General features: G+C 45.8%; 1 protein-coding gene across 2 annotated transcripts; it reads left to right on the forward strand.

Annotated features, from left to right (window-relative positions):
- The first annotated feature begins 26,138 nt into the window (after positions 1-26,138).
- ndst1b (N-deacetylase/N-sulfotransferase (heparan glucosaminyl) 1b) lies at positions 26,139-117,210 on the forward strand. 2 transcript variants are annotated; one of them, XM_048543798.2, is made up of 15 exons: positions 26,140-26,254; positions 46,419-46,455; positions 46,930-48,214; positions 52,260-52,347; positions 59,788-59,942; positions 64,732-64,917; positions 68,152-68,280; positions 79,532-79,714; positions 81,734-81,830; positions 90,759-90,882; positions 93,684-93,858; positions 97,385-97,555; positions 105,400-105,509; positions 109,009-109,111; positions 112,265-117,210. In XM_048543798.2, exons 3-15 carry the CDS (start codon positions 47,219-47,221, stop codon positions 112,382-112,384), a joined length of 2,637 nt encoding a protein of 878 aa, XP_048399755.2. In that variant the 5' UTR covers positions 26,140-26,254; positions 46,419-46,455; positions 46,930-47,218; the 3' UTR covers positions 112,385-117,210. The 2 variants fall into 2 exon arrangements, with proteins under 2 accessions (XP_048399763.2, XP_048399755.2); XM_048543806.2 differs by lacking the exon at positions 46,419-46,455 and having other exon boundaries at positions 26,139-26,254.
- The last annotated feature ends 8,609 nt before the right edge of the window (positions 117,211-125,819 follow it).

A 125,819-nucleotide genomic window follows, 5' to 3' on the forward strand; every position in this document is an offset into this window, starting at 1 on the left:
ATATGTGCGAGTGCATATTTGTGCGTGCGAGCACACGTGTGTGTGTTTATGTGTGTGCGCGCATGCACGTGTGGGTCAATGAGGGTGGGGGAGAGAGAGACAGAGAGATGTGCTGTATTTGGACCATTGGAGATCTTCAGCACATATTGAGGGACACATTTACACTAAATGTCTGAAAGGTGAAGTCATGATTTTAAACTCCTCTGATCGCCTTGAAAACTATTTATTACCTGATCACTTTCATGTGTGCTTAGTCTGTGTGCTCTGTCATTTCTGACCCAGGGACTTTGGCCTTTCATTGATTAGAAATCCAGAAGTAGTTCAAGCTTTATCCCCCTGGCTCAGCATCAAACGGAAGCTGAAGTACATTATCCCTAAGATGTACTGGGTGGTGGGGAGTGAGGTTCCCCAGCAAGGAGTCTGTGTTTTCTTGGAATTTTCCTGAGGCCAGCAGGAGGCTGATTACAAACTCTCCGAATTGGTTTTCCCAGTTCCCACCCGGCTGAGAGGTTTTATTGCTGACCCTTTTTGAAGGTGGAGTGGGTGAAGGTAGTGTGGAGAAGTGGGAAAGAATCCTAGGAGGAGCTCACGATGAGGTGGGAATGACAGTGGGTGGGGGGGGGGGGGGGGGGGGGGGGTGGATGATTGAGGAAATTGCCCCTTGAAAATTCTCAGGCTCCACGTAAGCATTGGTACCCATTAGAGCCCAGTACGTAACACATAGAACAGTTATGAGGAAGAGCTACCTCAGAGAGGTGTTGGTGAACTTGCTCAGCTAGACAGCTCAGTCATCCCATCTGTGTGCCAGGGAGCAGCAGTGGCCGTGACAGAGTCAAAATCCAGCAATCCAATTTGGGACAGGGGGTGGTGGTGCATAAAATCCTGTCCCAAAAGTTGGTGTGATCAGATTGGGCTGGGTTCATGTTCAAACACAATTTACAAATCAATGTCCCTTCCGATCTGGTCCAATTACTGCCCCCCCCCCCCCCCCCCCCCCCCGCCCCCCAACACAGGTAGTTTTCCATTAGAATAGTGGAGTTGACCGTGACAGCTACCAACCTCTGTCTTTAAGATGTTTAAAATTATGAGGCACACAGAAAGGTGGACGGGATGATACCTTCTCTCACTTCCACAGAGGGATCAATGACCAGTGGCAAAGATTAACCCCACCCACCCACAGAAAGTTTAGTGAGATTATGAGGAAAAACATGTTCCCCCATAGGGTTAAGAGATAACAAGGTGTGAACACAGCAGGCCAAGCAGCATCATAGGAGCAGGAAAGCTGACGTTTCAGGCCTAGACCCTTCACCCAGAGGGTGGTGGGAATCTGGAGCTCACTGCCTATAAGGGTGGTAGAGGCAGAGACTCTCATAACATTTAAGCAGTATTTGGGTGTGCATTTGCTCTGGGCCAAGTGCTGGTAAATGGGATTGGTTAGAATAACTATTTGAACAGTTAACAGTGTTTCTGACTAGTGCAGATTTGATGTACCAAAAGACCTTTTCCTGTGTTGTCATGGTTTGGTTAGCTCAGTTGGCTGGACGCCTGGTTTGTGGTGTGAACAGTATGGGTTTAATTCCCATACCAACAGAGGTCACCACAAAGGATTCTCCTTCTCAACCTCTTCCCTCATCTGAGGCAGAGTGAGCCTCACATTACACGACCATCAGTTGCCTCTCTCTCTAAGAGGTTAGCAGTCCTTTAGCAACTTTACATCTTACTGTTAGACCTCCATGGCTCAACATCAAGAAACGCAGCCTTCTAATGGTTGGTAGAAAAGGACTGAGCTTCAAATTACTCTACAGGATTTGTAATGCTGAGCACTGTCCTTTCTCTGCTGCTTCAGCAGGAGTGCACCCCATTTATTTGCAAAACGCATTAGCAGCAGACAATGGGAACTCTATGATGGTAAACCATGCGCTTATCATTTCCAGTTAGTGTACACCAGCAATCAATAAAACAAACCGAATGCTCAGCTATGCTGTCAAATTAGTACAATATGATTACCTTCTGCAAAGCCACTTGCACCTTATAATTTGCCTGTGGAACAATAAATGTCCCACAGAGCTTCATACGGAATCAAACAGCTTGGTCCTGAATGCTTGGGGAGAGTTTGTGAAGAATTGCCTTCAGAATGCTTTGGAAATGCTTTCAAAGGCAGTAAGGGAAGTTAACAAATAAAACAGTTACACAGAATGAGCGATTTACACTGGAGATTGCTCCCTCCCATCCATCAGTGTTAAAAACCGGGCCACTCCACATCTGCATGACCCTCACCCTGTGGCCGGTTCTGGATTGTCCAGCTTTTAATCAGAGTGAGGCCAGATTTACACATTCCCTGAATTGGGAGTTGGGGCAGGGGGTCACGTCTCCCACTGAGAATTACCAGCCAAGCATATTGTCCAGCAGGTATCTTAGTCCTGTGGTCCCAACAACACCACTGTTTTATTTCCCCTATTCATGAATTGGATGAGGGTGCCGTTGGCAGGACAGCATTTATTGCCCATCTCTAATTACCCAGAGGGCAGTTTAGAGTCAACCATATTGTTGTGGGTCTGGAGTCACAAGTAGGCCAGACCAGGTAAGGATGGCAGTTTCCTTCCCTAAAGGACATTAGCGAACCCGATGGGTTTTCCCGGTTTCATGGTCATCAATAGATTCTTAATTCCAGATATTTTTATTGAATTCAAATTCTACTGTCTGCTGTGGCAGGATTTGAACCCGAGTCCCCAGAACATTATCTAGTTCTCTGAATTAACAATCCAGCGATAATATCACTAGGACATTGCTTTGGAAGTGGTGGTCATTGCTGAGACTGCAGGGTGTTCCCTGAGGAGCCAGGATCTGGTGAAGAGGAGGTGAGAGTGGGAGTGATGAGTGGATATGGGGGTGCAGGTAGACTGGGTTGGGGAATGGCGTAGAGAGGCGGTGGAGCAGAAATCTTTAGGACACGTGGGAGCCGGCGGGCAGAGCTGCTTTGAGGGCCTACTTTTGGGAAGAAGGGTTTAGAACTGGGGACAACTTGCCCATCCCCTCCCACTGCACCCCGTGCCTGAGTGCCAGGGTTCACTAATTGCATGCTGCAGCAGTAAGAGGAGGCCTCAGTATATAGCTGTGATAGCTATTTATTGGTTACTAAAGACCCTCAACCTTGCATGGGTGCCTCCCCATCCATCCCCCTCCAACCCTCCCTTCCCAATATGGACAAAATTGCAGCTAGGGGCTGACTGGTGGTGTTAGGGCGGTAGTCAGGAGATACAGCCTGGGAGTGGCATCTTTTTGGCATACAGTGCCTGATATGTGTCCTCCCAAACCCCATGATCTTCATCTGTAAGATTTCAACCATATAAGTACATTGAGTACACAGCCATTTAATACAAATGACCCCGATGGTTTTTATTGAGTCTCCTCTCATCCTTCTTAATCTAACTCAGTTAGCCAAGGAAATGCTTATATCCTTGCATTCTCTGTGTCTCTTTCACACATTCTCTTCCAGTGATCTTCCCAGGCTGTTCTAACTCCACCCGTACTGTGGTATTCATACCCAGTGCAGTGTTGTTTCATCAATAACAGGAAATTTGTTCCAGATACAAAAGCACCTTGCAGTTTGCGTCACCAGATGATAGGCAGGCTGTGATTGTACTGGAGGGGGTTCAGAGGAGATTCACCAGGATGTTACCTGGGATGGAATATTTCAGTGATGGGGAGAGTCTGGACGAGCTCGGGTTGTTTCTACTCTCGAGTAGAAGAGGTTGGGGGTTTGGGGGGACCTGATAGAGGTGTATCAGATTATGGGCGAATGGACAAAGTGGGTAGAAGTTGCTGTTAGCTTTAGTCAGTAGCAATGGAGCATAATTTTATTGTGAAGGGCAGGATTTTAGAACGAATTTAAGGAGAAACTTTTCACCAAGAGGGTGGTGAGGATCTGGAATGTGTGGCCTAGGAGGTTAGACACATTCGCCCTGTGTCTGCGTGGGTTTCCTCCCACAGTCCAAAGATGTGCGGGATAGCTGGATTGGCCATGCTACTTTGCCCATAGTGTTCAGGGATGTGTAGCTGAGGTAGGTTACAGGGGCATGAGGCTGGGTGGGATGTTCTGAGGATTGGTGTGGACTTGTTGGGCCGAAGGACCTGTTTCCACATTGTAGGTATTCTATGAAGATCCTACCGACACTTGACACAGCCAATGCTGAAAGGATGTTCCTCCCTTGTGGCAGAGTATAGCACTAGGCGTCCCTGTTTAAACCTAACAACTCTCCCACTTCAAATGGGGATGAGGTGCCATTTCTATCTCTCAGGGATCATGAGTGTTTGGAACAGTCCCAGAGAGCAGTGGAGGTGGGTGACAGAATATTATTAAGGCAGAGATAGAAAGATCTTCAATGAATGAAGGAGTCAAAGGTTATTGGGGGTAAGTGGGAATGTTGAGTTAACCTTTTTGAATGGCACTGAACATGGCTATTTCGGACCTGAAGGGTAAACCTTCAGAAAGCAGCTGAGGGGAACAAGCAGTACAGAGTCTCGACCTACTGCTCTCATTTGCAACAGCATCAGGGAAGCATTTTCTCTTCTTTGTAGGCGTCTGTGGAACATTTGGCAGCTTTGTTGGAATCTGAACCAGACCCTCACCTGGAGTGGTCAAGGATCTGCTCATTACCCATCCAAAATGGACAGCCTCAGCTGAGATACCTGCTCAAGGCAACCTGTCAGGACAATATACTGACTTCAGGAAGCAACATACAACCTAACATGACAGCTGTGGCATGTTTGTGACTCTAGAATATGATTCTTACAAAGAAACAGGGCAAAATTGTTGGGAATTTTTCTTCAAATCCAGAATTTCCATTTAATAATTGAATGAGTAAAAACTAATCTGAATTAGCATTATTAAGATTTTGTAAAAACAAATTTGTTTCCCGTCCAATGTTGCTGCTTCTGTGAAAAAGCTGATCTGCGGTTCTATTACTGGTCAGCATTGCTCTCGCGTCAGTCTGGATAGTGCATGGAAAAAAGCTTTTTGATTGTGGTTTTTATAACAATCAAATCACTCTCTAACCTCATCTAGTATTCACGTTAGCTCTAGTCTTTATAACCATTTGGTTCCTGCCACAAACTGGTATTTAAATGTCATCTCCCAAAGCCTGGACAGGTTGGGCATTACTGCAAAATTTATCCTTCCGTTTACCAGGATGTTGTCTGGTATGGGGGCTTTTAGCCATGAAGAATGGTTGGATAGGCTACATTTGTTTTTATGGAATGCAGGAGGTTGAGATAGAAGTTTCTAAGTTTGTGAATGGCTTGGATAGAGTGGAAAGTAAGGGGCTTTTTCCCAGAGTAGAGGGGTCAATTACTAGGCGACACAGATTCAAGGTGTGAGGGGGCAAGTTTAAAAGAGATGTGCGAGGTAAGTTTTTCACACAAAGATTGGTGAGTGCCTGGAACGTGTTGCCAGCAGAGGTGATAGAAGTGGGCACAGCAGCAGCATTCAATAAGCACCTGGACAAATACATGAATGGGAAAGGAATAGAGGGATATGGATCCTGTAAGTGGAGACAGCTTTAGTATGGAAGGGCAAAATATGTTGGTGTAAGAATTGCAGGGCCGAATGGCCTGATCGTGTGTTGTATTGTTCTTTGTTCCCCCTCACTCTCAGTTAAAAATCAGAGATGCCAGCAATCAAACTTGACATCTGCCTGTTCCATCCTGCCCAATGTCAGAACATTTCCTCATTGCTGTTGGGAGTTCTTTGATGTCCATGGTCCAATTCGATTGTTTTTCAATTCATAAGAATTAATTCAGAATTGCAATATGAATTTGTCTTAGTACTTCCCAGGATGTGGGTGTCACAGATTAGGCCAACATTTGTTTCCCACCTCTAACTGTCCCTGAAAAGATGGTAATGCCTCCCATCTTAGAAAGGGATTTCAAGACAGGGGGCATATTTTTAAGATTAGAGGAGAGAGATTTAAAAAAACATGGGGGTCAATGTTTTTATGTTGAAGGTAGTTCATGTGTGGTATGAACATCCAGAGAAGTGGTGATGTGGGGATAATCACTTCATCTAAAAGACATTTGGATAAGTGGAAAAATGGGAGAAGCATGGAGGGACATGGGCCAGGAGCAGGCAGTTAGGACTAGTTTAGTGTGGGATTATATTGGGCCTGGCTGAAGTGCAGGATCTGTTTCCACGCTGTATGACTCTAAGTGCAGTCCATAATAGGGTGCAGGTCCATCCACAGTGCTATTAGGGAGAGCTTTCAGGATCTGACCCAGTGATAGTGAAGTGACAGGAGTGTAACTTCAAGTCAGCAAGGTATGAGAGAGTGTGCGTGTGAGCGTGGGAAGGAGCATTTTCTCATGTATTTGCTGTTTTGTGTCTGTGCAGGGCGCATATATTTGTAATTTTAAATCCTGGCATTTCCATATGACAGTTTCCACATTTGTTCTGTGATTTTTTTTAAACCCATGATTATATATTAAAGGCAAAAACTGTGGATCCTGAATTACCGAGAAGACGGAAGAAACTCGGCAGCATCAGTGGAGAGAGAGAAAGAGTTAACGTTTAGAGCCTAATAGGATTCTTCTCAGACCCCAATATTCTGAAGTTATCAGGCTCCAAACGTTAACTCTGTTCGTCTCTCTGCAGAGTTAACGTTTAGAGTCTGATAATATTTCTTCAGAATATTAAGATCTGACGTGGAATTCTATTAGACTCGAAACGTTAACTCTCTTTCTCACTCTCCATAGATATATATCCCCTGCTCCCTGATATTGCAGTAACGATTCCCAATCGGGATGTTACAGCGACATTAAGTTGCCTCCCTATTCAATAAATGCCTTGCCTAGTCAAATCTCCTCCCTCACCTTAAACAGCAGGAGTCGTGAGCCGACAAGTGAGAAGTTGCGTTTGAAATGAAGCAGGTCACTGGCAGAGGCGGTGAGGTATTGGCCTGCGTCCATTTTGTAATGTTTACTGGTGTGGGGGGGGGGGGGTTGTGTGTTTTTTTCGGGGGGAGAGCTGGAGACGACCAGGAATCACCTCTATTCCCTCTGTCACTGTGTGTGTGTGTGTGTGTGTGTGTGCGCGCCTCTGTTTCTGCAGCTTCAGTGAGTATCCATTCCCCCCCCCCCCCATTAATAATCCATTCACATCTCAACCCGCAGCAACTCTGAACCGCGGGGATCCACTTCTCGTGAGAGCTTTGTCACAGCCAGCTGGACGTAGTAAACCCTCACAATTCCGAGGGCAAGTGGGGGAGGAAGGAATGTTATTTTTTAATTTTGGATGGGGGGAAGGGAATGAGGGTCTATGGGGGTGGAGTACGCAGCTGTCTTTCAGTCAGTCCCTCCACCCCCAGCGAATTCTCCAGGAGCTCTGGTGAGTACAGTCTTCTGCATTTACCGTTCACTCTTGTCACTACCCGGACTGAGAGCCGTGCAATGTCACAGCAATTGCTCTCCAGCAATCAAAGGCTGCTTTTGCAATATAACTGTTTGTCAACTAGTTCTGTTTGCCTTTTGCAATGGTGGTAGTGTCTGTGTGTGAGTGAATGAGTGTGTGTGTGTGTGTGTGTGAGAGAGAGAGAGAGAGATTTTGGGGAAATGTGTTTTTTGCCTGTAATTTTTAAAACTCCACTTGTGTGCCTGTCTCTGTACAGCGTGTGTGTGTGGTGTCAAGGCATTGTGCTTTTGTGCACAAGATTAATTCCATCCAGTTAAGAAACCGTACTGGACTGTGGATGTAATCTTCCTCGCATATTTGTTTGCATATCCAGCTGTTCCAGAGGTGGATTTAAAAAAACCTGTTTGCACATTTAAAGTGTTCAATAAGATTAAATACTAAATTGAGAATTGTCATGTATTTACTTGCCACGTACTCGGTATGGTGTAGCACTCAGTGCTGCAATCCAGATTAATAAGTACTCACAAACCTGTATTGTAGCTATTCTGTGGCAGTTGTGGTACAAAGCGGGTAACAAGGTGTGGAGCTGGATGAACACAGCAGGTCAGGCAGCATCAGAGCAGGAAGGTTGATATTTCGGGTCTGAAGACTACGCTGCCTGGCCTGCTGTGTTCATCCAGCTCTACGCCTTGTTATCTCAGACTCCAGCATCGGCAGTTCCTGTTATCGCTGAGTGGTACAAAAGGCAATGTTTGCAGCCCTGCTCATCTCCCTTGCCTCTAGTTTGGAAGAGCTTACAGTATTAGTCCCAAGTCATCAGATCCTCTATATGTGGAGTCTCAAAGAGAGAGAGGGAATCAGAAAGTTGTTTACCATTTCAGGAGCTGAGCCTGACCTTATTCACAGATTCTAGTCAGGATCAGAATTCTGACTGGCTTCCTGCCTTGGCTGAAGGGGTTTATAGCAACCCACCATCCCCTGAAACATGAACTTTCTTCCTGTGACCAGTGAGGGTAGAGGCACTATGGACCCATGGAGACTGTGGAATTCCATTGGGGATACACTGTTTAAAAGGCAGCTAAACCTTGGTTTACTTCAACACAACGTTGATGCATTTAGGATGGAGCACGTGTAGGTTTGAAGATAGCTTAGTGAAAGAATAATTTTCCAATTGCACATCAGTTGTTCTGCTGCCCTTCCTTCTCCTGGCAAGGTAGATCATTCCAGTCAAATTTATTTACAATCCAAACCTTCAACTAAGAGAAAGTTCAGGCTGTTAAAGGAACTTAACTCAGCTTTACCAACTATAGACTGGGTGCCACAATGAAAACGTTCCCTCCTCCAATCCCCAGGGGATTGCAGAATCACTGAATTCTCTCAGGTTGAAGGATACACAGGTTTCTTATTATAGCAGAAACACCTTGACAATGTTAACCAATATAAGCATATAGAATTCTAATGTAAAATTTCTAGGCTAATGCTATCTGGTTCAGGTCTAGTGACAGATGAAGACTAAGATTAACCCTCTTTAATGTTTGCTTGTGAATATTTATTTTCCAAATCAGTTCAGGATTATAGTAATGAGCTCCACAGCATGGAATATGTGGTCAGTAAATACAGGTCTACTTTAACTGTGAATGCAATCTTTAAATCCACCTCAGGAACAGTTAGATATTCAAACAAGTGTATGTGAAGAAGATTGTAGTCATTACCTAATATCATTTCTTTAATAGGATGTAGTTTCGTTGTCCCAGGAGATTCACTACAGTGTGAAAGCAAGCCATTCGGCCCATCGAGCCCACACCAGCCGGCTAAAAAACATCTCATCCCCTACCCTATCCCTGCATTTCCCACCCCTAGACAGTATGGACAATTTAGCATGGCCAATCCACCTAGTGTGCACATCTTTGGACTGCGGGAGAAAACCCACGCAGACACGGGGAGAATGTGTGAACTCCACACAGACAGTCACCCCAGCGTGGAATCGAACCCGGGTCCCTGGCACTGTGAGGCAGCAGTGCCAACCACTGAGCCGCCCAGCAATCATCAAAATCCTGCTGCTGCTGTCTGTGCGAGCATTATCGTTATCATTCTAACTTTTCAAATCTTGTATCCGTCATCCGCCAAACAGCGCATTTAAAATCTTGTTGCTAGAAAGGAGAAATGGGACCATCATGGCAATATCACTGATGGGGTTTGGCTAGCTTGGTCAGCTGGATGGCTGGTTTGTGACTCAAAGTGATGCCGAGAATGTCAGTTCTGTTCCTGCATCGGCTGAGGTTACCACAAAAGACCCTGCTTCTCGACCTGTCCCCTTGCCTGAGGACTGGTGACCGTCTGGTTAAGCCACCACCAGCCCTTTCTCTTTCTCTATCTAATGAGGGAGTGGTCCACTGTGGCAATTTCACCTTCACCTTAGCAATTCAGAAGCCCAGGCCAATATTCAGAGGACTTTGACCAGTTCAGTTCAGGAACTGGCCCTTCACCCTACCGTGTCTACACTGGCCATGCTGCCTTTCTAAATTGATCCCACCTATCTGTGCATGATCCATGTCCCTTTATACTTCGCTTGAGCCTCGTCCCCATTTTTACACATCAAAATCTGCTACTTTCCTCATCTATCCCTTGTTTCTTCATGTATAGCTCCTGCTTAATGCATCAATACTGTTCATTTTAACCACTCCCCTGATTTAGCATGCCCCACATATTTTCCATAGAGTTGCACAGCATGGACACAGACCATTTGTTTCAACTGGTCAACACTGAACGTGCTCCCAAACGGAACTCTTCCCATCTGCCTGCATTAGGCACATACCCCTCCAAACCTTTCCTATTCATGTACTTATCCAAATGTCTTTTAAACAGTGTAACTGTGCCTGCATCCACCACTTCCTCAGGAAGTTCATTTCACATATCTGCCGCACTCTGTGTAAAACAAGTTTCCCCTCATGTGCTTCTGAAATCTTTCTCCTCCCACCTTAAAAATATACCCTCTTGTTTGGAACTCCCCGTATCCTAAGGAAAAGACCCTTGACATTCCCTTTATCGATGCCATCATCAGACGTTCCTTTATTCTTCAGTCACAACGTTATAGATTCATAGAGATGTACAGCGTGGAGACAGTCCCTTCCGTCCAACTTGTCCATGCCAATCAGATATCCTAAATAAATCTAGTCCCATTTGACTATGTAACTGTCAATTGTTATAAAAACCCTTTTGATTCACTAATGTCCTTTTGGCCAGCCTTACCTGGTCTGGCCTACATGTGACTCCAGACCCACAGCAATGCAGTTGGCTACTAACTGCCCTCAGGTCAACAAATGTTGGCCTGCCAACATCTTAATCAAGAATAAAAAGAGAATCTTGTGCCACCCTCATTCAAAGGTCTAATTTGGAGTAAACTACCTCACAGATGCAAGATTTGCAAATGCATGGAAAGCAATTTCACACCTGAGAAACTATCAGGTTTTTTTTAATCTGAGAATTTGTTCCTTGCAAAATGACAAATTCTGATAGATTCTGCTTTCCTTATACCACCTTATAATTGCTGCATTAATTTGGTGGCTTGCTATTGCACATAGACCCGGGGCACGGTGGGGTCGTGTGGGTATCTTGGCTCATGGAATTTATTTCAGAAATAACTTTCAGATGGGGTGCACAATTTTTTTTCTCACTGTCGACTTAAATAGTGTAGCCTCCTGTGTGGCGCACACGTGAAATCTGTCTGTCTACCCAGAGGATAATGTTGGCACCCATCACTCAAGGTAACACAGTCCGAAAATAACCTTGTACATGATTGTCTAAAGTTTAATTAATGAAAGAAAAAAAATTTGTTGTTTCAATTCAGTGATTAAGGATTTCTTGATACATGACCTACAGTTATATCTCATTGTGTTCCAGAGGAAACGGTGGAAGCCAATACAATTACAAGATTTAAAATGCATCTGGATGGGTATATGAATGGGAAGGGTTTGTAGGGATATGGGCCGAATGCTGGCAAGTGGGACTAGATTTATTTAGGATATCTGATTGGCATGGACAAGTTGGACGGATGGTTCTGTTTCCATGCTGTACATCTCTATGAATCTATGACTCTGTGTCTGAAGAAGAAAGGAATGTCTGATGATGGTCTGTTGGACATAGTCTGTTCTGTCTGATACAACCCAAATTGCCTTGTCACATTCTAGAGGTCTCTGGACAATAGGTAACTGCTGAACTCAAACACCAAAACCAGAAGCAGCATTCCTTCACTTATCAGCACAGTGGATCTCTATAGCTGACTTTACATTGTTTGGAAAAATGAATATTTAAGCAAGATAGGAAATTGAACTCTGCAATCACTACAGTGCAGAAGCAGGCCATTCACCTCATTGAGTTCACACCAAAACTCCAACGTACATCCCACCCAGACCCACCCCATCTCTGTAACCCTGCATTTCCCATGGCCAGTCCACCTAGTCTGCACATCTTTGGACTGTGGAAGGAAACTGGACCAAATCCACGCAGGCAGGGGGAGAATGTGCTAATTCCCACACAGACAGTCACCAAAGGGTGGAATAAACCTAAGCCCCTGGCGCTGTGAGGAAGCCATGCTAACCACTAAGCCACCATGCCACCCCTTCAATCCAGCTCCACCATTCAACCATTGCTGATGTGGTATGGCCTTAACTCCACTGCGTGCGTGCCTATCGCATAACTGTTGATTCCCTTTCAATCAAACAGTTGCCTCACTCAACCAGGAATATGTTGGATGGTCCAACTTCCACTGCTGACTCTGAACGGGAATTCCAAAAGCTGATGACCGTCTGGAAGAAGAACTTCCTCCGCATCTCCAACTTCATTGGGTAACCCTTTCTTTTAAAACTGTGCTTCTGTGCCACAAGGGGGAGTGTCCTCTGAGCAGCCTCCCCTGTCAAGCCCCCTGTCAACGCTGAGGTCACCTGTCATTCTCCTAAAACTGTAACAAATATAGGTCCCAACTTGCATGTCTTTTCTTCAAATGCAAGTTGAGGCCTGGCAGCTGGTAGGGTCAAATCTTCTGGATGAAGAAAGATGCCACCTATATTTCATCACACCACAAGCAGAGTGGCTGATATGCACTTAGAAGGAAAGAAAGCAAAAACAATTTGCATCAAGATAGAGACAGCAGGAACTGCCGATGCTGGAGAATCCGAGATAACAAGGTGTAGAGCTGGATGATCGCAGCAGGCCGAGCAGGAAAGCTGACGTTGTGGGCCCAGACCCTCCTTCAGAAATGGGGGAGGGGAACTGGGTTCAGAAATAAATGGGGATAGAGGGGGAGGTGGATAGAAGATGGATTCTGAATCCAGACCCGAAACATCAGCTTTCCTGCTCCTCTGATGCTGCCGGGCCTGCTGTGTTCATCCAGCTCTGCACCTTGTTATCTTGCATTAAGTTAGCACTTTTCAGGCCGCTGGGTGTCTCAAAGTTTCTTTCTTAGACAGCCAAATAAATGATTTTGCAGAATAGCCACTGTTGTAATGTAAGCAAAACCTATTTGGCCGTTGGTTAGCTCAGTTGGCTGGACAGCTGTTTTGTGATGCAGAGTGATACCACCAGATGTTTCAGTTTCAATTTCTGCATCAGCTGAGGTCACTGTTAAGATCCTGCCTTCTCAAACCTCACCCCTTGCCTATAGGAAACCCTGGGATTAAACTCACCACCAGTCACCTCTCTGTCTCATGACTGAGCCGCCCCATGGTTCCCTGGGACTATGGTGACCTTACTGATAAAAAAGTATGATTAAAAATATAACAAAGTCCAGGCCTAAACAGCACTGTGATAATATCTAGATAATCTGTTTCTTGTGATATCGATTTGGGTATAAATATTGGCTCAGTCCCAGGGGAGTATCTCCCTCCTGTTATTTTCAGTCGTGCCTTTTGTGTGTGTGAGCAGGTGTGTGTGTACATACATACATACTAGACCTACAGCTGCAGCAGCAATTACTGTAAGAACAAGGAATCGTCCACGTTACTTCAGCACAATGGCTCAGCGGTTAGCAGCACCAGGGACCCAAGTTCGATTTTACCCTCGGGTAGACTGTGCAGACTCCACTCAGATATGGTCTGCTTGGGTTTGTTTTGGGTGCTCAAAGCTCCTCCCACAGTCCTAAAGTGTACAGGTTAGGGTGCTAAATTACCCATAGTGTCCATGGATGTGTGGGCTAGTTTGGTTGGCCAGGCCATGCAGAGTTACAGGGATAAAGTGGATCTGGGTGGGATGGCCTTTGGAGGGTCGCTGTGGACTCGATGGGCCGAATGGCCTGCTCCCATACTGTAGTCTATGATTCTAAGTCAAAGCAGCCCACTTCATTAGGGTTCTCTCCTTCAACTTCCATTTCCTCTTCTACCAGGCTACCAGTACAATATAGTAATGGGTCCAAGATACTCAGCAAGGCTCCTTAGACCGGATCTTTCAAACCCCTGACCTCTGTTATCCAGAAGGACGAGGGCAGCAGATATTTGATTTGCCTTATTATTGTCACATGTACCTAGATACAGTGAAAAGTTTTGTTTTGTGTGCAGTACAGGCAGATCATACCATACAAAATGCCTTAGGGTAATAGAACAGAGCGAAGGATACAATATTACACAGAAGGTGCGCAAAGTGTAAGATAAACATTAAATTTTAAAATTTGAGAGGTCCGTTCAGATGGTGTAAAGCATCTTGAGGGTGAACCCATAATGCCATTAGGGAGAGAATTCCAGGATTTTGACCCAGTGAGAGTGAACAAATGGCGATATATTTCCAAGTCAGGATGGTGTGCAAGAGCTTGCTTTGCATTTCTACATCACAACAGTGGCTGCCCTGCTAAAGTAATTAATTATCTGTGAAACACTGGTGTCCTGAAGCTGTGAAAAGTGCTATGTAAATGCAAGTTTATCGTTGGACTGAATTGTCTGGTCAGTTCATGAATTCTGAAGCTTTGTAAGAGAGCAAGGAAAACGCTGTTCCTTCTACAAATTTTAAAATAAATTCAGCAGCAGATGGAACAGGTGTGCGGGGATTTATTTGAACCAAGAAATTGAAGTGTTTGGAGATTTAGCTGAACTAGCTGGTCAAGTTTATCTTGCACATTTCATACCATCAGCCCACTGTATAACTGAAAAGGGAGCGTGAAGTTGGGAAAGGTCAAATCCTTAGTTCCTTTGTGTCAACCACTTGTTTCTGCTGTTCCATACCACCTTTAACTGGCAGGTTAATCCGATTTTTATGGATGTGATTGAGATTGGGTGGTTGATATTTGCTTTCTGCCAGCTGTCAGAGCAATAAGTAAATTCTGGCCGAGACTTTAACTGAACAGAGACTGCTGATGCTTCAAGAATTATCTGTGTTGTTCATCCGTGATTAACCTGATTTTGTAGAAGTTCCTCCAGGAGCTCAGGATTTTCTGTATATTCTTGTGCAAAGCAGCCTTTCCCTTCTGAGTTTTTTTTTGGCTAGAATCATTTGTGGGCAGCCTTCTATCCAGCAGGGACTATAGTCACAGCCCTGAGTTACACTGATAGCAACAGTCAGTACGTTTTCACTTCCATTATTCATTCACGGGATGAGGGCATCACTGGCTGGGCAGCATTTATTGCCCATCCCTAATTGCCCCTTTAAGGGCATTTAAATGGTTATTGGATAAACATATGAATGATAATGGAATAGTGTAGGTTAGATGGGCTTCAGATTGGTTTCACAGGTCAGTGCAACATCAAGGGCCGAAGGGCCTGTACTGCGCTGTAATGTTCTATGTTGTATGTCTCATTTGAACTTGGTTGGAAATTTTAACAGTCAGAAAATAACAGGTCCACTGGAAAACGTGGGGCATGTATTATGGGAAATATCATAATATCCCCCGCCTTTTTACCTTAAGAATATCTCAACATCCACCAACATCTTGTATGCAAAATACCACAACGTCTGTCAATGTGTGAGGGTCGGTTTAGCTCAGTTGGCTTGGTGGCTGGTTTGCAAGGCAGTGTGATGCCAACAGCGTGGGTTCAGTTTCTACAACTGGCTGAGGTCACAGCAAAGGACAGTTCTTCCCAACCTCTCCCTTCACCTGAGGCATGGTGGGAGTTGTCTCTCCCAAATGAGAGAGCTGTTCCATTGTCTGATAAAACAATGGCAATTTGGCATATAGAGTATCACAGCATCTGCCAGCAGGTAATATACAGAGCACCACAAAATCCACTAACATGGTGTATACAAACTAAATATCTCAACATCCGCCATCATGTTATATATGCAATATCACAATTTCTAGTCACCATGTTACAGGTAAAGATAAAGTTGCCACAGCCCAGAAGACTATAGGTTTGCTCTCTCATTAGAGCAGGATGCCTAGCCAGTGACGCCCTCATCCCATGAATGAATAACAGAAGTGAAACGTATTGACTGTTGCTGTCGGTGTAACTCGGGGCTGTGACTTTCTATATTTCCTGCTAAATGGAAAGTTGCCCGCAAATGACTCTAGCCAAAAAAAAATCAGAAGAGAAAGCCTGCTTTGGATGGTTTAACTTGAGAGTCACTACACTTCATGTTATAAGGACTATGACAATGTCTATCCACTTTTTTACTCAGAATGCAACAAGGTTCTGACTATTAGAGCTTCTTGGTTAAGGATATCACCTAATGTGCTTTGAAACTTGGTTCTAAGTCTCTGCTACATTTGCTGACCTCAATCAGGCAGAAGGAAGAGACCTCTCTGATGAAGGGTCTAGGCCCAAAACGTCAGCTTTTGTGCTCCTGAGATGCTGCTTGGCCTGCTGTGTTCATCCAGCCTCACATTTTATTATCTTATAATAAAGTGTGAAGCTGGATGAACACAGCAGGCCAGGCAGCATCTCAGGAGCACAAAAGGGCCTAGACCCTTCATCAGAGAGGGGGATGGGGTGAGGGTTCTGGAATAAATAGGGAGAGAGGGGGAGGCGGACCGAAGATGGAGAGAAAAGAAGATAGGTGGAGAGGAGAGTATAGTTGGGGAGGTAGGGAGGGGATAGGTCAGTCCAGGGAAGACGGACAGGTCAAGGAGGTGGGATGAGGTTAGTAGATAGGAAATGGAGGTGCGGCATGGGGTGGGAGGAAGGGATGGGTGAGAGGAAGAACAGGTTAGGGAGGCAGAGACAGGCTGGGCTGGTTGTGTGGTGCAGTGGGTGGAGGGGAAGAGCTGGGCTGGTTGTGTGATGCAGTGGGGGGAGGGGACGAACTGGGCTGGTTTTGGGATGCGGTGGGGAAGGGGAGATTTTGAAGCTGGTGAAGACCACATTGATACCATTGGGCTGCAGGGTTCCCAAGCGGAATATGAGTTGCTGTTCCTGCAACCTTCAGGTGGCATCATTGTGGCACTGTAGGAGGCCCATGATGGACATGTCATCTAAAGAATGGGAGGGGGAGTGGAAATGGTTTGCGACTGGGAGGTGCAGTTGTTTATTGCGAACTGAGTGGAGGTGTTCTGCAAAGCGGTCCCCAAGCCTCCGCTTGGTTTCCCCAATGTAGAGGAAGCCACACCAGGTACAATGGATACAGTATACCACAGTGGCAGATGTGCAGGTGAACCTCTGCTTAATATTTAAAGTCATCTTGGGGCCTGGGATAGGGTTGAGGGAGGAGGTGTGGGGGCAAGTGTAGCATTTCCTGCAGTTGCAGGGGAAGGTGCCAGGTGTGGTGAGGTTGGAGGGCAGTGTGGAGCTAACAAGGGAGTCACAGAGAGAGTGGTCTCTCCAGAAAGCAGACAAGGGTGGGGATGGAAAAATGTCTTGGGTGGTGGGGTCGGATTGTAGATGGCGGAAGTGTCGGAGGATGATGCCTTGTATCCGGAGGTTGGTGGGGTGGTGTGTGAGAACGAGGGGGATCCTCTTTGGGCGGTTGTGGCGGGGACGGGGTGTGAGGGATGTGTTGCGGGAAATGTGGGAGACGCGGTCAAGGGCGTTCTCGACCACTGTGGGGGGAAAGTTGCGGTCCTTGAAGAACTTGGACATCTGAGATGTGCGGGAGTGGAATGCCTCATCATGGGAGCAGGTGCGGCGGAGGCGGAGGAATTGGGAATAGGGGATGGAATTTTTGCAGGAGGGTGGTGGGAGGAGGTGTATTCTAGGTAGATGTGGGAGTCGGTGGGCTTGAAATGGACATCAGTTACAAGCTGGTTGCCTGAGATAGAGACTGAGAGGTCCAGGAAGGTGAGGGATGTGCTGGAGATGGCCCAGGTGAACTGAAGGTTGGGGTGGAAGGTGTTGGTGAAGTGGATGAACTGTTCGAGCTCCTCTGGGGAGCAAGAGGCGGCGCCGATACAGTCATCAATGTACCGGAGGAAGAGGTGGGGTTTGGGGCCTGTGTAGGTGCGGAAGAGGGACTGTTCCACGTAACCTACAAAGAGGCAGGCATAGCTGGGGCCCATGCGCGTGCCCATGGCCACCCCCTTTGTCTGTAGGAAGTGGGAGGAATCGAAAGAGAAGTTGTTGAGCGTGAGGACGAGTTCGGCTAGGCGGATGAAGGTGTCGGTGGAGGGGGACTGGTCGGGCCTGCGGGACAGGAAGAAGCGGAGGGCCTTGAGGCCATCTGCATGCGGAATACAGGCCATGGGCACCCGCACGGGCCCCAGCTATGCCTGCCTCTTTGTAGGTTACGTGGAACAGTCCCTCTTCCGCACCTACACAGGCCCCAAACCTCACCTCTTCCTCCATTACATTGATGACTGTATCGGCACCGCCTCTTGCTTCCCAGAGGAGCTCGAACAGTTCATCCACTTCACCAACACCTTCCACCCCAACCTTCAGTTCACCTGGGCCATCTCCAGCACATCCCTCACCTTTCTGGACTTCTTAGTCTCCATCTCAGGCAACCAGCTTGTAACTGATGTCCATTTCAAGCCCACCGACTCCCACAGCTACCTAGAATACACCTCCTCCCACCCACCATCCTGCAAAAATTCCATCCCCTATTCCCAATTCCTCCGCCTCCGCCGCATCTGCTCCCACGATGAGGCATTCCACTCCTGCACATCCCAGATGTCCAAGTTCTTCAGGGACCGCAACTTTCCCCCCACAGTGGTCGAGAACGCCCTTGACTGCGTCTCCCGCATTTCCCGCAACAAATCCCTCACTCCCTGCCCCTGCCACAACCGCCCAAAGAGGATCCCCCTCGTTCTCACATACCACCCCACCAACCTCCGGATACAAGGCATCATCCTCCGACACTTCCGCCATCTACAATCCGACCCCACCACCCAAGACATTTTTCCAACCCCACCCTTGTCTGCCTTCTGGAGAGACCACTCTCTCTGTGACTTCCTTGTTCGCTCCACACTGCCCTCCAACCCCACCGCACCCGGCACCTTCCCCTGCAACCGCAGGAAATGCTACACTTGCCCCCACACCTCCATCCCAGGCCCCAAGATGACTTTCCATATTAAGCAGAGGTTCACCTGCACATCTGCCAATGTGGTATACTGTATCCATTGTATCCGGTGTGGGTTCCTCTACATTGGGGAAACCAAGCAGAGGCTTGGGGACCGCTTTGCAGAACACCTCCACTCGGTTCGCAATAAACAACTTGCACCTCCCAGTCGCGAACCATTTCAACTCCCCCTCCCATTCTTTAGATGACATGTCCATCATGGCCCTCCTTCAGTGCCACAATGATGCCACCCGAATATTGCAGGAACAGCAACTCATATTCCGCTTGGGAACACTGCAGCCCAATGGTATCAATGTGGTCTTCACCAGCTTCAAAATCTCCCCTTCCCCCACCGCATCCCAAAACCAGCCCAGTTCGTCCCCTCCCCCCACTGCATCACACAACCAGCCCAGCTCTTCCCCTCCCCCCAATGCATCCCAAAACCAGCCCAGCCTGTCTCTGCCTCCCTAACCTGTTCTTCCTCTCACCCATCCCTTCCTCCCACCCCAAGCCGCACCTCAATTTCCTAGCTACTAACCTCATCCCACCTCCTTGACCTGTCCGTCTTCCCTGGACTGACCTATCCCCTCCCTACCTCCCCACCTATACTCTCTTCTCCACCTATCTTCTTTTCTCTCCATCTTCGGTCCACCTCTCCCTATTTATTCCAGAACCCTCACCCCATTCCCCTCTCTGATGAAGGGTCTAGGCCCGAAATGTCAGCTTTTGTGCTCCTGAGATGCTGCTTGGCCTGCTGTGTTCATCCAGCTTCACAATTTATAATTTGGATTCTCCAGCATCTGCAGTTCCCATTATCTCTGATACAAGATCCCAGCAATCCATTTTTGTGATTAGCCAGATCACCAATTTATCTTTCCAATGCTTTCAAATCATGCCATGGGAACGTCTTCAGCCATCAGAGCAGGGAAAAGGGGGTTTCACTTGAACATTTCATCCGAAGACAGCAGATGGTACAGCTCTCCCAACAGTGCTCTACTGGAATGCAAACCTTATTTTTGTGCTCAAGGACTGAAGTGAGACTTGAACTCAGCCTTCTGGCTTGAGGGAAAAGACAGCAATCAGTTGAGACAAAGCTAACACAATTGAAGAGTAAGTCAAAGTTTTGTGTGTGGTTTGTATCACATGAACTCTTGCAATACTTGTTTCTAAGGCTTTTTTTGATCATTTTCACCATATGACGAGCTATGCGACTGGTGGCCACCACAAGCAGTCCCTGAGAAGGTAGTGATGTGCATTCCTGGCCGCTGAGTGGCTTTTCTGACCAGGTAATAGTTAAGTCTGTGTCTGGAGTCATGTGATTTTATTTCGTCTGCATAGAACATCAGTGAAGTCGATCGGATTTGACAACAATCTGATAGTTACGTTGTTCCAGTGGGGTGGAGGGAGTTGGAGACAGGTTGACTTGAAAACTTAAGCTTTAGGGTAGTGTGCCAGTTCACAGAATCACAGAAGTAGAACAATAAAGAGGCCATTCGGCCCATTGAGCCAGCACCAGCTCTCCAAATCTGTATCTCACCTTGTGCCAGCCTTCGCTTGAAAACTCTGCACATTCTGCACTTGCAAATAACTGTTTAATTTCTCTGTGATTGAACCTGTCTCTCCACACTTTCAGGCATTGTGTCCCAGTTCCAAACCAATGGGGCAGCACCATGGTTCAGTGGTTCGCACTGCTGCCTCACAGCACCAGGGACCTGTGTTCAATTCCACCCTCAAGTGACCGTCTGTGTGGAGTTTGCATGTTCTCCCCATGTCTGCGTGGGTTTCCTCCCACAATCCAAAGATGTGCAGGCTAGGGTGGATTGGCCATGCTAAATTGCCCATAGTGTCCAGAAATGTATAGATTAGGTGGGTTACAGGAGTCTGGGTCTGGGTGGGAAGCTCTGAGGGTCAGTTGGGTCCTGTTGGGCTGAAGGGCCTGTTTCCACACTGTAGGGGGATTCCATGTGTGAGAAAGCTTTCCCTTATATTACTTTTTCCTTTGTTTCTTTTACTAATTACTTGTTAAATCAGTGCCCTCTCATTTTCGAGCAGGACTATTTTCTCCCGATTTATTCTGTCCAGAGCTATTGTGATTTTGAAAGCTCCAACTCAGCCATCTGCAGATCTAAAATTCCTTATCCTCGGAACCATTCCTGTTGCACTCTTTCCAATGTTTTCACATCCTTCCTGTATAGAGTTTGACGCAGCACTCCCACTTCTTTATAATGTCTGTCACAAAATGTGGGTGTTGCTGGCTAGGGCAGTATTTATTGTCTATCCCTAACTGCTCAGGAGGCAGTTCAGAGTCAACCACATTGTTGTGGGTCTGGAGTCACATGTTTCCTTTCCTCATGTGCATTAGTGAAACAGATGGGTTTTTCCCCAACAATTGACAGTTGATTCATGGTCATCATTAGATTCTTAATTCCACATATTTTTATTGAATTCAAATTCCACCTTCTGCCATGGTGGGATTCGATCTTGAGTCCCCAGGACGTTATCTGCGTCTCTGGATTAATAGTCCAGCAATAAAACCACTCGGCCATCACTTCTTCCAGGTTTGGGGTCATAGGTAGGCCAGACCAGGAAAGGACAGCAGATTTCTTTCCCTAAGGAACATTAGTGAACCAGATAAGTTTTCCCCAGTAATTGGCAATTACTTCATGATCAGTGTTAGACTTTTTTAATTCCTGTTCGTTTTAATCAAATTCAATAATTCTACCAAGGCAGAATTCAAGTTAGATTAGATTAGATTCCCGACAATGTGGAAACAGGCCCTTCGGCCTAACAAGTCCACACCACCCCTTGAAGCATCCCACCCAGACCCATCCCCCTATAACCCACACACCCCTGAACACTAGGGGCATTTTAGCATGGCCAATCCACCTAACCTGCACATCTTCAGACTGTGGGAGGAAACCGGAGCACCTGGAGGAAACCCACGCAGACATAGGGAGAATGTGCAAACTCCACACAGACAGTCACCTGAGGCTGGAATTGAACCTGGGTCCCTGGCGCTGTGAGGCTGCAGTGTTAACCACTGAGCCACTGTGTTGCCCTAATCTGAGACCCCAGAACATTGCTGGACCTCTGGATTAATAATTTAATGATCACCTTCCAGTAAAGCCAAACTAGTGATGTTATACATGTTCAACGTAACTTCTTTGCTGTTGTACTCTGAACCCGTTTTAATTATTATTTTAATGCAATGTTCTCTAGTAACTGCTCTTTCAACATGTTCTGACACCTTCAACCAGAGTTAGTTTAAATCTAGCCAATAGCAACAGTGAGGAACACAGCGCCCCCAGTTCAGATACAGACTGTATGATCTTTACTGTCCTCAGGGCTGATTCCAGCCTCCCAAGAATCGAAAGCGCTTTCTCCTGCACCAGCTTCCCAGCCACACATTCACCTGTCCTATCCTCCTGCTTCTATGCTCCCTCACTGTCAAAATGCACCAAGGACAATCTGTTCCTTTACTCCCTTCAGAATTAGACTGTATTCTTTTATCTGTGAAGAGAATTCAGAGTTCATGTGTTGGGTCTGGTGACCCTCCCTCAGAATTGATGGAAGCGAGGAAAATGTCAGTTTATATGCAGAAGTTAGAGTGGGGGGAGGGGATAAGGTGTAAATGACAGGTGGGATAGAGCCCAAAGAGAGAGGAGAGAAGTTGAACAGACAAAGAAGTGGATGACCATCTGGCTCGGCTAGCCAATAGCTATTAATGGAGATTGTAGTGATTAGCAGTCGGTTGTGTGTAATAGCAGACTATGTGATAATAAGGCCTGGTGTGTGGGGTCGGGGGCTAGGACATAAAAGAGTTAAGGCCCTAAAACTATTGAACTCAATATTGAGTCCGGAGGGCTGCAGGGCCCTCGAGTGGAAAATGAGTAGTTTTTCTAGCTTGTGCTGAGCCTCGTTGGAACACTGCAGCAAGCCACAGACAGAGATGTTGGCCGGGGAACAGGGTGGTGGGTTAAAGTGGCAGGCAACTGGAAGCTCAGGGTCCTTTTCTGTGCGGAGAATGTGGATATTCTGCCAAGCAGTCACCCAGACTATGCTTCATTTCCCCAATGTAGAGGACACCACATTGCGAGGTGTGAGTGCAGATTGTGTGAAATGCAGGTAAAGTGCTGATTCACCTGGAAGGTATGTGTGGGCCTTTGGATACAGAGGAGGGAGAAGGTAAATGGGCAGGTGTTACTGAGATGCTGCTTGGCCTGCTGTGTTCATCCAGCCTCACATTTTATTATCTTGGAATTCTCCAGCATCTGCAGTTCCCATTATCTCTGGTGTTACACCTTCACCAGTTACAGGGGAATGTGCCGTGGGGCTATGGGAGTGGGAGGGGGTGGCTGGGGGTGTGTTGTTGGGAGTGAAGGAAGAGTGGACCAAGGTGTTCTAGAGGGAATGGTCCCTGCAGAAGGTGGACAAGGGAATCTGTCTTTCTTTCTCTCAGTCAAAAAGAGTGACAGAATTGACAATGAGAGCGTTTTATTGTTCAACTGGTTCAGTCTCTGGGGACACCTGTCTTATTTTCAGAGATGTTGCGAAAAAACAGCCATCTTACCAAAGCTTGTTGCTGAATTTTATTGCCTTGCACTCCAATGTCAACAATGTCTGCCTTTTTAACCATCTTCTAGCCCTGTACTACCCGCTAATTTAGAGACTTCCACAATGGAAGGGAAAATCATAACTGGCGATCACCAACCCTTCAATTTCTAGAATATTTTAGTCCCATCAGGTTCATTACCTACCCCAGGCCTATTTCATTCTGGACTGGGATCATGTGAGTGTTGCTGCCCATCCCTAATGCCCTATCTATCCCTGATTGTGTGGTTTGCATAGTCAAATGTAGGGCCAGACCAGGTAAGGATGGCAGATTTTTTTTTTCTCTCCGAAAGGCATTAGGAAAACAGATGGGTAGCTGTCATTGACTGTGACTAGTTTCTTTAAGTTCCAGATTTATAAATCAAAATTAAATACCAGCAGCTGACTTGAACTGCCAGCAGTACATTGGTCTTGGCCTCTGGATTACTAGTCCAGTCATATTACCACTATGCTACCATTTCCAGCTGTTTGATTGCAGTGAGGATCCTCTGATGGATCCTCCCAAATGCAGTACAAGGATAACAAAAGCACAGGAACATCACCACATTTAAAGCCCATCCCTGTGTTGGCCCCTTCAAGTTAATGGACTTCCACAATGGTGTCGTGTAGATCACAGAAAGAGGCCATTCAGCCCTTTTAACTTAAACCTATGCCCCCGGGCCATTGATCTCACCATCAAGGGGGAATGTTTCTTCGTCTTTATGCCCCTCGTTATTTTATACATCTCAGTCATATCCCCCCTCCATCTCCTCTGCTCGAAGGAGAACAACCCCAATCTGTCCAATCTCTCCTCATAACTGAAACTCTCCAATCCAGTCAACATTCTGATAATTGTCCTCTCCAGTGCAATCGCATCCCTCCTATAATGTGGACTCCAGGACTGCAATCAGCACTCGAGTTGTGGCCTGACCAGCATTTTATACAGTTATAGCATAACGTCCCTGCTCTTAAACTCTACGCCACGGCTAACAAAGGCAAGTATTTGATACGCCTTCTGAACCACTTTATCTACCTCTCCCACCTCCTTAAAGAACCAGTAGGCAGGCACACTAGGGTCCCTCTCATTCTCAGTGCTTCCCAGAGCCCCACAGTCCCTAATGTGTTCCCTCTCCTTGTTTGTCCTGCCCAAGCGCATCATGCCAATTATTGAGCAGGGACACTTGTCTTGACACTAAGATACAGTGTTTTGCATGGTGGTGCCTGGTACCAAAATATTGACGAGTTTGATATAATCTTTAAGACTAACAGGAGCCAGAGATGTATCAGGATCGAGAACTAGATTCCTTGATTCCCCCACCCAAGACTGTCTGGCATCAACAGATTGGGTGGAGCCTCATGCAATCTCCAACATTAACCCTTTACAAAACTATCACCTGATAAAGCAACAGTGTTTAACACTATTTCCGTTTCCATGTTGGTGATGGAGATTACAAAGGAGGTAGTATGTGGATGTAAACTTGATGAACTGCAGCGTATAGGACATTTATCACTGCCACAGTATGCTGCTGTTGGGAGATGCTGGATGCAGAGAGTATGTACTCTTTCCAAGATGCATGAGTGGAAAAATAATTGCAGTGCATTGAGCAAACATGCTATGCACAAGCAACACTCCCTCTAAATAAGATTCATGGCCTCATGTTGGACTCCTGTGTTCCTCAAAGAGACAATGTAGTGCAAGCCAGCCAAGCAAACAGAAAGAGAGCGGACCTTGGTTGGAGGAGCACTGATCAAGTGAAACCTGAAATGGTTCAGAAAATACTTACAAGGATGTTGCCAGGGTTGGACGGTTTGAGCTACAGGGAGAGGCAGAATAGGATGGGGCTTTTTCACTGGAATCTGAGGGGTGACCTTACAGAGGTTTATAAAATCATGAGGGGCATTGATAGGGTGTATTGCCTAGGTCTTTTCTCCAGGGTAGGAGACTCCAAAACTAGAGGGCATAGGTTGAAGGTGAGAGGGTAAAGATTTAAAAGGCACCTAGGAGCCAACATTTTCACACAGAGGGTGGTGTGTGTATGGAATGAGCTGCCTGAGCAAGTGGGGGAGGCTGGTACAATTACAAGATATAAAAGGCATCTGTAGGGGTATATAAATAGAAAGGGTTTAGAGGGATATGGGCCGAATGCAGGCAAATGGGGCTAGACTAATTTAGGATATCTGGTTGGCATGGATGGGTTGGATTGAAGGGTCTGTTTCCATGCTGTATGACTCAGTGACTATGACTGCTGTGTCCTGAATGAGCTTTCTTTGTGGCAGAAGTAATTCTTGACATTCCAGTGCTTCCCCCTACATTCCTGCATCAAACTGTATCATGTCAGCAACCCCTGAGAGTATAATGGACTATACAGCCCTCGAGTTGGCCGAGAGGTAATGAGTTCAAATCCCACCCTGACGAACCGTGAATTGAATAAATCTGGTCACTAGTGGCCCAATTCCAGGAAAAATGAGCTGATCTTGTAAGCAATAGCCTGCTGACACAGACTGTTTAGAGTCACAACAGCTTCAGACTGGTCTGCAGAGAGAGATTTGGGCTGTCTGGGGAGGCTATGTTGCATGGGGAGCAGAAAATATAATATGATTCTAATTCCTGCACAAATAGAAAGTTGGGGTTAATGGTCTTAGTTTGGACCTGAATCTTAGTGATGTCTGAGGGAGAATTTTTTTCTCAGTGGAAGAACTAATTTCCCCTTCACTGCATTTCAGCTGATCGCTTGCTCTGAAGCGCTACGTTGTGTGGTCCTGCCTGTGATGGAATGACGTTGCCACTGTACTGGCATGGTCATGAAGAAAATAAGTCCTTCTTGCCAATTTCTTGGCAAGGCTTGCAAAGATTTGGTGAGTAGTCATGTAATGCATTGCCAGCACTGCAAGACACATAAAGACATGTTAATTTTCTCCCCCCGCCATCTCACATGCGTGGCGTGGTGAATCCTGCTGAGCAGACAAAGCTTTGATCCAGATGTTGCATCATTTGCTATTTTCTAGTTTGCCCAAGTGCAGGGTCAGCGTTTCAGCAGCTGTTTGAGCATAAGCGATGGTCTTCATTTCTGCACAAGGACTGTCGCAGTGACTGGAAAGGCAAGAACGGAGCCTACAATGCAAACAAAAACAGAACTTGCTGGAAAAGCTTAGCAGGTCCGGCAGCATCTGTGAAGAAGAAAAAAAATCAGAGTTAACGTTTCGGGTCCTCAAAACGGGCAAACCCCTCGACCGAGTGTCTCTGAGTTAAACAGGAGGGGAACTGCTTAGAAAGTTCTGTTTCCCTTAACTTGGCTCTCACAAAAAAGCAAAATATTGCAGATGCTGGAAATCTGAAACAAAAACAGTTAGTGCCGGAGAAATCCAGCAACATCTGTGGAGAGAAACCAAGTTAATGCTTTGAAATGAATAGGACTCAGATCCAGGACTTGTTGCTGCAGGGGGGAGTCTGTGATGTGGTGACTGTCTCATTGGTATTGTAACCCAGAGGCTCAGGATAACATTTTGTGGAAACTGGTTCAATTGCCGTGAACTTCATTTCAATTCACTTATGAATTTGGAACCCAAAGCTTGTCACTGTAATAGTGATCGTCAAGCTATCATCCGGTTCACTAATGCCCTTTAAGGAAGGAATTTTTCTGACCTTACCCAGTCTAGGCAATGTGTGATTCCAGACCCACTGCAATGTAGTTGAATCACAGAATCCCTACAATGTAGAGGCAGGCCGTTCAGCCCATCGAGTCCTCACCAACTCTCCAAAGAGCATCCCACTCAGACCCATCCCCTGCCCTTTCCCTGTAACTCGTTATTGCCCGTGGCTAACCCATGGACAGTTTTACATTGGCCAATCCACTGAACCTGCACATCTATGGACTGTGGGAGGAAACCGGAGCACCCAGAGGAAACCCACGCAGACACTGGGACAACATGCAAACTCCACACAGACAGTTGCCGAGGGTGGAATCGAACCGGGGTCCCTGGTGCTGTGAGGCAACAGTGTTAACCACGGAGCTACCCTCTGGGATGGCCAGGTGAACCACTGAGTTCAAGGACAATTAGTGATGTTCAATAAACATTAGCCTTGCTCTGAAAAGAATACATGAAAAAAGCCCACATGCCTGATGATAACTAAGTCAGACTGCTCGGTGATGGCCCTGATAACTGAGCAGATCGCTGAAGATGGCTGGATGTGGTGGAATTTTACACTGAGAGGCAGGTGGGTTTCAGCCTGGAGAGAGATGTGGTTGGTCCAGTTGTTCTGCTGCCGTTCAGAGCTTTCCAAGCCTGAAGGCACTAACTTATTCCAGCATTTCACTGAACATGGACACCAGCTTGCCCTAGGGATTGTACTCCATCTGTAGCAGTTGAATGAGGGAAGCGAAGCGTCCACATGAGAGTGAGGAAAGGCTGGGATGTAGAAGCAAAGTTGATGGTATTTTCCAATTCAGGGAAATGTTAACTCTGATTCTTTCTTCACAGATGCTGCCAGACCTGCTGAGCTTTCCCAGCAATTCCTGTGTTTGTTCCTGTTAAAATATCCAACTTGACTTTTCCTATTGCCGTCATCAGTTATGTCACTGACTGAATGACTTGTAACCCTTCGGTACAGTTGAGGGCTGGAATACAAATCCTGAAGTGTACGCAAGACTAGTTATGTTGAAGTATTCCAAGGTGAATTAGATTGTAACGGAAATATATTTAGGGTAACGGGAAGAATTTCAGACAATGGCACTTAGGTGAGTCAGGCTGAATGGCCACTTTATCCACAGTCATAATTCTGCGTGATTCATCCCAGGAAAGAACTTGGTGAATCTTCTCTGAATCCATCAGAGAGTGAAGATACCTAGGAGGGAGTCTTGGTTGACACAGTGAGTTCAGTTTAGTCCAAAGTTGTATTGCATTAAATAAAACAGAATGCAAGATCACTCCTGTCATTGAGGTTGGCATCAAAATCTTTTAGGAATGGTGGCTTTGGAACAGCAATGTTGTTGATTTTACCTAAAAAATTCAACTATTGTTTTCTAATTTACACTGCTCAAATGCGTTTCTGTTCTGAACAGTGCATCTTGATTCCTTTTCTGGCGCTGTAAAGATCAAGTCACCGAAGTCCCAGGGAACCACTCTCTCATCAGACAGAGAGAGAAGTCTGGTGGTCAGTTTAACCTGAGGGTCACCGCACCTCAAGCAAGGGGCTGGGCTGAGAAGGCAGAACCCTCATGTTAACCCTAGCTGGCACAAGAATTGAACCCACCTTACTCAACATTGCTCTGGATTCCAACCCAGCTAACTGGACCCCATCTCTGGGCCACAAGGCTCTGAATTCCAGTCCTAATTTAGGGCGTTCGGCGGAAAAATCAAAGCTGACACTCCACCACCAAGGCAGTGCTGCGCTGTTGGAAGTGCTGCCTTTCAGATGAGGCATTAAAACAAGGCACTGCCGCCAGCTTTGGTAAATATAGGTTATCCCCAGGTGCTATTTTGAAAATAGGAGAATGAGAGGAGGTCTGGTAATCTCATAGAAACCTATAAAAACATGACTAGACATGGTCAAAGGATTTTCCTGATGACCTGGGAGTCTAGAATATGGGGAAGGCCATTTAGGACTGAAATCAGGAGAAATGTCTTCACCCAGAGAGTGGTGAGCCTTTGAATCCTCTGCCACAGAAAGTGGCCAAGGCCAACACATTGAGTATTTTCAAGAACCAGTTAGATATGAATCTTAGGGCTAAAGGGATCAAAAGGAGAAAATGGGGACAGGGGACTGAGTTGGATGATGATCCATGATCATATCGAACGGTGAAACAGGCTCAAGGGGCCAAGTGGGCAACTCCTGCTCCTATTCTCTATGTTTCTGTGAATTCTCCCCAGTGTTCTGGGATCAATATTTGTCCCTCATTCAAAATCAGTAAACGCATTCTGTCACAGAAACAGAAATTGCTGGATCAGCTCAGCAGGTCTGGCAGCATCTGTGGAGAGAAATCAGAGTTAACATTTCGTGTTGCGTGACACTTCAATAGCTCTGATTTCTCTCCACAGATGCTGCCAGACCTGCAGTTCTTTTGGATTTTAACGCATTTGGTCAGTATTCCATTGCTGCTTGAAGAAGTTTGCTATACAATTGGTCACAACGTTTCCGACATTGCACAGTGGCGACATTTCACTGGCTGTGAAGCACTTTGTTTCGTCTATTCATTTGTAGGATGTGGGTATTATTGGCAGGGCCAGCATTTATTACTCATTCCTAGTTGCCCTTGAGAAGGTGGTGGTGAGCTGCCTTCTTGAACCACTGCAGTCCACTTTGAGACATCTTGTGATTATGAAAACTACTTAAATATGTGTTTTTTTTAAAAAGTTTCTCAGCAAAAAGAAAAGAAACATTCTTTATAAAGTGACTTGCAAAAACAGTGACATCGCTTTCACTCACTCAATTACGATTAAACTGGTCCATGATAATGCATGATCTGTCTTCAGCAACTGACAGCTGTAATTGTTTTTCTCTCGATTACGTCCACTGTTCCTTGTCGTGTCACCTTGATACATGGATCAACAGGTTTCCACAAGTGAGCTCATTCCAAACCTGGGCATCAAATTTTGCCCAACGTGAAAGGACCACAGTCTAATCCGAATCTAATCCCAACATAACCTCCTCTGCTCCCCCAGCAATAGGGACCTGCAACAAAGGAAAGTCTTATAGAGTCAGAGTTGTAAGAGGTCTACACTAGAAAAGGGCCCTTCAGCCCATCACGTCTGCACTGGTGAAAAACAACCATCTATCCTCATCCCATTTCCCAGCACTTGGTACATTGCCTTGGATGTCTTGCTGTTACAAGTGCACATCGAAATACTTTTAAACTCCTATGAGCGTTCCTACTCTCCTACCCCTGCAGACAGTGACTTCAAGATTCCCAGTCCTGCTCTTGCCTGTCTTTTACTCTTTTATATATCTAAAAAATATCTCTTGCAATTGTCTTTTATGCTACCAGCCAACTGACTCTCATAGTTCACTTTTCTCTCTTCATTGTCTTTTTAATTGTCCTCTGCTGATTTATAAAGGCTTCTTAATCCTCTAGCTTTCCACTAATCATCACCACATTGTATGCTTTTTCTTTTGCTTTTATGCTGCCCCTGACTTCCCTTGTCAGTCATGGTTGTCTTGTCCTCCCTTAAATGTGTTTCTTCTTTCTTGGGATTAATTTCTCTGTGCCTCCCGAATTATCCCCAGAAACTCCTGCCATTGCTGCTTCGCTATCTTCCATGCTCGGTTTCCCTTCCAGTTAAATCCGTCCAGCTCCTTCCTCGAGTCATTATAGTTACCTTTTGTCAATTGTGATACCATTACGTCTGATTCCAGCTTCTCCCTCTCCATCTGCAAGGTGAATTCTATCATATTGCGGTCAGCGCCCCGTCAGGGTTCCTTCACCTCATGCTTACTAATCAAGTCTGCCTCATCACACATCACTAAATCCACCAAAGATAGTAAAAACTGCAGATGTTGGAGTCAGGGATAACACAGTGTGGAGCTGGAGGAACACAGCAGGCCAGGCAGCATCAGAGGAGCAGAGAAGTTGACATTTCGGGTCAGGACCCTTCTTCAGAAATTGGAGAGGGGGAAGAGAGCTCTGAAATAAATAGAGAGAGGAGGGGTGGGCTTGGGGAGGTAGATGGGATGGTGATACGTAAGTGCAGGTAGCATGACCAATCCCCACCACTGCCTACCTGGACATTGGCAAGTCCTCTTCTGGAATACAATGTACTGTACAGCCCCAACATGACTTCCCAACTGATATACTCAAAGGACCAAGCAATGAAGACAAGTGTGCCAAACACCTTTTTAACCTTCCTGTCTGTGTGTGATGCAAACTTCAAAGAATTATGTACCTGCACCCCCAGGTCCCTCTGTTCTACAACACCACCCAAAGCCCCACCATTAATTTTATAAGCCCCACCTTTGTCTGATGCACCAAAATGCGAAACCTCGCATTTATCCTGATTGAACTCCATCTGCCACTTTTCAGTCCGTTGACCCATTTGATCGCGATCCCTGTGTAATCTTAGAAAACCTTCTTCATTGCCTACCATAGAACATAGAACATTACAGCACAGTACAGGCCCTTCGGCCCTCGATGTTGTGCTGACCTGTTATACCGATCACAAGCCCATCTAACCTACACTATTCCATGTATGTCCATATGCTCATCCAATGACGACTTAAATGTACCTAAAGTTGGCGAATCTACTACCGTTGCAGGCAAAGCGTTCCATTCCCTTACTACTCTGAGTAAAGAAACTACCTCTGACATCTCTCTTATATCTTTCACCCCTCAATTTAAAGCTATGCCCCCTCGTGCTCGCCGTCACCATCCTAGGAAAAAGGCTCTCCCTATCCACCCCATCTAACCCTCTGATTATTTTATATGTTTCAATTAAGTCACCTCTCAACCTTCTTCTCTCTAATGAATGCCAAGTTTGGTGGCATCCAAAAAACCATGGCTTCTATATTTTCATCCAGGTCATTGATATAAATATATAAATGAATAAATATATATAAATAAAAGAGGACCCAGAACCAATTCCTGTGGAATACCATTGGTCACAGGCCCCTAGTCCGAAAAAGAACCCTCCACCATCACTGTCTGTCTCCTGCCATTAAAATCCTCAGACACTGAATCAGTCCATGTTCAAGTACAGCAAGATCTGGACAATATCCAGGCCTGGGCTGACAAGTGGCAAGTAACATTCGCTCCACACACTTGCCAGGTAATAGCCATCTCCAGTAAGAGACAACCTTCTCTGACAATCAATGGCATTACCATCACTGAATCACGCACTATCAACATCCTGGGGGTGACCATTGACCAGAAACTCAACTGGACTCAACACACGAATATAGTGGCTACATGAGTGGGGTAGAGGCTAGAAACACTGTAGCAAGTAGTTCACCTCCTGACTCCCCAAAGCCTGTCCATCGTCTACAAGGTACAAATCAGGGGTGTGATGGAATACTCCCCAGTTGCCTGGATAGGTGCAGCTTCAAAACACTCACAGCTTCACACCATCCAGGAGAAAGTAGCCTGTTTGATTGGCACCGCATTCATAAACATCCACTCCCTCCACCACCGACACTCAGTAGCAGCAGTGTGTACTATCTACAAGATGCACTGCAGAAATTCGCCAAAGATCCTCAGACAGCACCTTCCAAACCCATGACCACTTCTGTCCAGAAGTACCAACCTTTTCAGGATCCCCTCCAAGCCACTTACCATCCTGACTTGGAAGTTTATCACTGTCCCTTCACTGTCGCCAAGTCAAAATGCTGGAATTCCCTCCCTAATGGCGTATTGGGTCTACCTACAGCACATAGACTGCATCAGCTCAGGAAGACAGTTTGCCACCAACTTCTTAAGGACAGCCAAGGATAGGCAATGACTGCCAATGCCAGCCAATGACACCATCATCCCACAAATAAATGTTTAAAGATTGCTGTTGTGGGATCTTGCTGGATGAATTTTGGCTGCTGAGTTTCCATGTCCAAACAAGGATTAGATTCAGCAAATAATAAAATGTGAGGCTGGATGAACACAGCAGGCCCAGCAGCATCTCAGGAGCACATTTCTGATGAAGGGTCTAGGCCCAAAACGTCAGCTTTTGTGCTCCTGAGATGCTGCTGGGCCTGCTGTGTTCATCCAGCCTCACATTTTATTATCTTGGATTCTCCAGCATCTGCAGTTCCCATTATCACTTAGATTCAGCAAATACTCCATTGGTTATAAAACATACTGTGGTGTCCGATGGTAGTGAAAAGCACTGGGTTAATGCAGGTCTCTTTATTGTTGAGGGAACCCAGAGAAGCATGTAGTTTTCACTGCTTCCTCAGGGGATCTACACATACTGAGCGGTGCAGCTTTGAAGTAGGATCTGTGCAAATGAGCGTGCATCACTAATACCGTGCTGAATGAAGCCAGCACTGAGTCTCTTCCCCTTTTGTGAAAATTCCTTGATTATTTTCCAGACAGCAGCTGGGATGTCACATCAAACCAGTCGATCTGTGTTGGCTGGCAGATTTCTCCACTGAAAGAATTTCCTGAAACACCGCTCTCAGTAATAAATGAAGTTTACCGGACTGATCTTGGAGTATTTATAACCGCAGAATTTTTTATGATGCTTTGGGGACTGTACCCTCTCTGTCACGAGCCAAGATAAATGCAGCTGGGTTGATGATGCCTTTTGCAGTGGCATTTTCTAAGATAAATTGGTGCTGCTTCTAATTGCCATTCTGAGACTCGTGTGGCTGGGGGAGTATTCATTAAAGCTGCATGGCATGGCAAAAAAAAATCCCCTCTCATTGCAAACTCACTGATGTGTTCAGTGATGCTGTGTTTTTTTTCCATTTATCAAAGGATTTTCATTTTATTGGTGTGGGATCAACCTTATTGCAGTGAGAAACTCTTCTCCACTCTCTTTCCATCTGACTTTCTGGGTGATGGCGCATTCGGGAGATTTCAATATGAAAGCTTAAATTGGACAAGAGCCAGCTTCCTCCACACGTCCCAGAGGTTTCCAGAAGCAGCTTCATGTGAGAATAATGTGTGACTCTTCATGCATGGATACAGACAGAGTATATTCATGCCATAGAATCGCTACAGCGTGGAAGCAGGCCATTCAGCCCAAAAGGTTCACACCGACCCTCCGAAGAGCATCCCACCCAGACCCACCTCCCAGCTATACCTCTACGTCCCTGCAATTCCCATGACTGACCTGTCTAGCCTGTACAACCCTGGACACTATGTGCTTGGCCAATCCATCCTAACCTGCACATCTTTGGACTGTGGGAGGAAAGCAGAGCACCCGGAGGAAACCCACACAGACGCGGCAAGAGCCTGCAAACTTCACACAGACAATCGTGCGAGGCTGGAATTGAACCTGGGTGTTTGGTGATGTGAGGCAACAGTACTAAACACTGAGCCACTCCACTTTGCTCAGCAAAGATCCCACAAAAAACAGGGAGGCCAAAACGCTGTTGGTTGCTGGAGAAATTCTTGTCAGGCCTCTGGGAAGGCCCGATCCTCTTCAAACTGGACTTGGGGTGCTTGTGGCTCTGTGGTAGTGTTCCTAGCTCTGAGCCAGGAGGCCTAGGTTCAAGACCCATTTGCTCCAGAACAACATGGGAGACAGCTGCCTAGTGGTATTATTGCTGGATGATTAACCCAAAGACCCAGGTAATGTTCCAGGGACACAAGTTCAAATCTTGCCAGAGCAACTGGTGGAATGTGAATTCAATAAAATGAAATCTGGAATTAAAAGTCTGATGATGACCATGAATCCATTGCTGATTATCAGCAAAACCCATCTGGTTCACTCATGCCCTTTAGGGAAGGAAAGTGCCATCCTTACCTGGTCTGGTCGGAAGAAAGTGCCATCCTTACATGGTCTGGTCTACATGTGACTCCAGTTCCACAGCAATGTGGTCGACTCTTAACTGCCCTCTGTGCAATTAGGGATGGCTATGAAACCTTCATCCCATGAATGAATAAAAAGAAGTCAATGTGTAGATAGAGATAATGGGAACTGCAGATGCTGGAGAATCCAAGATAATAAAGTGTGAAGCTGGATGAACACAGCAGGCCAAGCAGCATCTCAGGAGCACAAAAGCTGACGTTTCAGGCCTAGACCCTTCATCAGAGAGGGGAATGGGGTGAGGGTTCTGGAATAAATAGGGAGAGAGGGGGAGGCGGACTGAAGGTGGAGAGAAAATAAGATAGGTAGAGAGGAGAGTATAGGTGGGGAGATAGGGAGGGGATAGGTCAGTCCGGGGAAGACGGACAGGTCAAGGTGGTGGGATGAGGTTAGTAGGTAGGAAATGGAGGTGCGGCTTGAGGTGGGAGGAAGGGATGGGTGAGAGGAAGAACAGGTCAGGGAGGCAGAGACAGGCTGGGCTGGTTCTGCCATCTACAATCCGACCCCACCACCCAAGACATTTTTCCATCCCCACCCTTGTCTGCTTTCGGGAGAGACCACTCTCTCTGTGACTCCCTTGTTCGCTCCACGCTGCCCTCCAACCCCACCACACCTGGCACCTTCCCCTGCAACCGCAGGAAGTGCTACACTTGCCCCCACACCTCCTCCCTAACCCCCATCCCGGGCCCCAAGATGACTTTCCATATTAAGCAGAGGTTCACCTGCACATATCCCAATGTGGTATACTGTATCCATTGTACCCGGTGTGGCATCCTCTACATTGGGGAAACCAAGCGGAGGCTTGGGGACCGCTTTGCAAAACACCTCCGCTCGGTTCGCAATAAACAACTTGCACCTCCCAGTCGCAAACCGTTTCCACTCCCCCTCCCATTCTTTAGATGACATGTCCATCATGGGCCTCCTGCAGTGCCACAATGATGCCACCCGAAGGTTGCAGGAACAGCAACTCATATTCCGCTTGGGAACCCTGCAGCCCAATGGTATCAATGTGGACTTCACCAGCTTCAAAATCTCCCCTTCCCCCACCGCATCCCAAAACCAGCCCAGTTCGTCCCCTCCCCCCACTGCACCACACAACCAGCCCAGCTCTTCCCCTCCCCCCACTGCATCCCAAAACCAGTCCAACCTGTCTCTGCCTCCCTAACCGGTTCTTCCTCTCACCCATCCCTTCCTCCCACCCCAAGCCGCACCTCCATTTCCTAGCTACTAACCTCATCCCACCTCCTTGACCTGTCCGTCTTCCCTGGACTGACCTATCCCCTCCCTAACTCCCCACCTATACTCTCCTCTCCACCTATCTTCTTTTCTCTCCATCTTCGGTCCGCCTCCCCCTCTCTCCCTATTTATTCCAGAACCCTCACCCCATCGCCCTCTCTGATGAAGGGTCTAGGCCCAAAACGTCAGTTTTTGTGCTCCTGAGATGCTGCTGGGCCTGCTGCGTTCATCCAGCTTCACACTTTATATCAATGTGTAGATAACAAGGTGCAGAGCTGGATGAACAGACTAAGCAGACTAAGCAGCATCAGAGAAGCAGGAAAGCTTGACGTTTCTGGTCAGGACCCTTCTTCAGAAATTTGTAAAGTATTGAAATTGTTTAGAATTTAGCGGTAGGGTCCCTGCTTCTGTCCCAGAAGGACCAAGTTCAAATCCCACTTGCTCCAGGAGTGTGTAAAAACGCCTTGAAACACATTAATTAGAAATTGTCCTCAAATTGCGCCTTTTGGGATATTTAACAACACAATGGACACATAGAGACTTGAGGGAGCAGACAGGCAGGTTTTGCTGGCACAGTGCCAGGTTTTCATTTCACTGACCCCCTCTCCCGACCATTCCCTTAAATAATCAATTGGTGATACAAAATTTGAGAACTGCTGAAGAAGTCTTATATATGGTTGAAGTATTTTGCCTCAGGCTCATCAGGATGTCATCAAGGGGAGGTGGTGTGGTGCAGTTGTGACGTCATTGGCCTGGTTACCCAGAAATCCAAACCAATTTTCTGGGGGCATGGGTTTAAATCCCACCGTGTCGGATAGAGAGATTTGAAGCCAATAAAAACCTGTCCTAAGGCAACTATGAAACTGTTTTTGATTGTGGTTAAAAACCCATCTGGTTCACTAATGTCCTCGGGATGGAAATCTGCCTTACCAGGTCTGGCCTGCATGTGACTCCAGGCCCACAGCAATGTGGCTGACTCTTAATTGCCCCTTGATGCATTAGGTAAGGGTAATAAATTCTGGCCTGTTCAGTGACACTCACATCCTATGAAAAATAAATAAAAGGACCTTACAGCATGAGATAAAGGATACTGATTGGTTAGCAAGTTGACCCTGATTGGCCAAAACATAATTATTTCTAACAGGAGTTATTATTTCTGCAGTGCTTTAATTGAAAACAGACTCAAAGTCTCGACATCCTCCTTAAATCTGCATCGCAGCCTTAACCAATGCTCCCTCCAAGGTTCCAAACATGTTAATCCTGGCCCTGACTTCCAGAACTGCCAGGCCTGGGTGGCACGGTGGCTCAGTGGTTAGCATTGCTGCCTCATAGAGCCAGGGATCTGGGTTCGATTCCACCCTCTGGCAACTGTCTGTGTGGAGTTTGCACATTCTCCCTGTGTCTGCGTGGGTTTCCTCCCAGTGCTCCGGTTTCCTCCCACAGCCCTAAGATGTGCAGGTTAGGGTGGATTGGCTGTGCTAAATTGCCCACAGTGTCCAGGGATGTGCAGGTTAGGTGGATTGACCATGGGAAAGGCAGAGTTACACCGATAGGGGAGTGGGCGTAAGTGTGGACTTGATGGGCTGAATGGCCTGCTTCCGCACTGTAGAGATTGTATGATACTATGAACCCCGACCTCAGTACAGCCAAAGAGAAAATGAGTGGCAACTCTGGTCCTAACTTGTGCCTTGTTTAGATTAGATTAGGTTCCCTACAGTGTGGAAACAGGCCCTTCAGCCCAACAAGTCCACACTGCCCTTTGGAGCATTCCACCCAAACCCATCCCCCTATAACCCACACACTCCTGAACACTACGGGCAATTTAGCATGGCCAATCCACCTAGCCTGCACATCTTTGGACTTTGGGAGGAAACTGGAGCACCCGGAGGAAACCCACACGGACATGGGGAGAATGTGCAAACTCCGCACAGACAGTTACCTGAGGGTGGGATCGAACCCGGGTCTCTGGTGCTGTGAGGCTGCAGTGCTAACCACTGAGCCACTGTGCCGCCCCTACTGGCACACATCAGGAGTGTGCTGGAATACTCCCCATGTGGGGGCAGCTCCAACAACACTCAAGAAGCCTGGCACCATCCAGGACAAAGCAGCCTGTTTGATAGACACCGCATCCGTAACAATTCACTCCGTCTACCACCGACACAGTAACAACAGGCTGAACCACCACTTCCATTTATGAGGACAAGAGCCGCAGATACACCACCCCCTGTAAATTCCCCTCCAAGCCACTCACCATCCTGCGTTGGAAATATATTGCTGTTCCATCGCTGTCACTGGATTAAAATCCTGAAACTCCATCTCCAACAGCACTTTGGATACCTTTACAGTATATAGACTGTATTGGTTCAAGAAGGCAGATCAGCACCACCTTATCGTAGGCAATTAGGGATGGAGAGTAAAAATGCTGGCCCAGCCAGCAACACCTATGTCCTAGGAATTAAATAAAATTGACATTTAAGACGCTCTAAAGTTTTCTGGTGAGCTGATATGTTATATGCACTGCCTACTGGGACTAGGATGTGCAAAATGAGAAGGTCCAAGATTGGATGCCTGTTCAGTGCTGTGCATTAACTGAGAAACCACATTAGGTTGTAGTCCAAAAGATTCATTTGAAAACACAAGCTTCTGGAGTGTAGCCCCTTTGTCAGCTGGAATTGATCTTGACGTTCCTGGGTTGAAGAATGGAACCATCAGTCATGATTCACAAACCTTATCACAAATGCTTCGCCTCTTACTGGGAAGGTGTGAATATCAATTAACAACATGATGGAGCTTGGCTCTGTCTTTCATGACCCTCCCCCATCTCTGTCCTGCCGACATTCTGCAATAAGCTTAGACATGAAAAATGGCCAGCTCAGTGACCTTGCAGAATCAGTATATGTCCTTGCTTTTCATAAAGGAAGGCAGAAATTTGCAAATCAGAACCCAATTTTTTTTTTGAAAAACACACTACATTTCTGATCAAATTTCAGTCATTTGCACTCCAGTTTGATAAAGTCACGCCAATACAATCCCCATGACCTGTTTAGCTTTCCAATTCATACCTGTCTGAAACTATTATCCTGAGAAAGAGGATAGGAAATGCACATTGCAAATTGGTATCATGACCGTGCGGCTGTGTAGTTTGTGTACGGGATGTCTGGAATGATCAAGTCAGAACTGTCTGTCTCCAGCAGCTGACTCAATAGGAGCTCATGAATTCTTTATCCTCTGTCAATTAAACTTTTTAATGAACTAATTAGTGCAGCCTCCCTTCTGAAATGGGCTTTCCAAACTCCTCTGCAGGTCTTGAGAGTCCTGCTCCCTTTTCAAATGTGCAGGATTTGACACTTAATGTCATGTTGGGGTTGGTAGTACGTTTGATGTAAATACATAAACGGTTCAATAAGTTGAGCCAAAGTTTGAGTACGCAGTTAAACACTCAGCCCACATGCCGCTGACTGTGTTTCTCTGCATTGACTGTGGGAAAGCAACATCCTGCTACCGATCTCACCGCTGAACGACTTTAGATGGGCTGAAATTGTGAGAATTGTGCAGCCGATATAAAGTTTACTCCAGAAAGTCAGAGCAAAGAGACAAAGTAAACCAAAGAACTGCGGATGCTGCAAATCAGAAACAAAAGCAGAAATTGCTGAGCAATCTCAGCAGGTCTGGCGGCATCTGTGGAGAGGAAGCAGAGTTAATGTTTCAGGTCCAAAGATCCTTCTGCAGAAGTAGAGAAGCCTTGTGGTAACTCTACAAGGCATTGGTGAGGTCACATTTGGACTGCAGTGTACAGTTTTGATCTCCTTACTTAAGGAGGGATAGAGTTAGAATTAGCTTTATTGTCACATATACTCAAATGAGTACAGTAAAAACCATACAAGTCACTGCTTACTGCACCAAATTAGGTAGAAAGTCCCTAGCTACAGCTTCTTCAGTTACAGTTCTTAGAAAAGTAGACAAATAAAAAGTCCAGCATTGCAGATTTTCGGAATAAATTATAAAATGGAGAAATGAAGAATAGAGTTGCGTTGGAAGCAGTTCAGAGATGATTCACTAGGCTGATTCTGAATGTAAGGGTTGTTTTAGAAGATATCTTAGATATCTCAGAATCCCTACAGTGTGGAAACAGGCCCTTCGGCCCAACAAGTCCACACCGATTCTCGGAGCATCCCAGCCAGACTCATCCCCTTATAACCCATCTAGTCTATGCAACCCTGAACACTGTGGGTGATTTAGCACGGCCAATCCACCCCAGCCTGCACATCTTGGACTGTGGGAGGACACCGGAGCACCCGGAGGAAACCCATGCAGACACGGGGAGAATGTGCAAACTCCACACAGACAGTCGCCTGAGGCTGGAATTGAACCCAGGTCCCGGGCGCTGTGAGGCAGCATTTGAACACACTGAGATTTGTGTTAATAAACAGAATTTTTTTGTCATTCTGGAGAGATCAGTGAGTATTAATAATTGGAGAGTGCAAAGAACTGCGACACTGTCAAGGAAATAATTGGAGTCATCTGCAGATGACATAAATATTGTTAATTTCTTCCCTGGGATGCAAAGGCCCTGAGACCTATTTGCGTCTGCTCTGATATTATCTCTCCAGCAGATACAGCACGTGCTGAGAATGGAAAATGCTGATTTCTTACACTTCCTCAGGATTAACAGTCCATCAAATGCAAAAAGGTGTTAGCAGTGGGAACAGGCATGTGATTGCAGCTCTCCGTATAGAGCTGGTAGGGTTCACTCTGTAGTGTGTCATCACAGGCAGAAGTGAAAATAATTTGTCTGTGGTTTCACTATCAGTTCTGAACGAACCATTTCAGTCTCCAATCTCCTAAATTGTGAAACCAAAAGCAAACTCCTCTACCACCTCCAGACGTCAACATCTAATCCGTTGGTACAAATTCTGCAAACCCAGCAATGCTCCTTCAATTAATATTTGGCATTGCCCAAAACTGCCGGCTTTTGATGCAACATTAATTTTGCTGAGAGCTGTCAATCAATATACTCTGCAGGCGGCATAACATTTAAATTTACTGCACATTTCATCAATTTCTCATTTGCTTCATTTGTCCCTCTAAAAAATGCTCTGCAAAATAATTTTAAAGCAGATTTACTTCCTGAAGGCAGCAGGATGTTTAAGAAGGCGTACTGGATGCTAGCCTTTGTCAGTTGAAGCGTAGATTAATTAGAACAGGGAGGTCCTGTTGGAACTAAACAGAGATTTGGTTAGGCTGTCGCTGCTTCACTGTGTGCAGTTCTGGTCACCACACTGTAGGAAGGGTGTGATTGCACTGGAGGTGGTGCAGAGGAGATTCACCAGGATGGTGCCTAGTACAGAGCAGTTTAGGGATGCAGAGAGGCTGGAGAAGTTCGGGTTGTTTACTTTGGAGCAGACAGTGCTGCGAGGGGTACCTGACAGACATGTATGAGATCATGAGGGGCGTAGACAGGGTAGATAGAAAGCAGCTCTTCCCCTTAGCTGGAGGGTCAATAACAAGGGAGCAACAGTGAAAACAAGAGGTTTAGAATCGAGTTGAGAAAAATCTTTTCACCCTGAGTGTGGAGGGTAGTTGAGGCAGGAAAGCTCACAACTTTTAAAAAGTGCTTGGATGCGCGCTTGAAATGTCATAACATTCAAAGCTATGAGCCCGGCACGCAAAAGTGGGACTAGTGTAAATAGTCTGACATAGACTTGATGGACCAAAGGTCCTCTGCTATGCTGTATCACTCTATACATATACAGTTTTTTTACAATTTGGGATGATGCCAAAAAGTACCTTCAAACAGTGAATTTCAATAAAGACAAGGAGCTGCGGATGTGGGAAATCTGAAACAAAAACAGAGTGCTAGAGAAAATCAGCAGGTCTTGCAGTATCTGTAGAGAGAGGTGCTACCAGATTTGCTGAGCTTCTGCAGCACTTCATTTTTGTTTCATAGTGGATTTTAGAAAGAGTCTGAAAACCGGGTAGGCAAAAGTTTGGGCAGTTCCAGGGAGGAGGAGCATAGCAACAAATAGAATGCCACAGAGGAAGATGGAGCAGAGAAAGACCAGTGTCAAAAGATGGAGAGGGTCCTGGGCAGGGTGTATGCTAGTAAAGTAAAATAATTCGAGTGAAGATAAAGAAGAATCTGGTGAAAACATGTTCCTTTAAAATCATTTCAGTCACCACAGAAGTCCGCTGGACTTGTTGAGGACTCTGATTATGGGCTTTGTAGAGACGCAGAAGATGTCAATCAGAGAGATATTGGGAGTGAGTGTTTTTTTCAATGTAGCCCCATAGAATTATAGAGCAGCAAAACTGACCCTTCGGTCCAACTCATCTATGCTGCCCAAGTTTCGCAAACTGAACTAGTCCCCAGTTGCCTGCATTTGGCCCATATTCTTCTGAACCTTTCCGAATCATGTTCCTATCTAAATGTCTTTTAACTATGGTAACTGTACCAGCATCTACCACTTGTGAGGCAGTTCATTCCACACAGGAGCCACCCTCTGTGTGAAAAAGTTGCTCCTCAGATCCTTTTTATATCTTTCTACTCTCACCTTAAAAGCATGTCCCCCAGTTTTGAACTCAACCACCCGCGGGAAAAGACCTTTGCTATTCACCTTATCCATGGCCGTCATGATTTTATAGACCTGTATAAGGTCGCCCCTCAACCTCCTGTGTTCCAGAGAGAAAAGTCCCAGCCTCTCTAACCAATCCTTATAACTCCAACTGTCCAGTCTCGGTAACATTCTGGTAAATCTTTTCTGAACCCTCTCCAATTTAACAATATCATTCTGAATGCAGGGCAACCAGAACTGTACACTGTAGTCCTAACGTGCCCTCACTGCAATGTGATGTCCCAACTCCAATGGCCAGTCCAGTGGTATTATTGCTGGGCTGTTAATCCAGAGACCCAGATAACATTCCTGGGGACCCAGGTTCAAATCCTGCCACAGCAGATGGTGAAATTTGAATAAAATAACAATCTCGAATTAAGAATGAAGACCGTGAACACATTGTCGATTATTGGAAAAACATTGTTCACTAATGTCCTTTAGGGAAGGAAAGTGCCATCCTTACTTGGCCTGGCCTACATGTGACTCCAGACCCACAGCAATGTGGTTGACTCTGAACTGCCGTCTGGGCAATTAGGGATGGGTAATAAATGCTGCCTGGCCAGTGACACCCTCATCCCATGAATGAATGAAGAAGAAAGAAATAGTAAATGGTCTAACCAATGAAGGCAAGCATGCTGAGTACCTTCGTAAATCCTCTCTACCTGAGATGCAGCTTTCAAAGAACCATGCATCTGAACTCCTCAGCCTCTCTGTTTGACACTACTACCGAGGCCCTGCTGTTTACTGTATAAGTCTTGCCCTTTTCTGTTTTACCAAAGTGCAACACTTCACATTTATCCAAATTAAACTCCATCTGCTAGTCCTCAGCCCATTGGCTCAGTTGATCATGAACACTTTGTAACCTGAGATAGCCTTCTCCACTGTCAATTAAAGCACCAATTTGGACGTCATTTACAAACTTACTAACCATACCTCCTCAATTCTCATCCAAATCATTTATATAAATTACAAAAGCAGACCCAGCACCAATTCCTGTGAAGCACTGCTGGTCACAGGCTTCCAGGCTGCACAACAGCCCTCCACCCTCTGTCTCCTTCTGTCAAGCCAATTTTGTATTCAGTATTAATTGCCCATCCCAAAACGCATTTGAGAAAGTGGTGGTGAGCTGCTTTCTCGAACATTTTGTAGGTAGAGTACAACGCCATTACAAACAGCAGCTCTGGAATGTTGACCCAGTGCCAAGATATTTCCAGGTGTAAACGGGATGCAACTAGGGGGGTATCCTTGAGATTGTTAACACCTTAACATCAGAAGAAATAGGAGGAGCAGTCCATTTGGGCCCTTGAACCTACTGCACCATTAGATAATGGCTGATACCATTTTGGCCTCAGCGCAGTCCCTCCTGGTCCCCCATAATCCTTAACTTCCTTACTAATTAAACCAGTTCCTCATTCAGTCTTTCAATGATCCAGCCTCCACTGATTGTATGGGGAGAGAATTTCTCAGACTAATAATCCTCTAACAGAAGAAATCCCTCTGCAATTCCATATTGATTGGGAAGTTCCCTATTTTGAAACTGGCCTGCCTAGTTCTAGATATCCCCAGAAGAGGAAAGATCCTCTCTGCTTCTGCTCTATCAAGTCCCTTCACAATCTGTTCACAATTAATTCTCATTCCGTTAAACCTCAATGAGTATAGATCCAACTTTTCCTCCAAAGACAACCCCTCTGTCTCAGGAAGAAGTTGAGTGAATTTTTCTTTCTGAACCGCTTCTAAAGCAGCTTTTAATCAACCGGTTGGGACAGGTTAAAACACAATCAGAGCAGCCAGAACCTGAGTCTGGACCTCCTGACATAAAGGCAGGGACAGCAATCACTGGTCCATCAAAGCTCTCATAAAACCAAGTGCCCTAGTTGGGACTCAAACCCATGGATAAATTCCTATTTTAGAAGGCCAATGCCATATCCAGAAGGTCCCACTGAGGCTCTGAAGGACATTAGAGAACCAGATGGTTTCTTATGACAATCGACACTGGTTACATGGTCATCATTAGACTTTTACTTACAGATTTGCCTTGAATTTAACATATCCTTCCTGAAAAGAGGAACACAGCACTACACATTTTCCAGATGTGTAAGGTCATTCTGAGGCAAGTTTAAGAGGTGTTGTTGAAGGGAAATGATGACTGTAGAAATGCTTCTCTCTGCAGTTCATAAAAGTTTTAGAAATCCTTCCTGTTGCTATCATCGACAACCTAGCCAGGTGAATGAAACCAGCCCAGAAGATCATGTGGCTCAAGATATACGCATAATGACACTTAACCAGCTGCAGTCTGCACCAGTTAGGGAGAGGTCCAGAATCCTTTGCAGTGAGCACCCACCAGGTAGACAGTGATTTCAGAGAATGTCTGTGCTCTGGGTGAAATAAGGAATTGCTCAACATTCAGCTTTTTCCTACCCTGTCTCGGTTTAATCCTCTGTGTTCTAGTCTTCCCCAACTGTTTAAACTGGAACAATCCATTATTAGAGATGTAATAAAATCCTTTAATTATTTCATGGGTTTCCATTGAGGGGCTTTTGTGGTGTAGCGGTAGAATTCCTACCTCAGAACCAGGTGACCTGTGATCCCTCCCCCCTACTTCCAAGGCGTTCAAGCAAGCATTCACTTCTCACAATGTGGTCTCCTGTACGTTGGGGAAATAAGCATAGACTGGGTGACCGTTTCACAGAACATCTACAATCTGCCTGCAAAACTGACCCTGATCCTCCAGTTGTTTGCCACTTCAACATACCACTCTGTTCCCTGGCCAACATCCCTGTCTCAGACTTTCTGCAGTATTCCAGCAAATCTCAATGCAAGCTGGAAGACCAACACCTCATTTTCCTCTTGGGGACCCTGCAGCTTTCTGGACTCAATATCAGGTTCATTATGTTTAGGGCTTGAACTCCCCCATGCCAGAGTCCCCTACCCCACATGGCCTTGTGATCACATTGACTGCTATTACACACAAACCATTGTGAGCTATTGACAGTCTCCATTAATAGCTATTCACCCTCCTAGCCAGATTGTTGTTCGGTCCTTTGTCTGTCCAAGTATTCTTCTCTCTCTTCGGGCACTATCCTCACCTATCGTTTGCTCTTCACTCCTTTCCCCCACCCTGCCTCTGCATAGAAACTGGCATTTTCCTAACTGCCATCAGCTCTGAGGAAGAGTCACTGGACCCCAAATGTTAACTCTGATTTCTCTTTGCAGATGCTTTCAGACCTGCTGAGCATTTCGAGCAATTTATGTTTTTTGTTTCTGATTTACAGCATCTGTAGTTCTGTTGGTTTTTATTAGGCTTCTTAAGGGGCTTGACAGAGTCAATGCTGAGAGGATGTTTCCCCTCATAGAAGAGTCTAGGGCTAGAGGGCATAGTCTCTGATTAAAGGGGGCATCAATTTAAAACTGAGATGAGGTGGAATTTCTTCACTCAGAAGTCTGTGGAGTTCTTTGCCACAGACACTTGAGAGAACAGAGTGCTTGTGTATGTTTGAGGCTGAGATAGATGAATTGACCTTTGATCCCTCAGGGAATCAAGGATTATTGGAAAAGGGCAGGAAAGTGTTTGGGAGGGATATTGGATCAGCCATTATCGTACTGAATGGTAGAGCAGGATTGAGGGATTGAACAAGCTATTCATGTTCTTATTTTTTATGGTCTTATCAGTTGTATAGCCATAAAATGGCAATAACGTGCCTACCCTTCTTTTGCATTAGGCCCAAAAAGATGTAAACCATTTATGCTTCAAAACTGGTAAGTTATTTATGAAAACTTTCATCTAAATTGTACAAAAAACAAAACAGATGATAACTGATTCGGCAGTTGCCAAATTGTGATGATGATACAAATAAAATCCATAATCATAATTCATAACATCGTTTGGGAGAATCAGAATAAAGTATAAAATGCTGAAAACCATGAACAATTATGACTATTTCAGCTTATGCAAACTTCATATCTCCTTAATGTACAGAATGAACACAAAAGGTGAATGGCACTCTGTGTTTTACATTGAAGCCGAGGATCACATGTTGTGCGGTTGAACTCATTAAGTTCTAAATCACTGTTGTTGAGCTTTGGAAAGTAGCGACAGGGCTGTTTGATGATGTGTTCAATCTGTCAACTACTCTAGATACCAGAAACCCAGGTTGTGAGTAAGTGATATCTTGTGTGTGCCTGGCTAGTTTTCTGTCTTCATTCCAAGGTGCCTGTTCTCATCTCTTCCAGTTATCTTGAACCGTCTCATCGATGTTTGAGATTCACAACTTTCTCTTGTGGCTCACTCTCAACCGAGGGGCTCCTAGGTCACACTCAGTGGTTGAAGCCTTGAGCTGAGGGAGTAGGCACTCACCCTGTTCAGCTGTGTGTTAACCCAAAGAGAACCTTGTGCTCCCAGACTTGAGTGACTGTAAATGATTTGCAATGGTGACATGAAATGCAAGAAGGAAGATTTTTATTCTCTAAAAGCAGAAACAACCGCGCTACTTTAAATCTCAGAAAAGGGAGGACATAAAGCATGAGTTTCCTGAGCAAACTGCGCCGACTATTTCGACAGCTCACATTACAAGGTGTACTTTTGTTACTGTTTGCCTTCTGCATGGTTACTGTGTTCATCTCTGCCTATTACCTGTACATCGGAACCAAACAAGAGACAGAGCCTTCCAGTGATGCCCAGCAGCTCAACTGTGATGATTCCAGAGTCACTCCGTCCAGACTATTCCCAACTAAACCTATGAAGCCAGTGGATGTCTCTCGCACTGACCCTGTGGTCCTGGTCTTTGTTGAAAGCATGTACACCCAACTGGGGCAGGAGATAGTGGCCATCCTGGAGACCAGTCGGTTCAAGTACCACACAGAAATCGCACCGGGCAAGGGTGACATGCCCACGTTGACAGATGAGGACAGAGGCCGCTTTGTCCTTGTCATATACGAGAACATTTTGAAGTATGTGAACTTGGATGCTTGGAACAGGGAGCTGCTTGATAAGTACTGCATCGAGTACAGTGTTGGCATAATTGGCTTCTTCAAAGCGAATGAAAATAGTTTGCTCAGTGCCCAGCTGAAGGGATTCCCTCTGTACCTTCACTCTAATCTGGGCCTCAAAGACTGCAGCATTAACCCCAAATCACCACTTCTCTACATCACAAAAGCAAAGGAGGTAGAAAAGGGCTTCCTGCCAGGAGATGACTGGACTGTTTTCCAGTCCAACCATTCAACTTACGAGCCCGTTTTGCTCGCCAAGACCAAATCTGCTGAGAACATCCTGCACATGGAGGTGGATGCTGCTCGTCACACGACTGTAGTCCAGGACCTGGGCCTCCATGATGGCATACAGCGAGTGCTGTTTGGAAACAACATGAACTTCTGGCTCCACAAGCTTGTCTTTGTAGATGCTGTCTCCTTTCTAACAGGGAAGAGGTTATCTCTCCCGTTGGACAGGTATATTTTAGTGGACATCGATGACATCTTTGTTGGCAAAGAGGGGACCAGGATGAAGGCAGAAGATGTGAAGGTAACCAGTTTCCTCTTCTATTTTCTTTGTCTGTTCATGGGATTTGCGCATTGCTGGCTAGACCGGCATTTATTGTGTCATTTCTGAGCTGGGGTTTCTCGATTACTGGCTGATACAGGCATATCTTTGTAACCTCTATCAAAGAACAAAGAACAGAACAGCGCTGAAACAGGACATTTGGCTCACCAAGCCTGCACTGACATATGGTGCCTTTCTAAACTGAAATCCCTTTGCCTTTGTGCAGCCTGTATCCCTCTATTCCCTGTCTATTCATTTGTCTGTCAAGACATGTTTTAAACATTGCTATTGTATCCACATCCACCACCTTCTCTGACAGCACATTGCAGGAAATTATCTCCCACCTGTAAAAAAATACTCACCTCTCATACCTCCATTAAATCCACCCCCTTATACCTTAAACCTATGTCCTTGAGTATTTGAAATTTCTACCCTGGGCGAAAGACTCCAACTATCCGTTCTATCCCTCCCTCTCATAATTTTGTAAATATCTATCAGGTCGCCCCTCAGCCTTTGATGTTCAAGTGAAAACAAACCAAGTTTGTCCAATCTCTCCTCATAGCGACTACCCTCCAAACCAGGCAACATCCTGCTAAACCGTTTCTGTACCCTCTCTAAAGCCTCCACATCTGCCCGATACTGTCGCAACCAGAACTACACATAATATTCCAAATGTGGCCTCACTGAAGTTCTATAATGCTGCAGTGTTACTTGCCAATTTTTATACTCTTTGCCCTAATCAATGAAGGCAAGTGTTCCATATGCCTTCTTGACTACCTATCCACTTGGGTTGCCACTGTGGATCTGTATGCCTAGATCCTCTGTATGTTGATGCTGTTAAGGGTTCTGTCTTTTACTGTATACTTCACTCCTGCCTTAGACCTTCCAAAATGCATCAACTCACATTTTTCTGCATTAATTTCCCTCTGCCATTCCTCCACCCAATTCTCCAACCTATCTATATCCTGCTGTACCCTCTTGACAATCCTTCTCGCTATCTGCAGCTCTCCCAACCTTTATGTCATTCACAAACTTACTGATCAGACCACCTATAGCCTCCTCCATGTCATTTATATATATTACAAGCAACAGGGGTCCCAGCACTGATCCCTGCAGAACACCACTGGTCATAGATCTCCAGTCAGTAAAGTACTCTTCCATTGCTACTCTCTGTCTCCTACGACTAGATCAGTTCTGTATCCATCTTACCTGCTCTCAGTGGATCCCATGTGATTTCAATTTTTGTATCAGCCTGCCATGAGGGACTTTGTCAAAGGCCTTGCTAACCTCCATGTTGACAACATCCAATGCCCTGCCCTTATCAATCACTACCTCAAATAACTCAATCAAATTTGAATGACATGACCTCCCCTGCACAAAACCTATCGCTGTCTGTAACTAATAATTCCATACAATCTGAATGTGAGTAAATCCTTTTCCCTAAGAATCTTCTCCAGTAATTTTCCTACCATTGACATGAGGCTCACTGGCCTGTAATTTCCCAGATTAGCCCAGTCACTCTTCTTAAACAAAGGAACAACATCGGCTATTCCCCAGACCTTGGGGCCTCTCCTGTGGCCAAAGAGGATACAAAGGCTTTGTCCCAGGCCCCAACAATTTCCTCACCTGCCTTCCTCAGCAGTCTGAGAATGGATCCCATCAGATCCTGCGGACTTGTCGAACATAAGGCTTTTCAAAACACCCAACACCTCCTCCTTTTTTCAACTGACATGCTCTAGAATATTAACATACCCCTCTCTAGACTCGTTATCCACTATGTCCTTCTCCTTGGTGAATACTGATGTAAAGTATTCATTATGGACCTCACTCACTTCCTTCGGGTCCACGCGTAAATTCCCTTCTTTGTCCTTGAGTAGACCTACCCTTTTCCTAGCAACCCTTTTGTTCTTATTTATATATAAAATGCCTTGAGATTTTCCTCATCCTGTTTGTCAAGGGTATTTCATGGCCCTTTCTCATTCCTTGTTGTAAGTTCTTTCCTGCTTCCTTTAGATACTTCAAGGGCACTGTCTGACTACAGTTTCTTAAACATGCGTAGGCCATCTTTCTCTCTCTAACTAAGTTCTCAGATTCTCTTGTCTTCCTATCCTTATCCTTCATTTTCACTTGGAACATCCTGGTTCTGAGCTCTAATCAACTGGCCGTTAAGAGATTCTGACGTGCCATATGTGATTTATCCTCAAACAGCCACACCCAATCGACATTACCCAGTTCCAGCCTAATATTGTCACTGTTAGCCTTTCCCCAATTGAATACTTGCATCTGAGGACTAATCTTATTCTTATCTGTAACTAATTCAAGGCTGTTTCAGAAATAATAGGAACTGCAGATGCTGGAGAATCCGAGATAACAAGGTGTAGAGTTGGATGAACGCAGCAGGCCAAGCAGCATCAGAGGAGCAGAAAAGCTGGAGAATGGTCTAGGCCTGAAACGTCAGCTTTCCTCTGATGCTGCCTGGCCTGTTGTGTTCATCCAGCTCTACACCTTGTTATCACTAATTTAAGGCTTACAGAGTTATGGTCGCTGTTTCTAAAATGCATGCTCACTGAAATTTTGAACACTAGGCCGGACTCATTCCCCATTACCACGGCCTAGTTGGATTATTTACAAATTGTTTCAAGAAACCCTCTGGGACATGCCTAACAAATTAACTTCTGCCATCTAGGCCCCTGGCACTTAGGGAGTCCCAGTCGACATAGGAGATGTTAAAATCACCCCTTTTCTGATGAAGGGTCTAGGCCCGAAACGTCAGCTTTTTGTGCTCCTGGCCTGCTGTGTTCATCCAGCTCCACACTTTGTTATCCACTATGACAACCCTGTTGTTTTCACAATTTTCCATAATCTGTCCATATATTTGTTCCTCTTATCTCCTCCTGGTTGTTGGGCGGCCTGTAGACCAACGCCATCAAAGTGATTGTGCCCCTCCTGTTCCTGAGCTCTGCCCATAAGGCGTCACTGGATGAACCCTCCAAGATGTCCTCCCTCAATACAGCTGAGAGATTCTCCTTAATCAGTAACAACACCTCCCCACCTCTTACATCCCTCTCTTTTTCATCTAAATCCTGAAACATTCAGCTACCAAATTTGACCCTGTCAAACCAAGTCTCTGTATTAGGCACAACACAATAGTTATATGCATTAACCAAGCTCATCTACCTTGCCTGTCATAGTCTTTGCATTAAAATAAATACACCTCAGACTGCCAGGCCCACTGTGTTCAGTAACCCCTCCCTGTCTGTATCTCCTGTTAGTCTTACTGGCCTTAAGCTCTGGCTCCTCCTTGGCCATTTTACTTATTGACCTGTGGCTCTGGTTCACGCTGCCCCCCACCCCGCCACCCACCACACTCATTTAAACCCTCCTGAATGACAAATCCCACTCTGTTATTAGCTTTGAATTGAGTTAGTAAATCATGACAATTAAGCCAGTGTCAGTCATAGTAACTACTGTTGTTAAAAAATCACACCCTGTTTACCAGTGCCCTTTCAGGGAAGGAAATCTGCCATCCTTACCTGGTCTGGCCCTCATGTGACTCCAAATCCACAGCAATGTGGTTCACTCATAATTGCCCTCTGAAATCAGAAGTCGCACTGCACCAGGTTATCGTCCAACGTATTTATTTGAAAACACCGGCTTTCGGAGCACTGCTCCTTTGTCAGGTGACGTGACTGAAGGAGCAGCACTCCTAAAGCATGTGATTTCAAACGAACCTACCATACGATAACCTGGTGCCATGTGATTCCTGGCTTTGTCCCCTCCTGTTCAACACTGGCACCTCCATATCATACCCTCTGAAATCGTGAAGCAAGCCACTGGGTTCAAGGGCAGTTAGGGATGGGCGACAAATGCTGACCTAGCCAGCGATGCCCACATCCCATGAAATAATTTTTGAGGAAGAGACATGATAGCAGTGAGGGAATGGCCACCGTGTCCCAGTCTGAGGCTCATTCCCTGTCCGAACCTTGCTGTATTTAGTCTGACTTATCGTTTGCTTCACTCTTTGCAGGCTTTGCTTGAAACCCAGAAGCAATTGCGAGTCCAAGTTCCAAACTTCACCTTCAACCTGGGTTTCTCTGGAAAGTTCTATAATACCGGTGGGTCACTTTCCTTTATCCTGCTTGAGTGGCCTGTTGGAACCTGTAGCATGCTGCTGTGCCGTGTATTTAAAATAAAGGAGCGTTGGTCACTCTTTGTATCAATGCCACATCTGGACCCAGACGGATATGTGTGGACAGGTCCATTTCATTCATTATTTTATTGAACCTGTCAAGTGCTTAAGAGTATAAAATAAAAACCTACGAAAGTAGGACATTTGGCCTCTCGAGCCTTCTCTGCCGTTTAACAAGATCATGCCTGATTATACTTTTAAATCTCAAACTAAGTAAGACTGCACTCACTGTGTGTTTAATTGGTAAAAGGTAGGCGCCTATTTTATCTCGCAGTCAGGGGGCTCTTATGACGCTGGTAAATCCCCTGTGTCTGGCCCAGTAGATCCATGTTCGAATCCTACCTGCAGTAACATATCTGTACAGGTTGATTATAAATATCTAATCCTAGTCTGTCATGTTAGGGAATGATGGATCATGGCTGGATCTGCTGTACTTTATTCATAGAGGTTGACAGCGCAGGTCGTTTGGGTCTGGGTGGGATGCTCTTCAGAATGTTAGTGTGGATTCGATGGGCTGAATGGCCATTTCGCAGTGCAGGGATTCTGTGATATAACATCACATTTTTGGGTGTGATGCTCGAGGGAAGCTGGTGCATCTGGAACAGTACACAACAGGCTGAAGAGAAAAGCTCCCCACACTCAAGGGGTGAGGTCAGTTAGCTCAGTAGCTGGATGGCTGGTTTGTGATGCAGGATGATACCAACAGTGTGGGTTCAATTCCCGCACTGGCTGAGGTCACCATGAAGGGCTCTTGCTATCAACCTCTTCCCCTTTGCCTAAGATATGGTGACCCTCAGGTTAAAGTTCCCACCAGCTGTCTCTCTCTCTCTCTCTCTAAAGAGGGAGCAGGACAGTAGCCGCTTTATTTGAAATCACCTCAGATTCAAGACAAAGTAAAGGTGCAGGAGGATTATTAGCGGTGAAATACTTTGTAAAATTTTTACCCACTGCCATATCGTGGTAAAAGTGGCAAACATGACAAGATACCAGGAGTGTCCGTAATACCAATAGTACGGAAAATTCACGGGAATAGTTCCAGGAATGAAGGATTTGCAGTGTAAAGAGCAATTGGCAAAGTTGTGATTTCTTTCTTTGGATAACAAAAGGCTAAGGGGAGTTTTCATAGAGGTATTCAAAATCAGTGTATTGAGTATAAGAGATAATAGGAACTGCAGATGCTGGAGAATTCCACGATAATAAAATGTGAGGCTGGATGAACACAGCAGGCCCAGCAGCATCTCAGGAGCACAAAAGCTGACGTTTCGGGCCTAGACCCTTTTCGGATGAAGTGTCTAGACCCGAAACGTCAGCTTTTGTGCTCCTACGATGCTGCTTGGCCTGCTGTGTTCATCCAGCTTCACACTTTGTTATCTTGAGTAGAAGAGTTGGGAGGTCTTGTTGTAGCTGTATAGGATATTGGTGGAGCCACTTTTGGAATACTGCATGGAATTCCGCTCTCCCTGCTATAGGAAAGATATTGCAAAACGTAAAAGGGTGCAGAAAAGATTTACAAGGATGTTGCCAGGATTGGAGGTTTTGAGCTGTAGGGAGAGGCTAAATAGCCTGGGGCATCGGAGACTGAGGGATGACCTTATAGAGGTTTATGAAATCATGAGGGTCATGAAGCGGGCGAATAGTCAAGGTCTTTATTCCCAAGGTAGGGAAGTCCAAAACGAGAGGGCATATGTTTAAGGTGAGAGGGGAATATTTAAAAGGGAACGAAGGAGAAACTGTTTCACACAGAGGGTGGTGCGTGTATGAAATGAGCTGCCGGAGGAGGTGGTGGAGGCTGGCACAATTACAACGTTTAAAAGGCATCTGGATAGATATGAATAGGAAGGGGCACCAGACCGAGAGGTGGCAGGAACTGCAGATGCTGGAGAATCTGAGATAACACGGTGTAGAGCTGGATGAACACAGCAGGCCAAGCAGCATCTCAGGAGCACAAAAGCTGACGTTTCGGGCCCAGACACTTCATCAGAGAGGGGGATGGAGTGAGGGTTCTGGAATAAATAGGGAGAGAGGGGGAGGCGGATCGAAGGTCGATAGAGGAGAAGATAAGTGGAGAGGAGACAGACAGGTCAAAGAGGTTGGAGTGTAGCCAGTAAAGGTGAGTGTAGGTGTGGAGTTAGAGAGGGGGGAATAGTCAGTCCAGGGAGGATGGATAGCTCAAGGGGGCGGGATGAGGCTGATAGTAGGAAGAGGTGGTGGTGCTTGAGTTGGGAGGAGGGGATAGGTGGAAGGACAGGTTAGGGAGACGGAGACAAGCTGGGCTGGTTTTGGGATGCAGTAGGCGGAGGGTAGATTTTGAAGACTGTGAAATCCACATGGATACCATTGGGCTGCAGGGTTCCCAAGCGGAATATCAGTTGCTGTTCCTGCAACCTTCAGGTGGCATCATTATGGCACTGCAGGAGGCCCAGGATGGACATGTCGTCTCAGGAATGGGAGGGGGGAGTTGAAATGGTTCACGACTGGGAGGTGCAGTTGTTTAGTGCGAACCAAGCGGAGGTGTTCTGCAAAGTGGTCCCCAGGTCTCCACTTGGTTTCCCCGATGTAGAGGAGGCCACAACGGGTACAGCGGATGCAGTATACCACATTGGCAGATGTGCAGGTGAACATCTGCTTGATGTGGAAAGTCTTCTTGGGGCCTGGGATAGGGGTGAGGGAGGAGGTGTAGGGGCAGATGTAGCACTTCCTGCGGTTGCAGGGGGGGACTGTGGAGCAGGCAAGGGAGTCACGGAGAGAGTAGTCCCTCTGGAAGGCGGACAAGGGTGGGGAGGGAAAAATGTCCTTGATGGTGGGGTCGGATTGTAGATGGCGGAAATGTTGGAGGATGATGCGTTGTATCCGGAGGTTAGTGGGGTTGTATGTGAGGATGAGGGGGATTCTGTTTTGGTTGTTATTGTTGGGACGGGGTTTGGGGGATGAGTTGTGGGAAATGCAGGAAACATGGTCAAGGGCATTCTCGACCACTGCGGGGTGAATGTTGCGGTCCTTGAAGAACAAGGACATCTGGGATGTATGGGAGTGGAATGCCTCATCCTGGGAGCAGATGCGACGGAGGGGAAGGAATTGGGAATAGGGGATGGCATTTTTGCAGGAAGGTGGGTGGGAGGAGGTGTATTCTAGGTAGCTAGAGAGAGTGGGAGTTGGTGGGCTTGAAATGGATATCGGTTTCTAGGTGGTTGCCTGAGATGGAGACAGAGAGCTCCAGGAAGGAGAGAGAGGTATCAGAGATGGTCCAGGTGAACTTGAGGTTGGGGTGGAAGGTGTTGGTGAAGTGGATGAACTGTTCGAGCTCCTCGTGGGAGCACGAGGCGACACTGATACAGTCATCAATGTAACAGAGGAAGAGGTGGAGGTGGTACCACCCCCTTGATCATGACCCCACCCCCATCACCAAACCATCATCTCCCAAACTTTCCACAACCTCATCACCACAGGTGACCTCCCACCCACAGCCTCCAACCTCATCGCTCCCCAACCCCGCTCTGCCCGCTTCTATCTCCTTCCCAAAATCCACAAACCCACCTGCCCTGGTCGACCCACTGTCTCCACCTATTCTTGCTCCACCGAACTTATCTCCACCTATCTGGACTCCATCTTCTCCACCTTGGTCCAGGAACTCCTACCTATGTCCGCCACACCACCACACCCTCCACCTCCTCAGGAACTTCTGATTCCCCGGTCCCCAACACCTCATTTTCACCATGGACATCCAGTCTCTATACACCTGCATTCCTCTTGCAGATAGCCTCAAGGGCCTCCGCTTCTTCCTGTCCCGCATGCCCGACCAGTCCCCCTCCACCGACACCCTCATCTGCTTAGCTGAACTCATCCTCACCCTCAACAACTTGTCTTTTGATTCCTCCCACTTCCTACAGACAAAGGGGGTGGCCATGGGTATCCGCATGGGCCCAAGCTTTGCCTGCCTCTTTGTAGGTTACGTGGAACAGTCCCTCTTCCGTCCCTGTACTGGCCCTAAACCCCACCTCTTCCTCCGTTACATTGATGACTGTATCGGCGCCGCCTCATGCTCCCAAGAGGAGTTCGAACAGCTCATCCACTTCACCATCACCTTCCACCCCCAACCTCAAGTTCACCTGGACCACCCCGATACCTCTCTGTCCTTCCTGGACCTCTCAGTCTTCATCTCTAGCAGCCACCTGGAAACCAATATCCATTTCAAGCCCACCAACTCCCTCAGCTACCTAGAATACACCTCCTCCCACCCACCTTGCTGCAAAAATGCCATCCTCTATTCCCAATTCCTTCGCCTCATCTGCTCCCAGGATGAGGCATCCACTCCCGTACATCCCAGATGTCTTCGTTTTTCAAGGACCACAACATTCCCCCCCCCACCGCAGTGGTTGAGAACGCCCTTGACCATGTCTCCTGCATTTCCCGCAACTTATCCCTCACACCCCGCCCCCGCAACAACCGCCCTAAGAGAATCCCCCTCGTCCTCACATACCACCCCACCAACCCCCGGATCCAACACATCATCCTCCGACACTTCCACCATCTGCAATCTGACACCACCATCAAAGACCTTTTCCTCTCCCCACCCTTATCTGCTTTCCGGAGGGACCACTCTCTATGTGACTCCCTTGTCCGCTCCACACTCCCCTCCAGCCCCACCATACCCAGCACTTACCCCTGTAACCGCAGGAAGTGCTACACTTGCCCCCACACCTCCTCCCTCACCCCCATCCCAGGTACAAGATGACTTTCCATATTAAGCAGAGGTTCACCTGCACATCTGCTAATGTGGTATACTGCATCCGCTGTACCCGTTGTGGCTTCCTCTACATTGGGGAAACCAAGCGGAGGCTTGGGACCACTTTGCAGAACACCTATGCTCGGTTCACACTAAACAACTGCACCTCCCAGTCGCAAACCATTTTAACTCCCCCTCCCATTCCTGAGACGACATGTCCATCCTGGGCCTCCTGCAGTACCATAATGATGCCACCTGAAGGTTGCAGGAACAGCAACTGATATTCCGCTTGGGAACCCTGCAGCCCAATGGTATCAATGAGGATTTCACAAGTTTCAAAATCTTCCCTCCTCCTACCGCATCCTGAAACCAGCTCAGCTCATCCTGGCCTCCCTAGCCTGTCCTTCCTCCCACCAACCCCCTCTCCGCACCCCCATCTCATACCTACTAACCTCATCCCATCCCCTTGGATGAGGCATTCCACTTCTGAACATCTCAGGTGTCCTCGGTTTTCAAGGACGCAACCCCTCCCCCCGCCCCATCAGTAGCCGAGAATACCCTGGACTGTTTCTCCCGCATTTCCCGCAACTCATCCGTCCTCCCTGGACTGACTTATCCCCTCCCTAACTCCCCACCTACACTCACCTTTACTGACTCCATCCCCACCTCCTTCACCTGTCCGTCTTCCCTCCCACCGACCCACTCCTCCCTCCTCACTGACCAACCCCCATCCCAACTCCTCACCTACACTCACCTTTACTGACTCCATCCCTGCCTCCTTGACCTGTCTGTCTCCTCTTCTCCTCTATCCATCTTCTATCCGCCTCCCCCTCTCTCCCTATTTATTACAGAACCCCCTTTCCCTCCCCCATTTCTGAAGAAGGGTTTAGGCCTGAAATGTCAGCCTTCCTGCTCTTCTGATGCTGCTTGGCCTGCAGTGTTCATCCAGCTCTACACCTCGTTATTCTCAGGGTTAAGAGCCATATGAGCCAAATGGGACTAGATTAATTTACGATATCTGGGTCAGCATGGACGGGTTTGACGAAAGGGTCAATTTCCGTGCTTTACATCTCTGTGACTCTATGAGGGGTCTGTACAGGATACAACTGGAGAAACTGTTCCCACTGATTGAAGGATTGAGAACACGCAAGCACAGATTTGGAATATGCTGTGAAAGAAGTAAAATTGAGATGAAGACTACCTTTCAAGTGTTCAGGATTTGGAATGCACTGCCTGAGAGAATGGTGAAGATTGGTCCAATCCAATCTTCCAAAAGAAATCAGGCTGTTATCTGAAAAGTAACAATGTACTAGGGTCATGGGGAAAGGTAAGAGAAGGATATGAGATATATTGCTCATTTGGAAAACTGACTGCGGGCCTCCTCCTGCACTGTGGCAATCCTTTCATTCTGTAAATACACTTCTTCCAACCCAAAGATAGTAGGACCTGTTGATGCTGGAGTCTGAGGTAACACAGTGTGGAGCTGGAGGAACACAGCAGGCCAAGCAGCATCAGAGGAGCAGGAAAGCTGGCGTTTTGGGTCAGGACCCTTCTTCAGGAATGGAGGAGGGAAAAAGGGCTCTGAAGTAAATGGAGAGGGGGGATGTGGTGCAAGCAGGTAGAGAGTGGAGCGGATAGGTGGAAGAGAAGGCAGACAGGTCAAGGAGGCAGGCATGAAGCTAGTAGAGGTGACTGTGGGTAACCAGTAGGGATGGGGTTTAGTCAGTGAGGTGGGAGGAGCCGATAGGTGGGAGAGGAGATGGACAGGTCAAGGAGGCAGGGATGAGAGGGGGACCTGGTATTGGGATGAGGTCGAGGGTGGGGAGATTTTGAAGCTAGTAGAGCCCACATTGAGACTATTGGGTTGTAGGCTTCAAGGCAAAATATGAGGTGCTGCTCCTCTAGTTTCTGGGTGGCATCATTGTGACACTGGAGGAGGCCCAGCATGGACATGTCGTCCAGCGAGTGGGAGGGAGATTTGAAGTGGTTCACGACTGGGAGGTGTTGTCGTTTGATGCGAACTGAGCGTAGGTGTTTCACAAAGTGGTCTCCAAGCCTCCGCTTGGTCTCACCAATGTAGAGAACCCCTTCCCCCACCCCCATTTCTGAAGAAGGGTCCCGACCTGAAGCGTCAGCTTTCCTGCTCCTCTGATGCTGCTGCGTTCCTCCAGCTCCACACTGTGTGATCTCTTCTTCCAACCCACGTCTTTCACCAGGCCCTTGGATGCATGTTCTGACAGTTTCTCCATGAATACAGCTGAAAGGAGAGATATGTTGCTGAGGCTTTTCATATTACGCACATCACAATAAACACAAGAATGCGGAATGCTCAAAACAATTCATACTCCAAGGGAAAAAGGTTATGGATTAGTTGGCAACTCAACTTTCATTAACTGAAATATTTCCACAGAAGAAGCAATGAGGAACCATGGTGGTTGGCCTGACATGAATGAGATGAGACAAATGCATCGATTTTCATGTTCAGTAAGACCAACCAATCTCCTCCGATAGCTTGGTGTTTTGTCTTACTGTGCTGGGATGCTTTATCATATTAAAGGTGGTGGATCAATGAGCATCATTGATGTTGTTGCTGATAATGGCTGTTTGTGTGGGCTGCTTCGTGATCAATTCCTTGTCTTTCAGGAAATGACGAGGAAGACCAAGGAGACAGCCTTCTTCTGGCCAACGTGGATGAGTTCTGGTGGTTCCCTCACATGTGGAGTCACATGCAACCCCATCTCTTCCACAACCAGTCAGTGCTGGCCGAGCAAATGCTCCTCAACAAGCAGTTTGCATTGGTGAGTTGGAGCAAGTACCATTTGCAACATCCTTAATTAGCCCTGAACATGCAATTTACAAGTTTCAACCTCGACAAAAGAAAGATCATTTTAGTCCAATCAGCCAAGCAGAAAGAGAACACTGTGTGTTCCCAAACTACACCCACTCGGTTCACACAGTTATGAGTGTTATGCCCCTGAAAGTCTCTTCCAGAACTGAAAATGCAAAGGGCAATGAGAAAATTCGGTACTTTGCAAAGGTCTTCTAAAGACCCAGGAAAATTCAGTGAAGGTGACAACAAACCAAAGTGGCCCCATGACAGAAGAATGGACAGACCGTAAGACCTAAGAGCAGAATTAGGCCATTCAGCCCATCGAGAATACTACATCATTCGATCACGGCTGATATGTTTCTCAATTGGTGAGGAGCCACTCCACCAGTTGCAGATTGGTCCTATCTCACATCTGATGCATAAACATTGAACCCAGTCACAGAAGATGCTAGGGAGAAGCTGTCCATGATTGGAGGGGAAATGAGAAGCTTTGGTTTCAGTGACAGAGACTATTGGAGACTTAAGGAAGTGTTGGATGGCTTGGGGGTGTCTATAAAGATGCTGTCAGCCCAATGAGGAATGGGGACCAGAGGCTTGGGGGATGCCAGGCCGCAAAGGGGAAGAGGAACTCCAAATGGGAAGGGGGTCTGTAAAGAGGGAGGGGATTGTCTTAAATCTCCCAGCCGACTTGCAGTGGATACTGTTGTCATTAACATTACAATGATTGGATGGTTTATTGGTGTAGAGTTGTATTTCAGGAAGATGTTATCACATCTCAAAGTGTCTCACATACTGTGAATAGCTTGAGATGCAGTGATTGTGGCAGGGACAATCATGCAGCTGTTTAGCTGTGATCTCACCAGTCTGCAGGAAACATGTTTAGTATGATGAATTTTTAAGAATAGATTTACTTGCAAAACAAACTTCTGCTAAATTCCGCCTAATGTAGGTCAACCAGGCAGAAAGGAAAATGTAGGAAGGACATTCCCAAAAACTGTGAGTCCGCAACTGGGGGTCACAGTCCAAGGGTAGAGGATAGGACTGAAATGAGGAGAAATTTCCTCACCTAGATAGTGGCGAGCCCGTGAAATTCCCTGCCACAGAAAGCAATTAAGACCAAAATATCAGAGATAGTGGGAACTGCAGATGCTGGAGAATCTGAGATAATGAAGTGTGAAGCTGGATGAACACAGCAGGCCAAGCAGCATCTTAGGAGCACAAAAGCTGACGTTTCAGGCCTAGACCCTTCATCAGAAAAGGGGGATGGGGAGAAGGTTTGTAATAAATAGGTAGAGGGGGGAGGCGGATCGAAGATGGATAGAGGAGAAGATAGGTGGAGAGGAGACAGGCAAGTTAAGGGGGTGGGGATGGGATACCTCCTCCCTCACCCTCATCCCAGGCCCCAAGATAACTTTCCACGTCAAGCAGATGTTCACCTGCACATCCACCAATGTGGTATACTGCATCCGCTGTTCCCAGTGTGGCTGCCTCTACATTGGGGAAACCAATGAGGACTGCTTTGCCGAACACCTCCGCTCGGTTCGCAACAAACAACTGCACCTCCCAGTCACGAACCATTTTAACTCCCCCTCCTATTCCTGAGACGACATGTCCATCATGGGCCTCCTGCAGTGCCACAATGATGCCACCCGAAGGTTGCAGGAACAGCAACTCATATTGCGCTTGGGAACCCTGTAGCCCAATGGTATGAATACGGATTCAAGTTTCAAAATCTCCCCTCACTCCATCCCAAAACCAGCCCAGTTCGTCCCTGCCTTCCTAACCTGTTTTCCTCTCACCTATTCCCTCCTCCCACCTCAGGCCGTACCTCCATTCCCTACCTCCTAACCTCATCCCACCCCCTTGACCTGTCTGTCCTCCTCGGACTGATCTATCCTCTCCCTACCTCCCCACCTTTACTCGCCTCTACAGGCTCCATCCCCGCCCCTTTAACTTGTCTGTCTCCTCTCCACCTATCCTCTCCTCTATCAACCTTCGGTCCGCCTCTCCCTCTCTCCCTATTTATTTCAGAACCCTCTTCCCCTCCCCCATTTCTGATGAAGGGTCCAGGCCCGAAACATCAGCTTTTGTGCTCCTAAGATGCTGCTTGGCCTGCTGTGTTCACCCAGCTCCACACTTTGTTACCAGTTAGTGCGGCGTCGGTCACAAGAGCGCTAACACTGATTCAATATGTTCTCACTGCTGTCTGTTCATGTGAAACCTCAGCTCATTAAATCTGTCTGTTGCCATTCCGCTAACTGTGCAAATTGCAGTGCTTGTATGATCATAACTGCGCCAATAATTCTACAGTTCTTACTCTCAGTGCCTTCTTGCTGTTTTGTCAGTACATATAGCAACCTGTCTCTCTACAACAACTGTCAAAGGTGATTGCTGAGAGTTTACCACTGTGGTCTTTAGAATGGCAGGGATTTATAATAAATGGATATATAGATATTGCGTGGTTCTGTACGCAGCCAGTGCTTCGGGTATAAATACATCAGGCAGGACTGAACTGTAGCTTCATCGAAGACTTTACAGTCTTCTCCCCTCCCCCACCCTGACACCAACACTCTATGTTCCTCACTGTTCCCAACTATAGCAAGAGTTTTTATAAAGAGCTGAGAGCTCATTAACAGGTCTGGCTGTCTGTAGAGATCTGTCATCACACCAGAGGTGAGAAAATAGCAGATTATCAAACTGCAGCTCTTGCAAAAATGGTGCCAAATTCTGTCTGCTGTGTGCTTCGATGTCAACCAAGGTAGAATTCTTCTCGTTGTGAGATGAACGCCCACAGTGGCCTGAGGCCAGTCATATGCCCTTCTGTTTACTTGTAAATGGGGAGAAACTTTTGAATTAAGAACACATTGAGGGGTAGAGGGTATGTCTCCCTGTAGCAGGCTTACGGGTACAAAATGGATGCAGTGAGGCCTAAATCTGAGGCTGATGTCCAGCACTGGAAGGGCCCTGGATAAGATGTCCAGCTACAAACTGGATTTGGCCTGTTGTATTAGGTGTTTCCAGCAGCATTAGAAACAGAGAATATAGGTGCAGGAGTAGACTGTTCAGCCCTTCAAGCCTACTGTCCCATTAAATATAATGATGACAACCTAGCACAATGTCCCGGCCTTCTCCCCATTTCCTTTAGCCCAAAGAACTACATCTAACTCTTCCTTGGAAACATTTAGTGTTTTGGCCTCAAACACTTTCATAGAACATAGAACATTACAGCGCAGTACAGGCCCTTCGGCCCTTTATGTTGCACCGACCTGTGAAACCAAGCTGAAGCCCATCTAACCTACACTATTCCACTGTGGCAGAGATTCCACAGGTTCACTGCTCTTTGGTCGAAGAAATTTCTGTTTATCTCATTAAGTGGCCTTCCTTTCATCCTGTTATTGGACGCCCCAGTCATCCTTCCTGTGTTTTCCCAAACTGGTCTGTAGTGATTGTAACGAGGTTAGCCGGGGGACCTCATAGAATATGAGTTCCCTGATTGGGGCTGTTAATCTGGTCTGATCAGGGCGCCCTGGCTGACAGATATAAACAGGAATGTCAGAGGTTCTGCTCACTCTGACAGCTGACTCTGACGGAGCTGGATCAGTGTCGAGGACTCCCCACGTGTAAATAAACGGTGATTCGTTGGCAGGATACCAGCCTCTGTGGAGTTACTTCGTAGTCAGTATTTTGTAGGTTTCTATGAGATCCCCCCTCATACTTCTCAAGTCAGTGAATATAGCCTAACTAATCCAGTCTCTCCTCAACACACCAGTGCATAGCAACATTCCAGCCCCCCGATTCCCACTTGGAGTAATCTTAACCATCAGCCAAATAGTGTCTTCTGGCTTTTTATGCCTAATAAATTAATGCATTGAAATAATTTGCTTTTGAAATCCTGAATCTTGACGTTGGATCATTTCTTCATTGGGTGTCTGTTGCCTACAGTTTCCAAGAGATGATGCTGAAAATTCCAGGGCTCTTCCGAAGAATTGGCAACTCCGAGCATATGCTCTGCCCAGCAGGGGCATCTGTTGGTTGGTGGGGGTGTGGGGCCAGTAGGGGAGGAGGGGTGGGGTGTCGGGTGGTGCACGAGCACTCGCCGAGTGGTACTGAGGGGAATCATAATGCACCAACTGGCACCAGGCTTGAGCAAGGTCAGGTTGGCACAGACTGGCAGAGCATCTGCACATGGGGAATGTGGCCTGTGATAGTGAAGCCAGTGTGTGCTGTGAATATCATTAACAGGTGTTTGCAGAGACACGTCATGAAGCTGCACTGAGATTGCAGGAGTATGCAGAAACCTGCTGGGTGTTGTAAGTGCCTCTCAACAGTTCTGTTATGGCCATCCATTTGACTTGTACAAAGCCAGCCACTGCTTCTGGTGATAAAGGATGAGTTTCGTTTAGAATGCCATGTTCTCTGCTATTTTGAATTCCATTTCCCGCAACCAAGGGCTCTCGGACCATCCAAAATAAATTGCCAGCTATAGGAAGGATGTTCTGAAATTTGAAGGGGCTCAGAAAAGATTTACAAGGATGTAGTCACTGCACTAGGAACCCAGGTTCAATTCCAGCCTCGGGCGACTGTCTGTGCGGAGTTTGCGCATTCTTCCCGTGTCTGCGCGGGTTTCCTCCCACAGTCCAAAGATGTGCCGTTAGATGGATTGGCCATGGGAAATTGTCCCGTAGCGCCCAGGAATGCGCAGGCTTGTTTATTCAGCTGCCCAGTTACAAACTGGCGATTCTGTTTCTCTCTTGCAGGAGCATGGTATCCCCGTTGACATGGGCTACGCAGTAGCGCCTCATCATTCTGGAGTTTACCCTGTTCACATTCAGCTCTACGAAGCGTGGAAGCATGTCTGGGGGGTGAAAGTCACAAGTACAGAGGAATACCCGCACTTGAAACCAGCTCGATTCCGACGAGGACTCAAACACAATGGCATCATGGTAAGAGCTTTAACACCATGTCACAGCTCTCCAATAGGAACCATTAGAGGAGCCTCTGAATCTTAGATTTTATTTCCACACACAACTAAAATAGAGCAGGGAAGAGTACGCATCAATTTGAAAGTAACAATGGCATCAGCTCTTGGACTACAGGATCTTCCATAGCATCGCTACAATGTGGACACAGGCCATTTAGTCCAATGAGTCCACACTGACCCGTGAAGAGCATCCCACCCAGACCAATCCCCCCTACCCTGTATGCCTGCATTTCCCATGTTTAACCCACCTAACCTTCACATCCCTGGATGCTTTGGGGCAATCTAGCACAGCCCCTCCACAAAACCTTCACATCTTTGGACTGTGGGAGGAAACCGGAGCACCCGGTGGAAACCCACGCAGACACGGGGAGAATGTGCAGACTCGACACAGACAGTCACCCGAGGCTGGACTGTAATGTGGGTCCCAGGCGCTGTGAGGCAGCGGTGCTAATGACTGAGCCATCTTTGAGGAGGAAGATGTGAGTTGAACCTGTAGCTTGGGTTTGGGAGCAGTGACGATCCATCATCGGCTCAGAAGCAGGAGCCAAGGACAGAGCGCTGTTCGAGTCAGTGCCTTGTGAAGAAGGAAGAGGAATATGGGAATATGGATGAGACACTGGCTCAGGGAATTGGTGTGATAGTGATAATGTCATTCATGGTAGAATCTCATTTAACGAATTAACATAGAAAATAGGAACCCAAGTAAGACAATAAAATGTGAGGCTGGATGAACACAGCAGGCCAAGCAGCATCTCAGGAGCACAAAAGCTGACGTTTCGGGCCTAGACCCTTCATCAGAGAGGGGGATGGGGAGAGGGAACTGGAATAAATAGGGAGAGAGGGGGAGGCGGACCGAAGATGGAGAGTAAAGAAGATAGGTGGAGAGAGTGTAGGTGGGGAGGTAGGGAGGGGATAGGTCAGTCCAGGGAAGACGGACAGGTCAAGGAGGTGGGATGAGGTTAGTAGGTAGCGGGGGGTGCGGCTTGGGGTGGGAGGAAGGGATGGGTGAGAGGAAGAACCGGTTAGGGAGGCAGAGACAGGTTGGACTGGTTTTGGGATGCAGTGGGTGGGGGGGAAGAGCTGGGCTGGTTGTGTGGTGCAGTGGGGGGAGGGGACGAACTGGGCTGGTGGAGGGATGCAGTAGGGGAAGGGGAGATTTTGAAACTGGTGAAGTCCACATTGATACCATATGGCTGCAGGGTTCCCAGGCGGAATATGAGTTGCTGTTCCTGCAACCTTCGGGTGGCATCATTGTGGCAGTGCAGGAGGCCCATGATGGACATGTCATCAAGAGAATGGGAGGGGGAGTGGAAATGGTTTGCGACTGGGAGGTGCAGTTGTTTTTTGCGAACTGAGCGGAGGTGTTCTGCAAAGCAGTCCCCAAGCCTCCGCTTGGTTTCCCCAATGTAGAGGAAGCCGCACCGGGTACAGTGGATACCGGGTACATCTGCCAATGTGGTATACTGCATCCACTGTACCCGGTGCGGCTTCCTCTACATTGGGGAAACCAAGCGGAGGCTTGGGGACCGCTTTGCAGAACACCTCCGCTCAGTTCGCAAAAAACAACTGCACCTCCCAGTCGCAAACCATTTCCACTCCCCCTCCCATTCTCTTGATGACATGTCCATCATGGGCCTCCTGCACTGCCACAATGATGCCACCCGAAGGTTGCAGGAACAGCAACTCATATTCCGCCTGGGAACCCTGCAGCCATATGGTATCAATGTGGACTTCACCAGTTTCAAAATCTCCCCTTCCCCTACTGCATCCCTCCACCAGCCCAGTTCGTCCCCTCCCCCCACTGCACCACACAACCAGCCCAGCTCTTCCCCCCCACCCACTGCATCCCAAAACCAGTCCAACCTGTCTCTGTCTCCCTAACCGGTTCTTCCTCTCACCCATCCCTTCCTCCCACCCCAAGCCGCACCCCCCGCTACCTACTAACCTCATCCCACCTCCTTGACCTGTCCGTCTTCCCTGGACTGACCTATCCCCTCCCTACCTCCCCACCTACACTCTCTCCACCTATCTTCTTTACTCTCCATCTTCGGTCTGCCTCCCCCTCTCTCCCTATTTATTCCAGTTCCCTCTCCCCATCCCCCTCTCTGATGAAGGGTCTAGGCCCGAAACGTCAGCTTTTGTGCTCCTGAGATGCTGCTTGGCCTGCTGTGTTCATCCAGCCTCACATTTTATTATCTTGGAATCTCCAGCATCTGCAGTTCCCATTATCTCTGATACTATTTTAACCCAAGTAAGACACTCAGCTCTTAATGAATATTCCATTCATTGTGGTCACGGCCGATCATCCAACTCAATTGCTTTCCCCCAACTGGTATATCCAATTCCTTCTTGATATACAACATGCTGACCTTGACTGCTTTTGGAGGCAGTGAATTCCACTAACTCACTACTCTGGACTTGAAACTCATCTCAATAATAGTGACCACGAACCTATCATTGAATATTATAAAACACATCTGGTTCCTTCAGGAACGGAAATCTACCATCCTTAACTCGACGGACCTACATGTGATTCCAGACCCACAGCAATGAGATTGACTCTTAATTACTCCCTGAAGTGGCCCTGTACGTCACTCAGTTCAAGGGCACATTGCGATGGGCGAGAGATGCCTGCAAGCCACTGAAGAATTTTAATAAGGCACCTTTGTCCAAGGAGATATTCTGTGGGAGCCTTGAGAGTAACCACGTGAGCTGCACACTGCCAACTACTGAGTGTTAAGAAATGGCAGGGCTCAAGCTTGGGATCAGCCTGGCTCCCTGCATGGTCCAGACCCTGACTGGGCAGTCCACTCATTCTATGTATGTATTGTGACACTCCCAGTGCATTATCCCAAGCTCTGACAGTTTCTTATAATGAGTTTGTCAGTGCAGCGCTGACAGTTCCAGCCTCAGTAACACCTCAGATTCCCTTCTTATTGAAGCCGAGGAGGCCCACTTTGATGTTCTGTTTTCATTTTCACCAAGAACTCTCAAGGGATTCCCATCAGCTAGTTCCCTGGAGCGTCTGCGGACTTGTCACTGATAAACGTAGCAATATGACATTGCAGCTCATTTTTCTATAAGTTGATCCGTGCCACTGAGCCAGTGTCTCATGAAATGTTGACAGTGCTGTCTGTGGGAGATGGGCAAATCTTAGCAACTGACATTGCTTCTTTTTTTACTTGCCTCTCTGAAGGTTCTGCCTCGTCAGACTTGTGGCCTTTTCACACATACAATATTCTACAGCGAATACCCCGGAGGGCCCAGAGAACTGGATAAGATCATTAACGGAGGAGAGCTCTTCCTCACTGTTCTGCTTAACCCTGTGAGTACTTCCATTCCGAGTTCTTGCTGAGTGAAGGCCCAGTAATTGGCTGAATACAAGAGATCACCTCGATTTTCAGGGCTTCTGACTTCAGAAGAACCTTTCTGAAATAATATCAAAAGCTGATTTGTCATAAAAAGCTGATCTCCCATGAAAAGCTGATCAGGCTAGAGAGATCATGACAAATCCCTGTTTACTCCATGGATGTCCTTAAAGGAACGAAATCTGCCGTCCTTAAACACTTTGGTCCTTAGCATGACTCCACACCAATGTGCTTGACTATTAACAGGCCATTATGTTGCTGTTGAATCCACCTGAATCACTCTTTGAGACAATATTCTCCAGGTTATAACAACCCCTGCAGTTTTTACACAGCACAGATGACACAGAAACGGGCTATTTGATCCAGTATAATCACACTAACCTCCTCTCATCCCATCATCACAAGGATATCTTTGCCTTCCTCCTCTGTTTATATAGCTTCTCCTCAAATGCCCCTAATCACCACAAGCGTTTGTGAGTTCCACATTCTTACCACTCTCTGGAGATTTCCCTCGATTTCCTGATGAATTTATGACTGAATGCCAGTACAGATGGTTTCTCTTTGTACACTTCATCATAACTGTGCAGGAAACTGAATCTCTATCCAATCGCACCTCATCACTTAATATCCTCAGGCCTCTAACTGAGGGCTCCCATCACTGATACCATTCGCATAAACGTGGAGTAATTGTACAGCTTACCTGGTGTACCTGTATGTCCCTATTTGAAATGAAAGGTGAGTATGGATAAGTTAAACCTCAGTCTCGTACAGATGGAGTCAGGCAGCTTATTTTTACAAATCCCAAAAGAAGTAGGAGCCATTCAGCCCATCCAGTCTGCTCCACCATTCAAGCCTCGACTGCACTATCCCGCCTTTCCCCCCCCATAGCCCGTGATTCCTTTACTGGTTAAAAATCTGTCTATCTCAGCCCTGAATATACTTGATGATCCAGGCCAGACAGCCCTCTGTGGTAAAGAATTCCACAGATTCATTACCTTCTGAAAGATGAAATTCATCCTCATCTCTGTCTTAAATGTGTGACTCCATACTTTGGGATGGTGCCCCCTGGTTCCCCCTAAGGGGAAACAGCCCTGGCAAGCCCCTCAAGTATGCTGTATGTTTCAGTAGGTCACCTGTCATTCTTCGGAGGATTATCTTTGAGGATTATCAGCCATAATCACATTGAATAGTGGAGCAGACTCAATGGGCTGAATGGCCTACTTCTGCTCCTACGTCTGATGGTCTGAACTCCAATGGATACAGGCCCAGTCAGCCTACACAACCTTTTCTCATTGCATAGAAACACTTTTCTGGGCTGTCTCCAATGCCATTACGTCTTAGATCAGTGATTTACACTTTATTCCAGGTGTGGAAGTGGAGCATTTATATGAGGTTTGATTCACCATCAACTGACAGTTGGTGATTAAAATTGTGTTCGAACAGCAGATGGGGAGAGTTATATTGAGGTCTAAATTCAAAGCCATGACAGGCAGTGGCTTGCACCTTATTCCAATTACAGATGGAGAGACAAACTGTGAGATCTAATTCTGGTTCTCAAACAAACAGCCATCTCTGCAGCTACAGATGGAGCTGTGTCAAGTGGGAGCTAATTGTGGTGCCTGAACAGGAGGAAGATCGTTGCGTTGTGCCAAGTCCTACTCAGGCCTGGGAGTGGTGTTGGTAAGATGCAGAGCGAGGGCTAATTGCAAGTCCCCAATAGGCGCCTTAGATTCACACCCTTACACCTCAGACAGCCGGAGAAGTTTCCTCCAGACATACACCCCCTGGGAAAATTGGGAATTCTGCGACTTCCTTGCATATTGGCTGAAGTTCATGGGAAGTGTTGAGTTTTATCACTTGACCGTGAAATAATTCCCTGGCAGGAAAACAAACCGACTTCAGATTTGCCCACAGCTAAAAGCAAAGCATTGCAGATGCTGGAGATGTTATTTTAAAACAAAGCAGAAAGCGCTGGAAAACTCATCAGGGAGAGGGACAGAGTTAACACTCGCATAAACTGAGTCTGACATAACTCTGTGTGACCCCTATCTACAATTTGGAAGAAAAGTCATATTGAGCTCAAAACGTTAATGCTGTTTCACTTTGCTGAGCTTCTGTGGCACTTTCTGTTTTCTTGCAAATTTGCACAATTTTCACTTTTAAAAATTGATCTGTTTCACTAACAAGTTGCAAAGCTGTTTCTTTCAAATCTTCCTCGAAACAAAGATTTTGGTTTTCTAGATATCTGGCGGGAGCTACAATGATCCTGTTTGTTCATTCCCAGGGATCAATCTGTGATCAGCTAACCCTAAAATTGAGAGTGCTACCCAACTCTGGCAAACTCGTCAATGTCAAATACCATGTCTTTGTGTCTCGTTGGTCTCCAGTGATGGGATTCAGTTTGAATATAAGGCTTTCTGCTGAGCTACAGCGCAACATGGCTCTGCTTCCAGCTGCCTGCAGTGTGAAAAGTTCACGTTATTCACTCCTCGCCCCAATGGATGGGAATTACACCAGGCATCCGGAGATGGGCTGCCAGGCAGGGAAGTGAGAGGGAGCAAGAAACCATTGTGTTCAGACAGTGCCATATTTTGAGTTTAATATGACTTCTTCAGAACTGCAGATGGGCTCACATTGATTTCTGTCTGACTTGAAATGTTCCTCTCTCTCTGCTGAGTTTCTTCTACACTTCCATTTGATTTGATTTATTGTTGTCAAATGTACATTAGCACAAGTGAAGAGTTTTGTCTCGTGTGCGGTGCAGGCAGATCATAACATACAAAGATTATAGGGTGATTGAACAGAGTGAGAAATACAAATTCACAGCTGCAAGGAAGGTGCATAAAAAGCAAAATCAACATTAGATTTGAAATTTGAGAGATCCATTCCGAAGTTTAATGACAGCGGGGAGGAAGCTGCTCTTGAGCCTGTTGGTTCATGTGTTTAAGGTTTTAATTCTGCCCACTGGAGAACGTTGGAAGAGATTACAACCAGGATGGGCGGGGTCCTTAATGATGTTGGCTGCCTTTCTAACACAGCAAGAAATATAGATGGAGTCAGTGGATGGAAGATTGGCTTGCATGATGGACTGGGATGTGTTCACAACTTCTTGTAATTTCTTTCGGTCCTGGACAGAGCAGATGTCGTACTAAAGCATGATGCATTCAGATAGAATGCTTTCCAGCATTTATTTCACATCTGCAGCACTTTGCTTTTGGTTATGGGCAAATCTAAAATCAGTACTTGTTTTGCCAGAAATATATTTCATGGTCAAATGATAAAACACAACACTTGAAGTGAACTTCTCTAAACCAGCAAAGAAGTCACAGATTCCTGATATCAACTTCATCTTGGAAGTAAACATACCAATCACACACATGGCTTGCTGATGTGACTACTTTACTTGAGGATGATACACAGTGCACAGAACAACAGGCATGTCACCTTGCCAGTGCCTGGGAGGGTAAATGATTGCCCTTCTATCCCAGGCGCCAATTGAACCATTTAAGTGACTGAGTAAGAGCTTCTTCTGGATACTCCTGGCATTTTACTAATGCTGGATACATCCTCCACTAAATGAGGACTCCATGTGCTGAGTGCCAGAGGTTTCCCAATGGGATTTATGCCCAGCTATGGCACCCTTCGATCAGGGACCCCTGCCTCACTAAGTTCCCCTCCCTCCACCCTGAACAACCACCTTCCTCATCCTCTCTCTCTCTCTCTCTCTCTCACTCTCTCTCTGGGGTGGGGGTGGGGGCGGGGGATGGTTGCTGGTTCCTTTAGCCTTACTCTGCCTCTCCCTGTTCTGGAGGACAGCCCCTGTTACAATGCCCTCGTCTTCCAGGTGCAGCTCCATCAGTGGCCATCACTGCCAGTGGCGCCGTGGAGCTGCAGTTCTCTGATTGGCCAGGAACTCTTTTACAGGGATGGGAACTCCACTGCTGCCTGTTTGGCTTCAGGTCAATCAGACATTTGAAGAATGAAGACCTCTGTCTCACCACCCCCCCTCCCTTTCTGGCCCACTGTCAGGATTCCCATTGGTCTGTGATGTCTGGGGTGATTGTTAGGGGTGCTGGGCCTGCTAGCAGAGAAGATTAAAGGATGCAAGGCAGTAGATATAAAGACAATTTGCTGCCATGTTTAAGGGCATAGAACTCGGGCCAGTACAGGTATAAGATTAACTGTCAGAGATTTAGGACAGAGAGCAGGAGACACCGTTTTCACTCAGAGTTAGAAAGTAGTGAAATCCACTCTGAGCAGGAGCTGGTGATCTACTGAAGCTGACAACAGCCCAGACAGTGTGTTCCTGTTGGGTGTGAAGGGCAAGGCTGGTGGGTGTAGGGAATGCTGGATGACTTAAGAAATTGAGGCTCTGGTCAAAAATAAGGAGGAACCATCTGGCAGGTATAAAGATCTGGGATCCCTGGAGGAGTATAAAGGCAGTAAGAGTATCAGGCGGGAAGAAAGGGAACACGAGATAGCTTTGACAAATAAAGTTAAGGAGAATCCAAAGAGATTCTATAAGTACATGAAGGGCTCAAGAGTAATGAGTGAGAGAATAGAGCCCGTTATAGACCCATGTGGCCATCTATGTGTGGACCACTGGAGATGAGTGAGATACTAAATGAATATTTCTCGTCAGTAATTACTGTGGAGAAGGACACGAGGGCCTGGAGAACTTAAAGATGCCTTGAAAAGTGTTCATATTACAGAGGAGGAAGAGCTGGACATCTTAAAACGCGTAAAGGTGGATAAACCCTTGGGAACTCACCAGGTCTATCCCAGAATTTTGTGGGAAGCCTGGGAAGTGATGATTGGGCCCCTAGCTGAGATATTTGTATCACTGACAGCCACACGTGAGGTGCCGGAAGACTGGAGGTTGGCTAACGTAGTGCCTCTATTTAAGAAATTATTTAAGGAAAAGCCAGGGAACTGCAGACCAGTGAGCCTGACATCGGTGGTGGGCAAGTTGTTGGACGGAGTCCTGAGGATTTACATGTATTTGGAAAGGCAAGGACTGATTAGGGACAGTCAACATGACTTTGTGCAGGGGAAATTGTGTCTCACTAACTTGATTGAGTTTTTTGAAGACATGACAAAAAAGATTGATGAAGGCAGAGCAGTGAACGTTGTCTGAGTGGACATCAGTGAGTCGTTATCTCAGAGTATCATAGGACTTTGATCAGATGGACCGATGGGCTGTGGAGTGGGAAATGAAATTTAATTTAGATAAATGTGAGGTGCTGCATTTTAGAAAGGCAAATCAGGGCAGGACTTATATACTTAATGGTAAGCTTGACGAACAAAGAGACTTAGGAGTGCAGGTTCATAGTTCTTTGAAAGTGGTATCACAGGTAGTTGGGGTGGAGAAGAAGGTGTTTGGTATGCTTGCCTTTACTGGTCAGTGCTATGAGTGTAGGAATAGGGAGGTCATGTTGCAGCTTTGTAATACATTGGTTCGGCCACTTTTGGAATACTGCGTTCAATTCTGGTTTCCCTGCTACAGGAAAGATGTTGTTAAACTTGAAAGGGTTCAGGAAAGATTTACAGGGACGTTGCCAGGGTTGGAGAGTTTGTGCTATAGGGAGAAGATAAATAGCTGGGGCTGTTTTCCCTGGAGCGTCAGAGGCTGAGAGGTGACCCTATAGAGGTTTATAAAATCATGAGGGACATCCAGCCCAGAGCTGGATGACATAGGTTTAGGGTGAGAGGGAAAAGATATAAAAGGGACCTAAGGAGCAACTTTTTCGCACAGAGGGCAGTGCATATACAGAATGAGCTACCAGAGGAAATGGTGGATGTTGATATATTTATAACATTTAAAAGGCATCTGGATGGGCACATCAGTAGGAAGGGTTTACCAAGATATAGGCCAGTTAATGAGACTAGATTAATTTAGGATATCTGGTTGGCATGGATGAGTTAGACAGAAGGGTCAGTTTATGTGCTGTACAAAGCTATGACTCTATGAAGTTGCTGTGGTGTACCACAGAGTGAGTGAATGAAGCGGAGATTATTGGCTGAATATGGTAGAGCTGACTAAACCCAGCAGCAGACCCAAGTCAGTCAGTGGTCCTCCTGCTGGGTAGGCGACGGCCTAGTGGTATTATCGCTGCACTGTTCATCCAGAAACCCAGGTAATGTTCTGGGGACCTGGGTTTGAATCCCGCCACAGCAGATGGTGGAATTTGAATTCAATAAACATTGGAGTTAAGAGTCTAATGATGACCAAGAATCCATTGTCAATTGATGGAAAAACCCATCTGGTTCACTAATGTCCTTTAGGGAAGGAAACTGCCATCCTTACCTGGTCTGAGCTATAGGTGACTCCAGACCCACAGCAATGTGGTTGACTCTTAACCACCCTCTGGGCAATTAGGGATAGGCAAAAAATTCAGACTGAGCCAGCAAGAACCTCAACCTGTGAAGGAATAAATAAAACCAATGTGCTGGGATCTGGAGAGACATGTTGCTGGAGGTGTCTCCCCCTTGTGGTGGCTGTTACTGCTGCTTGGCAAGGAGAATGAGTGTCTCCACAATGACCAAGCTCCTTCAAAGAGGAAGGTTTTGGAATTGGGAGGCACCAGGTGGGCCCAGACAGGTTTCTCCTGGAGATTGGGGCATGGGGAAAACAGAGTTGTGGGACACCAGCGAAGGTCATGTCACGATGGAACTTGCGAGGAATAGAAGGGTTTGCTGAAGGCCGTGGTTCACCAATTAAAACCTTGATACGGACTATCCCTCATCTAAACCAATTTGACGTGTTCACCAGGAGCCGGCCAATGGGTCAAAACTCACCTTGGAGATGCAAAGCAGCCCTTACGCACAGCCTAAGGACATGGAATGGAATGTTTCGGACTGCGATGTGGGGAAATGCCATCACCCAGAGAATGGTGAGCCTGTGAGATTCTTACAGAAGGTGGTGGAGGCCAAAACATGAAATGTTATTCAAGGAGGAGTTAGATACAGCACTTAAGACTAACTGGATCAGAGGATCTGGAAAGAAAGCAGGAACAGGGGACTGAGATGGAGAATCAGCTATGATCATATTGAATGGTAGAGCAGGCTCGAAGGGCTTATTTCCTGTGTTTTCTACATTTCGTTGTGAGGCCAAGCTACTGACACTCTCACCACTGGGAAAACACCAGGCATGCCAACCCTCTTGGAATCTTTCTGTGCCAGCATTTCCATTCCACCTGGCCTTCCATTCCAAAAGATTTGATGGAATCTAGACTCTGCCTTCCCGATACAATGATTCAGTGTGGTGATGTTACCTTAAGTGCTGAGCATGGAACTTGTAGCAGATGCGGGCATCGCTTGCCTACTCCCCACATTTGCCCAGAACAGTCTGTGTTTGAAGGAAGCTGCCTTCCTGAACTGCTGCAGTCCTTAGGGTGTGTGGCCTTCCACACAGTGCTGTTAGGGAGGGAGTTCCAGGATTGTGATCCTGTGACAGCAAAGGAGCCAGATTTTTGTGGGTGTGTGTGTCTGTGTGTGTGTGTGTGTGTGTGTGTGTGTGTGTCTGTGTAGAACATAGAACATTACAGCACAGTACAGGCCCTTTGGCCCTCAAGGTTACACCGACCTGTGAAATGTGAAGCCCGTCTAACCTACACTATTCCGTTATCATCCATATGTTTATCCAATGACCGTTTAAATGCCCTTAAAGTTGGTGAGTCTACTACTGTTGCAGGCAGGGCATTCCACACCCTTACTACTCTCTGAGTGAAGAACCTACCTCTGACATCTGTCCTATATCTATCATCCCTCAACTTAAAGCTATGTCCCCACGTGCCAGCCATCTTCATCCGAGGAAAAAGGCTCTCACTCTCCACCCTGTCTAATCCTCTGATCATCTTGTATGTCTCTATTGAGTTGGCTCTGAACCTTCTTCTCTCAGATGAGTGTGTGTGTGTGTGTGTGTGTGTGTGTGTGTGTGTGTGTGTGTGTGTGTGTGTGTGTGTGTGTTTGTGTGTCTGTGTGTGTTTGTGTGTGTGTCTGTCTGTCTATCTGTCTGTGGCTCATATGGCACCTACCACCTCAGTTACCCAGTGAGTAAATACCCCCACACAGCCTCAAACGCAAACCCCAACCTGCCAAGGCTGAGATCCAGGTCCTGGGATGGCCTGGCCCAGAATGCAATCTGTAAATCAAATTACCAGGAAATTCCTGATAGTCCAGGAACCAGAAGGTGCTTGGGATTGTTGCAGTTTTCATCTGAGGAACAAGGCACTTAAGCACCATCAGCTGGAGTATTGTGTCTTTTTGTGGGCACCACATTTTAGGTGGGCCATGAACACACCGCAGAGGGTGCAGAAAACAATTTCCAAGAATAGTTCCAAAAATGAGGAACGCCAGTGATGAGGATAGGTTGAAGAGGTTGGGACTGTTCCTCCTGAGGAGGAGAAGACTGAGTGGAGATCTGAGAGAGGTTTATAACATCATGAGTGGGCTGGGCTGAGTAGATAGGGAGAAACTGATTCTCCATGTTACAGGAGCATGAATGAGAGGGCATTGATTAAAAGGGATGAAAAGAAGCACGGGTGACATGACAAAAGTCTTTTTCACCCAGCGAGTGGTTTGGGTCTGGAATGCACTGCCTGGAAATGTGGTGGAGGCAGGTTCAATTGAGGCATTCATGAGGGGCATTGGATGGTTATTTGAAAACAAATGATCCACGTGGACTTGCGGAAAAGGCAGGAGGTTGGCTCGAGATCGTGATGGCCAATCAACAGGTTGGTACAGAAACGAGGGGCTGAGTGGCCTCCTGTGATTCTAAAAACTGCTTCAGGAACCAGTCAGTCTACAGTCTGGTGAGAAACTACCGATACACTCCCTCAGTGTTTCATGTCGGGGGGAGATTTTCGGTTTGAGAACTATTAGGGTCAAGTGAAAGGTCAGCTGTCCATCTTTTGCTGGATCCTAAACCTAATCTGGTCTGACAGTCATATCTGTTAGTTGTGCCATCACTTGGAGAAAGAATCAAAAAGTGAAAGCGTTCAGCTCCTTTTCGCTCTCCCCAGCTGTCAGGTTCGATTTATTCCAATTTGGAATTCACACCCTGCTGCACTCTGAGGGATTTTGAGCTGTCAGTATAACCCTTTTTATAGGTTAAGCCATGTAACAGAAACTGAACACTGACCTCAGTACAACAAGGGAAAAAAGCTCAAAATTCCATATCCACACTGATCTAATAGAGGAGGATATAAAATACAATCTCAATGGTACAGCTCTCAGGGCACAATGGTATTGTCCTTATCTCTGAGCTAGGAAGCCTGGGTTCACTTGTGTCAGAGCTCTGTAATAACGTCTCTGAACAAGCTGATTTAAAAATTTCTGTAAAATCCTGCTCCACTTTGGCTGTCGATCGCAGAAGTTAGCTCCTTCTGAGCGAAAATGTGTTTCTTTGTGAATTCTAACTTATCCCTTTTGTAACGGGTCACTTGGTTTCGAGCTGTGGCTTGAGCTGAGACACCTATCGGGCTGAACTTCTAGCCCCTGCTGCGGCTGCGATGAGAGACCCTGTTTTGGGATGGGGTGAGGAGTACGGGTGATGGGTGATTTGGCAGCCCACTCCATCGGCACGCCAATTGCCACAGCTTGAATCTTCCCGGCCACCCCGACCTCTGAACGGAAAGATCCAGTTTCAAACCCCACCTGCTCCAGAGGTATATCATGACATCCCTGAAGTGGTTTGATTAGGAAAATATCTATATGGGGAACAAGCAACCAATAGTGTTGCAGTTTGCGGTGTGGGTTAGTAATCCAGGCTAATTCCCTGGAGTTCGGAATTCAAATCCCGTTGCAATTGATATTGAAATATGAAACAGTGCAATTAACCACAACTACCATCATTTGTTATAACTAGAAATACAATGCTGACTGGAAAACAACAGGACTGAACTCTGTCTAACGAGCCTATATCCTCTGGCGTTTGACAGTGAAAATCTCACCGATTGACTGTTCCAACCACTGCTTTCTATCCCCAGTGTGAAAATCTGGACTGGACTCATTGAATCAGAACCTGAAAGTACGGGCAAGTAATGACAGACCTGTCATTAATCAAGCTGTAAAGATATTCTCACTCCCCCAAAACTTTTTCAGGCTCAGGAATTTACCCAATTATTTCTTTGAATGGCATTGTTGAATCTATTTCCACCAGAGCACATTGTTTCGCTGCATTGAAAGAAATTCTCCCTATCTCCCCATTGCCAGTTCCTTTGTGAATTATCTCACATCTGTGTCCTGTGGTTTCCGACCCTCTCACCAATGCATACCATTTCTCTCCGTCTGCCCTTCACAAAATGGCTCATCGCTTTTAGTATGTCTGTTAAATTTCCTTTTAACTTAAGCACCCATGTCAGAAGGTAGGAGAAAACTCCTAGCTTCTTTAGTTTCTCTGCAAAATGCACACCTTCCATCTCTGGCATAATTAGATCAAAAGATAACAAAACAGCATCAGACCATTCAACCCATCTAGTTCACTAATGCCCTTCAGGAAGGGAAACTGCCGTCCTTACCTTGTCTGGCCCACATGTGACTCCAGACCCGCAGCAATGTGGTTGGCCTTCTGTAAAGTCTGAACAAGCCACTCAAATTAGGGATTGAGTAACAAATGCTGGTCTTACTTACATCTCAAGAAATAAAGTCCTGGCTTAGGTACTTCACATAAAGCTCAAGGTCTGCGTTATTTTTAGCTGCTTGTGGTGCAGTGGCAGTGCCTGTACCCTTGGACTGGGTGACCTGGGTTCAAGTCCCACCCACTCCAAAAGTGTGGAGTAACATCTCTGAACAGGTTTGTTAGAAAAATAAGTTACTAAAAGTATGAATTTTCTTTTAGTAGTTGCATCCATGCTGTTCAGTTGTTCTGTAATTGATTGTGTGTGTGATAACTCATTTATATTCATGGTGCTTGATTGTTTGAGCATGGGTCCATGTTTAGAGCACTGTAATCAAACACTACAGAGGCAGTTAAAAGCTGATTGTAAAAATGAGTACAGACATTTTGTGATCGCAGACATATTTGCGATAGCAAGTCTCAGCTGTGTAATGTCAGCTGTGTAATGCTCTGAGATATTATTAAGCATACAAAAACAACGATTGTCCCATTTCCAGTGGATAAGCTATTTGAATCGACTGTGGATGGGGGCCTCTCTGATTATATGGGAAGTAGAAAATTAATCATCTCCTTCCATCCATTTATTTTAGATTAGCATCTTCATGACACACCTGTCAAACTATGGCAATGATCGCCTGGGTCTTTACACCTTTAAGAATCTCGTCAGCTTTGCGCAGTGCTGGACAAACCTCAAACTACAGACTCTGCCACCTGTCCAGCTTGCACAGAAATATTTCCAACTATTTCCTGAGGAGAAGGACCCCCTCTGGCAGGTTGGTAATTGCTGCACTGAAACTGGGCAATGCCTCGAAGTCGTGTGGGAGTGAGAGAATGTTTTAATCTTGCCCACAAGCTCAAATTCACTTTGCAGCTTGTCTTTGTGCCAGTTTGCCTCAGTTGGTTCTCTCTCTGCTATCAAGTTGTTGGCACTGCGTTTGCGTCGCAGTACTCTGTGATCCCCTGTAACCCTATAGTCCTCAAAGGTCTCTTTCTTGCTCCATTCTGCTCACTTGCACAAACCTCAGTTTTAATCCCTCTCATCGTTGATGACAGTCTGAGGGGGTCTCTCTGCCCCTTACTCTCTTTCCTCCTTTTAAAAAAACCTCGTTAACACCTACCTCTTTCACCAAATTTTTGATCACCTGACCCAATGTTGCGTGCAATGAACACAGAGAATGCTAGAGAAACTCAACATCGAAAGAGAGAGAGACAGAATTGGCATTTCAAGTCTGATAAGACTCTTCCATACATGCTGAGTTTCCCGAGCATTCCCTGGGCTGGTTTCAACTTTCCCATAACTGCAGCATTTTGCTTTTATTACGCGCCTTGGTTTCCATTTTTTTTTGATAATGGCCCCATGAAGCACCTCAGGATGGTTTCCCCCATTAAAGGTGAATCAGTTGTTTGTCACTTTATAATCAGCTGTATGTGTCAGAGATGTTTGTTCCTCCTCAGGCCACTTTGCTGCTGGAATTGTGATCACAGTTCAATAGGAACATGGAAAATAGGAACAGGAGTAGGCCATTCAGCCCTTTGAACCACGCTCCCATTCAATATGGTCATGACTGATCATCCAACTCAGTGTCCTGTATGGAGCTGGAGGAACACAGTAGGCCAGGCAGCATTAGAGGAGCAGGAAAGTTGACGTTTAGGGTCTGGACCCTTCTTCAGAAAATGTCACACTAATGTCAGGGTCCAGACCTGAAACATCGGCTTTCCTGCTCCTCTGATGCTGCCTGGCCTGCTGTGTCCATCCAGCTCCACACTATGTTATCTCTGACTCCAGCACCTGTGGTTCTTACTATCTGTCAGTATCCTGTCCCTGTTTTCTCCTTTTACCCTTTGTTCCCTTTAGCTCTGAGAACTCTCTCTAACTCCTTCTTGAAAACATTCAATATGTTGGCCTCAGCTGCTTTCTATGGCACGGCCTCACCCACACTCTGGGTGAAGACATTTCTCCTCATCTAAGTGCTAAGTGGCGCTCCCCATATCCTGAGGCAGTGACCCCTGGTTCTGGACTCCCCGGTCATCGGGCACATCCTTCCTGACTTTATACTGACCAATCCTGTTTTGAGATGTTGCTATGAGATTCCACCCTCCGCCCCCATCTTCTAAAATCCAGTGAAAAGGGAGGATTCGCAAACATTGCTGCTACACGCACAAAAGTGCAGTTTTGTGAGATAATGATGTTTGTGTACCCAGTTGATTTTGCATGATGGAATTCCTCATGAGAGCTCACCACCATGGACAGGAATGCAATGCTGAAAGTTTGGGGTTCAGGTTTCAGCTCACCGAGCGAAACCCAGGGGAAAGGAGCTGCAGATTTACTTCTGTTCCATCACTGCGCGTTGCTCTTCACTCTGTCTTGCAGTAGCACTGTATGGGTTGCTGTGCACTCGTTTGTGAGCACCAGTGGCATACATGGTTACTTACATTCACATGTAACTTGAATTGTTATTCATAGAGTAAAAGCAGGAGATGTCAGTCGAAGTGATAATTACTACAGCTCATTATGCTTCTGTTCTCCTGCCCTCTGACCCTGGAAACTGCACTCGCTCTCTTCTCTTTCCAAACTCGGAATTCCCATTTCCCTCTCTCCAACTATGGCCACCCTCCCACTCCTTTTGCTGATGTCTACGTGGGAAGACGGTCAGCTTGAATTTTCTGAGCAGCAACATTGGATCTGGCTTTGGATTTCCAAACATCTTTACTTCTAAATTTCCAGGGGGTGGGTCTAGACTGCAGTGTAGCGAAAAGATTATTCGAAAAATGTCCTGCCTGCTTCTTTTCAGGATCCTTGCGAAGATAGGAGGCACAAGGATATCTGGTCAAAAGAAAAAACATGTGATAGACTTCCGAAACTTCTCATCATTGGACCTCAAAAGTCAGGTAAGGGTAGAAACCCCAAGGCCCAAGGTTTATTTATATTTTATCTTTTCTCTTTCATTCTTATATTATGGAGTATTACAATGTTGCTAAAAGTAGAGAGCTGTTGTTGAAGTATTTTGTCTTGCGCTTGTCAGGACACAATTGCAAGAATGCCAGATTTCAAAGGGGACAATAATTTATACTGCATGGGAGGTATGCTAATTGATTATTACAATTCCCCTTGCACCACACACCCACAATTGATAAAAGACAAGGACTGGACTGGTTACTAAAAGGTATATTAGGGTGGCACGATGGCTCAGTGGTGAGCACTGCTGCCTCACCGCGCCAGGGACCCGGGTTTGATTCTAGCCTCGGGCGACTATCTGTGTGGAGTTTGCACATTCTCCCTGTGTCTGCATGGGTTTCCTCCAGGTGATCTGGTTTCCTCCCATAGTCCAAAGACGTACAGGCTAGATGAATTGGCCATGATAAATTGTTCAGGGATGTGTAGATTAGGTGGGTTATAGGGGGAAGGTCCGGATGGGATGCTCTGAGGTTCGGTGTGGACTTGTTGGGCTGAAGGGCCTGTTTCCGCGCTGTAGGGATTCTATGATTCTACGATACTGCAGCACTTGACACTGACTGCCAATGCTCAGTCAGATCTCCTGTAGTCCCACACTCCCTTCCCAATATCATAACTGCATTGTGGTCCTCAGTGGGATCCATGAACTAAGAACTCATATAAACTTATCTGTAGCCCCTTTACATTTTCGGGTTTTTGCAATTTAAAAATAACCAACCTAGATTGTGTTTTAAACAAGATCAAACACTAGTTTGTTACATGACTGATGCTGCAAGTCACTTTGATGTAATTGGTGAAATTACTAGCTACCACATAGAGTCATAGGTATACAGTATGGAAACAGACCCTTCGGTCCAACCAGTCCATTACAATCATAATCCCAAACTAAACTCACCCCACCTGACCGTGCTTGGCCCAAATCCCTCCAAACATTTCTTATTCATTTACTTATCTAAATGTCTTTTTAATGTTGTAACTGTAGCCACATCCCCCACTTCCTCAGGAAGATCATTCCGCACATGAACATGTGCTTGCATGGGTTTCCTCTGGGTGCTCCGGGTTCCTCCCACAATCCGAAATGTGCAGGCTAAGTGGATTAGCCATGAGAATTGCAGGATCACAGAGATAGGGTTGGGCTGGGTGGGATACTCTTCGGAGGGCCAGTGTGAACGCGATGGGCCAAATGGCCTGCTTCCACACTCCAGGGGATCCTATGATTCTACTAATTCCACACCAATGTCAATTACATTGGAATCCTTGCAATATCCCTGCTATCTCCTTGGAATCACAGAATTGTTGCAGCACAGAAAGATGCCATTTTGCCCGACATGCCAACATTGGCTGTTCCAGTCAGCATCACTACCTGGTGCCAATCTCCTGCCTTTTCCCCCATACCTTGCACACTATTTTTATTAAAATAAGTACCTGGTGGATAGAGTTGTTAAGAAGGTGTATGGTGTGTTAGCTTTCATTAATTGAGGGAGTTCAAGAGCTGTGAAGTTATGCACCAGCTATACGAAAGCCTGGTTCGGCCACATCTGGAGTATGGTGTCCAGTTCTGATCGCCTCATTACAGGAAATATGCAGAAGCGTTGGAAAAGGCACAGAGGAAATTTACCTGGATGTCACCTGGAATGGAGGGAGCATCTTACGAGGAAAGGTTGAGAGAGCTGGTGCTTCTCTCTTTAGAACGACGAAGGATGAGAGGTGACTTGATAGAGGTGTGCAAATTGATCAGAGGTATAGATAGAGAGTGGACAGCCAGAGACTTTTACCTAGAATGGAGGCAGCTATTACGAGGGGGAATAGTTTTAAGTGAGTGGAGTTCGATGTAGGAGAGACGTCAGAGGTAGGTTCTTTACTCAGAGAATGGTCGGGGCGTGAAATGCATTGCTGGAGAGAGTAGTGGAGTCAGCCTCATTAGGGGCATTTAAGCGGCTATTAGATAGCCATATGGGTGACAGTATAAGGTAGGGGAAGGGCCTGTACAGTGCTGTACTGTTCCATGTTCTATGTTCTATGTTCTGTGTTCACTCAATGGCCTGATTTACAAGAATGTTTCCAGGGTAAGGAACTTCAGTTCTGAGGACAGTTTGAAGAAGTTGGGACAGTTTTCCCAGAAGAGAAAATGGCCCAGTGGACATCTGTTAGAAGTTTTCAAAGCCATTTGTGGATTGAATAGAGTGGGTAGGTAGAATCAGCTCCTAATCTGGAAAGGAGCAAGAATGAGAGGGCAGTGATTAAAAGAAGTAGGTGTGAGGTGAGGAAATCTCTTTCAGTCAGTGAGTAGCCAACGCCTGAAATGAACTTCCTGAAAATGTGGTGGAGGCAGGTTCATTGAGGCATTATTTTAATAGAAATAGCATGCTGGGATATGGGGAAAAGGTGGGAGATAATGACGCTTGTTTTGTGAGGGGTGCGGGAATGATGGGCTGAATGGCACTGCAACAATTCCATGATTCTGTGGTTCATTGAAAAGAAAATGGTGCCAGACTTTTCACTTCTGGGACAGCCCAGACCAATGTCCTGTCTCCGCTGCCTATAAAGAATGGCATCGTGCCATCTCAATCTGATTTCTCATCGGTTTGAATCAGCTGAGAAGAACTCTTCTTCATTTGGTTCAAACTGTCATCTGCTGCATTTCTTCAGAGGGGTCTCCCAGACAGCTGGGGCGGGCAGGGGTGGCCTGGTGTTTGAGCTGGGACTAAAAGATAGTGTCGAGTCCAGAACACGGGAATAGTCACTGAGTAATAGGGAAGCTCCCAGCTGGACTACTGACTGCTCAGCATCTGGGTGTCAGCCCTGGTTCCGTTCATCACACACTGGCCTCTGACTTACGATATTCTTGATTCAAGCCCAATCAGGGATTGAAGCACAAAGCTTCAGGCTGATGCTTCACTGAGGGAGTGCTGCATTGGCAGAGTTGCCACCTCTCAGATCGAATGGAGACAATATCTGCCTATCTGGCTGGATCTAAACACTAATCTACACAATTCTGAACACTACGGGCAATTTAGCATGGCCAATCCACCTAGCCTGCACATCTTTGGACTGTCGGAAAAAACCGGAGCACCCAGAGGAAACCCACGCAAACACGGGGAGAATGTGCAAACTCCGCACAGACAGTCGCCCGAGGCTGGAATCGAACCCGGGTCCCTGGCACTGCGAGGCAGCAGTGCTAACCACTGAGCCACCGTGCCATCTTCACAGCTGTGATTTGGGGTGGCATGGTTCTCAGTGGTTAGCACTGCAGCCTCGCAGTGCCAGGGACTTGGGTTTGATTCCAGTCTCGGGCGACTGTCTGTGCTGAGTTTGCACATTCTCCCCGCGTCTGCGTGGGTTTCTTCTGGGTGCTCCGGTTTTTTCCGACAGTCCAAAGATGTGCAGGTTAGGTGGTTTGGACATGCTAAATTGCCCATAGTGTTCAAGATGTGTGGGTTATAGGGGGATGGGTCTGGGTGGGATGCTTCAAGCGGCGGTGTGGACTTGTTGGGCCGAAGGGCCTGTTTCCACATTGTAGGGATGCTAATCTAATCTAAACATTCTATTTATTTGGGAGAAGAGTGGGAAAGTCCTCCCTGGTGACCTGGTCAATATTTATCCATTGAATAACGTTATGAAAAAAAGCAGACAAACTGATCATTGTGGGATCTTGCTGTGTCCAAGCTGGCTGCTGCATTTCTTACATTGCAGTTGTAATTAGACTTCGAAATGTGTTTCATTGGACATGGAACATTGAGATGTCCATTGATCGTGAAGGTGTTATACAAATGCAAGAGTTTATTTCAAAGCTGAAAATATATCCAGACCATTAGTTTGAGTACAAATGTTCGTGAAAAATGTTGACTCTGTTGTTGATTGTGTATTCAAACTGTTTCTTTTGGGTTGTAGTTGTTTTGTGTTGTGAATAAGAAATCACTGGATAAAATCCTAACGCATTCTTAATATTTGTTGGAAGATTTTGCCCAAATGCTTCTAGAATCAACTGACTACAGCTCCATCATTGCCACATCCAGTTTGTTAGCCAACTGTGTTCTCTCACCTCAAGCTGGGGAATTAAAGTGGGTGTATTAAACAAATGAAGGAGCTGAAAGGAGCCCAAAATAAGAATTGTTTAAGGAAATTAGGAAAAGCAAATATTTTATGACTGGGTGTATCCCTCAAACCCTTACTTTGTCAATCACAGCAAATAGTTTTATTTCTTTTTAGCACACAGTTATCAGCCTTCAAGTAAAATTTAGCTTGCTGCAAAATAGAAGAGTCAATTCCTGAGGTTTCCTTGTGGAATATTGTTACCTACTAAACCTAAGCAGAAAATAATAAAAATGCATCATCGGAAACACGGACAGTGGTCGATAGTAAGTTCCAGAGAGAGAGAGTGAACAGGGAAAAAGAAAGTCACACAGTTCCAAAGTCTTTAGAATCTTTGTTGTGTTAAATTTTAAACCTAAGGCCTCAGTCAGCTAATCTTGACTCAGCAGCAGAAGAAACCTGTTGATATTTTTGATGTTTTCCCAATTTGTTCTTTCACTGGGAGCTGTTTTCCGCGATGACGAGGAACATGTAGGGAGAAGTAGCTTTACAGGATTTTCTGCTGCGAAGCGTGTCACTGCTGCACAGTGCAGGTGTTGAAATACAGTTCATTGTGTGTTCCTGAGCCCAGCCTGACTGTCTTTCCAAGTTGGCAGGTGGGCCTCTCAGTTCCCAACCTGTAAAATGTTTTTTAAAATGTGGGCATTAAACAGGAGATAAGAATTATTTGATGGTGATTCAGTTGCCTAGTTTTGATGTCTTTGGATAAAAAGGGATTCCCAGTGCAGGCAGCTTTATTAATTCTGCATAAGTTTTATGAAACTTGACCCAATCTGTGATTGGGTGACAATTGCAGCCATTTTAGATATATGCTTCCTCCTTTTCAAAAACCATTTTAAACTGTGATAAGTCTTATGTATAACAATCGGACACTGGAAGTTTAAATTTGATAATTCATATTTACCAATACCATAACAGTGTGCTAAAGGGATGTAAAAATTACTTGAGACCAAGTGCTGAAATGCACAATAATTTTCAAAACATTGACAGGGTTACAGCTCACTCATTACAGTACAATCTGCATCTGAACAGATTCAGGTAGGTTTGCAAGAGAATAAAGAGAGCGTGGGTGGGAATGTCCCTACCTCTGAGCAAGGAAGCATGAGTAGAAATCCCACCTGCTCCAGAAGTGTGTCACAACATCTCTAAAAATACCTAAAGAGTGTATTGAACAGGGCAGTCCCCGATCCATGCTGCTGCTTGTGTAGAATATATTCTTGTAACTCAACTGGCCTCTTTGTCATCGTATATATGACACCAAGCGGCCATACTGTTCTTGTACTTACCAAACTGGTTTACATGAGGTGTGTTAAGTAACAATATAAAACCAGAAAGTGCTGGAGAAACTCTGTGGCTCTGGCAACATCTGTGGGGAGAGAAAGAGAGTTAACATTTTGAGTCTGACATGACTCTTTTTCAGAACTGAAAAGATCTGGAAAATGGTGCCTTTTACGCGATTGACAGAAATGGGAGGAGGAGTGAATGGAACAGATTGCAAGAATATCCAGACCATAATGATCACAGCTTTTGTCTTTTGCTTCGGGTGCTCTCACAATCTGTTCCACTCGCTCCTCCTCCCCCTCAAGAGCCTGAAGCCACAATTGTCCCAACTGCTTTCAATTCTAAAAGGGATTGCTACTGGACTTGAAACGTTAACTCTGTTTCTCTCCCCGCTGATGCTGCCAGACCTGCTGAGATTCTCCAGTATTCTCTGTTTTTATTTCAGGTTTCCAGTATCTGCAGCATTTTGCCTTTTGTTCAGGCATTACATAACACTGCTCTTGTCACACAAACTGAGGTGGTCTCACACGCACAGCAGAGTGAGCCACACTACTACTGACAAGTTCCCCTCCAAGCTGCTTAACATCTTGACCTGGAAATATATCTCCATTCCTTCACAGTTGCTGGGTCAAAATCCTGGAGAGATTCCTCCCTAAATGCCTTGTGAGTCAACCTAAAGCACAGGGCCAGCAGTGGTTCAAGAAAGTAGCTCACCATCGCTTTCACAAGGGCAACTGGAAATGGGCAGTAAATGCTGGCCCAGCCAGAGACCCACATGTCCCACAAGTGAACAGAAAAATGCAAGAACTGCACATGCAGGCTTTCCAGCAGTGATCGCCAGACGTCAAATTGAAGCAGGAATTTTAGATATGGCAAAAGAAAAATTTTTGATAGCCCAACACATGAAGCCCCATGATTACGCCCTGCTGAGCTCAGTGTGGCCTGGGAAATCAAACTGCTACACGTGGAACTTTAGATCTTTAGGAAAGCTTGATCTTTAGTTTGAAAAGTTGTCATCTTGCCATAATTGGGAGTGTTTCCCTAACTTGGCCAACTAACTGAAGCAGTACACAACTGAGCCATAGGGACAGGCACCAGCAGCTGGATTTCCCAACCAGGATCTGTGCGTGTAATTAACAAACGTCAAACCTAGACACCAGCTCCCTGGGAACATGTCCTCCTCCCTTTCCCAGCTGGCCTGTGGAATTCCAGCCTTCACAGATGTGAAAAACGACAGTCATGATGCCTTCATGGTGTTAGTATGTTGTGTTAATTTAAAGCCACCCAGTTGTAGCAATTGAACATGCCAGTAAGCGTTTAACCAAATATTCCAGTACCCATATAAATCAATAAGTGAACTCCTTTAAAATTGTATACTTTGCCCTCACTGGAACAAACATAGAAGAATCATACAATCCCTACAGTGTAGGGACAAGCCAATCAGCCCAACAAATCTACACTAACCTTCCAAAGAGCATCCCACCCCACTACCCTTGCCTTGTGATTAAATTAGATTAGATTTCCTACAGTTTGGAAACAGGCTGTTCGGCCCAACAAGTCCACACCACCCCTTGAAGCATTCCACCCAGACCCATCTCCCGATAACCCACACACCCCTAAACACTATGGGCAATTTAGCATGGCCAATTCACCCTAGCCTGCACATCTTTGGAATGTGGGAGGAAACCGGAGCACCTGGAGGAAACCCACAAAGACACGAGGAGAATGTGCAAACTCCGCACAGACAGTCACCCGAGGCTGGAATCGAACCCAGGTCCCTGGTGCTGTGAGGCTGCAGTGCCACCCACTGAGTGACTGTGCCGCCCGGTGTAAGCCCGCATTCCCCATGGCTAACACACCTAATCTGCACACCCCTGGACACTTTCCTATGGCCAATCCACCCAACTTGCACATCTTTGGAGTGTGGAAGGAAACCAGAGCACCCAGCCTATGCAGGTACAGGGGGAATGTGCGACCTCTACACAGGCAATCACCTGATGGTGGAATTGAACTCAGATCCCTGGTGCTGTGAGGCAGCAGTGCTAATGACTGCACCACCATTACATGTCATAGAATTCCTACAGAGTAGAAGCAGTCTATTAGGTCCATTGAGTCGACAACAGCCCTCTAAAGACCCAGTCCCTGAGACCTTGCATTTCCCATGGCTAATCCACCTAACCTATACATCTTTGGACTGTGAGAGGAAACCCATGTAGAAACAGGGACAACATGCAAAGTGCACCCAAGGCTGAGATTGAACCTGGGTCCCTGGTGCTCTGAGGCAGCAGCGATAACCACTGTGCCGCCACAAGTTCTTGTGAGACATGTTTTAATCATTTAATTTGAATGCATTGGAAATCAGAAAGTGCATTGGGATAATAGAACAGAGCAGAGAATACACTGTTACAGCTGCAGAGAAGGTGCACAAAGTGCGGGACCAACATTAAATCTAAAATTTGAGAGGTCCGTTCAGAAGTCTAATAGCAGCAGGGAAGAAGCTGTTCTTGAATCTGTTGGTATGTGTGTTTAAGCTTTTGTATCTTGTACTAAATGGAGGAGTTGGAAGAGATTGTAACCGGGATGGGGGGGGGTGGTCTTTAATGATGTTGAATCAGCAGGAAGTGTAGGTTGAGTCAAATAATGGAAGGTTGGCTTGTGTGAAGGACACAGCTCTCTGTTGTTTCTTACAGTCCTGGACAGAGCAGTTGTGACCTTCTTCGTTTGGTTTCAGTAACTTAGACTTATAGCAATTGGAAGGCTTTTATGCAGAGAGACACACATGCAACCTGCATTCCAAAGGTAACTCCCTGTATTATTCACACCCACAAGCTGTTTAGCTGCCCAGGGACCAATCAGAGAGTTGCCACCAGGCCGATGATGTTTGGCATTTGTAATTAGACGTAAGTGCAGAAACCAATCATTTACTTGTGGCCAGCGAAATTTCACTGTGAACATATTCTGGTGCCATGCCATTAACAAAATCTTCCCCCACTGCTGGAACAATACAGCCGTGTAAACACTGAGCACAATGAGTTTCAATAATTTATTTTTACACGTACAGCAACACCCTCCACAATCCTTAGCTTTAAAACAGTCTTTCTTCCATTCTTAGTCCATAACCAAAAATACAGAAAGTAAACTGATACTGTCTGGACATGAGCAAAAGGCAAAGAATGCAGATGCTGAAATTTGAAGGAGAAAAGAATGCAGCAAACACTCAAGAGATCAGGGAGGGAGCAGAAGGGTTCAAGTTTCAGCTCTGAACGCTTGGCGTTTAGGCAGCAGTAGACAGCTAGCTTGTAACACCCAGTTTGATGAAAATGAGATGTGGGTGGTCATCAATTTATACAATTGAATAATTTGCTTGGATCAGGAGCAGCAATTGGACATGGGAATCCTGCTTTGAATTACAAATGCTGCTTGCAAAATTCTGTTTGCAGAAAATCTGCTCCATAATATTATGTCAGTAACAGCTGACACTCTCTCCCCAGGTACCACAGCTCTCTATCTATTCCTCACTATGCACCCGGATGTCACCAGCAATTCTCCAAACCCTGACAGCTTTGAGGAGTTGCAGTTCTTTAATGGACCGAACTATCATAAGGGCATTGACTGGTAAGGGAGCGATCAAAACTGGATGTTGGAAATCTGAAATAAGAAGAGAAAATGCAGATCTGATGGCCTCTGTAAAGAGAGAGAAATAGGGTTAATGTTTTGAAGCTGATCTCTTCTTCAGGATGAAGTTGGGGAATGATGGTTTTTATGCTGCTGACTGTGGGGGAGGAGAAGTGTGTAGAGCAGGTGGTACCCAGATCAAAACACAAAGGGAGTGCTGATGGTGGTCTGGGAGATGTAAAATAGGTGGAAACATTAGATGTGATAAGGAGAAAATCAGCCCACTGTGCTGAGAGCAGATCTACTTGGGCACAAGCAAGACAAGGCTAGTGCGAGACAAGGGAGAAGGGGATTGAAATCGCATTCAGTCATGCTCTGAAGTTGTTACACAGCATGTTGAGGTCTAGCAGTCCTGGGGTGGTCTGGTGGCTCAGTGGTTAGCCCTGCTTCCCTCACAGCACTAGTGACCTGGGTTTGATTCCAGCCGCAGATGACTGGCTGTGTGGAGTTTCCACATTCTGCTTGTGTCTGCGCAGGTTTCCTTTGGGTGCTCCGGTTTCCTCTCACAGTCCAGGTTGATTGGCCTTGAGGAAAATGCAGGGTTACAGAGATATGTTGGGATGCTCTACATTGGTTGGTATGGACTCATTGGGCCAAATGGCCTGCTTCTACACCATAGGGATTCTATGAGAAGCCGTAAGATGTCTTAACAGGAAATGGGATTTTTTTGGTTGTTTTCCATCCATAACATTACTTATTCATACTGTATTCATGAACTATGTATAAGCCCTTACAAAAGTCCAAAAACAGTTTTGTACAGACTTTGCAGAGAAAACAAAACAACACAACACAACAGAATTTAAAATCCTCAGACCTTCCATGCAGTTAAAAAAGGGCATTTTTTCATTCACGCTTGTTTTTATTTGAAAAATGTACTTTATTCATAAAAAAATCTCTTTGTGCATGTACATTATCACATTGTACAGTTACATAACAAGTAAATCAACAAAATATTAGGCTTTAACTCTATCCAAAAAACAAATGATCTCTCTTACACATACAATACTAATATTTACATATATTTGAGGCACTGGGAAAGTCTGATAACTGAATGGACCCCCATTTACCTTCAGGAGGGGAACCTCAGACAGTGCTCTTTCCCCACTGCACCTTGGCAGTAGCTGCACTGAGCTTTAGCATGTCCCACAGCATGTAGTCCTGGACCTTAAAATGTGCCAGTCTGCAACCCTCGATTGGGGTCAACTCATTGTTCTGGAAGACCAACAAGATCCGGGCAGACCAAAGAGTGTCCTTCACCGAGTTGATGGTGCTCCAGGTGCAGTAGATGTTTGTCTCAATCTGCATCCCTGGGAACAGACCATAGAGCACACAGTCCTGTGTCATGGAGCTGCTCGGGGTGAACCACTGCATCTTCCTCCCTTCCTTTGCAAAGGCATGTTCCAGAAGGAGATCTTTTTAAATTCAAAAATATACTTTATTCATACAAATTACTTTGTATACGTACATCAACACAAAAGGAGTTTGATTCTGCACAGTTGCATATCAAGTGAACGCAAAACATTGAAGCTTGACTATCCACAAAACCAAAGACCGCTCTTACACCTACAATACTACTATTTGCATAAATTTAACATACAAGGAGAGTCTAATAACCGATTAAACCCCATTTACCTTCAGCGGAAAGACCTCAGACAGTGATCTTTCCCCACTGTGCCTTGGCAGTAGCTGCAGTGGCCATCAGCAGCAGAACAAGCTTGACCAAATGGTCAATTCCTTCCTTTGCCTTTGCAGTGGTTTCTGGGCTTTATATCCAACTGCTTTCGACTAAGAACTGTCCAGATATATTCTTTCAAATTTATTTTTCTGAGGGATCTGGGTGTTACTAGCAAGGAGGCATTAGTTTCTCTTGAGCTGAATGCCTTGCCTAACCATTTAAGAGTCAACCACATTGCTGTGGGCCTGGAGTCATAGAATCATAGAATCCCTACGGTGTGGAACCAGGCCGTTTGGCCCATTGAATCCACACTGACCCTCCGAAGAGCATCCCACCCAGACCCACGACCCTACCCCACACCTTCCACAGCCAATCCACCTATCCTGCACATCCCTGGACACTATGGGCAACTTAGCATGGCCAGTCCACCTAACCTGCACATTTTTGGGCTGTGGGAAGAAACCGGTGGAAACCCACGCAGACACAGGGAGAAAATGTGCAAATTCCACGCTCGAGGATGGACTCAAAGCCAGGACCCTGGTATCATAAAGCAGCAGCACTGCCCGGGAGCTAACAAGAGTCAAGTGTAGACCAGACCATGTAAGGGCAGCAGAGTTCCTTCCCTAATGGACATGATTGAAACACATATGTTTTTAAACTAAAATCTTTACATGGTCATTGTTAGACTAGCTTTTTGTTGCAGAGTTTTATTGAATTCAGATTTCACCATCTGCTGTGGTGGGATTTGAACCGTTGACAGTGGAGGATCAGTGAGCACACAGTCAGGATAGTGTGTGGCTCGGAGCAAGCCTGCAACTAGTGGTGTTCCTATGTGCGTATTGTCTTTCTAGATGCTAATGGTGGGGTTCTTGTGACACAATTGTAGTGACTGGAGAAGGTCAGAAGACCCAGATTCAAGCCCCATCTCCTCCAGAGGTGAATAGCTTGATTAAACTTATCTGAATGATACTGGTTGTGAGTTTGGAATGTGCTGTCTAAGGAGCCTGAGTGAGATGCTGCACTGCATCTTGTAATTAGTTCCTACCTTCTTCCCCTCTCTCTGCAGGTACATGGACTTTTTCCCCATTCCGTCCAACACAAGCTCGGATTTCTTCTTCGAGAAGAGCGCAAATTACTTTGATTCTGAGGTGACCCCAAAACGGGCAGCGGCTCTGTTGCCAAAAGCAAAGATCATCACCATTCTGATCAATCCCGCCGATCGGGCTTACTCCTGGTACCAGGTACCTGCTGCTGTCACCTCTTCCAGCTGGCACTAGGCTGGCGAGTCCATCCGGGAAATCAACGGCGGGAGGGGGTGGAGAGTGGGCTGCGTTTATATTTGATCCACGTGGGAGGGGAAGGTTGAAAAATCACACATTGGCAGGATTTTGGATCCTGTATGGGCAAGAATGGAATGAAGTGGGAGTGGAATTCCACATTGCCAGCTTGCTAGTACGTTACCAGCCCCAGGGTGTGATTGGTGTTATGGACCTGTCCAAACCCCCCCTTAAAATATATTAAAAAGGTAGCCTAGACCCTAACGTTTTCTTATATAAAAGGCAAAAGCCAGGTGTTGCATCCTTGATGCAATTTGATTGGTTAAACTACCAAACTTGAAGTAAAACACATTTTATTCATGCACTATGGACAAAATACAACAAAAGAAAGAAAGACAGTAAGAACTGGGGATGCTGTAGATCAGGAACCAGAACAGAATTTGCTGGAAAAACTCAGCAGGTCCAGCAGCATCTGTAAAGGAAGAAGGAAGTGGAATAACTTAACTGTATTGGGATGCTTAACAGGATAATAGATTATTTAACAACTAAGCAGTAACTGTTTCGATATAGTGTCATCCCATAAACACAAAGGCAAATTCAATAAAGTAAATTGTCTCACGTGCAGTTCCCCGTCCAAGAGGAAAAACATCAAGAGAAAACTCTGAGAGAGAGACAGTAGCATGAGAGGCAAGTATTTCAGCTTCCAAACCCAACTTCAATACCCCAGCAAATACAACTGAAAAACTAAAACTAAAAATCCCGGTTCTGTGGGTGATGGACCCCACCCATTCTGGATGCGTCTGTTGTTTGAACTTCAAAGAAAAGCCCAAGGTCGCACAACCTGTGCACTTTATTGGCTTTAGAGCAGACTGCTCATCACCTCTGTCTTGACCTTTCTTCACAAAAACAAAAAGTAGGACAAAACAGACCTCTTAAAGCCATAATATTGTAACCATGGAGACTGAAGGATCACCTGCCCAGCCACATCGAGGAGCTAATTACAGATAATCAATGACTTATGAAGGCAAAGGCAGGCTATAATTTTTCAGATGTCCTCCAGGACACCTGAGGCTTGGAGGGTAGGCCAAAGGCCTGGATGTTAGGAGATTGGGAGGGCAGTGGTGAGTGTGGACAGGGCAGCAGTCCAGCCAGGCTGTTTCCACTGCCTACTCTATGATGGCATGTGTCCCCCACAGTGGTCACCTGTTGCTGAGTCTATTTTGCTGGTTTAACAGTTTCAAACCGTGCAGCGAGGGCACTTCAGATAGAACTGACCTGAACTGCAGGCTCCATCTCCTTTTATGCTGTAGGACATTCCTTTGACCAAGTAACTGTTTTCCTGCAGCCATCAGTAATGCAGGGCCCTGTCTCTCCCCACCCCCTCCCATCCCAACTTGGCATTGGTGCCCTGACTCGAAATGTGAAGTCCTACCGATGTTCAAGATTTGCTTGGTTGGGCAGGTGAAATTGGTGGAAATGAAATCGGCCCTGGGTCAGTAAGTGAGACCAAGAAGATTGGACTGTGTGCGGGCACGATGGTTGCATGGATCAACAGTGTGGTCCAATGGCCTGGCCCCCTGGGGCATAGCTTACATGTCGGTGTTTTTCTCACTCGCTTTCTAATCTGCTTTGATGTGCTGATTGTCAGTTTGCATTTTTCCTGATTTAAAGTGAGTGAGAGCTCACCGCAAAACACAGGCTGCAGTTCATGGAAAATAGGAGCAGGAACAGGTCATTTAGCCCTTTGAGTCTGCCCTGATCATCCGTCTCAGCCCCCTGATCCCACTTCCTCCCCGTACCCTTTGATCCCTTTAACTCTAAGAACAATGCCTCACTCCCCCACTCGGTGTATTGGCCTCAGCTGCTTCCTGTGGCAGAGAATTCCACAGGCTCACCACGCTCTGGGTGAAGACATTTCTCCTCATCTCAGACTTAAACAGCCCATCCTGTGTCCCTGGAATGTAACTGCTAATCCTGGACTTCTTGGTCATCGGGAATGCCTTTCTTGTGTTTACCCCTGTCCTGTCCTTTTAGAATGTTATAGGTTTCCATGAGATCCCCCCCCTCACTCCAGCGAATCCAGCCCAGAGTCTCTTCATACGTTGGTCCTGCTAGCCCAGGAATTAGCCTGATGAGCCCTTGTTGCACGGCCTCCATCACCAGAACATCACTCCTGAGATAAGGAGAACAAAACTGCACACATTACTCCAGGCGTGGTCTCACCAAGGCCCTGTACAATTTGCAGCAAGACACCCCTCCTCCTGGACTTGAACCCTCTCACTATAAAGACCATTTGTCTTCGACACATGCAATGCTTACTGTCAGCGACCAGTGTACATCCCTGCTCCTGTACTTGAGAGAAAGATGTTGCTTGCTTGGACGAGGAAGGAATTGGAAACACTTGTAGAGGTTCTGAATGGAGTGACAGGTATGAACCTGGACTGCAATGATGGGTAATGGCCTGCTCAGAATTATCACTGGCGCTGTCTGTAATGAACAGCCTACTGATCCTGCCTAATCTTTTTATCATGGGAGAGACACCACTCCTGTAAGAAAACAGGCTAAGCATTTAGGACTGAGATGAGGAGAAATTTCTTCACTTGGAGAGTAGTGATTTTGAAGGAGAGGTTAGATAAGCTGGGACTTTTCTCACTGGACCATAGGAGGCTGGGAAGTGACCTTATAGAGATTTCTAAAATAATGAGGGGTGTAGAGAAGGTGAATGGCAGGTGCCTTTTCCTTAGGGTGGGGGATTTCAAGACAAGGGGCATATTTACAAGGTGAGAGGGGAAATATTTAAAAATGACATGAGGGTAACATTTTTACACAGAGTGGTTCGTGTGTGAAATGGACTGCCAAAGGAAGTGGTGGATGCAGGCACAGTTACAGCATTTAAAAGTCATTTGGATAAGTTGATGAAAGGGAAAGGTTTGGAGGGGTTTGGGCCAGGTGGGACTGGTTTAGCTTGGGAATATAGTCGGCATGGACTGTTGGACCGAAGTGTCAGTTTCTGTGCTGTAAGACTCTGTGGTGAGCCTGGGGGAATCCACTGATGCAGAAAGCTGTCCAAAACATTGTAGGGTCTTAAGAAGGAGTTGGATGTGGCACTTAGGGTGGGGGGATCAAAGGATGTGGGGGAAAAGCAGACACAGGCCATTGGCTGGAACAATCAGCCGTGATCATAATGCATGGCAGAGCAGGCTCAAAGGGTTGAATGGCTTTCTGCAGCTCCTAGTTTCTATGTTTTTCCACAGTGTGTAAATCCCAAATCTTCAGGAAATCAAAGGCTTGCGGAAAATACATTGTATTAGTATTTAAATTTAGGACGGGCAACAAATGTTGGCCAGCATGCAGAGCTCACATTCCACCAATGAATTTAAAAATGGCCTTCTTACTATATTTTTGCGCAGTTTTGTAGACATGGACAAAGTAGGGTTTTGGTCTGTCTCTCGTCTGAAAATAAGGATTTGTTTTTCTGCTTTTCACACAGCATCAGCGAGCTCACGATGATCCTGTAGCCTTGAAGTACAGTTTCTATGACGTTATTACTGCCAGGGCAGACACAATGCCAAAGCTCAGAGCGCTCCGGAATCGCTGTCTCTTTCCAGGCTGGTATGCAACACACATCGAGCGTTGGCTTAACTACTACCATGCCAACCAGGCAAGTTCTCTCCATTGTGAGCTCGGGGCAGTAAGAATAGAATATCAGGAGGTGCCCTTCCCAGAGATGAATGGCTGTACCGCTGGGCGAGATCAGAGAGTTTGTGGCCAGTCCAATACTGGGTGATGGTTAGCTCAGTTGGTTGGCAGGCTGGTTTGTAATGCAGCACGATACCAACAGCACAAGTTCAATTCCTGGACCAGCTGAGTTAACCACTCAGGCCCTGCCTTCTCAACTTTGCCCCTAGCTTAAAGTGTGGTGTCCCTCAGGTTATCATCCCTCTCTAACCATGCCTCCTACATTCTCACCCAGGTCATTTATGTAAATGACAAACAGCAGTGGATCCAGCACCAATCCCTGTGAAACACTGAAGAAGGGTGCCGACCCGAAATGTCAGCTTTCCTGCTCCTTGGCCTGCTGTGTTCATCCAGCTCTATACTGTGTTATCTCAGATTCTCCAGCATCGGCAGTCCCTACTATCCCTGTGAAACACTGCTGGTCACAGGCATCCAATCTGAAAAACAACAGTCTGCCACCACCCCCCTTCTGTCAAATCAATTTTGTGTCCAATTGGTAAGTTGTCCCTGAATCCCATCTGATCAAACTTTACTAACCAGCCTACCAAGTGGGACCTTGTCAACGACCTTGCTAAAGTCCATATGGACAATGTCTACTGCTCTGCCCTCATCTATCTTCTTGGTCGCATCCTCAAAAAAAAACTCAATCAAGTTGGTGAGACATGATTTCCTATGCACAAAGTGTCGACTATCCCTAATCAGTCCTTCCCTCTTCAAATGCATGTGGATCCTGTCTCTCAGCATCCCCTCCAACCACTTAACCTGCACTGATGTCAGAAGCGTTACTCTTTAATTCCCAGGCTTCTCCTTTCTTAAATAAAGGCACAACATGAGCCAGCCTGCTGGGTGGTCGTTGCTACAAATATCTCAGCCGGTGGCTTCCCAATTTCTTCCTTAGCTTCCCACAATGTCCTGGGATACATGTGATCAGGTCCCAGAGGGTTAATCTGCCTTTATGTCGTTTAAGACCCCCATCACCTCCTCTTCTGTAACGTGGACTGCTTTCAAGACATCAATATTTATTTCCCCAAATTCCCAACTTTCCTGTCCTTCTCTACAGTAAACACAGACGTGAAGTATTTGTTTAGCATCTCTCCCATCTCCTGTGGTACCACACATAGCTAACCTTGCTGATCCTTAGGGTGCCCTATTCTCTCCGTAGCTGCTCTTTTGCCTTGAATGTACTTGTAGAATTTCATTGGATTGTCCTGCACCTGATACGCCAAGGCTATCTCATGCCTCCCTTCTGCCCTCCTTGTTTCCGTCTTAATTCTGTAATTAATCAGAAATACTATTTATCCCAGGTAGTTGTATTCTAATGGCAGGTAAACAATTGAATTAAATTTAGGAAACTCTACAAATTAAGAGTGTAAACCCCAATGAACTGCCTTTAAAGGTAAAGCCATGAATATACTAGAAATCCATAGGGCTGCACTCTCATTAGAGCGACAGCTGCTGGTGCTTTAACATGAGGGTCACCACACCTTAGGTAAGGGGAGAGGTTGAGGAGGTTCCCTCATTGGTAATCTCAGTCATAGCAGAAATTGAACCCATACTTTTGGCATCACACTGCATCGCAAACCAGCCATCCAGCCAACTGAACTAACCAACACTTTTTTAAACGACCCACCCTACACACAACCAACCATAAACAGGGGGGAAAATGCATGAGTGGAGGGAAAACTGGGAAAATAGTCCCGTCGTCTTTGTTTACAGGATCTGTTGTGTTGGTTCTTGCTAATCCAGTTTCCCCTCAAACTTCCTTCTTTTGAATGTTTCCACTGGTTTGCAGGAGGCACAGGGTGGCTGGTTCATTGATGAAAGGTCTCTGACTTTTCCCATTCAAAGTCTCAACTTTCAACATCTGCTGAAAGAAACCTGGGCTGGTTTTCTTCATGTTTAAAGTGGCTTACTGCAGAGAACTGAGAGACAGGGAGTTATTTTGGGCTGCTGCAGACCTGCTGGCTTTTCTACTGGTCCGACAAGTGTCACTTTGTCTTGCACACAACCCAAACAGTCCAGCTACATGACAACCAATCACACAGTTGTTGGCAGGCAGATGATCTTTGTCATTAATAACTGGTCCCTAAGTCCTCAAACCAATCAAGCTTGTCCTAAAGCCATAAGACCATATGATAGAGGAGCAGAAATTAGGCCATTTAGCCCATTAAGTCCGCTCTGCCATTCAATCATGGCTGATAAGTTTCTAAACCCCATTCTCCCACTCTCTCCCTGTAACCCTTGATCCCTTGACAATCAAGAACTCATCTATCTCCATCTTAAATGTACTCAATGACCTGGCCTCCACGGCCTGCTGTGGCAGTAAATTCCATAGATTCACCATTCTCTGGCTGAAGAAGTTTCTCCTTCTCTCCATTCGGCACGTTGCTAGAATTCACAGGAACACAAATAGGGCTCGCAAAAGATATCAAGTTCCTAACTTTCAAAACATGCATCTATTCCAGCAAACCCCGAGATTCAAAGTTCCTTCACTTTTCAATCCACAGTTTTAAAAATGCAACATCTCAGCAGACACTGTCTCCATCCCACCAAACCTTTTCCGACTTGAAAATCTCACCTTGGGTGCCATATAAAACCCTTCATAATTTTGTGTACCTCAATTAAATCCCCCTTTCACCTCCTATGCTTTGAGAATAACCTTAGCTTCTCCAGACCATCAATGTAATTGCCCTGCCTTGATCATCCCTGTCAGTAAATCTCTTCCACCTCCTCTCCAAAGCCTTACCATTCCTCGATAAGTGTGGTGCACAAAATTGGATAAGATTTTCTGACTGAGGCCCAACCAGTGGGATTATAAAGCAGAGCTCACTTGCTTTAAAGTGACAGATCCCATATTCATTTTTTAACAACCTTCCCAATTTCTTACTGATCTGATTAGAAAGTTAAAAATTTAAATGTATTTTTGTTCCTCTTCTGCCGGGGAGAATGCAGTAAAGGCACAGCCATAAAAATTGGATTAGGTTCAAACGACCAGCTTCCAGAGCACTGGAATCAGCAAAGCTGGCAAATAATCTTTATCAAGACCACCAGCAAATCCTTAACCCCTCATTTCAACATTTCATCAAAGGACCATCTGGGATTAATAATAAGTCTCTGCCTTGCCATTAATGATGCCATAAATACGGCATATAGACTCTCTTCCATCAACCAGCTCAGGCTGTATTATGTTCGTTTCATTTACCTTACATGTGGGGACAAGCTAATCATGGATTCAATTAAATTTTTCTTGCCTGAAAAGAAGAAAATCAAGTTTTGAATTGGAAATTGTTTATTAACCCCATAACTGTGCCATTTGATCACGGCTGCAATAATTCAGCATTAAGCTGCTGATTGTAAATTTACAGATTGAAATTGAGAGTGATATTAATTCTGAAGATGCCTTTAGAATTAGACTTGCTAGGTAGCTAACAAGTTCGTGAAAGCAACATACTGCAGATGCTGGAAATGTAAAATAAAAAGGGTGCTGAGGAGCCTCAAGTTGTCTGGCAACATCTGTGGAGAAAGAAACAGCGTCTCAAGAGAAGCCATACCGGAATTGAAATGTTAAACGCTGTTTCTTTCTCTCCAGATGTTGCTAGAGTGCTGGGTTTCTCCAACACATTCTGTTTTTATCCACTAATATATTAGCTGTATTACACAGGATGTTTAATCAAAAATGCTCACATGGTATAATTAACAATGTTTCCAGAACTGACACAGGCTCATCATTCTGTGCTGTATTGTGACCTACACATTGTGCTTGCTGCTACATCTCCCTGTATGAAGTTATTATCACTCCTTATTCTGCTTTTGGGCTCCTCATTCTGACACGCTGTTGGTATTATCCAGACTCCAACCTTACTTCCTGCTATCTTGAAGAGCTTTTCATCCTCTTGTTATTATGATCCCAGCTAATGGTGATACGGAACAAGTCAGATCCCAGTGTGAAACCTGGCTTGACAGATCAGATGTTTTATTTTTAGAGTTTAGTTACTGTGGTGATCAGTCACTAACATATTCACACAAGATTGCAAAGATAGTTTTAACAAAGAAGAGAAGTTTATTTTATAAACACAAAGCTAACCTATGTACATATTAAAACCATTTGTAAAAGTCTTAGCATAGCCAACAAAAAAAGGCTTTTTTTTTTCTCAGCAACATCCTTTATGGATACTCAGCCCCACTCTGAGTGTCATCCTTCACAAGAAAATATTTTACAGGCCGACCGAAGTTGCAAGTGATTCCTTTCAGCGATTCTCTGCACTTTTGCCAGAAGTAATTTTCTCTGCCTCTCACAGAGATGCACATACAGGCTAAGTCACTGACCTTTCCTCACTGAATTCTATGAAAAGCTTAGGGCTTTCTCCAGCCCTGTGTACTCTGATTGCTAAAACAGTTTACGACTTCTTTCCAGCTCTGATGAAGGAATGGGAGGTATGGTTGTCAAAATTTGCTGATGAAACGCTGATAGGCAGAAACATCAGTTGTGAAAAGGACATATGGAGGCTGCAAAAAGATTATTGATAGTTTAAGTGATTATGCAATAATGGAGTACAGTGTAGAAAAATGTAAAAATAACCAGGAAGAAATTAAATAAAAGCATATTATCTAAATGGCCAAAAAATTCAAAATGGAACAGTATAAGTGCATGAATCACATAAGAATGGTATACAGATGCAGTAAGTCATTATGAAAGCTAATGAATCTAAATTATCATTGATTGTGACAGAAATTGAGTACAGAGGTAGGGCTGGGTAAACCTCAGATATACAGAATGTCGGTGAGACCATACCTGGAGTACTGTGTACAGGGTTGGTCTACTGTTTTTGGGAAGGATTTAAATGCATTAGAAAAGTTTAGAGAAGATTTACCAGTCTGATACCAGAATGGATGGGTTGTCTTATAAGGGAAGGTTGAACAAAAAAAAACAGACAATTGCAGGAAATCTGAAACAACTACAATAATTGCTGGAAAAACTCAGCAGGTCTGTCAGTATCTGTGGAGAGAAAGCAGCTTAATGCTTCGGGTCAAGTGACCCTTTTCCAGACCTGGGAAAGACTGGAGTCTTGGAGGATAAGAAACAATAAGATTGAAGTTTTTTCCTGAAGAAGGGTCCAGACCCAAAACGTTAGCTTTCCTGCTCCTCTGAGGCTGCTTGGCCTGCTGTGTTCCTCCAGCTCCACGCTTTGTTCTCCTTGATTGAAACACTCGAGGTGTGGAAAGATTTTGACAGAGTAACTGTGAAAAGGAAGTTTCCACTTATGGGAGAATCTACAACCAGGGGTCTCTGCTTAAAAGTAAAGGTTCACCCATTTCAAAGAAGCGAGGCACCTTTTGTCCTCTCGTAGAGGGGCATGAGTCTCTTGAAGTTTCTTCTTGAAAAAGGTGACGGAAGCAGCACCCTTGAATATTTTTAAGGCTGAGGTGGATTATTTTCTGGTGGACTGCAGGAGTGAAGGGTTATCGGGGGTAAGTAGGACTGTGGGTTTGTGAGCTAATGGCAAATGAGACCTGCCATAAACTTATAAATAGCAGAACAGGTTTGAGGGGCTGAATAGCCTCTGCCATTGTTTGGATGTATGAGATTGACGAAATTAAACTGTTCTTCTGCTGGTAACGAATCATTTCCTTCTTCAGAACTGAAATTTACTTGTGGCTCCTGATGTTTCCATCAGTAGGTATAGAGATATTAACACTTCAGAAGTTATCTAATCAGCTAGCCTATCTAATCATTTATTTAGGTTACATATGTAATGGGAAATGCTGTTTTGCACTGATGTTTAGAAATGACTTTCTGGCAGCCTAGTGGCTCAATGGTTGACACTGCTGCCTCACAGCACCAGAACCCAGGTTCAATTTCACCCACAGTGGAGTTCTGCGTGGGTACCCTCTGGACATTCCAGTGTCCTCCACAGTCCAAAGACGTACAGTTTAGGGTGGACCGGCCATGCTAAATTGCCCAGGGATGTGCAGGCTGGGTGGATTAGCCGAGTAAATGCAGCGTTACGGGGGGAGGTGGGTCTAGGTGGGATACTCTTCAGAGAGTCATTTTGGGCCAAATGGCCTGCTTCTGCACTGTAGGGATTCTATAATGAGCAAGAACCAAACACCCATTTTCTTCTACTTTTGGGATCCTCAATAAGAATAATAAATTGTAAACATTCAGCAGATTGTACACCCTCTAATTTTTCACTGTTAGCAGAGATACATTTAGACATTTTTGAGTCCAAAAGTGGAAATATTGTTAGGAATCTTTGTAAACGTCTGGTCAAGCCGCAACTAGAGTACTGTCATCCTGTTTCAGACACTGCACTTTAAAAGGATGTGAGGCTTTTTCAGTGGTGTAAAGGAGATTTATCAAAGTATTTCCAAGCCTGAGGGAGGTTACTTTCATTCCTCATTTGGAGTCATTAATTCAGAGCAGCTGAGGTTGTTCTCCTTGCAGCAAAAGAGGTTTCTGAGGTGTTTTGATAGCGGTGTACCTGATAATGACCTGTTCAGAGAGGGCAGGCAAAGAAAGACATTTTCCTATTAGCTCTCAGTTCAAAAGTTTTTGTTTTATTATTTTCTTTTAAAGCTTATAAGAACTTTCATTTAACTTTTCTGCCTTTATATTCTGTTTTTAAATTTATTTTTCTGTGTTTTAAGATGGTGCCAAAGGGTGGCGCCACTGTTCAATACTTTTTAAACAGTATTTTGTACCAAAATACACAAGACTATAAATAAATGAGTAAACAATTAGGGGAGCTAGATTTAACGTTTTTGATAAAGACGCATGGGTAATGAGAGAAAGAACCTTTTTCCGCAATGAGTTACAATCACTGAGAACAAACTGCGTTTGAGGGTGGGAGAAATGGAGATGGACAATGATTTCAAAAGCAACTTGAATGAGCTCTTGGAGGAAATAAACTCACAAGGTTACAGGGATGGAGTGACAGGATGGGACTAATTGAATGGTCCGACACATTGTCATGACCAGGATGGGTATGACCTCGAGGTGGCAATGGGCCTAGTGGGATTATCCCTGGAATATTAACCCAGAAACTCAGCTAATGGCCTGCGTTCGAATCCTGCCACGGCAGATGGTGGAATTTGAATTCGATTAAAATCTGGAATGCAGAGTCTTACGATGACTGTTGGGGAAAAAGATCTTATCTGGCTCACTAATGGCCTTTAGGGAAGGCAGCTGCCATCCTCACCTGATCAGGTTTACATGTGACACCAGACCCACAGCAATATGGCTGACTCTTAAATGCCGTCTGGGCAATTAGGGGCAGGTGACAAATGCTGCTGATCCAGCGACGCTCTCATCCTGTGAATGACTTTGAGCCAAAAAGCCTCCCTCTGAACTATTATGACTCATGATGTGCACTAGGCAACACTGTTGCTCTTAAACTACTACAGAGCCTTGCGAGAACTGCCTCTTTTTTGTGTCCAACTACTGTTGGACAGCTCCTTGTTTCACAAAGAATCTTCTCCAATTCATTTCAGGAGTCTGGGTGACAAATGCACGAGATAAGTTCAGTCTTTCTTTTGCAGCTAATTACCTAAAACAGCCTTATCTGTGCCTTCACTGATATATTTGGGTTACTGAAGGGGCAAAACCCACCAGATTGGGACATCATTCCACACACAACTCCCCCCTGCTGACCATCCACAACTTCTCGATTTCTTTCGTCAAAATGAAACGTTAAGGTCTCTTGGAGTGCCGTCCTCCGTGCCTTGTTGGCGAGCCTTCCAGTGACACAATTCTCCCTTCCTCCTTAGATTCTCGTTCTCGATGGACAGCTGCTCCGAACAGAGCCAGCTGCAACGATGGAAAAGGTGCAGAAGTTCCTGGGCCTTCGCAACATTGCTGATTATCACAAGCTGCTGATGTGAGTAACGTCTGAACTGTTCTCAGCTGACAGTCATCACTCTCAACAAAAAACAGAAGTTGCTGGAGAAGCTCAGCAGGTCTGGCAGCATCTGTGAAGATAAAGAAAAATCAGAGTTAACGTTTTGGGTCCGGTGTCCCTTCCTCAGAACTGATAGTGGCTGGGAAAACATCAGTTTATATGCAGAAAATAGGGAGGGTAGGGTGGGGTAGGGAGTAAACGATAGGATAGAGCCTGGAGAAAGAGAAGAACAGTTGGACAGACAAAGCAGTTGATAATGACTCTGCTAGACCTGCTGAGCTTTTCCAGCAGCTTCTGTTTTTGCTCCTGATTTACAGCATCCACAGTTCTTTTGGTTTTTATTTAGTAATCACTTGGACCTTAGTATTCACCTCACCTTTCACCCCTACTCCCTGGTACATTGGAGAGGGGTGAGGGGCATTTACCAGAAGGAAAGTTGGGAAGTGAATGTATTCACTGGAGTATAGAATGATGAGAGGGGATGTGACTGAAACATATAAAATTCTGTCAGGGTGATCGGTTTGGATGCAGGGAGGACGTTTTCCCTGGCTGGGGTGGGGGAGCGTTGGAGGTCTCATGGTCTCAGGGTAGATGGTAGGCCATTTTGGATTGAGATGAGGAGAATCTTTTTTCACGCAGAGTGTAGTGAGGCAGTGGAATTCTCTACCACAAAATATTGTGGAGGCCAGGCCACTAAATATATCCAAGAAAGAAATGCTAGAAACTGAAGGTGTTGAAAGGTTTGAGGAGAGTGCAGTATGCACATCGCCTATACTGTGCAACTGACCGGGATTAAATAGGTAAGCATGGAAACAACAGAGAGATAGCCCGGATAGCTCAGTTGGTAGCACATCAGGCCCTCAATCTGAGGATCCAGAATTCGATTCATTGTCAGGATGCTGTTCTGGCTTCTGTTTGTTCAATTCACTTACAATAATGATTAAACAAAGCAGAATCACCTCTCAGAAGGGGAGATTCGAAAGTCATTCACTCAACTTTCAAACAAGATCCTGGAATCAACTGCAATCTTGGTGGTTTGGTTGAGCTTTGCAAGTAATCAGTCTGAATGTGAGTTTGCTCGCTGAGCTGGAAGGTTAGTTTTCAGACGTTTCGTCACCATTCTAGGTAACATCATCAGTGAGCCTCCGACGAAGCGCTGGTGTTATGTCCCGCTTTCTATTTATCTGGTTAGGTTTCCTTGGGTTGGTGATGTCATTTCCTGTTCTTTTTCTCAGGGGATGGTAGATTGGCTCCCGATCAATGTGTTTGTTGATGGAGTTCCGGCTGGAATGCCATGCTTCTAGGAATTCTCGTGCATGTCTCTGTTTGGCTTGTCCTGGAATGGATGTGTTGTCCCAATCAAAGTGGTGTCCTTCCTTATCTGTATGTAAGGATACGAGTGATAGTGGGTCATGTCGTTTTGTGGCTAGTTGATGTTCATGTATCCTGGTGGCTAGCTTCCTGCCAGTTTGTCCAATGTAGTGTTTGTCACAGTTCTTGCAAGGTATTTTGTAGATGACGTTCATTTTATTTGTTGTCTGTATACGGTCTTTGAACTTAAAAGACCCTATACAGACAACAAATAAAACGAACGTCATCTACAAAATACCTTGCAAGAACTGTGACAAACACTACATTGGACAAACAGGCAGAAAGCTAGCCACCAGGATACATGAACATCAACTAGCCACAAAACGACATGACCCACTATCACTAGTATCCTTACATACAGATAAGGAAGGACACCACTTTGATTGGGACAACACATCCATCCTAGGACAAGCCAAACAGAGACACGCACGAGAATTCCTAGAAGCATGGCATTCCAACCGGAATTCCATCAACAAACACATTGATTTGGAGCCAATCTACCATCCCCTGAGAAAAAGAACAGGAAATGACATCACCAACCCAAGGAAACCTAAACAGATAAATAGAAAGCGGGACATAACACCAGCGCTTCGTCGGAGGCTCACTGATGATGTTACCTAGAATGGTGACGAAACGTCTGGAAACTAACCTTCCAGCTCAGCGAGCAAACTCACATCCAGAACCTCAACCTGAACTACAAATCTTCTCAAAACTCGCTAGTAATCAATCTGTTGGGAAAACACAAGTGATTTACTGGTGGGGGTTAGTAGAAAGAGGAAAAAGTACCACAGATGATGAGAAATTAAACATTTAGTTGGTTGGAAGAGCACTTTCGCATATACAAACAAAAGCGAAAATGGCCAGCTATGAGGGCTCTGGTGGTCCAGTGGTACTTTCCCTGCCTCTGAGACAGGAGGCAGAGGTTCATGTCCCCCCCGCTCCAAGGGTGTGACATAGCGTCTCTGAACAGGTTGATCAAAAATATCTAGAACTAGTTCCTATGAATTGGAAAGGTTTAGAAGGATATGGGCCAAGTGCCGGGAAATGTGGTTAGCATGGATGGACATCTTGGCCAGCTTGGGCCGAAGGGCCTGTCTCTGTGCTGTAAGACTCCATGATTCTAGGTGACAATAGTCTCATGCAGCTAGACAGCAGCAGAGGACATTCAAGGCTTTTGCAGAGAAAAGGGAGATGAGGCAGAGTCTCCCTCAGGTCAGGGGAGGCTTTTGAGGAAGGGGTGTTGACCATTAGACCAGACTTGAAGGAGAGAAATCATATTTTACTCACACTGACGTTGAGAAACACCTTTAGGTATTGTACTAGGTTGGAAGCCCACTGTATGTGCAAACTGCGATCGATTATAAACTGATTCTCACATCATCATGATCATGTATATACTGAACAATGCCTCCCCCTTTTGGTCAACCTTCATATTACCCATAAACATTACCCAACATGAAATAAAACTAGAAAATTGTACTGTTCCCAAGGTTAAATCATGGGAACAGTGGATTTCAGGAGCAGCTCTGAGGAAATAGGTCACTTTTTCACAGTACAATTCAACAAAACAAGAATCAAGGAAAACATTGGAATGCTGTGGTATCTGTGACAGTTAGCTAACATGTCAGATCAGAACAAAGCAGCCCACTTGATTTGGTATTAGATCCATCGGCTTCAGCATTCAGTCCTTCCATTACCTATGCACAGTGACAGCAGTGTGTACTAGCCTCAAGAGACGCTCCAACAATTCACCAAGATTCCTTCAGTAGCATCTTCCAAACGCTTGACTGTTACTATGTGGGGAGACATGGAGCTGTGTGGATACCTGGGAATACCAACCCCTACAAGTTACCTTCCAAGCCACTGGCCATCCTGACTTGGAAATGTATCACTTTTTTTTAACTGTTGCTGGGTCAAAATTCTGGAAGTCTGCCTAACAGCTCTATGTGCATCCCAAGGACTGCCGTGGTTCAAGATAAAAACATAGGCCTCTCTGTTGACATGGTAACAGGGGAAGGTTGCTAAACGTTAAAAGCCGGTAGCAATGTCCATACACTGAGAGTGAACAAAATAAATAATTTGACACTCATCTTCCTGTCAATTTCAGATTTGATCTGAAGAAAGGCTTCTGGTGTCAGCTGCTGGATGGCAGTAAATCAAAGTGCCTGGGGAAGAGTAAAGGCCGGAGGTACCCGGAGATGGACAGTGATGTATGTACTCAACATGCCCAACATATCCACTGCTCTGTATCCAAACACAAATTGAATGGCATGCTTGGAGAATACAGGAGGGATCTACAGGCTACTTCTGGATCTGTGTCAGTGATATGGCGTAAAGATAAAGCTATAAAGATATATTAAAGATTCCTGAGGAAGTGGTGGATGTGGGTACAATTATAATATTTAAAAGATATTTGGATAAGTACGTGAATAGGAAAGGTTTGGAAGGATATGGATCAGGAGTAGGCAGGTGGGACCAGTTGGGTTTGGAGTTGTGTTTGGACTGGTTGGATTGAAGGTCCTGTTTCCGTGCTGTAAGACTATGATTCTATGATATGGAGCAGCCAATCTTCGACAATCTTAGAACTGAGAATTCGACCGGGGTTGTTTCAGTAGGGTTCTGATGCTCAGAAGCATCATTTATTTTACCATTTTATGCAGTCAGAAATCTTCACGATGAGACTTGACTCTACTGTTTTGTTCAACGTGAAAAACAATGTGCAAATTTTGAAATGATGACCACTAAAAATCCTGGCTTCCCTGCTGATTCAGAGCCGACAGTGTTAGCCTGGGAGCACTTGTAGATGGAAGTGTGTTGGAGTAATGTGCACCCCCTGATGGGGGGGGCGCTGGAAATGACCAGCGTTTCCACCTGGGTCTGGGACACCTAACTCCATTGCAATCAAACGATTAATTGCTTACTGTTGAAGGGCCTGGTCAATGTTGCCATTACCCCATGGCCAGCACATTAATGTGGAAGCTGTCCCTAACCGTCATGTAAGCACCATTCTGCTTGTTTGACATGAGCATGTTGAACTTTCCCTGTTGAATCCCTGGAGATGTAGGTCATCACCTTTCACCTTCCCTCTATCCTCTGCAACCCTCGCTCGACATTCTGTGACCCTCAGGCTAGCCACCAACACCCTTAATCAACTGTCTGATAATCTAGAGTTATCCCCATCATCACCATTGGATAGTACCCTGCTGCCATTGTCTTTCTGTCAATCCTGACCTTTGCTTTTATTTATTTATTCACGGGATGAGGGCATCGCTGGCTAGGCAGCATTTATTGCCCATCCCTAATTACCCCAGAGGGCAGTTAAAAGTTAACCACACTGCTGTGGGTCTAAAGTCACATGAGGGCCAGACCAGGTAAGGATGGCAGATTCCTTCATCAAAGGACATTAGTGAATTAGATGGGTTTTTCCGACAATCAACAATGGATTTATGCTCATCATTAGAGTAATTAATTCCAGATATTTTTATAGAATTCAAATTCCACCGTCTGCCATAGTTGGATTCAGACCCATGTCCCCAGGACATTATCTGAGTCTCTGGGTTAACAGTCCAGCGATAATACCACTTGGCCATCGCCCACCCCACCACACCCCCCCCTCCCCGCCCACCCAGGCATCAATGGTCACCCTCAAACATCGCTCTAACACCCTCTATTGCCTTCTTGACCCGAAACATCAGTTTTTCTGCTCCTCTGATGCTCTTGGCCTGCTATGTTCATCCAGCTCTACACCTTGTTATCACATTTTTTTCTTCACAGGTAGGATCTTCACACAGAGAGTGGTGGGCATGTGGAATGCACTGCCGGCAGTGGCAGTGGAGTCAGATACATTAAGGACATTTAAGGGGCACTTGGATAGGCACACAAAAGATAGTAAAATGTAGGGTATGCAGGGTAGTTTAATCTTAGAGTAGGATAATAGGTCGGCACAACATTGTGGGCCAAAGGACCTGTACTGTGCTGGACTGTTCTCAGTTCCATGTTCTAGATGCTGCCAGACCTTCTGAGCGTTTCCAGCAATTTCTGTTTTATTGTGTGATAGAATACTCCCCACTTGCCTGGATGAGTGCAGTTCTAGCAACACTTGAGAAGCTCAATATCATTCAACACAAAGCAACCCACTTGATTGGCACCACATCCACAAACATTTGCTTTCTCCTCCACTAACACACAGTAGAAACAGTGGTTGCACCATCTACAGGATGCACTGCAGAAACTCACTAAGCGCCCTTAGCTAATATTTTCCAAACGTGCGGCCCTGTAGAAGGGCATGGCAGGCAGATGCATGGGAACAGCATCACCTACAGGTTCCCTTCCAAGTCACTTACCATCCATCACTGTCTCTAAGCCAAAGTTCTGGAACACCCTCACTGACAGCACTGTGGGTATCCCTACATGCCAAGGATTGCAGTGGGTCAAGAAGTCTATTGACCACCAACTTCTCCAGGGCAATTAGGGATGGGCAATAACTGCTACTTCAGCTGGTGATGCCCACATGCCATGAAGCATGATTTAGGCAGGAACCTTTACAAGTTTCCCATGGTAGATATTGGGTGGATTGACCTGCAACGTACTAGCCTCAATGGTATTGATTTCACTTCCCACTGTGTAGTGTGAGATACATCCACTCTGCCCTGTTTATCAGGGCAGTGTTAGTTTCTGCTTAAAGTTCTATTCAAATGCATGTGTAATCTTGATGATAGTGCCTGTGATGCTGCTGTGGCTTTAAGAGATTATTTTGTTTCTTGTTGAAGAGAGGTTTTAAGGCACAGGTAATGAGCAGCTTATGACAAGATAAACAACTTGTGAAGCCTTGGGTGTTTTTTCTTGAAATTGGAACAATAAGAGCAGCCTGAATGGGTGTGGTCAAGCTCCCACCCACAGAGCCAGTTTTGGCTTTCAGCAGTTCCTGTTGGGATCTGGAAGAGGTGGGAATTATTTTTTTCTTCTCTCTCTCATTTACAACTGAAAGTTGGGAGTTCTCTTGCTGCTGTGGGAGTTGCATGTGAGACAATCTGTTTTCTGAATTTGCCTTTTGCCAATGGTGTGTTATTTGGGATGTTACTGTGTTGGAAGGGTTAATTAATAATAGTTGCTTTTCTGTTAAGTTTTCCAGCAGAGCTAAGTTATTGCAATTCCTTCTTACTGTTGTATATTTTAACTACAGTGGATGAATAAAGTGAGTTTTGCTTTAAGTTTGACCAATCAAATTACACCTGGAATACGACACCTTATGTTTATCTTTAAAATAAGAAAAAGTTAAGGTCAAGGCTGTCTCCTGAATATTTTGAGAGGGTTTGGTCTGGTCCGTAACACAACAATGATTGGGTTTTCTTTTCCTTTCACAGTCAAGAGCTTTTTTACGAGAATACTACAGAGATTCCAACATAGAGCTTTCAAAGTTGCTGTATAAACTGGGACAGAGCTTGCCCACATGGTTGAGGGAGGAGCTGCAGAACAACAGGTAGCTGCCCAACAAGCAACAAAGGGTGAAGTTGTGCATCTGTGCTTCCAGCGCCTGTTCTCAGAGATTAAGCCAGCATTTCCATCTCATTGTCATTCATTTGTTGAAGGCCTGCTCGATTTCTCATCCTTCTGAGCACTGATTGGGTCTCCAGAGAAGGCTGAAGCATTCAGCATTGCTGATGGTTTATTAGCCCTGCAGGGAGACCTGTGCTTATTAGTTAGGCGCTGACTGGATGGTTGTGAAGATTATTGTTTATTTCATCTCAGGCCTGTGGTACCTTCCCCGGGAGGAGCAGAAGGGAGTAAAGATTGTAGCAATAATTGGCTCCTCAAGGCATAGCTGAAGTTCAGTCCAAACCTACGTTCGCTCCTCCTGAAGTGTTGCAGCACAGAACCATTATTCAGCTTCAACCGGCTCTCAGGAGAGGTCCATCTCTGATTTTCATGATCACAAAGAGTTGAACTCTTCCTCACAACAGTCACATGGATAAGGATGTTGGAAGGGAGGTCTCTGTCATTCCGCTGGATGCAACATGTGGCGCAAAAAGACAGTGCCTTCCGACAGCTGCTTTTGACTGGTTCTGTTGGGAGCTTCTTTATTTAATGGTTTGATGGGTTTTCTTCAAGAAACAATTAAACATAGCTTCTACCAAACAGTGCAAAGCTGGCAGTCAGTGAAGATGACTGGAAGACAACTCCTTCCATCAAAGATCAGCAAATAAGATGGTCACCTGTGCGCAGTAGGACCAGACTTGGATGAAGAAACAGTTCAGAATGACCACTATTTCCTTAAACATACTGTCACACTTTGTAGTTGATGTCTAAGGAGAAAGCCACCAGATAGTAAAGGGGCACATACTTTTCTATACAAACAACTTCACAGAAAGCTGCTTGAAATGGTTCAAGATAATTTGATCACATGGCAATGCTACTGTTTAATTACAATGAACACAATTCAAATTTCCAGTATGATGATGGGCAGTACATGTAATGTAATTATACCTTGTTTTTCTATTCCTTCATGCAACGAGGGCATCACTCGTTGGCTAGAGGGCAGTTAAGATTCAACTACATTGATGTGGGCCTGAAGCCACATGTAGAGCAGACCATGTAGGGTGACAATTTCAATTACCTAAAGGACATTCATGAAGCAGATGGGTTTTCCCAAAAACGGCTTTCTGTTCATCATTATGCTCTTGATTCTAGATTGTAATTGAATTGAATATCCATGATCTACCACAGTGGGATTTGAACCCTGGTCCCCAGAACATTACCCAGGTTTCTGGATTAATAGTAAAGCGATAATACCACTAGGCCATTACCTTTTATTTAATGTGTCCACTACTCTTAGTCAAAGAGTTATTGGACCCTTCAGTCCAACTCACCACAGCGAAAAAATATCCTAAACTGATCCAGTCCCATTTGGCCCATACCCCTTTAAATTCTTCCTATTCATGTACCCATCCAGATGCTTTTTAACTGTTGTAATTGTGCCAGCCTCTGCCACTTCCTCTGGCAGCTCATTCCATACACGCACCACCCTCTGTGTGAACAAGTTGCCCCCTAGATCCTTGTTAAATCTTTCCCCTCTCACCTTCAACCTATGAGCTCTGGTTTTGGCTTCCCCTACTCAGAGAAATCCACCTTGACTATTCACCGTATCGGTGCCCCTCATGATTTTATAAACCCTTATAAGGTCATCCCCTCAACCTCTGTTGCTCCAGGGAAAAACAGCCCCAGCCTGTTCTGCCTCTCCCTGTAGCTCAAGCCCTCCAACTCTGGCAACAAGCTTGTAGATCTTTTCTGAACCCTTTCAAGTCTAACAACACCCTACCTGTAGCATGCTGTAGATTCTGGCTGGTGTTTAGAGTGGGCAATAGATTGGTTCAACCACTTGCTGATTTTGGGGTGAAAGTACGTAAGTGTCACTTGTTAAACTTTGTCTTGTTTGAACACACATGAATCCAGATGCTGCAGAAAGCCGAAATGGAATCCCGATCTTCATGAAAATATTGCACCACAAATTCCACGTAACGTTGGTCCTGACCCATTCATCATTTGGAACCTTTTAATTGCTCTAACCTAAGTCATTGAGCAAGAGCATCCCTGATGAACATTTAATACAGAGACATCTAAATGGGGACCAAATAGTCTCCAGGTAAAGATGTCCTGTGTTTGCTAAAAGCCACCATTTTTTTTTGGACTCTGGATGAGACAACTTTCATTGTTTTTGGATGATGTGGGTCAGGTGACAAGCAAACGCGATTTGATCTTGTTAAGTACAGTTGAACCTCCAAGTAAGATAACAGCGGGCAGACAATCCTTGATCATGGGTACAGCAATGCCCTCAGCATCGGAATAATGCGACGGAAACTGGGTCGAAGCCTTCTTCAGCATTGAGGAATGGAAGGCTGACATGAGAGGGGAATGCAGTGACTTCAAGGCTTTATCCTGTTTAAACCCAAACTGATAATGTAAAACGTACGATATTCAGGGTGCAAACAATAGAGGTTTTGCTGTCAAATTTTGCAAGATGGAGCTCTGTCCAGCTCAAAAACACCTGATAATTAACATCTTTACTTTTTGAAGGATTGTGTCTGAAGATACACTCCAGAACCAGACTGTTTTCCCCTCCCGGGCTTCCCTTTTAATGATCCAAAACTTACACTTCAAATCATAATTTTCAGTCACTTGTCGGCAATAAAACATTTACCTGTTCCTGGTTTCCCTTTGTGTCAGCTGTGTAAGGAAAAGCAAGATTTCATTTTTGTCTATTCCTCATCTATGAGTGGGACCTCTGTTTAAATATAACATAATTTTTCCACCATGCAGCATTACATAAAATGTGAAGTTTACAACTGTTTGAACTTTTAGAAAATCATAATTATGGTAATTTATTAACTTAAAAGTGTTTAAATCTGTAAATTTAAATATCCTGTAATTTACTCATCAGCTGTAACATTAACCCTCTCATCATTGGAATCTGAAACCGTGTAACTGAAGTTTATATTGTGTTTTTGTTCTGTTTCTATGGAACAGGCTGCTTCTTGTGTATTTAATTTAATGTCATAGTTTACACGGGTTTGCTACAATGTGCAACAGACTTGACTCAACTGCTGTCTAAGGGCGTGGAGTCTCCATTGTTTTGGCAACTGCTGTGGTTTTCTTTATTACAACCGGAAGGTGGGACAGTTGCAGCTGCATGCAGACTTTCTGCAGGGTTAACACCAAGTGATTATTTCCACCACAGGGGTGCTGTCCCCTTATTAGTAAGGGGTTGATGGAGAGCAGGCTGGAAAGTGGAGTTGAGGCCAAGATAAGATCAGCTGGGAACCTATCAAGTGGCAGAATAGGATCGAGGGGCTGTATTAGAATCCCTATGGTGCAGAAAGAGGCCATTGAGATGGAATCAACAGCCGGAGAGCATCCCATCCAGAATCATACAGCCCGGGCCCAACCCCATAACCCTGCCTTGGGTGGCTTACCCACCTAACCTGTACATCCCTGGACACTACCAAACAGTTTTAGAATGGCCAATTTTTAACTGCCACAGAGAGTCATGGAGATGTATGGCATGCGAACATCCCCTTCAGTCCAATTAATCTAGTCCCATTTGGCCCAAATCTCTCTAAACCTTTCCTCTTCATATACCCATCCGGATGTCTTTTAAATATTGTAATTGTACCAGCCTCCACCACTTCTTTTGGCAGCTCATTCCAGACACGCACCACCCTCTGTGTGGAAAAAGTCCCCTGTTAGGTCTTTCTACGCTCACCTTAAAGCCGACTGTGGGAGGAAACCAGAGCACCCAGAGGAAACCTTATGCAGGCACAGGGAGACTGTGCAAACCTCACATAGATGGTCACTCAAGGGTGGAACCAAACCCAGGTCCCCAGCGCTGTGAGGCAGCAGGGCTAACCCACTGAGCCAAACTGCTCCAAGCTCCTAGCTATGGCCAACTGTGAAACCTGGCCTAAAAGGAAAACCAATATGGATCTGACATTCAGCATCGAACTGTGTGTTTGAAGCTCCTTAAACTCCTTTCTCTTATTTTCATTGCTCCAAATGTCTTGATTTGAGTTCCACTTGGGCACCCATCAGTTCGGCCAAGTGAAAGAACGGGTGGACCTCTGGGTAAAATGAATGCTGCCAGTTTTCTTCTTTGCAAGAGATGGTGAGCTGGGTGCTGTCGGAAGCTCATTTCCCACCAGCTTACCGTGGACATCCCGCAGTGAAAATGCCAGAATCCCTTCACTGATAGCTGGTGGATGCGCGCGCTCAGTCAGTGTCTACTTCCATTATTTACTGCGTAATCACTCAGTAAGATACCAGAGGTGCTGTTCTGCTACACCTCCATCCAGAACACCCCACCTTCAGACACTGCAGAAATCCAAGAAGAAAAGAATCGCATTTGCTTCTGCCACACAATGCCTTGTATTTGAATAAATTCATGAAGCAGAAGGACCAGAGGTCCTTGGATATAAAGAATTCATAAGGATTTAGGGCATTTCTGTGTTCTGTGTGAACAGTGTACAATTCCTGAGTGCATTTTTAGTAGCCCTGGACTGCCAGGTCTGGCACTGTGGTTTACAAAGCACATTGACTGAGTGACCCTGTAAAGCATGGTTCAGTTTTGTTGCATTGTGCAATTAACATGGAATTTGTGTTCTCATTCATGTCACCACTCTCTGATCTTGAAAAGTGTTCTTATAAATATATAAAAATGTTCTTCTTTTTTGTAAAATTGTCAGTATTGCATTTCCTGCTGTCACATTGCGTTGTAAAGTGGAGGTGCTGTAGATAAACACTTAACCTTCTGGAAACTTTACATCCTTTGTGTTTTGAGGTTGTTCTTTTTACAGCCTCTGGGTCCACATTCTGCCCATCTAGCATCAGCCATGAAGATCTGACAATAGCAAAACAGTCAGTCTTTATATCACTGTCATACCTTTGAGATGTTTCAGAACCCTTTCTAGCTAATGAAGTACTTTTGAAGTTAAATGAAGGGATATAATGAAGAAAACTCGTCAGCCAGCTACACACAGCAAGTTCCTACACTCAGGTAATGACCAGATAATTTACTTTTAGTGACACTATTTACAGGCAGGAATGTTGGTTAGGATGTTGGAAGAACTGCAAAGAAAATGTATAACATTTATTTATTTATATGTATATAAATATATACATACATCTATGACAGCCCATACAGATTGATACAGCCTCACTTCCCTTTGCCCCGGGTTCTTTGGGCTATAGCACTTCAAGTGCATGCCTTATGTTTTATGATGTGATGACTGTTTCTATCACTCCTTCAGGCAGAGAGTTACAGACCCATTTCAGTGAAACAAATTCACCTCAATGCTTAATGAACACGGAGGTGATGGCCAAGTTGTGTTATCGCTGGACTGTGAATCCAGAGACCCAGGTAATGATCTGGGGACCTGTGTTCAAATCCTGCAGATGATGGAATTCTAATTCAATAAAAAAACCTGGGATTAAGATTCTAATTGAAGCATTGTTGAATGCCTGGTCCACTAATGTCCTTTAGGGAAGGACAGTGCCATCCTTACCTAGTTTGGGCTGCAGGTAACTCCAGACTCACAGCAATGTGGCTGACTCTTCCCTGTCTTCAGGGCAGTAAATGGTGGCCTAGCCAGCGACATCCTCATACTGTGAATGAATTATGAAAAAATCATTTTACCAATGACTTCTTATTTATGCACCCTTCATTTCTGACCTCTCCTGAGGATAATGAGCCTTTCCTATCCATTATATTGACAGCTCTCATAACTTTACACACCTCAGTTAAATCTCTCCTCAGTTTTCCCAGTGCCAAGAGAAAATGAAAATCTGGACATTTCCTCCACACCCATTTCCAATATAATATTTACAGCTCTCCAGCCGTCTTGCTGATTAAATGCATCATGTAATACAGCACTAAATTGAAAGTAAAATTATAATTGTCCGACTAGACCATGGACTGCTCTTCCCTTGGTGATGGCTTAACCCGAGGGTCACTACAATTTAGGTGCGGGGAGATGTTGAGAAGAAGACTGCTTCATGGCATCACAAACCAGCCATCCAACCAACTTAGCTAACCAACTCAACTTTTAAGCTATAGAGAATGGTACAGCGCAAGGGAAGGCCATTAGCCCCATTCTACGAGACAGGGACCTATCAAATTCGAGGTCAGAGGATCCTAGGCTGTATTTCTGGCCTCAGCAGTGGCAATTCTGAAGAGTTTTCTCGGACCCAAAACGTTCACTCTATTTCTCTCTCCACAGATGCTCCCAAACCTACTGAGTTGCTCCATCAATTTTTGTGTTTATCTCTGATTCTGAAATCCAAAGTATTTTGTATGTGTTTGTCTCTGGCCTTTTTGTTGATCTCATCTGTGTCTGAATGAGAGGAGGATCCCATTGATGGGTTCAATACATCAGCCCCATTCCTACAGCCTGCCACATCACTGTTCCACCCACACGTTCTCTTGTATTATAGACCAGACCATACTGTAGTTAAAATACAATCAAAGGAAGAGGAATTTAGAATAATTTAACTGTATGGGAAAACTTGAGAGAATAATAGATACAGTAACTATTACTAATTAACTGTTCCAATATAGGATCATCCCATAAACCCACCCTTTGACAAAAAAAAAGACAAATTCAGACACGCATTCTCACTTGCAGTTCTCCAATACAGGGAGAAAAAATATCAAGAGAAAATTGAGAGAAAGTAGCAGCGAGAAGACATTCCCTGAAGCTGCCAACTCTTTTGAGACCCCAATAGCTCTGCTTAAAATTAGATCTGGGCAGCGCGGTGGCTCAGTGGTTAGCACTGCTGCCTCAGAGCCCCAGGGACCTGGGTTTGATTCCACCCTCTGGTGACTGACCGTGTGGAGTTTCTCCCCGTGTCTGCGTGGGTTTCCTTTGGGTGCTCCGATTTCCTCCCACAGTCCAAAAATGTGCAGGTTAGGGTGGATTGGCCATGGGAAGTTGCCCATAGTGTTCAGGGATGTGTAGTGTTCAGCGGGTTATAAGGAGATGGGTCTGGGTGGGATGCTTTGAGGGTCAGTGTGGACTTGTTGGGCCAAAGGGCCTGTTTCCACACTGTAGGGATTCTATGATCTAAAATCTAAAACAAACTAGACAGCCTGGTCTGTGAAATCTGGCCACACCATCATAGAATCCCTTCATGTGAAAACAGGCCTTTTGGCCCCAGAACCCTTGGAGCATCACATCCAGACCCATCCCCCTTTAACGCATGCATTCCTGAACACTACAGGCAATTTAGCACGGCCTGAACAACTTCGGACTGTGGGAGGAAACCAGAGCACCCGGAGGAAACCCACGCAGACACGGGGAGAATGTGTAAACTCCACACAGACAGTCGCCTGAGGCTGGAATCAAACCCAGGTCCCTGGTGCTATGAGGCAGCAGTGCTAACCACTGAGCCACCCCTGAAATTTTCAACAGAGCGCTGGTGCCCGGTAGGCAAACCTACAATCTCCTGCTCCCTAGCCAGGCTGTTCCAACTTTGAAAAAAAAACCCGAGGTCTCAGTAAGCTGTTTACTCTCTTGGAGGCTGCTGTACCTTACAGCCTCTCCCAAAAAAGCAGGACAAAATAGCCTCTTGATAAGCCGCAGCATCGTCAGGCCTGGTGTGCAGGACAGATTGTTTCCTTGTCAGCTCAAGGCACCATTAGGCTTGGCTGTGGCGGTGATGAATACCATCATTCAATTTCAGCAGCCCACAGCCGCTCTGCGACAAACACTCACAAGGATTAAAGGCCCCATTCGCGCAATATGCAGAACCAACGCGGTTTACAAAATACCGTGGAACGACTGCCACAAACGCTACATCAGACAGACAGGAAGGAAACTAGCCATCAGAATATACGAACATCGGCCAGCAGCAAAACAGCACAATGAACTCTCCTCAATATCGACAGCCTCGGGCAATGAAGGCTATCAGTTTAACTGGGACAAAGTAACCATAGCAGCCCAAGCCAAACATAGACACACATAGGAATTCCTAGAGGCATGGTTCTCCACCAATACTTCAGTCAACAAACACATAGAATTAGTCCCCATATACAAACCCATACAGATTAAAAACGGGAATGACACAACTCATCATGATGGAGGAGACAGTGGAAATTCCAAGCAGAGTGGAATAACATTGCTTCATCAGAGGCCTCTCTGATGATGTTACCCAACATGGTGATGAAACGACTAAGGGAAAATAAGCCAGCTCGGCAAGCAAGGCAACAACCTCACCCACTGCCCGAGCTAAGAATCTTTGCCAGAACCTTAATCATTCAATATCCTCCAGACATTGGCCTTAATGAGCCGGGCAGCTTCCCCAATCAGAATCATTCTTAGTTAGACTCATCATTAAAATGTTGGCATAAAACCAAACACAAACATGATTTGCAGAGAGTGAAGTACTGTCAAACTTTGATGAACCACTGGTTAAGACTCAACGGGTGCTTTGTGCACAATTCTGATCACTACTCTATGAGAAGGATATCAAAGCTTTGGAGAGCGACTACAATTGAATTAAATATGAAGAGGTTCAGTGACAATGGACAAACTGGGGTTGCATCAGAGTTTGTACCACTCCTCAGTCACTGAGTGGTATTTTAAGTGAAATGCATGGTTGAAATTTGAAACATTTGGGGCTAAAGAGTGGTGTATTGATATTTCTGTTGAAATAAGTAACTATCACCACAGCAAGCTTGAACTCCTGAAATACTGCAAGACAATTTTTATAGAGACAACAGGGGGAAAAAAAATGCAGGACACTCCGCGGTGAGCATTACAGCTCCAGATACAGCCATACTTCACAGGTAGAACTGAACTAACTAAAAAGGCTTGTGTTGATGCAATGTCAGAACTTTAATAAAACTTTGGATGATTTTTACAAGGCAGCCACACAGAATCGTGAAGGGCAGGGTGACTTACTAAGCAGGGTTGGAAATCTCTCGGTTTCCCACAGAGGGTTGAGTTTAAGAATCAAGTCGATGGCTTTGAGTGGTGCCTGGAGACTCTCGGAAGCCCATTGATAGGAAGGGCCCTTGCAGTGCAGTGGTATTGCCCCTACCTCTGGGCCAAAAGTGTCCCATTTGCCCTAAAGCTCTATCATAACACATCCAGTAGAGAGAACTTTCCCCTACATTTGCACAGGTATGATGGGCAGAATGGCCACCCTCTGTGCCAAAAACACTTCCGTGAATCCTCATTTCATTGCAACTTCACCAAATTAAGTCAAACATTTCAGGATAAGTTGAGGGCAAACAGGACAGCTTGTGGCTCCTGACTGACCTGGAGTTAAATGCGATCAGGTGAGGTAGCCCAATTTGATTAAAGGGAAGCTGTTGCCTTCACTGACCACTGAGTAGGGAAGGGGAGTGTGGGAATGTGGGAGCGTGGGAGTGTGGGACTGTGGGAGTGCGGGAGTGCGGGGACGTGGGAGGGTTTCTGTTGTTGCACATCTATCATCCCAACCACCTGAATCACTGTCCTATACAAAAACAGAAATTGAGGAAAAGCTCGGCTGGGTCTGGCAGCATCTATGAAGAAGAATCAGAGTTAATGTTTCAGGTCTGGTGATTCTTTCTCAGAATCTAGTCCAATGCGTATTTTAAAAGGACAGTGAATGAGTGCGAGTTGAACAGATTGAAGTGGTGCACAGAGAGCATGGAAGATGACGTTGCTTCATGATGCCAAGCCTTGACTTTTGAAATGTAAAGTACCTTCTTCCATAAACATAAAGTTTATGAAATAAGGACAATTTGAGTTGGGTTTAAACTTATGATTTAACAAAGAATTAGATTCTGCATTTGAAATTTGTAGTTTAAGGCGGATTTTGATTGGGCTGTGTGACCCAGCCAATGGAACGTCCATGCTCCCTGCCTCTACTACCCCTAGAAATCATCACTATCATCATTATCCTATTTCCCATTCCATTTCCTTCACTTTATAGGATTTGAGCATCAATGACTGGGGCAGCATTTATTGCCTTGCTGAGAGTAAATTAGCACAAGTTACCTTTAATTCAGAAATAGCAGGAACTGCCAATGCTGGAGTGTGAGATAACACGGTGTGGAGCTGGAGGAACACAGCAGGCCAGGCAGCATCGGAGGAGCAGGAAAGCTCACATTTAGAGTCTGGACCCTTCTTCAGAAATGGGGGAGAGGAAGGGGGGCTCTGAAATAAACAGGGAGTGGGGGAGGCGGTGATGGAAGGTGGTAGTGGAGCAGATAGGTGGAGAGAAAACAAACAGGTCAAGGAGGTGGGGTTGAACCCAGTAAAGGTGAATGTAGGTAGGGGGTAGGGGTGTGGGTTGGTCACTGAGGTGGGAGGAGCGGATAGGTGGGAGAAAAGATGGACAGGTCAAGGAGGCGGGGATGAGAGGGGGTTGCTGGTCTTGGGGTGAGGTCTGGGGTGGGAAGAGTTTGAAACTTGTAAAGCCCACATTGACACTATTGGGTTGTAGGCTTCCAAGGCAGAATATGAGGTGCTGCTCCTCTAGTTTCCGGGTGGCATCATTGTGACACTGGAGAAGGCCCAGGATAGACATTTCATCCAAGTAGTGAGAGGGGGAGTTGAAGTGGTTCGCGACTGGAAGGTGTTGTTGTTTGTTGCGAACCGAGCGAAGGTGTTTCACAAAATGGTCTCCGAGCCTCTGCTTGGTCTCCCCAATGTAGGAGAGGCCACATCGGGAACAGCAGATGCAATATACCACATTAGTGCATGCGCAGGTGAACATCTATTTAATGTGGAAAGTTTTTTTGGGGCCTGGGATGAGGGTGAGGGGAGAGGTGTAGGAGCAGGTCTAGCTCTTCCTGTGGTTGTAGTGAAAGGTGCTGGGGTGGTGGGGCTAGTGGGGTGTGTGGAGCAGACAAAGGAGTTGCAGAGAGAGTGTTCCCTCCGGAAGGCAGATAAGGATGAGGAGGGAAATATATCCTTGGAGTGGGATCAGATTGCAGGTGGTGGAGAATGATGCATTGACTGCGGAGATTGATGGGGTTGTACATGAGGACAGGAGGAATTCTGTCTTTGTTGTTACGGCAGGAGGGGGTGTGAGGGCTGAGGCACAGGAAATGGAAGAGATGGGGTCAAGAGCGTTTTTGAACACTGAGGGGGGCAAACTGCGGTTCTCGAAAAACAAGGATGTCTGGGATGTCCGGGAGTGGAATGCCTCATCTTGTGAGCAGATGCGGCAGAGGCGAAGGAATTGGGAATAGGGGATCGCATTCTTGCAGGAAGGTGGGTGAGAGGAGGGGGATTCTAGGTGAAACTTTAATTCAGATAATTATTAAGCAATCTTACCGACGCTCAAATTCTGAAGCAATTATTAAACTTTATTGCATCTATCAACAAAATAAAGCCCCTCAAGTAAGCAAGTTAAGCCTCAAATCTCAACTTCGCTATTTTTCTGAAGAAGGGTCTCGACGCGAAACATCAACTTTTCCGCTCCTCTGATGCTGCTTGGTCTTCTGTGTTCATCCAGCTTCACATCATGTTATCTTAGCTATTGAACACTCCACTGTGTTTCCTGGCCAACATCTCTGTCTCAGGCTTGCTGCAGTGCTTCAGCACAAGCTGGAAGGACAGCACCTCATTTTCCACTTGTGAACCCTGCAGCCTTCTAGACTCAATATCCAGTTCAGAAATTTTAGGGCTTGAGGTGCCTTCTCCCATGTCCTTACCCCAACCCCACACACCAGGCCTTGTTATCACATAACAAAGTGTGGAGCTAGATGAACACAGCAGGCCAAGCAGCATCTTAGGAGCACAAAAGCTGATGTTTTGGGCCTAGACCCTTCATCAGAAAAGGGGGAGGGGGAGAGGGTTCTGAAATAACGAGCCCAGCTCGTCCCCACCTCCCTAACCTGCTCTTCCTCTCAACAATCTCCTCCTCCCACCTCAAGCTGCACCTCCATTTCCTACCTACTAATCTCATCTCGCCCCCTTGACCTCTCTGTCCTCCCCGGACTAACCTATCACCTCCCTAGCTCCCCACCCATACTCTCCTCTCCACCTATCTTCTCCTCTATCCATCTTCGGTCCGCCTCCCCCTCTCTCCCTAATTATTCCAGTTCCGTCTCCCCATCCCCCTTTTCTGATGAAGGGTCTAGGCCCAAAACGTCAGCTTTTGTGCTCCTGAGATGCTGCTTGGCCTGCTGTGTTCATCCAGCTCCACACTTTGTTATCTCGGATTCTCCAGCATCTGCAGTTCCCATTATCTCTTGTTATCACATGGCCTGCTATTATACACAGCCCATTGTTGGCCACAAATCGTACGCATTTGCAGCTATTCATTCTCCTGGGCTTATCGTTACCCACTCCTTTGTCTGTCCAACTATTCTTCTCTCTCCTTGAGTTCTATCTCCATCTATCGTTTACCCCTTAGTCCTTCCCCCCACCCTATCTTCTGTATAAAACCCAACTCATTCCTACCTAGCTACCTCCAGTTCTGAAGAAGAGTCACTCGACCCGAAACATTAACTCTGATTTCTCTCCATCGATGCTGCCAGACTTGCTGAGCTTTGCCAGCAATTTCTGTTTTTGTTCCAGTTCAGCTATTACCTGATTGATGGTAGAATTTAGCTATGATTCCAAACAACAGCGTCTGTCTGGATATGGCGAAGGTTCAATCCTTGTGCAATGTCATTCTCTGGATTTCTGGCCCCGAAGGAATCCTGGAGTTGAATTCTTATATGATTTTCTGTCCTTCAAGTGTATGGTGTGACATGATTGATGTTCTTTATATTCATACATTCAAAATATTGCAAGCCTGAAGCTTGCCTTCATATCAGAAGTAGCTTGCCTGCTCCTTGTTACATCTGGCATTGATTTTCTCGTTGAAGACAGAGTTTCCCTGTGATTAACTCCTTAAATTCTTCTGCAGGGCAATCATTTGCTTTTGTGAGGTAGTAAGGCAACCATTTATCAAGCCCACCCTAGTTACCCTTCTTGCCTTCTTGAACTGGGCAATTCTGTTTTTTGCAAGTACATCAACAGCCCTGTTGGGGAGGGAATCCTAGGATTTTGACCCAGCGACAGCGAAGGAACATTGATACATTCTCAAGTCAGGATGGGAGAGTGGCTTGAAGAGAAACTTGCTGGGGTCGCTGTTCCCACGTATCTGCTCCCCTTGCCCTTCTAGATGCCTGGGGATTTGGAAGGTGCCATCCAAGGTTGATTTGGGACAGCAGCCATGCAAACTGGTCAGTTGGTGAAGATGCTGATCAAGGCTCCCTGGGTGTGTAACCCTTGAAAACTACATGTGAGTCAAAGGGTTATTAGTTTGCAAATCCAGTCCTTCCAAGACCAGTTCGAAAGGCCCTTGGTTCATCTGTCCCATGTCGGTTCATGCTCTCCCTCACCATCAGCATTCATAAAACTAAAGCTAAGCGACGGAGTGTTG

The sequence above is a fragment of the Stegostoma tigrinum genome, chromosome 13 (genome assembly GCF_030684315.1).
Source record: "Stegostoma tigrinum isolate sSteTig4 chromosome 13, sSteTig4.hap1, whole genome shotgun sequence".
In the NCBI taxonomy this organism is placed as follows: Eukaryota; Metazoa; Chordata; class Chondrichthyes; order Orectolobiformes; family Stegostomatidae; genus Stegostoma; species Stegostoma tigrinum.

Bases quoted from the DNA above. Each gene is read 5' to 3' on its own strand.
- ndst1b (XM_048543806.2), top strand. From the start codon at position 47,219: ATGAGTTTCCTGAGCAAACTGCGCCGACTATTTCGACAGCTCACATTA. The intron at 93,859-97,384 runs GTACCTGCTGCT...CTTTTCACACAG, and splicing joins GGGCTTACTCCTGGTACCAG to CATCAGCGAGCTCACGATGA. The intron at 109,112-112,264 runs GTATGTACTCAA...TTCCTTTCACAG, and splicing joins ACCCGGAGATGGACAGTGAT to TCAAGAGCTTTTTTACGAGA.